Raw genomic sequence first — 144,179 nt, 5'->3', positions numbered from 1 at the left:
CTATTTTTTAATTGGTCTGATTTTAATACTATGCACTTAATATGAATATTTGAATTGGGTATTGAGTAGATGTTTTCTACATCTTCTGAATTGCTGCATACCATTTTAAAGTACTAGAAAAAAATATTGCTAATTCTTTTCGAGTTATATCTTTAAACTGATTTGAATAGTCATTTATAATTATTCATAGTGTTAGCGAATCAAGTTTATATTGAGTCAATTCATTTTTTTAGTCTTAATTTGGTAAATTCAGTTTCTATTTTATCATTTCTCTTATTAATTTGTTCAATTGCTCTTTAAAATCTTTAATTTCATTTTGAATTATGTTAATTTCTTCTCTTATTAGTGAAAGTTGACTCGTCAGTTTATCATTACTATTGGTTATCGATTCAAATATTTTATTCCATAGTTCTGCCGTCGAAATGTCTGTTTGTTCCGTAGGTAATTGTTCTTGCAAAGAGGTTAAATTAATTAATTCACCTGTTTGGAATAATGATTCTAGGTTCTGTATATTCGGTGATAAGATTTGTTTCTGGCTCCGTCGATTTGGTATTATTAGTCAGTAATTTTTGATGAGATAGTGGTGGTCTTCCTCTCTTTATTGGTGTTTTCTGCAAGGGACCGAGATTTGGTTTTATTCCATAGATTTGTAACAATAATATAGTAAGCTTAATATTATTCATATTAATTCAAAATAACTCAGTATTTTTCATCTATTAGTAGTAAGACAAATTTTGGAAGTGGAGAGAAATTGATGCCAAAAGCTGTTATCATCAGAGCACTCCCCCCATGAAAATTTGGCTATCTTCAGCTTGTAATCTTAATATTAAAAAAATTTCTTTTAGTTTCTTTTCTTAAATTAACTGTCATTTATTCATTTATTTTGTAAGGGATAGTGCCAAGTTTTAAAAATGTTATGCTAGAAGTTACAGAGACCTGGAATTCGTAACTGCTCTATCTAAATAATCAAGTTGCGTCATATCCAAAACTTGTAAAGCCAGAAATCGTATTTTTTACGTGTATTATTATACTACCAAATGAGCCTAATGTTACTTGGGCAAACGATTTGGTTGATTTGGTAAATATTTTGTTTGGAAATTAAGTTATTACTATCAACAGTAATCTTCAACAAGCATAGTAATTGTTACATAACACATACCCCTTATTCCCGAGAATCATTTTACTGCTTCAAACGAATATTTTCAACCCGATCAATTTTCTGGAATGTTTACAATCGTTCTATAATCGAACCAATAAGCAATAACAAGTTCGAATTTAAAACGGTTTGAACATTTGGTTAAAAAATCAAAATATATTAAAATATTTATAACATTGTCTGAAATGTTATCAATTTAATTACACCTAAGTACTCAATAAATACAAAACTCAATGAAGACTAAGTGTAGTTAAAAACAAAAAGTTGTATCTAAAATAGTACAGTAGAAACCATTCTTCAGATTAAGCCTTAATCCTCTCCCTCTCCCTCCCATGAGGGAATTTCCAAAAATCCCTTCTTAGTGTGCATTTTCATGATGTACCCTGTGTACCAAATTTCACCTCTTTAGGTTCAGCGGTTTGCTGTGGGTGATGATGAATCAGTCAGTCAGTCGGGACAAGTAATTTTGTATACAGTAGAGCATCGACTATTCGACTCAATTGGGGACTGGGGTTGGTCGGATAACTGAAAAAACGGATAATCGAAAAGTATGAAAAAATACATTATTAGTATAGCATATTAGTATATCCCATGTAATTGGTATATTAGTATATCGCTATTAACCTACTTCGCATTGAATTTTCATCAATGTTAAGCCTAACAAAATTTTTTTAAAATAATAATCGTCGCTATTGTATCGTTACAAATTATTTCTTTATTTTGCACAAAATAAATACAAAAATAAAGACGAAAATAGAAAATTAAGCCTCATTTAAATACAGGCATCCCTTTCGTGGTCGAGCCAGTGTTGCCAGTTAAAACACGCAAAAATTTAACAAAAATAATAATAAAGTAGCCAAGACAGCCAAATATTGTAGCGCCACACCACTAGCGGACATTTGAATTTGCCGACTAGAACGCGGTCTGTTAACCGACGTAACGGTCGATCGGGGGTCGGATAATTGATGCTCTACCGTATTTAGATTATCATCACATTTCTGTTTTTCAATAAATCATTTTTTCTATAAGTAACAATAGTTTTTACACTCACTCTTAAATTGACATAACTTTGCCAAAATTATCAGATTTTACCTAATGATACACCACAATTTATACTATAAGAACTGCAGTGAAAATGTAAAGTGTCTATGCAAACTGACTCATCTCTGATTTTGTCAGAAAATGATGGTCTTCTCATTCATCTTCATTGAGGATAACCATTTTGCTATCTGCGTGTAATGTTCTAGTCAATATGTTTTGACGGAATGGGCAAAACATTCTAAAACTGTTGCACGTTGAACTTGAAGTATTTGGCTACCTGCTAATACATTAAGATGCTGTGTAATTCATATCAAGGATTTAGTTACATAATTTTGCAAAGCTATATTTTATATACTGTATAACAGCAAATTCCTTCTATGAAATTGGTATGTAATATTATATTATATAGCAAAAATTAATTTTGGCAATTCACATTATCTGAGAAGGCCTGATTTTCTTAATTTTGTGCTTTGTTTTATATATATTATAATAGTTTGTTCCAATAAAGTAACTGAATTAGAATATGAAAATTAAACTCTAACTCAACTTAGACAAAGCATAAGCTGCTGATAACTTGCACGCAAATAAAACAGCTATTTTTTTTTTGTTTAAACAATTGAGTTTCCATCTAGACATACACAACTATGTTCTGAAGAATCAGAAAAATTGAATTTTTTGGGTGTAGATGCGAGGCAAATGAGTCGGCCAAAAGCATTATTTGATGTGTAAAAATACAACTCTTAAGCTTGGTTCCAAAAGACATTTGCTAGTGAAAACAAATTGGAAAAGTGATTTTTTCCCCCTCGACAATTTTAACCGAATAGTAAAACACACAGCCAATTAGTTCTGATCAAAGGTAAACATCACTTCAACAAGATGGCTAAGAACAGTGAGTTAGTAATAATGCTTCATCATTTTGCATCTACTTATTAAAAAGAAAGGAAAAGCAAAAATGGATCATTGTTAGTGATGTAACGAATATTCGGTTACTACCCGGTATTCGGCCAAATAGGCCGAATACCAAATACCTAAAAACAGGAGTAAGAAATAACAAACACACAGTAAATTAATCATTTTTGTAACTTTTATTAATGCTGAACATTAAACTATAATTATTAAAGTTAATAAGAAATAGCGTCTAACTCTAGTATTAAATTATTTCGTAATTAAATAATATTATAGCCTTTATCTAGCCCGATATCTTATGGCATTGATGGCGTGTAGGTTAGAATGTATCGGGCATTAATGTTATTGTTTAGTTAATTATGTTATATTCGTATTCGCGTATATTTTAATATTTATACGATATATTTGAAATGTTCCACAACTGGAGAGAAACTAGACCATATTATGTCACCACAAAAGTATATCCTTCGGGTACTATTCAGTCTACAAATACGTAAAAAAAAACAAAATTTTAGTGTTTAATTAAAGAGTTAAAATGATCGATTGCAAATAAAATAACTTGGTATTTAGATGTAAGTTATAACTTACATCTAAATACCAACAACTGCCGAATCATAGCGGGCTATTTACGGCTATTACATAAATTATAAACCAATTTGGCACTAGAGGTAGAAGTTAGGCTCCATCTCATATTAACTTTAATAATTATAATTTAAATAATTTAGATCTACTGGAAGAAAAATCGTAGTGACAGTGGGCCAATAGAGAGCACAGTGCATGATCTTTGCCATAATGCAGTTTGCGAGCCAATTTTCGTATGTGCGTTAATCGAGCCGAATAGTTTGGCCGAATATTCGGCCATTTGGCAACGCTCCTGGCCGAATATTCGGTATTCGGCTGAGACCGAATATACTATTCGTCACATCACTAATCATTGTTCCTTGTTATAAGTTGTATTGTATGTGCTGTATATATAGTTGCTGCTGTCTTGGTGTTTCTCCTCTCTCTTTACGTCAGCAAATCCACCATTCTGATTGATGGAAGTATTTTTTGCTAGTGTGTAACTTTGACAAATTGGACTACTAGTATGATCGTAGAAATATTTGCCAGAAATGACATCAGTAACGATATAAAAAATTTTCCCTTGCTGATAAATTGTGCTTGGTGAGAACTAGCCTATACAATGATGTGTGCATTTTACAATAAGACAGTTATGTATGAACAAGTATTTGATAGATCAATTTGAAGAAATATGTTCAGGTATAAAATGTAATTCTTGTGAATTATGTTCAGTCTTGAAGGAGCAGATTCAAATTCTGTTCTATAGGGTTTGTTTTCCAGATACTTTTTGAGTGGATACTTTAATTACTCCACAATTTAATGTTTGCCAACAATGCTAATTTATAATCTTGCACAACTTGTTACTGGTGTTATAGTTTTATTTTTATTTTCAGTGGAAGTTGAATTAGTGAAGAAATTACAAAAGGATATGGAATTGAATGCCGAGGCAAGAGCTTGTACGGGCGTTTTGGGAGTACATCCTAGATCTAGAGACGTCAAAATTGATAATTTCTCCATCACTTTTCACGGGGTGGAAATTCTCAGTGATACGAAATTGGAATTGAACTGTGGTCGACGGTATGGTCTTGTCGGTCTGAACGGATGTGGTAAGAATTTTTTAGAGTATATTAATGGCAAAAGAAACGTTGCAATACGACTTCCGATGCCAAATATGTTGACGAGGTGACACGTTTTGTTTGAAAGGAAAATCCACATTATTGGCTGCATTGGGTCGAAGGGAAGTCCCCATTCAGGGACACGTCGACATCTATCATCTGACCCGCGAAATACCCGCTAGCGACAAGACGGCCATCGAAGCCGTGCTCGACGTCGATCAAGAACGGATACGTCTAGAGAAACTGGCCGAAGAATTAGTACAGTACGACGACGAAGGTGAGTCGTTTTGCCACATTTGAGACAAAACGTTGCATTCCGGAATATTAAATATCGACGATTGTTCCTAAAAGAGTCGCAAGAACAATTGATGGACATATACGAGAGGTTAGACGACATAGGTGCAGACAAGGCAGAAGCAAAGGCAGCTTACATTCTGCACGGTCTGGGATTTAGTAAGGAAATGCAACAAAAGAAATGCAAAGATTTTTCGGGTAAGTTTAAACTTTATTATAAAATTTAACTGTCACATCAAAATATTGTATATTATATTATATTATATTACAGGAGGATGGAGAATGCGTATAGCATTAGCTAAAGCACTGTACGTCAGCCCACACATGCTGTTGCTAGACGAGCCGACCAACCACTTGGATTTGGATGCTTGTGTCTGGCTGGAAGAAGAATTAAAAATGTGAATTTCTTAACTTTATTTTTCATTTGGAATTACAAAGTATATTCATTAACAAACACAAATGACCAAAACCCAGAAAACACCACATCGACGACGACGTCGACAAAGACACGTCTTCGAAAAATCGAGCAAGTAAATGACAAGTTTACATAATAAAACATGATTTTGGTCACATCTGTTTGTTAATTTTTTCTTAAACTTGTACTTATAACATTGCCATCATTATTAAGATATTGTTAACGTAATCAATGTTACAAAATTTTCAGGTATAAGCGTATTTTGGTAATCATATCTCATTCCCAAGATTTCTTAAATGGAGTATGTACAAATATTATACATCTCAATAAGAAGAAACTAAAATATTATGGAGTAAGTAAAAATAAAATTTTTTCAGTTTCAAAATTTGGGTAAAAATGGTTGTAATCTGTTGAATCTTAATGCTGTGGTTTTGTTTAGGGTAATTATGATGCTTTTGTGAAGACAAGGTTGGAGTTACTAGAAAATCAAATGAAAAGATATCAATGGGAACAAAGTCAAATTGCCCATATGAAGGTTTGTTTTTTTTTTTTTCCTTTCTTTTTAATTATTCGGATGATATACAGTGATACTCGATGTAAATGTCAAGCCGAAAGTATAAATAAAATCGCTTTTCATCCGTTATTCGAATTTCTTTGAGTCTGTGATCACTTGATGTGCTTAGATGGACTCAAAATAATTGCCTATGAGCTGTTGAGTGAGAAAATAACAATGTTCTCACTTGTGATGTGTTAGACAAAAGCCTTCATAGATTAATTATTTCCCATTTTTCCCTCCTGTGATTTTGGCTGCGATTTGTTTCGATGTTAGTGATGCTTATTTTTCAATGCTGCTGTTTAAAACTTAACTAAAATATATTACTAATTTCAGATATTAAATTTATAATCTGTATTTAGTTTTACAGAGAAAGTAGAACAATTTTTATATATACAAATTGTTCACTTTCTTTAAATTATGCCTGTATCTTGTGATTTAGGTGATGCTAACAAGAGGTGGTAAATATTTTGGTATTTTATAATCGAGAACAAGTGTGTCGGTCACTGGGTAATTGTCGAAGACAAAAATTGAAACTTTTCTTATACAAACCATCTTGTGTTTTGTTTTGACATAGCTGTTTTGTCACATGAGGCAAATTTGCATCCTTGTTGCTACAGCCTCACAAATTCAGAAATGCTTTACCTGTACAGAAAAAAGAAATTACAAAGTATTACTATTTCTTCTATGGTGGTTATATTTTGTATATATTCAGCAGCAGTAATCAACACATACATGTTGTTTTCTTGAAATCTTTACAAGGACCAAACATTCTCTGTAAAAGTTATAGTTGCTGTATATGCAACCCGAATTAGTTTGTGTTGTACAAAGTTATTGAAGATGCTAATTTCTCGAGTCTGTCATTTGAAATCTGTCTTAGTTTTATAGGATTTATCTTTGTTGGTGGTTCTGTTTGTGTTTATGAAAATTGTGAACGTAAATATCATTTAAGTCGTGACAATGTGCAAAGCACCTCCTATGCTTCTGCACCACAATTCCGCATCAAGGCTCCGACACCACTGTAGGATAGACACCGAAACTGTTTGTTCTCATTTACATTTGAGCAATTGTGTTTGTAGGCGGTCGGATTTGGGACGGAGGAGGTCCGAGACGAGACCGAGCACACGAAAGAAGTTGCACTCCACTACTCATTTAGCAAAATAAATACCCATTTATTAACATAGAGGCTTACATATATATATACATATGTATAGGATAAGAGAATTATAAGTCAATTGGTCTATCTTAGTCCCCAACCATGAAAGACAGAGTTTACAAGTGATTGCGAATCGTTAAATACTTGAAGTTGTAGGCCCTTTGAGGAGATCATACACTTGCAGGTGGACTTGTCCTGTAAGAGAATGGTATTGCCACTGGTGGTGGGTAGCAATTGGTTTCGAGGATTTGATAGACAATGTATCCATATCTGGAACGAACACTCGACGATGACAAACAACTGTTTTTTGTCATTGATTTTCTCTTTTATTTGGAGGTCCTCCCCAACTTTGGTAATGTTAATTTCTGCGTCCGATAGTGATTTTTTTCGTTAGGTTATTTTTGAACAATTTTTTAAGTCCATTTATTCATTTATTTGTCTTTCTTTCCTTAATGCTTTATGAGAAATACTTTGATGCTCTTAAAATATTTTCATTGGTTAATGTTACCTATGGTTCCAAAATGGCAGCTCGTCTCTGATTCTAGCAAATAGAAGAAAGAAAACAGTGGGGATGCACATTCTAATCTAACCTAACCTATTCTAATAATTTGGTTGGTAATAATTATGCTAATATTATTAGAATAGGTTAGGTTAGATTAAAATGTGCATCCCCACTGTTTTCTTTCTTCTATTTGCTAGAATCAGAGACGAGCTGCCATTTTGGAACCATAGGTAACATTAACCTTTTCATTAAAATGACAATGCTGATTTCAGAAAAAGGATAATCCTATCTAGAATAGAAATTTAATTAGTGGCATATTTTTATATCGTTATCACTGTATGTCAAAATTGATACAAAACAAAAGTTACTTCTGAAATGATGATACGTTGGCCGAGAATTTGAAGGTTCTCGTGCGACGTTTGAAACGTTGCACTCGCAGAACAAATGTTATGTGTGTAGAAAGAAGCGTGTATTTTTATAAATCTGATCAGAAATAGTGATCTTTCGGGAGAAATTTAAATAATGCTCAGTTTTATTACGTTTTTTCCTCGAAAGGACGTAGTCTTCTTTTAACTTATGTAAATTTCAAAAATAATAGTTCTTTGGATAATTGTTTGATATTATTAACTAAGTCTGTATTTATATATTTTTGATAGTTGAACAGTACTAGGTGGTAGTCCAATAAGGGACAGTCAGCTTGCAAGAGATCGAGAGCTTGTTGTGTTTAGATCACATTGCCTGCATAAATTCTGAGAATCCAAATCTAATCTGTTTTGTAAAAATAATGTGAATTGCTTGCTGTAAATTCTTCCTATTAACAAAAATATGTAGGTGTTAATATTTTTTGTTATACCAGTTTACATTGTGTTAAAGAAAAAACATGATAGTTACTGAGATTTAATGGTGGCTTTGTTTTATTATTGCAGTAATATATCTTCCAATTTTAGTTAATTTTATCTTTATAAAGAATTGCAGCTTATTTTTAGTGCATTTCCAGATTTCAGGAGACTGCCCTGATGAAAAATATTAAATACTATAGTGTGCTTCTTGTCTAGATTAAACTACAAACATAATCTTAACAATAGCTTTCTACAGATAGATTTATTACACTGTTAAGAATACAAAGTTTGAAATTAGTACATCACTTTATTAACTACTTTCCTTCCATGTATGCATTTTGGATAATCTCTCGTCGGCCAGCTTCTTATGCCAATAGCAGTAATAAAATTAAAAACCATTAATATTTAGTTATAAAAATTGTCACAAAATATTATATAACTACAACTTACTTGTGTGACCAAATTTACATAGACCACCACATGTAAACCATGTTAAAGTTATCCTCCTGCATTTCTCGACAATAGTCCGTCGATACCCAACTTGGTACATACTGATTATAACAAGTTATTACATAATGACTAAGTATTTTGGAAAGAATATTATTATTTTGTAATTTAACCTGTTTAAAATGCTTAGCTAATGTTATGCATTTAACATTTGAAGTGGGAGGTTTGAAAATGTATTTGCAAAGATATAATAGTTATAATGAAGGATAACAAATGATAGACATGATCACACTTCCTTTGTAAATGGATAAAGGAAGTAAGTCATTTGTATTCTTAAGTGTGACAATTCTAATTATAGAAAGATGTTGTTAAATATAATATTTTTTACATAAGTATAAGTTGAACAAAGGTGTAAAATATATTGGCAATTTGAATACAATAAACTCTAACATTGACTACTTAAAGTTATTAAGATATTAAAATAATAACTAAAGCTACCTAAAAACCTTCCAGCAGAGAAGTTTGGAAGTGCTAGTGTTTTCATCCATGTTGAATGGACAACATCAGGCAAACTACACCCCCAGCTGCCGAGACAACAGGCTTGACGTACACGTGTGGAAAGGGGAGGTGATGCGAGAAGAAAGGGATAGTAAGAATTTATAGTTAGAAGCGAGACTTCCACGCTGTGGGAAAGGAGTCGACATTGCGAAAATTAATAGCGATGTTATTGCAGTGGAAAACGTCAGCACTTCCTAACTTCGCTGCTGGATATTAGGTTTAGTAGCTTTAGTTCAAGTACACCCAGTTTTTAAGTGGTGTATTAAAACAATACCTTCCACTTTTAAAATCAAAGTAAGATGTGGCTATCGTATGAACATTGTGGTAAGATTTCTGATATTGGTTGGAGATAGAAACATTTAGTTGTAATGCAGCATATTCTTTCTTTATTATATTTTTAAATTTCTTTTGAAAGATCTTGCAAGCATTAATAATTAAATTTAATACTCAATATGACTTAATTAAACATTTTTTAAATTGAAATTATCTAGGATTACATTGCAAGATTTGGTCACGGAAGTGCAAAACTGGCAAGACAGGCCCAGAGCAAAGAAAAAACGATGAACAAAATGATAGCCGGCGGTCTGACGGAGAAAGTGTTGTCCGACAAGGTAAAATGTTGGTTTTTGGACGTTGCCTTTAAGCCCGTAGGGAATTTCGTACAACCGTTTAAAAATTATTTCAGATTGTTCAATTTTATTTTCCTTCCTGCGGAACGATTCCTCCTCCCGTCATTATGGTGCAAAATGTATCATTTAAATACAGTGAAAATGGGGTGAGTGTTTTATTCTGTGAAGTAATTAATATTTGTATCTCATGTCTGAGCTTTTTCTATTTTATTGCAGCCTCTGATTTATAAAAATTTAGAATTCGGAGTAGATCTCGATTCTAGAATTGCTCTGGTGGGACCCAATGGAGCAGGAAAGTCCACTCTGTTAAAGTTACTAAGTGGAGAGGTAATTTTCTTGATAATTGTTAAGAGACTTGCTGCAATTCGATTTATTAAAGATGGTGTTTACAGGTGGTTCCTAGCGACGGACTGATTCGAAAACATTCTCACGTTCGGATTGCCCGATACCATCAGGTAAATTTAAATTTTTTAATAAAAATCATCTCACAACAGCAAACTAGACAGTTCACAACTATGTGTGATGTTTTTATATGGTGCAATTAGTGAATGTTTTCCTTAGTGATGATATGAATTTTAATAGTTCTCTGGTATCTGGAAATCGGTCTCAATTATTTTTTGTTTGTTTAGTTATGGCAATGCAACACTTAGGCAATCTGCCTAGGGGGAGGCCTTTTTAAGGGAAACTGGCCCCTATTTAGGCATTACAGATGTGGAGAAAACCTGGAAAACTCCACGTGACTGGTCCATCCAAACGAGGCACGAACCCACAACCGAACTCCCGGTGTTCGGGGTACGAAGACCGCTCGGCACAATTATTTTTTGACTCCGAATTTGTGGGAGACCGAAGGATGCCGAGAAGTCATTCGGTCTTCTGCATTTTCTCTATCAAAATAACTACCAAACATTTATCAAATCATTTGTTAGCAAATGTCTGGTCTTGCACTTACTTGACATTTGGGAAAAGGTCAAATGGACTGTGATCCAATAAATAGGGAGGATAATTCAAGATCTCCCAACCCCATTTATTGATATGTGATTGTACCCGTATACTGCCTAACATGTTTATTCTTCTGCAATAGTCCAAGCTCCATTTAAAAAGTCCTATGGAATACAAGAATGACTGCTTTAGTAATAGTTTACAGTAGAAAGCAACATAGCACCTTTACAACTGTTATACAGTTTTATCCAAGACACTTTAATGAAACTAACATTTGCTTTCAAAAATTTTCATTCTTAATGTTGGTATGTCATCTTGAATTTTTTAAAATGGTAACCAGCATTCTAATTTTTTCATGTCTATTTTGAATCCTTTTTCTTTTGTTTCCAAAAGTGGATATTTTAAAATTGTAGGTCTTGCCATCATGATACTATTGATAGCACTTTCTTCAGTCATTCTCAAATGCATACAAACACAAGCACGTGCCTGTGGTGGTAGATATGCGGAGTGTTTGCTATTAACAAACACATCCTACGAGATGGTATTGTCGTGCAGGTTAGTCAACATTAGGCGATTCAGTAGGAACAAACGACGATAAGTTTGTGGTATGTTACCGAGAAGCAACAGTAACCAATATTCTTTGTTGGTCTTGGTGATGCGAGATAATACCGTTCTTTGGATTGACATTTCACTTCTGGCTCTTAAGTGTGTGACCAAGTTATGTCCATTGTAACAATTTGGTGCAGAAAGCATTCTTCTTCATTATTGTAATGTTTCATATGATTCAAAGAAGTCTCATAACCTGTATTTCTACATCAGTAAAATCTTGTCTTAAGTTAATGGAATGTGCACTAAAATAAAGTTAGCATATTATTCATTCCAAGAGTTGTTTCAAGGAAACAGTTTCATATCATATTTCATAAATGTTACCCCTAATTTTATGGACTGTAAAATTTAAATGTTGTGATATACGAAACAAAGATCAACAGATTCTCTGTAATTATCACATATATGCTGATAATGAGTGAAACATGTAATTGCTTGGATAGATTTTAACCTTTAGTTAAATCTGTTATGCACTTCACATAACATGCAAAATTGTTTGCATTTAACTCTTTCTCTTAATCTTCCCAGCATCTACACGAACAACTTGATTTAGACATAACAGCATTGGATTATATGATGCAGTCTTTTCCCGAGATCAAAGAAAAGGAAGAAATGAGAAAAATTATTGGGAGATTTGGACTGACCGGAAGACAACAGATATGTCCCATTCGTCAGCTTTCCGACGGACAGAGGTGCAGGGTGGTTTTTGCGTGGTTGGCGTGGCAGGCGCCTCATCTGTTACTTCTGGACGAACCGACGAACCATCTCGACATGGAAACGATAGACGCTTTGGCGGACGCCATTAACGACTTCGAAGGAGGGATGGTGCTGGTCAGTCACGATTTTCGACTGATCAGTCAGGTAAGTGTCGTCGCCGGTCGCGGCATTTCGTGTCTATTTTATAAAAATGATCGACTCCGACTCTGTCTTAGGTGGCCGAGGAGATCTGGGTCTGCGAAAAACAGACTATCACCAAATGGTCCGGCGACATCCACAGTTACAAAGCGCATCTGAGGAAGCGGATTATGAAAGACTCCGAAAGACCCAATTAATTTAATCGTCTCAATTCGGTCGTGCCTGGCAGTTGTAAATAAATATCGACCCTAGTTTCGTAAAATATCCTTAATTATAATCCTAACAGTTAAGTACTCCGACTAAGCACGCTCCACGAGAACTTAATTTTGGACCGGCGAAATCCAAAATTACCAAACTTCTTGCCCAAGACTCCGTTCTTCCATCACAGAAACCCGTCTCGGACTTTCGATTCTACTCTTCTGTCCGAAAGTGCTTCGCACGCACCAAAAGTGATATAAAGCCTATTTATTGAACTATTTTATTGCAACGATATAGTATTCGGGATCAACGACCATCGACGATGATAAACTATCACTGTTTTACGAAATAAAAATAGTTTATTTTTGGTTCACGCAGTCTGTGTTTAATTGCAAGATTTCCTCTTGCCGTCGGATCGATCGTGGACCCGGCATTTCTAATATTTGTATCTCGTGAGTGTCGCAAAGACGAGATCTTTCAGAATTGTTGTAATAAAGATGACGGTGCATACACAAAGTTTTTAATGATTTCTACCCTTTGCAAAATTGGTAATTACCAATTTCTCTACTCTAATGAGGATGGAATATGACAATTCTATATGGGTTAATGAAAATTCTCCAGAATACAATGTATGATAGGAAAACTAACTACAGTCATACTTTGAAAGAGATAAAAAGCAATCTTCCCACATTTCCACCAGTTGTTAATAATATGAAGACATTATTTTTATTATCGCTGTTGTATCTGTGCAGTCGTATAATTTTCTTACTCAAAGGTCTCAGAATCCCAAATCTAGTAAGGCGGGTGAGGGAACTACAGCGGTGCCACGTACGGCCAAAAATTCCACGACAGTCGGTTGTGGGCACAGTGTAGCGTTCTGGTGCAGAAGACCATTTGTGAGGAACTTTCCCATAAATTGCTTCTGCGAAACACTGCAGACAGGTTCTGTATGCACCTGCGATCGAAGTATAATAAATTTAAAATGCAAATATAGGGTGACCGAGCGGTATATTTGACTTTGTGTCAACAAATGCTTCTTAAAGCATTTTATACATTTTGTTGGCCATCTTATCAAGCTTTTGGTAAAACTTGATGCAAACACATTTTTGTGAACGGATAAATTGAACGTAATCACAGACGCGATCGTTGGCGTTACGTCCAACCGACCGTTTCTCCAGACTCCGCCACTCTGGCGTGTGGAGTCGGGAGAAACGGTCAAATATCCTCCGTAGATGTCACATTGCTATTATTTGTAGATTCACTATAAATCAATCTTCCTGGATATTTTTGATTAGTCCTCTGATTCATTAATTTCAGCACTTCATCATATTGCAGATCGTTAGTGTAGTAAAACTTGTTTTATCTAAGACCTCTGTCACACAATGCAAGTATTACTATACTGCATTATCACAAATAAAACTACACTTTCAATTATTATGCCTTTGTGTCCTTTATCATAGCTTAAATTTATCTTTGTATACTAGTACATTTATCAATTAACAGGACTTTGCATCCATAATTTTCCGGTATAATAAGTCCTGTTAATTGATAAATGTACTAGTATACAAAGATAAATTTAAAACTACACTTTCCTCCCATTTTTCAATCTGGTTTAGATTTCCTCTAAGTGACAAGGTACTTTTAATCTCGATCTGCAGGTTTGGGGAATTCTGCAGCCCAACGTCGGGTTCAAATGCATTACGACAATCGGAATCAAACTTAGGCACCGTTTTGACCGAAAGAAACAATAGGACAACTCGCGAAGATTTTCGGGACAAAGTTCAAATGCACGCCGCCAAGCGTCTCGTGCATTTGCAGCCAACTTTTCCCGACAATAATCCATCGCGGTCACGCGTATTTGTTTTAGCAAATTCCGACACGTCAGAATAGGCCCAAAAACAAAGCCAGCCTCTTCGGATCGGCGGCAGCATGCATACAACTCTGTTAGATTACAACCTATCTTGCAAGAATACGGGTGCCACGTTCTCCAAGGAGAAAAAGGAGGTTTGTTCGGAACATTGTTGCGAAACGACAAAAACTTTGAAATGGGATTCTGCCGGCGACAAAATATTCTTCTACCCGTACGAAATCAAATCAAGAAAATCAAATGGCAATCCAATGCTTCGGTTTTTTCCGGGAAGGAAATTCCACCAAAACGGCAACCTCGTCATTCAGAAAAACCGGGCACATACTATTCCACCGGCTAGTCCGATTACCTCCCGCAAAGATCTTTACCACCGTAACCGTCAAGTTCGTAAAGATACAACTGGTAATCCTAAATGGATCACCGGTTGCATCTTTTGTTTCCAAAAGTGGAAGAGTTCATTTTAAGCGGCCACGACCAATTTCGAAGAACGGTCCACGCGACTCCACAAGCGACTTTGGACGAACGGCACGACAAATTACCGGGAGAAATTTTTAACGTTCTTAAGTTTCGCAACTTTTGCGTACGTAGAAACTTTTGGGGCGACCGGTAACGATGGCGAACAACGTATTTTTGTGGCGCTTTAAAGCTTTCGTCCGAATAGAAAGTATCAACATACAAAGTACTAACAACATTTAACGTTGGATTATTGATATTGAAATAAAGATGCAATTGATTACACATTGCTATATTTTTTAAAATTCTTTGCAGGTAGCAACGAGTTGCATAACTTTCCCGGCTATTATGATATTTAGAAAACTTATAATTGCAATACAATTCAACAGATTGCACCGTACAATTCTGAGGTTTTGTTATAAAATAGTTTAAGCTTTTTAATTACTATAAAATGGCAATTTCGAGGGTAAGGATGAATTTTATAAAAAAGTAGAAATCTTAATGACGATTTTACTCGTTAAGTCTGACTCTACTGGAGATAAACAGGGCGACTTTTAACCACCAAAATGTAATAGCATCAACACCAACAAACCACGGATTTTTTTACTTTTTTGGGTAAACGTGAAGATTGGCAAAAAACTCGGCGAGTCAAATTTGATACGCTTACATACTTTCCCTTGTTACGTATAAGTAACAGCCAGGAAAGTGACGTGGGTCGCATTCGATTTTCAGAATTGGTAAGGAATATTAATGGAGGTCTAGAAATCGGCATTCTTACCTCGATATCGACATACGCGCCATTAATTAATTCTAAAAGTTTCGAGCCGACCTTTACCTGACTTTCGAGGACAACACGCAAAACACGTGCTTTGCTAACAAATTTTGACCGACCGGTTTACCTTGTAAATTTACATAAATGACGAACTGGAGAGATTTCTTTTCGTTTAAATGGCTGTTACATCACGCAATCTTTTGAATCGACATTGGAGATTCCGTAACATCTAACGACGTTTTTTCTCTCCGACAGAAGGAATGTCTAACTTTGAATCAAAATGTGCCAATGAGCCAAATTTTAAGAGTTGGAATCGTTGCCATGCCATTTTAATCGGCCAAACGTTCCTTAATCCTCTATTTAAATTTAGCGTTCGTAAACCGGACCTAATCCTGCAAAACTGGTCTTGTCGCCTGGTCATTACTTTTCCAAGTATTCGTAATTCCCGAAAAGATGTTTTGTAATTCTTACGTCCTTTTGCAGATTTCCATTTGGAATTGCGCAAGACGTCCTTCGATATAAACTACAGTTCGGATGTCTTCTTTCAAGTGTACGAAACTGCCGGAGGCGCCGCTTTCCGAATTAAAAACAAGGCAATTTTTGTCCACTTCGAATTGTACTTTTACGCAGAGTTTTGAATTTACGTAAAAGGCTAATAATTAATTTCGGAACCGTCAAATTAGTCTACGTCATTTCTAGTACTGAAGACTAAAATGGCCGAATAACTCGCGATAGGTGCAATTGCTTTGTTTCAATAAAGTGCGTAATTATTGTTAATATCGCGTGATAGGATCGTTCGGAAAGCGAGTAAATTAATTTATGAAGACGCATACCGTTTCCATTTCGGAAACTGTCCTTTGTTAATTAATCTTGGGGTGAAAATAATTACGCGTGTGTTAACTAGTAGTGGACATTGCTGTATACGGAAAAGGCTGGCCGCACGGTACTGTACGTACTGTACTGTACAGTACTTGTAAAACGAAATCTCACTGAATACCAAAATGAGGAATTCTAAAGTACCAGTCTTAGCAACACATACTATTTAAAATGTAAACTTATGTCAATTTCATTTGCTCTACGCAGGGTCGGATTTTCCTATAGGCTAACTAGGCTTCGGCCTAGGGCCTCAACATCAAGAGGGGCCACATTCAAATTGTTAGCAAAATTAAAATTACACTATTCTAAAAACAGTGAACACTAAAACACTGAGCCGAAAATAAGGAGAAATTCTACGCATATGACTAATAAACAAACTTAAAAATGGGAGGTGAGAGGGCCTCATAAGGGAAATAGCCTAGGGCCTCTTTTCATCTAAATCCGGCCCTGGCTCTACGCATATAAGGAAGGATGTCTTCAATTTTCCCAATGACTGACAATGTACCTGTACTATACAGTACATGTATGAGCGCACTAGATTGCCGAATGCAACTGTATATTCCTGGTATATTTGACGAAAGGGGAGGAAAACTTTTCTAAACACGTCGCAATTATTTAAAAAAAAGTTTAACAGTGAGGTTTATAATTATAAGCACGAGGACTAAATCTGGAAATCCAGCGAGATTTCCATATCTTCATTGGACGTTTTTGAAATTAATTTTCATAGGTTGCGCGTTACAACTGATTCTCGGTGAAGACAATCGTCCAATACGATTTTTCTCGTGAAAAAAGGGCAAGGATTGATGGGAATTTTAACACATTTTACAACTAAATTTGCCTAGTCATTCGCAAAAAAATCACGGGAGGTTTCATTCCGAGATGGAATTAAGGAGGGTGAAAGATCCCTATAAATGGCCCATCTAGGAGTTTAGTACTAGGCGCTCCATTTAAACTTAAATTTATCTTAAGGATTAAATGTAAGATTAATGGAACCGATAATATCGCAAGATTAATGTTAATGCGTCACGCTTGATAAATGGATTCAGAGACCAGCACGGTCGGTTCCAAATTAGATCTACCCATCCGATTCCGGCACTAAATTGAATTACTCGCTTCGATTGGGCGTTTTTAGAAACGGGTAGCCCAAAGCCAGATGAAAATCTGGGGGGAATGTTCGCGTAATGCGCTCCAGTCACGAAATATCAAAATGGATGGTAAAAATTCTTAATGCCTCGGCATTGAATGGGTGTCGGAAAATAGATTGTTATAGTAACGACTCGTTGCTTTACTTGTTCCATAGTCACGTATGATCGAAATCTATTATTTTCTCGTTAATAAATAAATCTACGCGCATAAAAGCAACTAAAAATAACGAACAATTTACGGAATTTCTTTAGCTAAAAATCGAAATCGTCATTAAGTTTACATTATTTTTCATTTTGAAGATGGCGATTAAATCACCGCCCTAACTTTAAAAAAGTTTACTTAAATCCAAGTATTGCATAATGCAAATTTCTTCAATTTACTCCTTCCTTAAAAAATGCCCGGTTATTCGAAAATTTCTAATTAAAACATCCAATTAATCGGCTCCAAGCGTGTCAAAACACATTACGTAAGCCGCACGTTACAATAAGTTGCCATCCATTAATTGCTTTCTCGCTTCTATCGCTTGCAACGAAAATGCTACCAAAATAAGCGGTTTTGGTACGAATCTACAAAGCCATGCGACTCCCGAGACGCGATGTCGCGCGGCCATTCTAGTACAAATTCATTATCCTATACAGGCGGCGCCCCGAACAATTGAAAAAAAGTCGCCGAGTAGTGTCGCTTGTCGGATGAAACGGGAATAAAACTTTCCTTAAAAACGAATTCTGGTGTTAGGCGATGGAGGATAAACAGAATAAGGAAAATGTGAAATATAATTGTTAAAATACAGGAAATATTTTTAAATGTATGAAAAATGATCATTATTTTGTATAATTCGAATTTAATTACCTCTTGCGGACTTGTTAAAACAAACAGCCCGTTTCTACGTCATTCTTTCAGACACGTTTTGGAAATTTGTAATCTCAGTTTATAGCTCGAGGAAGTTTGTTTAAAATCCCTCTTTTAAAATATAATTATGTAGAAGCATTATAAATTGTTTCTTATGCGGGGAGAATTAGGGAAAAAAATCGGTTCGGATATTTTATGAAGAAATTTCACCATTATACTTTTACTGTAAATTTCTTGAATTTATCAGATTTGAAGGATTTTTTTTAATCGAAGCAATTTCCCTAAATTCCCTAAAATTTTACTAAAATTCTTCTATTAAAAAAATCCCTAAAACAGAAAAATTTCTAATATTCCTTTACTTTTAGCGAACTTCTCTTTTAGAGCCGTTATTTGGTTTTTTTTAGTTCTTTTTCGTGCACTTTTAAAACAATGCACTATTTTAAGATCTTTCCTACAATGTTTATATACAGTTAATTGTACAACTTCCTAGTGAATAAATTAGATATAGTTATATTTAAACAAACAGGTTGTGGGACGAGGCCCGATACAAAAATATAATCAAATAAAAACCAGGTCGAAAAAAGTAGAGATGAGGAAGATAAAATCATAAATTCTTAGAATTACCTATGCAGATGTTTGGTATTTGACGGGCGGGGAATCTGAGTAAATAATAATAAACGAACAGGTTTCGTTTAGGGAATTTTCCTTTAGATTGCTGGGTTAGGAGTAACAACCGCCGAGTGACGTCACGTAGAGCAGTAGTTCGTCACGCTCGAGTAGGTGACGGCTAGTCGAGCGACTGTGTGTCACGTGGTCGCGATAGAAAGTATTAACGAAAGTTACCCGGGGAGTAGCGGTTTATTTTCCTCTTCTAGATGGAGAAAGAAATGTCACTGAACTACGAACAGATCGCTGAATTTCGTGACAAGTTATTTTCCGAAATCGACGAAAATGCGGGTAAGTTTTTGTTATTTATCTATAATTTTGGACTTCGTACCCACTTTTAAAAGTTTCTTTGCAAATGCTGAGATCGAAGAAACTCTAAAATGTTTAAGTTTCTCGACCAAAACAAACCTCCCAAATTCTTCTATTTTCTTCCATTACAACTGTATTAGTTCATGAAAGTTGTAATTTTTGAGGACGTCTCTAAAATGTCGTTTCGTAGATTGCTACTATAAAGACGACATTCAACGTCTAAAAACTGATGACTGGTACTGCCAGAAATTCATCCTACATCAAAGGAAATCGGTAGAAAAGGGTGTTAACATGGCTAAGGAGGAAATAAAATGGAGGAAAGAATTTGGAGTGAAAGGTAGGAAAGTTCCTCTAACATTAATAGTACTATTATCTTTAAATAACCAGCTTTCCTTTTTGGTTAGAAATAACGGAGCATATGCTACCTCAAGAACTTTTCCAGAGGGATTGTGTACATCCTTGCAACAAAGACAAATGGGGGAGGACTGTGTGTAAGTCACTGGTATTCTTTCGTTTTGTTTCTCGTTAACTATTTCTTTAACAATTACGTCGGAATTAGCTTGTAGTAAGTAATTTAACTCGTCGTCTTACGGACACTAATACGGCCTTCTAACGTGCCATCCGAAATTTGAATTGTCTTTGTTTGGTTTAAGGTTAACGAAACCCACGGTAGATGTCTACGTGTCGAACTAGAATTCTAGTTGGGCCCCTTTTTTTGTAGAACTCGGATCGGCTGTCGTCCCGATCGGTTACGGAATGACTAGTCGATACTTTGCCGGTTCCGTTACGTCTACTATATTAAAGATAAAGTTTGAGTTAGTTATCTTTGTTATTTGAAGTTAATAAAAGTTCGATTGTCTTAATTTAGTACATATCAAAGTTAAAAACTTGAGAAAGACCGAACCGGGCGAGGAGGAGGTATTGGAGAAATTCATGGTGTACTGGGTGGAGAAAATAGTAACCGAAAATAAAGGAGCCGGAATAAGTGTTTTTATCGATTGTACCGGTGCGGGCCTAAAAAATGCAGTAAGTGGAATTGATTTTTGGATGTACCGAAAGTATTAATGTGACATATACTGACCCCAAAGGTATCTTTCAGAATTTGGACATAGTCAAATTTAGTAAACAACTCTTCACATATCACTATCCAAAAACTTTAGGCAAGTAAAATTAAATCAAAATTTTGAAAAATGAGAATTCAAAAGAAAAACATTTAAATATCTACTTACAGGTTTCTTTTTGGTGTATAACATGCCGTGGATATTATCCGGTAAGCGTTACGTTCAAATTTATTTCTCCGAAATATGTTTTTGTTGTTATACTCGAATTTTCTTTAGCAATTTGGTCCCTCGTCAAATCCTGGCTGCCCAAATACGTGGTGGACATGATAAAATTTGTCGACAAAACGACCATTCTGGAATTTATAGACGAAAAAGATCTGCCGGCCGAGCTGGGCGGAAAGGTAAATTTGAAATTTAAAAGTTAATTCCCGACGTTTGGCGTCGTCTTACAATTTTAATTTAATAATTGCAGCTCATTAGCAGTAAATGCACAACTGATTAAATAATGTAAACTGCAATGAAAAATCTATGTACAGATGTGCAGGGAGTTAGCCTTATTATGTATTCCACCTTCACGTTCTACAAGTTTTAAACACAAAATATCATTTATGACAAGATGAATAACTTCACGCATTCTCAAACAGAAGTTGAAGAAAATGTTACTATTAGTACATTTTAAATATTTGTAATAAATGCTTATCTAACTACAATGTTATATGTATCACAATTGTATGTAATTATGTAAAAAGGTAATTTTAAGCAATGTAAATTTTATGAAGAAACTTTTATATCTAATGGTTAAAATTAAAATTTTTAGTTAAACGAGTACTTTTTTATTAAATATTAGATACATGCAATGAAATTAATGTTATGAAATTTAATGTTGCTAAGCATCTAAACTGTTATTTTAACAAACTAAAACATTGTTGTTTCTGTGAGAATACATTATTGATACTAACTTGCATACTCCCACCTTTCACATATGATTTTAATCAGGATTTAATATTTTACAATGGAAATTTTGGTGTAATAAATACTATTTTCATATGGACTCGTCAACCGAGACGTCAGACGAATATAGCCTCCCGTGTTTCCCTCGTATGTAAACAAAGACATACAATGGGTGCACTTAAAAAAAGAACAAAATAGATTGCAACATGCAAAGGGAGAGGCTGCTGAAAGGTGTACAAAGACTATACCCCCCACCCATATTTTTCAAACAGAAGATCGTAATATGGTTGGTCCATTATGTTTTATTGAACGAATTCTGAAGAATCTTGCGATTAATATAAAGTTGATTTTTATGAACGCCGTACGACGGCGGACATATTTACAGTTTCGACTTACATTATCCAAGACGTTTTATATTTACAGGTATTTATTAGATTACATCACAGACTAATTAAATGCTTACGCTCTAATTTTTTTTTAACTTAAAACAGATTGGAGACAAACAGAATAGAAAATACTTCCCCGTAAGTGACAGATTTCCAAAAGACGGTCCGGCCGCGCCGGTCGTTCTTCCGCCGGAAACGTATTAAAATATAACTTATAGAATAAAATTGTCGTTTGCAATTTCTGTACACTATGACCCAAATCCTGGTAAAAGTTCAAAGTCCAAAATGAAGAGATAAGCAGGACAAGCTCTAATACCTTCCATGATAGAGTTAATGAGCCTGTGGATAGAACCAACTTGTATAATCATTTTGTGCTTTATGATGTTTACACAATACAATAAACCACAGTTTCTTTCCTGATCTCTCCTTCCTATAGAAAAAAAATTCTATTATTTTAAATACTTAAAATATTAGTTGCATATTTAACATTATATTCTGATAATATTACAATGTAAATACCTAATGACACACACACACACACACATCATTTTTATTCTATCCTATATTATTATCAGATGGATTCCTTTTACTGCACACTTTCTTTAAAAATAAGTTTTCCTTCTGTACTTGAAAAAATTTTAGGAAAATTTCATTTTAATAGTAAAAAGTAAAACTGGTTTTCAATCCCAAAAATAAAAATTTAATAAATTGCCTACTTTGCAAAATGTAAGCTCGTATTTTGACAAAAATATTGCAAAAATGCTCCGACTCTTAACAGACTTTTCTTATAATCTGTTGTTGGAATTTCAGTTTCATTCCTGTTGCTAAATTTTCATCATAAATTCTTATCAAAATTTCTGAATGTAAGTTAATACCAAGTGCTCTAACAGATTTTTATCACATTATATTAAGGCTAATTAACAATCTAAAATGATGCACTTTCACTACAGGTAAGTGGTTAAGCCACCCCTGACAATAAATTTAGTTTTTGATTTAAATAATAATTATTGATTTCATTTTAATACTTTTTATCAAGTTTATAAAAATTAATGAATAAAATATCCAGCAGATCATTTGTTATAAAAGTATAAATACATTTTCTGGAAAATATTAACAAAAAACAAATTCAATTTATTAACCTGCAATAAGAAAGTCTGCACAATATTATATTAGCAGCAAGTGCATTATTTTTTGGGTTTGTTAATTATTAAGAAAAGAATAAGAAAATACAAGCATTTTATAAATAACCATTAATTGCAAGGTATATTTCGTCGTACAGAAGTTGCAACCCAAGACATTGTTTTGTTGCTCAATACATCATCAAATGTTTCTCAATCTGCATACATTAGATAAAATATATTCATTTAGTATCCAAAAAAATACCAATTTATTGTTACTTTCATTCAATAAATTCAAATACTAAGATTTTCTACACTACAAAATCACAAACTTGGACGGCAGTTAATTATGTTTATAAAAACTCTTATCCGAAATCCGTACGATTATTTTTAGTTAATGTATTTAGAAGAAAACTTTTAAAAAATCTAGCTTTACTGGCAATAAAAGTATTTTGTCACATTATTTCTGACAATATTACTTTTTTTTATACATTAATTATTAAACAAATTTATTAACATTTTCAAGGTGTAGAGGACAAAGTCGTGTGAATTGCTTAAATTTTACAAGGCAGACTTTGTATCATATTTAAACAAATCATACAATAAGTAGAAGCCATAATTATCATTTCTAACTATATTATTAAAGACACTAATATCATATCTATCTGTTTTATACAAAATTGAAAAACATTAAATGCATAGACTGTTCTCTAAACAATTAGAAAAGTAAAGAAAACCTTATAAGGTAGATATTACTAATAATTTTAAAATATTTTCCTTACTGATGACTCACTTTATTTGAAATACATACAGTAAAAATCAGAGAGAAAAATAATTACCAAATCATAGAAGTAGGAAGTAGGAAATATATAAACAAAATTTGCTACATATTTTTATTACCAGAAGTTATTCATTCGTTACATCCCCGATGCATAATCCGAAACAACGTAATGTTTATCGAAAACTTTGAAATTTATCACAAAAAAAGTCACGGGTAATCAAAACTTGACAGTACATTACATGATAAATGAACGACACTAATGTCAAGTTGATTTTAAAATTGGTAATTTATAATTTATTATATTTTTTTTTTAATGGAAGAATGGCCAAACTTTTTAACAGCAAAATTAATTTCCTAGGAAAAAATTCACAGGTAATTTGACATTAATATTAAATAATAAAGGTTTTATTTAGTTAAGTAATTTGTTAACTAAAGATTATAATTTAATTATAAAGTTGTAATTACTTTAACCCAAATTTTTCTGAAAAATTTTAAATCAAAGATGAATTATTTTCAAGATTCTCCAAAGATTAATTTTTTCCTCTAAAGTAGGTTACTTTTGAACAATAGTAAAATAGCACAGATATCAATCGCCGAATAAAATGTCGACGATTTAATGACTACACTGTAGTCGTAACCACAATGATAATTCGTGCCATAATGATGTTAATGAAATAATCATAGAAGTTGTAAACATTTTAAATGCTACATTATACTGAAACCTTGGATAGAACATCAAGTACATACAGGATTTATAGGCCTACTCATAAATAAATAATAATATTGACCATTTATTTGTGCTCTGTAAAAAAGGATCTCATATTAGGGAAGCAAAACCCACAGTTTGAGAACTATTGCTTATAAAATATGACAGTTTAAACATATTATGTCATAGGATGCAACTTTTGTAAAGGAAAACTGTCTTATATGTGAAGTTGCAATCTCCCATAGTCTAATGAATTCACCAAATAGCCTTCGGCAGGCTACGGGAAACCTCTACCTACCCCAACTCTTAAAAATCGTGTTGTTACATAAAACATCATTATTGTCGTCGTCAATAATTAATTAAGCAGCTTTTACATGTATTCGTGTAGAATATTGTAATTGTAAATTATTGGGTTGTAATTTTCAAATCCCACTGTCAACCATACATCTGTCCTTCATTAATCAGAGCAGAGTTAGATGAAAGTCGAGACCAGATACAAAATGCAGAGGCTCCGATTAACCGTATGCAAACTCCTAATTTTTTAAATTATATGACGATTAAAAATTGCAGCCCAACACGATGATATTGTCACAATAATATACATACAAGTTCTTTTTTTAAGTTGTCTTTTATCTGATAAATCTGATAGAAGTGTACATTCTAATTTTAATTTTTTTAAAACTAGAATACAATAAAAAAAAATTGGGGCTGAGAGCCAAAAACACAAGATGGCTTAATTATAGTAAATATTTTTTCCCTAAATATTTATGTTGAAATGGGATACATCTTATATGCCAAAAAATACAGTAATTTTTATGGCTCTTGAACATTAATGCCCTATTCTGAGAGCCCAAATTTGAGTCACAGTCATACGCTAGGAAGTTTTCAATGGTGGTCTGACTCAGATGTACATACTTTTACTTTGCTGCTGTCTTGTTGGCCTGATCATACTAATATTGAGAATGAAAACCAAAATCTTCCATGTACTACAGAGCAGAAAAAATTTAATGTTTAACACAATAGCATAATAAACAATTTTTAATCACTTCAGGGTGATCATTTGGGGTGTTTGTGTCTGTGTCTGACTGAACTGACACAACTTAAATGTTAAAAGTCAGTACTTAATTTGTTCATTGGTGAGTTTACTGCTGGCTTCCCTCCTTCCAGAATTAGTTAGTTTTTAACAAATTTAACACTTACGAAAAAATTAATATCACATCTTTTACTTCATTTCTTTTTAATAAACTAGACAATATTTTCTTTTTTTGATTTGAGTGTATTTAATAACATCAACAATTCAGACAGAGACAGCAAGTGTGAATGACTACTATCAACAGATGCCATGTTTGCATTTATGTTAGAAAATTCTATGCTAAATCTTCACAAATCTTAAAAGAAAACACAAAAAAAAATATTCTAGACCTTCAGTAGATGCTGCTAGCTCTCTGTAAAGTTTTAAATTTGCACATAAATACAGGAAATCCTTGCTAGTTTGAAATTCAAGGAACAAAATAATGAAGACTTCAAATTATTGAATTTAGAATTATCCAAGATTTACATATTTCTGTACTATATGTCAAATGCCACGTAACTGATATAATTTATTAAGCAAATGAAATACAGCTATGTATACAGAATGCTATTTTCATTAAATAATAATAATAATATAAATAAACTGCAGGTAAACAGTGTGTCCAGTAAGAACCTAACAGGTTGCTAGATAGGTTTTATAAAAAAGTAAAGTAGATTTCCTCAAAATGTAGCCCAAATTATTTTTGAAGTGGCCTAGAAAGTAGAAAGTCACCCAAATGTAGTAATCTAGTAGCCCTACAAATATCTCAATCTACTATTTGTAGCCCAATCTTACGATCCCAAAAACCAGCCGTATTTTATAAGATAAAAGTAAAAAGGGTATTTCATGAGTAAGGTGATACCTGAAAAAACAAAGCCCTTAAATTGAAGTCCCTTATAGTATGGAGGCACTTTGATTTAAACAAACAAATTAATGTATGCGTATCACAGTTTGGACAGAATTTTCACTTTGAATTTTAAAGTAGCCATATTTTGAACTAACTGAATTCTTTAACATGTAAATCTCTATATTCCTAGCCAGGACAAAAGTACAGTTACAAACTAATGAAATTTCAAACTATCCTAATTGGAATTAATGACAATTTCCTGTATGAGTATACAGTATACAAAATTCTGAACAAAATGATACAAAACTAAAAAACTTATATATATGATGGATTTTACAAAGTAAGAACTTACACATATCATAGAATATATTTATGGACATACTGATCAAAGGGTTAAGTCAAGGCCAACTTTCACTGACAGTAAAGTTGATTGGGTAACACCATAAAGTCCAAGAGCAAAAAGAGTGAACAAAGACAGGAGACTAAATAGTAAAAAGAAAAGATTTATTTATGAAAGAGAAAAACGTTACTATAATTTATATTAATGTTTTTCTCTTAATTATTAATACAAGTAGACAATGATACAGATGGAATAGAAACTGAATCTCACTTAACTTTACGTGACAGTACAATAAAGGGAGAAAATGTGTATATAGGATCCACACAAAGATCACTGCAGGCCAGGTTAAAGAGTCACAAATATGATGTACAAAAAGGAAACATTAATACAGCTCTGGCACATTACACCAGCGAACGGGGGATTTTCCCCTTTGGGCCAAGCTACCCTAATACACGGGGTCTTCAACTGGCAAAACAGAATGTTAGACACTGTAGAGATCTACTGGGTGGACAGGAGTGAAGCTTGCATCAACGTGGATGCCATTCATGTACCAAATGCATGGAAATACTATCTAGACTCATAATATATGTCACATAAGATACGTCACAGCCTTTATTTGAATGTATTTGAAACTTTTAAAAATAGAATGCAATGGCATTCTATTTATAGACTGGCTTTTCCATTCTACATTTCCTGATAAGGGCCAATGAAATAGTGGCCGAAAACGTTTGAATATTGAATTTTTTGCTGGAAATTTTGCATTGAGGTGTAATTCTTATCAAAATGTGACAACTCATAACTTGCAGGGGACAATATTCTACTGTTCTAGTCATTTCCTATCTTGCCAATTGTGGCCAAATCCCAATAAAAGAAAGAACAAGTATCTTCCCCAAATAGAGAGAGTGACTTGAAGAAGGAACAGAATGAGGAGTTCCTTTCACTTCCTTTTTATTTCAGGAAAAACAGAGTTCTCCTTTGGGCCGACCACCAAATTTTGTTAACTTTATAAATCAAATAATTGGGTCATTTCCCTTGCTGACCACTTGATACAACATAGTAAGTTGACCTCTTTCCTCTCCAGTTTCTATTATTGATCCTCAAACTCATCATTTTGGCAAACACAACAACTGAAATTTCAAACAGACATTTCATTTTTCCCCATCTCTTCTCTAGCACATCCCAAGTGAATTTATCAAAAGATAACATTTAAGTTATTTGTAGATAGGCCAGCTTCATCTTTGTGAGAGACATTTTCTACATAGACATATCATTTCATAGACACATCCATCTCAAGTAATTCACAGAAACTAAACACATTGCCCATTAATACATGTGGGAAAATAAAACATTCCATGACACTACTGTATGCAATTGTTTATAGTGCACATCAAGAACACAGGAAGGCAAATTGAAATCTAAAGATTTACAATTGCTTGATGAAAGTTACAGATCAGATATGTATACAGTGAACAGAACGTGTATAAACCAATACATCACCAACTGCCGTAAATAATTGGGCTAACTTTTGGATATATACGATTAAAGATTATAAATAAATTTGGCACTTGAGGTAGGTGTTAGGTGCCATCTCTTATTAAAATTAATAATTATAATATATATATATAATAAACATTCAAGTATAAAAAAAAGAGGGGGAATGTCCACTCTTGTAAAGAGAAAGTCCCTGAGGGCACAGAAACAGGGAGAGAGTTCAATCGATGGGTACAAGGATCTAAAATCCAAGATGGTAACATAGCTAGGGGAGGTAGTTACCTTGAGCTGTTCGATTAGCACTGAATTCCACCAACAGGCACTAAGGAAACTCAAATCACAGCATTTTATAAAACACAATTTATCAAGTCAACTCAACAGGAAAAACTTAACATTTCAGTTGTCAGTTGACACATAATGTACATTATTATTAAAAAGTGAAAAATTGATAACTATAAAATACTAATAAAGTCTGTCCAAAAATATTCTGCAACAAAGAATCAATCAAAAATTGTGATATAAAATTTTAGAATTTAAGAAATATGTTTGATTCTATATACCAGGGGTGGCCAACTTTTGTGCACATAAGATCTACTTTTTATCGTAAAAGTGTGTCGCAATCGACTTGTTGTCATAGGCATAGTCTAAGTGGGGAGGGGAAAATGTGAAATACATACTATGTTTATACACTGTTTCAGTACGAAGTGCACTCACTGCTTGTGAGTCGAGTCATAACTGCATGCACACAGTTGCGTTCGGTTACAAATATAATGCATTAAGTCAAGACATCGCTAGCGATCGACCAAAATTGGCTTGGCGATCGACCGGTCGATCACGATCGACTTGTTGGCCACCCCTGCTATATACCATCAGATGTAGTATATTGAATTTTAAGCCGAAGGTACACAAAAAATTAATAACCTACAATGCAAAATTTTTAAAAATTTATCGATAGAATAACTTACAACTTTTATTTTGAAAGAAAAAATCTATTAGGATTGTTTATTTATACTCTGCAGTGTTACTTGTTTTTATTTCAATGTTGCAATTTAAATGTCATATTCCATGTGTTAGCTGAATTCAAACCTGTACTATAACCAGTGGATATACCAAAATAAGTGGGACAAACAGATGGTTTTAAAGCAGGGTTGTTCAACCTTTTCTCCTAATGGGCCAAATTAGAAATTTATGTATATTCAGCGGGGCACAAAGGTACCTTATATAAATATATTTTTTTAAAAGTTAAAATGTGAATATCAAATTTTAATAACAAATATATATAATTACAAAAAATACTGTATTATTTATTGACAGTAAAAAAAGAAATTGTACTCGTACAAAATAAAAATAAATTTAATGTGAGTTTTCACATTGCATTCCTTTTATAATATTGTGAGGTCATCTGTGGGTAGAAGGTCTGGGTTACCCCTTCTCCTACTTATTCAGCAGCACAGTAGGGTGGACTGGCCTATAGTCATAGAACGGCTTCTTAAGTCTTAAGTTAAGGTGCAGAAATTCGTAAGAACCCCTGCAAGTTTTTTTTCCTGACACCAGCCTAATTTAAGCATTAGGCATGCTCATATACACCCGTGAGGAATCTCGAGTGGGAGGGACATGAATAAGCGGATAGGACATTAGCTCGGATTTGAGACATCGACGAGACCATGGTAAAATAACAAACAAAACTTTAATGAAACAAAATAAAACAAATAAGATACAAATTAATATCTAAATATCTAACTATCTAACCTTTCCTAATAGCGAAGAGAGAGAGAGATTACAATCAGATCTAAGTTTATACTATCTCGTCTTGAAATACTTGTGCAGGTTTTGTTCTACTTTTGTATAAGTGTTGCCGTCTCTGTGAAGATCGGGGATGAGAAAGATGTGGTCTTCATTTTGGGAGTACGTCAAGAACCGACTTCTTTCGAAGCCGGCTGAGGAACTCTGGAAATTGCGATTGGACTGGAGTGGAACGTGAGTCTAATTCTTGTATATGGAGAGCCAGTGGAGCACCTTACTCGTTAGGATCTCTCAAAAAACTCTCTTGAGTTATCTGGAAAACGACTTCTCGCCCTGGATGTCTGTGTCAAACTCCCTGATCGCAGGATGTGGTTCACCATATTCAGATGAACCTATCCAATCAAAAGGACGGATTTTCTGCACGTCAACGGGATGTATGGGGATGTTCAAAGGGTATGAACATCCAGATGGATGCCCGAGTTTGTAGATAAGGGGTATGGAAAACGAAATTCTACTTTCCTTTTTGTTAGAAAAGTGACTAAATGTTTCCCTTTGTGTAAACAACAAGTGGGAGGCCTTTGTTACTTACATTAATTATTTTGTTATAATATTTAAAGAAAAATATAAATTGGAATGATATGGTGACTCTATAGAGTCATTCTCTCTTAATTTCTGACAACAGAGATTCCAAGAATTTTTTATTTCACATAGAACAAAATTTTTAAGTAATAAAACTCTAATCTCTACTTTGAATCTCACAATATTGTTAATAACTGCTTTTATGGTACTAGTCTTAATTGTAAGAATGTTAGTTAAATAGGAATCACTGAACCTATTTCTTTTAGCAGTTTTGATGTTTTTCATACATGAAAAAAATTGTTCACAACAATATGTACTACCCCACATGCATAACAGTTTTCTAGATAAAACAATTTTCTAGCACCACTTACGACATCAAAGCGTATCCAGTGAAACGAGAATAATTTTTACAACATACTTTACCAAAATAAATGAAAATGTATCTAAAACATTTAGAGTGCAGTGAGCCACATAAAAATATCAAATGGGCCACAGTGCAGTCTGTGGGCCACAGGTTGGACATCCCTGGTTTAAAGTTTTCTCTAATGAAGTAACTACACCACGACTTACTCTTTCATATTGTAAAACTGGCAAGATTTTAACATGATTAGAATGTAGAATGCCATCAAATATTGTGTGTATATGTATTGAATTACAAAGAACAAAGATATTACAATGTGGATAAGAAATATGTAATAAAGATATTTTCCAGTTCTAATTCTAATTTCACTAATATCTATTTTTAATATTCTATAATATATAAAATTTATATTTCTTAGATGAAGTAATTAACACAAATCACAATTTCAGAGAGAGGATGTGAATGAACACACATCTTACAATCAAAGAAATGTGGTAATTTTATTTAAATAATACAAGAATTTAAATTAATTTATATAAGTAGATATTAAATGGATGTGCATGTCTTCCTATAAAAAAATATACTAATTCTATTTAAATTTATTAATAATACTAATAATAATAATAATTTTTCCATTCTACCATTACACTAAAACTTAGATTAGATAGATTACTTTATATATCAAATTAAAATATAGAAAAAATAACTCATATATTAGATGAAAATACTGTATGAGAACTAACATATTGTTCAGTTATCAAACAGAACAATTTGTTAGTCCTCATCAAATCTTTGGTGCTTTAATTCATTTACAAAATTTAAACATATCAGAAACAGAAAACTTTTTTTCAGTCTAAGTGCCAAAATAGCTGTACTTTAATAGAATTTATGCATGAGAAAGTCTTAAGAAAGAAAATTACGTTTAAAGAAATGAAGTAAATATACTTCACTTCTTTATAGATAATTTTAAAAAATTACGTACCCAGAACCTTTTAAGGTGTGATCACGTATAAATATCGACAGACGAACGTTTTCGAATCCCTTCTGGGCTCTGCTTCAGGTTCCAATCAGTTTCTATATGAATGTTTGATATCTGTTAAATATCAGTTCGTTACGCACGTCATTTAAATTTTCAGTTCAATCATAGGTTCGAATGGATTTACGAAAAACCACGTTGCACATGCGCAACAAATCAGCCCATCCATGTATAATGGGTGAGTAGAGCATGTTGTGAATTAACTCTTGCCAGGCCAATGACAAAACCATCTCCTCTGTAAAATTTATACATGCTCTAGTCACCCATTATACATGGATGGGCTGATTTGTTGCGCATGTGCAACGTGGTTTTTCGTAAATCCATTCGAACCTATGATTGAACTGAAAATTTAAATGACGTGCATAACGAACTGATATTTAACAGATATCAAACATTCATATAGAAACTGATTGGAACCTGAAGCAGAGCCCAGAAGAGATTCGAAAACGTTCGTCTGTCGATATTTATACGTGATCACACCTTAAAAGGTTCTGGGTACGTAATTTTTTGAAGTAATTTGGGTGTGATGAGTAGCGAGTTATCTTTATAAATAATTCATTTAATTAGAATAAATTTAAAAAAGTAAAACCAAACTGAATATAAACCAGAATTAAAGACTGGAAAGGACTGAATGGACTTCGACTCATCTTTGTATGTACAGTCTAAAGAAATATTTGTTTTTCTGTGAATCCATATTCGTCCTGGCAATTTTATTTAATAGAAGCATATTAAATAAAATCAAAAAATGTAAATTACATATAAAAATAAGCTTGATGTATAATAAATAAATGAATGAGATAGTTTGATTTCAATCAGGTAGTATCATTTGTTTTATTATTATTTATTATTCTATATGTTATAAAATGAAAAATAAATCATATGGTATGTGGCATGCAAAGCAAATCCTTCTAGGGTGCCACTTGGACATGCCTGCCATAGCTTCACCATCTGTATTGAACATGCTTTAGTGAGCTATTAATTTATCTGAATTTTTTGTTTTTACTCTTTTGAAACCCATAGGTATTAATTGGGCCTTTTAATCAAACCTGTCTTTGATATGGTTAGGCTCACAATGGGGAAGCTGTGGTAAGAGCCAGAGCCCAATATATACATATAAAGCTAAAGACATATGATAAGTACACACTTGAGTAGACAGATCAAATAGAATCAGATCAGTGTGTGCACACTTGGTAACATTGTGATGGCAAATCAAGAAGAATTTAGAGCAAAAGTATTCAGATAAATTTTTTTTTCAGTCCACGAACAACTAGCATACTGTCCACAAGTAACTACAATAAAGATCTCCATGAATAATTAGCAGTAGTGAGCTTGGAATGTGTAATTATATAATCCTTCTTACTTTTACACTAGACAAATTAAAGTCAAATCTACCACAGTAAGAGAAATGTGCACAAATAATATTGTTTCCCTCAAAAAGAAGAAGAAAACAAATAAATAAAACAAAAACTGAGATGTTAGTTAATGAGTAGAGTTCCCAGCTGGGCATCAGGGTCAACAATCTTGTCAGTTCAAGGCAGATAAACAGAAATGTTGCTTCCTCAAGAATGCAAGGTCGTATGATCGTTTTCCTCCCACACAACTTGTTCTCTGCTATCTGTCTACCTAGCATGTGAACATCCATAACTCATAATGCAAGCAGATTTTTGTCCAATTGCTCCATCTATATCACCCAACTGCCTACTGAAGTGTATACTTACACTAATTCAAAAGGTACCTCACTGATAAAAAAGATAAGTAAAGATCACAAACATTAGACACTGGAATTTAAAGCTAAAACAAACATTTTTTACTGATCCATAAAAGAAAAAACTCCTAAATTATCAAAAATATTATACTTGTAGTCTTATTAGTTTAAAGTTTGGCAGAAACAAGTTGCTATAACAGTTAACTCATTTGATATAATGAACTAAATCTGTATGATCAGAAGAGGGTTTGAGTCAAACTCCCTTTGTGGTCAAACTGTTTGACCATTAGCTATGACTCAAGATTAAAACAAACAATATTTCCTTTGGAAACCCTCAGATTAAACTTGATTACGAGCCATTTCAGCAATTTGTCTGCCTAAAAGACACAATAAAACATTTACTTCACTCATTTCAATGCTAGGATTTCAAGTTAATGTTGTTGATCATCATTGACATGACATCATCATTATACAATCTGTACATAAATAAAACGATTAAGCATCATTAAAAATACTGCATATGCACGTACAGTATTCTTAGAAATATTTTATAGAATTACTTATTTATTAATTCTTTGTCTACAAGCAAATATGATGACCAGCTAAAACAAAATTAAAAAAAAGTTTATCACCATTGACCCTAAATGACTCATTTTGTAAAGAAATTCTAACAAACAATATTTCATAGAGGAATTAAAGAAGTGTTACACATAAAAAAAAGCAACTTAACACAATTTATAAATTTGAAATGTAATTTGAATAAATTAAACCAAACTTCCTAATGTTTTCAGTTTTCTTCTAATTTTTCTAAAAAATAAAATATATTTTTTAAAATAAATACCTCTTAAATGCACATTGGTTAATGCAGAAACATCATAATTCGTCACGCAGAAGTGTATATCTGTTCTTAGACGGAGCAAGTTTTCTGAATGTTGATTCTGGTGGATTAGTTGAAATGGGTTGCTGAAATTTCAAAACAATTTAATATTTCCTTTTCTATTTTTGACAACTCGCATAATAAGACAACTTATATCTTTACACTCACATCTGGTTCCGCTTCCGACTGCGTCACCGGATCTGGACCATAATGAAATTCTCTATGCAGTTTTCCAGAATACAGGTCAGATACAAATTCTTTTAATCTTCCAGGAATTCTATAAAAAATATTATAAAACTGAAAACCTATAATTTGTAACACATTATGAATAAAAACTGATCGTTTCTTGCATCAGTTTGTTTTTTCAAGTCAATTTTTAAAATATGATTATGAAATATGAAAATAATCATTGTCTTTATATCGATATATGACGTATACAACCGTAATAGTACCGTCGCTGTAAAAAGCTTCACTAGCTGGACCTCCACTGCAAACAGGTCACGTGATTAAAAGTTCTTACGGCGAGGGGTTTTACGCCCGTTTTTACGCTAGTGGAGTCTCGGCCTTAGTCTCTCCCTCTATTTACATTTTTCTTTGTTAATTTAATTTATATTTACTTGAAGAATAAATATTTGTTGTTTTATCGTTAAATGCATAGTAAAGTGTGTCATTCTCAACTCTCTCCTCTATTACAGACCCATTCATTCCCTCACACCCAACCACTCGCACAATAATTATTTGAAAGATTACTATGTGCCTAAAGTCACAGAAACAAGTCTACGCATACAATAATATAACTAAAGTTAAATTTCTTTCAAATCATTTGCAATACTTTGTGATGACATTAGTTTGATGTGAAAAACCATGCATTTTGCTACAAATAACTGTCAGAAGTTACTATGTGCAAAACTGAAATCTAGCACAAAATAGCATTATTCACTGATTAGGCATTATATCTTTGTGCAAAGTTACATTAGAACTTTGTATTTGTACTTTTACTTTATTATTTGATGTTCTCAAATTAAACTTTTTAAAGTTCAAATAATTTATTCAATAAATACTTTGAATGAATAAGAAAATGACAACAACTTACTTTACATCATTAAACTGAGGCAAAAGATACATGTGACGAAAACTGTCAATGGCAATTAATGGCAGATCTTTCTGTGACTTTCCAAGATGATGTAGAGGATGTGAAAATTTTACACCATCCGCCGTCAGAACATTAATGCTATCTGCAAGTCACATAGTAAAAATTTAACTAAATGGCAAAAATAATTATATAAACTATAAAAAACAAAAAAATAATTATAAACTGACGTTTATCATTTGACAGTTGACTCTGAACTTCTCTAGAGTATATCTCCACACTTTCCTTATCGTCAGGATGATGAAACAAAATCAGGAAAGGTAGACCTTCTTCTGTTAATTCCTGAAAATTAAATTTATTATATTGCAGTTTTTTTTTCAATATCAAATCTCTTTGCAAATTTGAGAAAAAAGATTAAAACTGTACCTCAGCATTTTCAAATGTTATTTCACGGACTAGAGGAATGCAGCGATTGGTTGCCCAAGCACTAAGTTCGTCGTAACTTAACAAGACACCCGGATAGATTTCATCTTTTTCTCCAAGCTGTAATTATATTTTTTTAGTATCAAATTTATTTGAAACATACTTACTTTGATATGCTTATTATAGTAACATTTAACACCTCACTTAATAATGTAATGCGATAAAAGTATCAAGAATCATTACTTCAAATGGAATACTTTGTAAAAAATATTTATTTATATAATATTTTTTACAAAGCAAAATTTTTTAGTTTGGCATTGATGTAGTGAAAACATTTGTTTCCCCAATCTCACAAATGATTAATTTTATATACAAATAAAACTTCAATTATACTATAAATAATATCTTATAACACTCAAATTCATGTACAATGTCAAAACTTTGAATATATTTAATACATAACAATCCCACATTTGGAATTATTCTAATAATTTAACTCATTTACTGTTACAAACTTACTACTATGTGTAATATGCTTATTGGACAATGTGTTAGGCACAAAAGTCCATTCATGCATTAGTAAATTTAAAATTGCCCACTGGCAAATCCTGCAATATTTAATTAATAATAAAATGTATAATAATTTCCACACAATTGTTTAAGTGTGACACAACTCAAAAAGAAAACTACTGACTACAGTTAGACTGAATACACACTCAACATTATTAATGCAATAATTTAAAATGCAAATTTAAATTATTAATGATATTGAGAATGTATTTATGTACATTTTCTATTCATTTCATGTTATCCAATTTCATAAAGTTAAAACATTTTAAGCATATGAAGTCTGTTTAAAAAATAACCCAACTTTTTGAATTGGGCAAAAATGGAGCGTCTTAGCATTGCGTGGTCGGCAACACTATGTTCGTGATAATCTACCTGCTTTACTTGAATTGTTGATATTTTGTTTTGTTCCAGTCTTACTTTTTTTGAGTGAAAGATGTTTCAGTATTTGTGGCAATTTTTGCAATGTACGATTTCTAGGAGAAAGTGTGCAATGAGTGCAATGTGCGATTTATAGGAGAAAGTGTGCAGTTTTGCTTGAAACTGGGGAAAACTTTTACAGAAACATTTCAACTTTTGAATCAAGCTTATGGAGGCGATGCTCTAGGTTGTTTGCAGTGTTATGAATGGTTTACCTGATTCAAAATAATCGTCAATCAGTTGAAGATGATTGTCGACCAGGAAAGTCTTCAACCTCAACTGACAACGCTCATGTTCAGAAAATCCAGGTGAGTGAAGTGAGTGCAAATCATCATCTGACTGTCAGAAAACTTGCAGAAGAGGTTGGGACCTCAATAGGGTCATGCCATGACATTTTAATGGAAAAATTGAACATGCATTGAGTTATAGCAAAATTTGTTCCTCACTTGATAACCAAATTACAGAAGGAAAATAGAGTGGACATTTGCCTTGAACTCCTTCAACAAGCCAACAATGACGAAACATTCATGCAAAGGATCATAACAGGCAATGAGAGTTGGGTTTATGGATACAACATTGAGAGAAAAGTTCAATCACAGTGGGTTGGAAAGGGATCTCCATGCCTAAAAAATCATGACAGTCTCAATCCAATGTCAAGGTGATCACTGTTTTTTTCAATTTCAATGGAGTTTTGCATTTTGAATTTTTGCCCCAACGTCAAACAGTCAACTGTCAGTACCATGCAGATTTTTTGAAACAAGTGTGTGAAAAAATTTGCAAAAAGAGATCAGAGTTGTGGCAAGACAATTCATGATTCCTCCACAATGACAATGCACCTGCTCACTCAGTCTTATCAACTTGCCAGTTTTGTGCCAAAAATCAAATGACTGTCCTTTCCAGACTCCCTACTCACCAGACCTGGCTTCTTGCAACTTTTTCTTGTTTCCAAAATTAAAATCAGTGCTGCACACCGTTTAGACACAATTGATGACATTAAAACAAATTCATCACATACATTGAAGGACATTCCAAAACAAGCTTACCAGGATTGCTTTGCAAAGTGGAAACACTGCTGTGATAAGTGTGTGAATAGGGGAGGGAGTACTTTGAAGGGGCAAGGACCAATAATCTGTAACTTAAAAAATAAAAATTGAAAAAAATAAAGTTTGGTTATTTTTTAAACAGATCTCATAACTGTATATCACTAACTTTATGCATTATATATTTATTATATATGCACAAAATTCAAAAATAAATCATCTTAATATATTTATAAAGAACAAATAATTTATCATTTTCTAATGGTGAAAAATTCATACAGAAGCATCTAGTAGATGGTATAAATAATAGTTTTGTGCAATTTTACATAAACCAGACCAATATTTACTAAGGACCAAATATACCAAACCAGACCAAAATTAACTAAGGATATTATTTTAAGAAAATTCTTAATTAAAAAATAGTTCCTACTTATACAATTTAAAATTACACACTTAGATGGATAGTCCAAATGCAAGTTTTCTCAGTTCGGCTATTAACAGGAATCTTATCTGAAGACCAAATATATTACAGATAAGAGACTTTACATGATTAGCACATTTCCACCAATTGCTTATGCATGTCAGTGCCGGACGTCCCAAACGCCCATTCATAGCAAATAACTGCTGACACTTCATTCTACGTATTCATTTATAACACGTATGTTTGCCATCTCATTTTTTGGCATATTGGGCAGCCAAGCTCTGCAAATAACATTGGCCCTTACTGCATATTACATCTCAAAATGATGGTATCTATCAGTACACAGGATTTTTTTTACCCTGTAAGTGCACAAGCCAGAAAACATGGAAACTACTCCATATAAATACTACTTGTTTAAAAAATATACAATATTTTATGACACATAAGACACAAGTTTCGCCCAAAAAAGGCTACAAATTACTCTGTGTTTCAGATGTGAAGATGCAATCTTCCAGAGGCAAATGAACTTTCCCAAATGGCTTTCAGCAGACTTCTACCTAGCCCAACTCTTGAATAAAAATGCTATTGTTTAATTATGCACATTATTTTTATTTTTTTGCTATAGCTAAGAAGTTTTAGCATATGGTAAATATTTTAATGAATTTAGCAGTTCTTTTAAACTCTTCTTTTTCCCCAGATTATAAAAATATGCATTCTAATTTTGTTTTTTTTTTTTTAAATCAGGATACAGTATAAAAATTTTTTGAGCTGAGTATCAAGTGGGCAGTATGGCTTAAATACACTAAGTACTTTTAGAAGAAAAAAATATATATATTTCTTACTAGACTATACAAATGCTTGAAACCATATCTATCCGTCCCTTCACACACTTTTGTACAGGCGTTAACAAGTCTATGGCAGAACCGTCCTTTTATTTGAGGCTACTGTCCGCCAACAAATGTAAAAAAGTTAAAAGTCTTCTAGCAGTAGCACACACAATTCTTAAAAATAATAATGTAATTATTATTTTTAAGAAATATATTTTTTTTTCTTCTAAATGTGAAATCGTTCCAGCAATTTTATATTATAACACTAAGTACTTGTTTTCCTAAATTTTCTGTACTGAAATGATGGTGCATCTTATTTGCCATAAATTATGGTATTAGTTAAAGAAGATTGAAAGCAATATAGTCTTCATAAATATCTAATTGCAATGTATTCCAATTGTCCCCTACACTTTAATGTTTAAAAATTAAACCAAAAAGTATATTTTAATACATAAACAGAATCTTGTATCTTACAAGTAAATCAAATTAATTTTTTTCAATATGATGTAAATTTTACCACTTACTTTAGTTCGAGATTGCTTGAAAATTATCTTATTTTCTGTTAGATTTGTCTGTATATCAGTTCTAAACAAAGAAATTCATGTTAAACATTAGATATGACTTAAAATATTTTAATATTTTTTCAATGTATTAAATTCATTACCTAGTATTAAGGAAAAATTGACAGTCATCTCTTAAGTCTGCGGCAACCTTGCGGAATACATTATATTCTGGATCTAACTGGGTCTTAAAATAAGCCACCATAGCTCTTTTGTTATTCTAATAAAAGAAAAGAAGTGCAATAAAACAAAATTTTTTCATAGCAAACAAACAATGTTAAATATCTTACATATTTTACTTCATATAAAAAAATTAGAAAAATTAAATGTTTCTCAACTGATTATCAACTACAAGGAATATTGGTTAAATCAGTCTTCCAGTTTATTAAAAATGGTCTTGTAACTAAAATATTCAGAAACACTATCCTAGCACACAATTTTATATATTTTATATTAATATACATAAAATTTACTAACATCTACTTTCTCCTCGTCTTCCAGCTGTTTGATTTCGACGATGGGATCCCTCAACAGATCACGAATATGTGAAATCAACGCTTCAGATGATCTCTGACCTCGGTATTCCCGTTTTATCTTACCATGGTGTATCACTTTTAGAGTGGGATATTTTGTGATGTGAAACCTTACGGCTACACTGGCTGCAAAAAGACAAAATATCATAATCAAGTAATGTACTAATATTTGCTTCCTTTTAATTTAACTTCCTTTAATTTAATTTAAATGTATATTTAACTTCATTAATCTATATCACATAAAATATGAATATCATTATGCAAACAAAATCATTGGCAGCGATTAATGAAAGAAGTCTAAATCTGAACCATTATTAAAATATTAAATAAATGAACAACATAATTATTAACCACAAGCAAATTTTATTCTATTAGTTACAAAAGCAACTCAAACAAATTCAATTCAATCTACTGCCCTCATAGCAGAAGCTCTGGAGTCATTGGATTATATGCCCATTATCACAAGTCAACAAAAAGATACAGAGTGAAAAAAAACGAAATCTAACAATTATCTACCTGTTAGCAGTTGATCAGTAATAGGCATATAGCACAAAAATAGTCTTCTAAGAAGTTTTCTTAATAAAAGTAAGTGAATTAAATTGGATATTTTCACATCACAAAGTGATTCACATCAATTATTATTATACTGAATGATAATATATAGAAATATATTAACTATACTGGATTAGAATTATAAAAAAATACCACCTTTTTAATATATAGTATATAGATAATATATAGAAAAATTTTTCATTCTAGAAATGACTGTTAAAGATTGATTTTCTCTTAGAATATAAAAAATGACAGAATGCCAAATTTATGTAAAATACATGCAAATGAATTTATATTCCCACAGCACTTGTTTTTCATAATTTTATCTGCTCAGTACTTTCAATTAATCTATAATACATTTACATAGGAAACTATGATCCAAAGATTGTCAAAGGCATCATGGTAGCATCAACACAATGTAAAGCTAAATGATTTCCTTTGTTAATTAAACAAAATTTATCATATAGAGGAAAACTTACAAATGATAAAATATTTAATGTGTTAAACAGTATAAGTAACTAAAAATTAATTTATAAAATTAATAAAATTTAAACTTATAAATGATCATCCAATATGCTTCTCATACTTCTACACATTAGTAAAAGGCACCTTTCTTTCTATGAAAAACAAATATATATTTGAGATGAAATTATTTGGTTCTGAGATAATGTTGTAAAACAAAATTTTACCACATTTACTCAAATGTAAGAAGCACTGTTTCCAGGCATCATAATTATTAGCCTCTAGTGCTATGCATCCAATTTTGCTGTTGGTATTTCCATTGCATCATTGTAATGATTTTATCAGACCAATATCTGTAATTGCAAATATTTAACAGGCTGACTTAACTCAATCTCACCAGTCAATTACACTATCACCACAGTTGAATATCCCAGAAAATTTAATGCAGTTTGACAAGTTTAACCAAAATGCAATATCTATAGAAATGAAATCTTGACATATAACCGGAAACAGGTTTAGCAATCTAAAACTGTTATTTATAAATTGATTTTGAATCATTGAAAAAACAATTAATTCTCATTCGGGAAAGACGTAAGGTAAGTAAATTCACTCCCGATTAACAGACTCCTTTAATCCAAAATGAATTGTGAAAGACTAACTCATTAGACAGGTTAAATTCAAAACTTAACTAAAACGAGATTTAACAACAGTGAAATTTAACATCCACAAAACTGCAATAGTTAATTTATAATTAGTAAGTTAATACTAGCAAGTTAAGTGATTACAACAATAAGTATTGGGTAAAAAAATTATTTAGTAATGAACAAATACAGTAGAGACTCGTTAATCGGAACCCCAGGTAATCGGAATCGCCGGTAATCGGAACGATTTTCAGTCGGACTGTGTCGTGCCGAATCGAACATTTTTGATACTAGATTTACTTCTAAAGTATAATTTTTATGTTTTTATATTCTTCAATATATTTATTTTGTTTGTACAAAATGCAGAAATAATTTTTAATGATACAATAGCCTCGATTATTATTATAAAAATTTTCGTTAGGCTTAAAATCGACGAAAATTCAACACAAAGCGACACACAACGGAGAAAAATTCAACACGAAGCAACACGCAACGGAGAAAAATTTGAACATCGCACAGGTTAATATATTTTTTCGTACATAATCGGTAATCGGAACAAATCACTAATCTGAACAACCAGAGTCCCCAATTGATTCCGATTTTCGGTTCTCTACTGTAATTATTTTGAACAACAAAAGAAAAAGAATTAACAACTTTTATTCAACAAAAAATATCTCCTCCTCCAATATCAAACTTATAAATGCAACTGTTCTCAAATAAACTGTCTATTTGTCACAATCTGAATGCTTCTCACATTCACTCGTGATGGCTGCTGGAAATTTTCAACTCTGCTCATTTTTTGCAGTCTCTTAAGCACCAAATGCAACATTACATTTGTATCATTTGAATACTGGTTCAGGAAGATAATCATATAACACTAACATAGAGTATAAGTTAATATAAACTTTAGACACCTTAACATTTATAAAACTTGGTAAATAAAACTCAAGAGGGAATCTTCTTTCACGTTTTATTTACTAATTTAAAAACCGATTAACAATTAAAAGTCATTTATTAGTTTAAGTAAGTTATAAACTTTCACCTTTTGGTCAAAAAACTTGAAGTATATGAAATTTATGCAAAACTAAGAATATAGAAAATAAAACAAATTTTTAATTACAGATAATTAAATAAAAGGATATAGAAACTAAAAACTGATCAATTTTACCAAACTTTGGTATAAAAATCAAAATTAGGTATAGTCTGTTAGAATCGATAAAACTCAGATGGAAAAATCACAATTATATTTATTACTGTATTCAACATAAAGTAATATATTTTATTTATTGCTTTCAAATGTTTTTGCTTCTCCATAAACTTATTTGCAAAATATAAGTTAGGAAATAAATAAAGTATTTAATACTAAACAAATTTTATTAAAAATATTTTTTAAACTAAACTAGTAATAAAGTTGATATTGTATAAAATATTAATTTAAAATAAATTTCTGAATGAAGAATTTTAGTAAAAGATTGAAACATTTGTAATATATTTCAATTATTCACCTGTGAAAATTCAGAATTTAAGAACTTGATTTGTTCTTTGAAAGAAAACAGTTTATATTTTTTCACAACCTTTTGTACTTCTCATCCCATGGAACACTCAACACACAAATAAAAAATGAAGCATAAAATGAAAATACTTTAAATTTATAATTTTATACAAGAATTTTTAATGCACATTAACATGCCTCATTAGTTTGAAGATTCAATAACTTTAAAATCAATTTAACAATGTCTATATTTAATATGTAATACATAATATGTAAAGATATATATATATATCTTTACATATTATGATTTTATATATATAAATTTTGTGACTTCACAAAAATAATTACTTTATTATCTAAAATTTCTTATAAAAATATACAAAATTAAATGATTAAAACTCACTTTCTTTGTCACAATCAACTTTTCCCAATAAAAGTTTTCCTTCTTCCTTAAAAGAAATAAAATTATTATAAGTTTAGTCTGTTCTTTGTTATCGTAGACTCCATCTAATACTCATACATCAAAATATTACTCTTATTAAAGGAGTCGGTTTTATTTGAGAGTAAAATGGTTGTGAAATGCTGGTTAGAACATACTTTCAATTTTGGATGTACAGTACAAGTAGTTGCATTGAATACAGATGATGAGACAGTCTCAAATGGCATTTTTATTTTTTTAAACCTTAATTAAAATGTGGACTCCTTTAATTAGTATAGCATTTTGATGCTATAAAAGTATGTTATAAATTTTTGTTATAAAAGTTTAATTATTTAATTTTATATATCATAATCATATATTGAATTGAAACCAGGAATTTAACTATTCTAGCTTTTATAAAAATAGCTTCAAACAATATTAAAATTTGATGAATGCAAATAGGCAGTTGGATTCATTCCCAAACTATGAATAGATAATACATTAATATATCCTCCATCAGCTTGTCACTTCCAATATTTGACTGTATGTTTTATTGCTAAATATCTGAAGTATGATTTAAAAATAATCTGGAATATGGTTATATGTGATTTATAGCACATCTGATTTATCAGTGTCATTACACTTAACTATAATGTACAGTACTTCCAATATTTGAATAATTATGAATACATGGAAGAAATACTAACTACTCCATCAATGCTTGGATGCTTTGTTACTCCAATTTAATCCAAAGTTTCTCCTTTATGATACTGTCATGCAATTTTTCATTATTTGTGTACACATTTCAGTTACCACCTGCTTCACATCATTGCCTGATTACATCAGTTATGTCATAACAGAAAAGGTAATCAAAATTATGCAGAAGACAGGTGTTAAATAAAATGCAAATATGACTGGTGAAAAAATTGCACAATGGCAATGTTAAGGAGAAATTTTGGTATAAATTGGAGTAACAGAGTTGAGCATTGATGGATTAATTCCTATACATATTTCAGAGACATATTTTCTTAATTTTTCTTAACATGTTTGTTGAAGATTGACATGATTTTGCAACATTTGGACACTGGAAGTTTTTGGTAAATTGTGCTTGTGTTATTTTTTGATGTTATTTATTACTACATGGAAGTGTAAAAAACATTTTAGAGATTATAGTTTATTGCTTAGTTTCATACTTTCCTGGGACACATTTAATTATAATAGATTTTCATCATTTTGTCCTCAGGTAAATGCCAGTGACCCAGTTTTGTGTCATGTCATAAAATTCCATAAATATTGCTCAAAATAAAAAACAGTCCTTCTTGAAATCCTGTCTTTATTTTCAGTTTCTTCTTGTAAATCATGATAAAGTGATCCCCTAAGATCCTAGACACTCTGTACATCAATTTATTTAATCCTCTTTAATCCATCAAAAGTGTTTCAGATTTTTCACCCCTCCTTGATTGAATAAAATACACATTCTGTTTTTACATTATTAAAATTTCATTAAAAATCTTAACATACTTTTTTTAGTGGATGATGTTATGTAAGAAAAGACATTTGTTATTCTTAATCTGTATATAACAGTGACATACTTTATGAAAAAAGAAATGGGCATATTCAGTGCATCTTTATCTTTCAATGGCAGCAGTGAAAGCATTAAATAATATGACACAAATGTGAGATTATAAAATCAAAAGAAGAAAATTAAGCAAAACAAATGATTTCTTTGGCAGAAATAACATCTTTCTGCCAAGATACCAGCAAGCAATTATCAGAAAATGTTTTCTAATAGTCAATCATGAATATGACAGTGCTAGAATCACACAAATTCCTTATATTTTGCAAATGTAAAAAAGAAGTGTTAGTTCATTGGGATAAAATGTAGCAGCCATGTTGCAGTTATATATTTGGTCTAGCCAAGTATGTTAAAACAATTAATTATAATAACGCAAGGCAAATCAGTAGTGTTGGAAATACATTCAATTTTGCTAAATTAGCTTACAAGTTTATACAAGACCCTAAGTAGTATAACATCACATTTTGCATTAGTCGCTACAGGAATTTTAATACTTTTGTAATTTTATATATTTTACTCCATTTTAAAAAAAATTGTACATTTTAAGATGTTCTTTAAAGTATTAGTACAATTTTTATATTCAAAAACTGGTTATATCAATTGTTCCGAACAAAATAGTAAATTTGTAAGTTTAAATTGATTAACTCAAATAGAGCCAAAAACATTTCCTAAGTAAATAATCATTTATCTGAAAGAAACAGTTATAGTTTATTTAATTGATTTTTACCCTTTTCTTTTAAATTGATAATAGATAGGTGGACATGGGTAAAGACACGACAACTTGTCACTTTATGAGGCCAACATTCAACAATTGATCAAATCTAGATACTTCATGCTAATTCCTCACCATCCAGTATCCTTTGTGAACTTGGTAAATACCATAATGCACATATAAATTAAAAAGTCTTATTGCTAGTAAGGGAGAGAGGAAGAGTTTAAAACCTCCCCTTTAAATAAATAACTAAATTTCAGTGCTCTGAAGACTTCATTAATTAAAAACTATTTCATATTTTAGCTATGATCTGTATTTAACTGTAAAAAGTAGTATAAAAAAAATTTTTATAATAAATATAATAATAACTGTTACAAAATTTAAAATTTCTTTATTATTTAAAATTTATAATTGATTAAAAAATAAAGTGGCATTATTTGATTATCATAAAGGAAGCAGACTTCATGTCATAATCTCCAAATTCAAGGTCTATATTTTTATTCCTATAAGATAAAAACAAGTTTATTCCGTTCTCTATAAATTATTCTGTAAAAACATTATTGAATTTCAAATTTTCCACAAATGGTTAACACACACATACACAAACTGATTAAGTAATTCGTTCTGATAAAACTACTTACAGGAAATTCTTGTTTTAATTTATCTGCAGTTTCATCAAACACCGGTGCTAAAATCTGACTAAATTTACACCAGTCTGCATAGAAGTTCAAAAAGACTAGTTCGTGATTGCCTAAAAATTGAAGAAAAATGTGTATATATTTTGATGTATTATTGAGTAGCAATAAATAATTATAAATAAATAACAACTAACCCGTTAGAAAGCTATACATCCACAAGAGCCGAATTATCGGGCTAGAGTTGGCTATAATAAATAAATAATAAATAAGACAATTTGGCACTAGAGCTTGGCGTTAGGCGCCATCTCTTACTAAACTTAATAATTATAATTAAATTAAATAAATAATTTTAATAATTTGAAACTGGAGGAAAAGAAATCGGCCCGAAGCGGGACTCGAACCCGCAACTTCTGCTATCCGTGCAGACACGTTACCAGTTACGCTACCCGGACCTTCAGTCCGATCGCCTCCTCCAGTATAAATAAGCTAACATGACGACCATCGACGGTCATTACAATGCCGGCTGGGGACACAGTTTTCCTCCAGTTCCAAATTATTAAAATTATTTATTTAATTTAATTATAATTATTAAGTTTAGTAAGAGATGGCGCCTAACGCCAAGCTCTAGTGCCAAATTGTCTTATTTATTATTTATTTATTATAGCCAACTCTAGCCCGTATATATTTTGATGTATTATTGAGTAGCAATAAATAATTAGTTATTACTTCTAAATTACCACTTAAAATTTAACTTGTTTTATACACAAAATCTATTAGCCTTTATTCTAAATACAACCATTACTGTTTATTTTATTTCATTAAATCTCCATTGCTCTTTATTAAACAACATAAACATTATCTTTCATTATATGACTAAGCATTATGACAAAATAATAATGTCTGAAAACAACAGAATATGCTTCAAAAAGAAAATGAATTCTACCTAACTACAAATTAATGTACACTTTCTTATATATAAAATAAAATTAATAAAAAGTAAATTTTATTAGTTTAAAGCAGTGATGAGCAACCTTTTCTGGATGAAGGCTGCAAGGAAGCTTTGTAAACTTCCAATGGACTGCATATCGTTTTACTTATGAAGTTGCAAGCTTTAAGCCTGCCAAGTACCAACATACTCCATAACCACCAGACACCACATACTAAAATAATATATGCTAATAATGTGAAAAATAGCTTATTCTCATCCTTTCACCGGTCAAGTTTAATTTGAATATTCTTCATCATAAATAACATCCTAATTAATGTTCCAAAATGGCATCAGATGAAAACAGGAAGATAAAATTACTTGACGAAGCCTCAGGCCACATACTAGAAACTGCAGGTTGCTCACAAGTGATTTTAAAGGCTCATTTATAGGCCAATTATAAAGTGAAGCTTCAAATTTTAGTTCTCACCAGAGAAATAAAGACCTAGTGTCATTCATAGTCAAAATCTGACTAGAATCTAACTAATAATAGCAAGGTTGAGGACGAAGTTTTAAACGCAAAAACATGTACATCAGATGTTTGGCGCCTCTTTCCTGTAAGTCTAGAAGTTTGACAATGGTGTTTGGAAAGTCAGTGGAATCATGCTCGACATTCCATTGTCAAACTTCTAGCCTTATGGGAAAGCAGCGCCGAACGCCCGACATACACGTTTTCACGTTTAAAACTTCGGCCTCATCCTTGCTAATATAATATTGATGCCAAACTTCAAAGATGAATGTTATTTGATTTTAGAGTTGTTTCTACACCAGAATTCTTATTATAAACTAAACAAAACAGAAGTACAGTAGCTCCTTGCTATAATGCACATGTAAAAAGACAAACCAAATATAATAAAATACCAACGATCGCCTTAAACATTGAGCTATAAATTGGCTAATTAAATGATTGATATAAAGTAATTTGTTACTAGAGGTAGATATTACGCACCATCTCTTATCTAAGTTAATAATTATAATTTAAGTAAATATTAAATAAATTGATGGCACCTAACGTCTACCTCTAGTTACAAATTCCTTTATATCAATCATTTAATTAGCCAATTTATATCCCAATTTTTAAGGCAATCGTTGGTATCTTATTATATACTCATCAAGCTTGGTAATGTTTATTTATATTACAGACCAAATAAATGATATATCAGATGACATGACAACCAATAGATCTATCAACTAACTATTTTGTCTATTTTCAATCTCCATGCAGACTTGCTTTTTTGTGAGTTATATTTTGTGCATTAATAGTTTCAATGCCAATGATTGGAATAAAGTAATATTTCTTTGTCAGTAGAAATTCAATGCCAACCAATATTTTAAAAATTATTGGCTAAAGCACTTTTATATTTGAAGACAAAATAAAAACAATCTATCCAAACAAGTGACACAATGAGGTATGATATAATAAGGAACTACTGTAATACACTTTAATGACAATGTAGTCAAAACTTACATTACAAAAAAAATCAACTTTCTATGATAAATATTAGATTACAAAGATAAATATATAATACTAAGTCAGTGTTTTTCAACCTTTTTCGTTGAGTGGCACCCCTGGTTGAAAAATAAAAAATCGCGGCACCCTTCACCAGCCGCGGATCTAGAATCTGAAAAAGGGGGCTTCAATGGGGAGACAGATGAATCTTTTGAGAAACGAATATTATGCACAATGCTGGGGTGGGGTCCGGAGAGGGAGTCCCCTCACCGAGAAGAAAAATTTTAAAAATTGACAGTTTTAAGTAGCATTTTAATGCAAAAATAATGTTTCTACGTGTTCAAAATCAAAATTTAAGTCCATTGAATTTTGTCGAAATACTGACAATGAGTTATCTTGAACTACATTGAAGTAAATTTCCAAGAAAATGCCCAAAGGTGTTAAACTTTGCAGCACCCCGGTTGAAAAAACACTGTACTAAGTCATTAGTTAATAATAATGGAAATGATGTAATGTCAAGCACTGCTTGGTTTACACAGCAAACTTAAAATTCTGTAAGCACCACACTACAGTCAGAGTAATAAATTCAGATATGATTAATAAACCTTTATAAGAAATACTTCAAACTCCACACGAAATATGCAAATTTTAATATTAATGTAAATAAATTTGATTTGATAAGTTATTTTAAGAGAAATTTAACAAGAAAATCTAATCTAGTTAAAAACTATTAAATAAAGTAAATTTTACAATATTTAATACTAACAGATTAAATCCATAACAGTTACCACTCTTAAAAATATTGTAAAATTCAATTATATTTACCAACATGCCTATCAAAGTTTTCCGAAGTAAGAGCTACGGATCCACCCTCGGCAGAATTCCAAAGGCACACCTGAAATATAAAATTCACTTTTGTTAATGAGAACATATTAAACAGCTTTTTACAATATTTTTATGTTTTCTAATGCAATTCTTAAAAAGAAATATTTAGTAAGATTCACACAAGTGCAATTAAAATTTTGTGTTTGAGAAATAAATTTTTTTTTCTATGACTTAACAGCAACTTCATCAATTTCAGAGTGTTGTGCAATAATTATTTCTGTGAAGACTGCCTTCATATTACACTGAATAAATGAAGACTTATGCAAGTTACCGTACAGAATCATTAAAATTCAGAAGGTGCACTCCGTAAACGAACAAGTACAAGTAATCACTAGTGTAACAAATTTCTGGCTTTATATTATATGGTGACATTAACTGGAATTTTTTACTTATTAATATGAAATTAACTAAAATAATGAAGAAATTTACAAATATTATAAAATTTATTTTATACATTAACAGAAAATTTTATATATAATGCATTAAAATTCAAGTAAACTATAAATATTATATATAAACTGTAACTTTTCTCAGATCAGATGCATACAATTAAGGCTCTTTTCTATTCTATGTGGATAACTAAAGTAATAAAATTAAATTTATTGTAAGATAGTGATATTCCTACCCATTTGTGCCACGTTATTTAGTAATTTATTTATAGTGTAAAAATAATTTATGAACTCCAGCTGTTAATATATAACTGTATAAACAGATGGCTAGAAGTCACAAATCTGTACACACAAAATGCATGAGTCATCATATAATATATGCATTTTATGAGATGAATCAGAACTCTGAATAATATTGTATCAAAATGCAATTGATTAGATTGCATTTAAATTTTAATTCATAGATTTAATTATTTATATTAAGAAAGTCTCCTAGAACGGATGGAAAATGTGTCACATTTCTAAAATTAACTGCAAAGCTATACAAGGTTAGTGCAACATATTTGTATTTACAGATCAGGTTTTACAACAGGAAGTTATTGTTTTGTATTCTATTTTTTTGTCAATGAAAATATGTCAACAAGCTTGCCATTTTCAAACTAACAATTGAAAAAAGTTGATTATTTTCAGTATTATGGGTTTTTCCATAAATGTAACAACAAAAGATGAAACAATAAATTACAGTAGAGCGTCGTTTATCCGAATTAATTGGGGACTGGGGTTATTCGGATAACCAATTATGTATGAAAAAATATATTAACCTATCCAATTTTGAAATTTTTCTTCGTTGCGTGTCGCTTTGTGTTGAATTTTCGTCGATTTTAAGCCTAATGAAAATTTTTATAATAATAATCGAGGCTATTGTATCGTTAAAAATTATTTCTTTATTTTGTACAAACAAAATAAATATACAGTACAGCATCGATTATCCGACTTCCAATTAACCGACCGCGTTCTATCGGCAAATTCAAATGTCCGCTAGTGATGTGGTGCTACAATATTTGGTTATGTCTTGGCTACTTTAATATTATTTTTGTTAAATTTTTGCATGTTTTAGCTGGCAGCACTGGCTCAACCACGAAAGGGAGGCTAGTATTTAAACCAGGCCTAATACACTATACTAATAATGTATTTTTTCATACTTTTCAGTTATCCGACCAACCCCAGTCCCCAATTAAGTTGGATAATTGATGCTCTACTGTATTGAAAAATATTAAAACAAAAAAATTATATTTTAGAAGTTAATCTAGTATCAAAAACGTTCAATTCGGCACGACACAGTCCGACTGGAAAGCTTTCGGTTAACCGGCTTTCGGATAAACAACGCTCTACTGTATTACAGTGTAACTTTAAAAAGATATATTGGGCAATTAATAAATTATGAGTATGATAAATTACACAAAAGTCCCTTTCTTTCTTGGTATAAAGGCATCCTGAAAGTCCTTTCTTGATGCATGTAATGGAAACTGCACCAACCTCCTGAAAACATAGACATTGGTTTATTTGAAATAATGCATACAGCCGCAACCAATGAAGATCCATTTTTTAAAACATTCTGTTATAATCACTGAATTTATTGTATACATTAGAAAGTTTAGAATTTTACAACTATTAGACAAGTTGTATGTATCCAACATAAAAACATTTGGTATTGCAATTCCCTCTAAGCTGAAGCATATGTAGTACACCATAATGAACTAAATTTCATATGTAAATTATATTTTAAAAAATGAACAAATCTATAATTACTTAATTTTATTGATACATTCCATGCAAAAGTACAAAGCATACAAATTTTAAATAATTTTGCTATGCAACAGAATTAAAGCACTAACTATGTACTATCCAAGAAATCAGTTACATGGATGGTATAGATGATCAGTTTCATGACTGATCATTCATTACCTTATCATACTGTTTAGGTATGTTTAAATTCTAATTCATAGTTAGGCTGGATTCTTACTACCAAATCCAATTCTGAGGGTCCAAAATGCCAGTATACAGTTTAGTCAAACTGGGAAAAAGATGAGACCATTCAACTATCCATCCGGTGCCAGAGACCAACACTTTATATAACTAAAATATTGTACAGTACATATGAAATATGTAAACATATGTTCCAATCATGGTCAAGTTAACAGTACTTTAAGAAAAGCAGGATTTTGTTGAATTTTGCTGTACATTCAAATATGCCAATGAATATAAAATGGTCACAATTAGCATAGAATGATTAATAATTGCTAATTATGCTTGTATATGATGTTACCATAAGCAAAATTATTATGTCAAATAACTGACCTTATAATATTAGTAAAGAATCCTAAGAATAAATGACTTTATAATATTAATGGAAGTTGTGACATATCCATAAGAAAACATATTATAGAAAATATCTATAGAGTACATTTGTATTTGTGCTCAGTTCATAGTCACCTGTCTACAAAAGTCTGCAATTCTGTCTTCTGCACCATTTTAAAACACATTGTCACAGGAACTTGATATGCTGGTCCAGCAACAGACAGAAAAGTTGAGTTAGACAGACAGTCTCTTGTCTGGCATAATGAAAATTGGCAGCTCTTCTTGTCACAATAACAGTCAAAACTGATTTCAGCAGTGCTATGCAAATTCAGTCTTATTCTGGTGTTAGTAGGTAATCTTTTATACATTTGCAAAGAAAAACAACCACAAAACTATCAGGTTCTGTTTAAAAGCAAACGGAGAAATGTTTTTTATGTATTCATGTAAAAATATAAAGTTATGAAAAATGTCAATGATTCAGTTATTGATAAATAATCATAAATTCCACTTACAGGGCAACAAATCAGCTCATAACTAAATGTGATGTGTCATCTGATCATAACAACATTTAATATATATTAAAAATAAATAACTACTATTTAATTATGAATTTTCCTACTTCTGTATGTGTACAGCTTAATAAGCACTACAAAAATTAAATTCAAACTGATAAACTGTATATAAATAGACATCATTAAATACTTTATAAACCATTAAAAGTATTTTTATTCATTGTGTTTTATTTTGTTTAAAAATAAATCTAAGTCTAATAGAAACTCAATGTATACAAAAACTATATCTTCTTATAGCAAATTTCTTTAAATATTTAGAGCCAAGTGATTCTGAGTCTTGCCAGCTCATGTTCAAGATATAAATTATTCTAAAACACAAAAAACAAATGCCCAACATTCAAAATAATAATAGAAATTTAAAAGGTAAATACTGTTTTAAAAATTTTGGGTTCAGCATTTTTTTGGGACACTTTATATCCTTATGATGTCACTTCCAATTTCATTTTACTTCAATGATAAGCAATAATACCTTTTTGAATTGCTTTTATTTTTCAATTATGTCATACAGAATGCAAAATTACTACAACATGTACAGTACCTTGTGTTGGGGAAGTATAATGGTTCAGCTTTGGGAGCAGCAAAGCTATACTGTTGGCGATAGTTGAGATGTTGTACAGATCCTCAAGCCATCCAGTATCCTGACCATTGAATGATAGAGTCACACCAACATTAAATTTAGAAAGTGGAGATTTATATTCTGTGTGTACATCAGCTCTTAAGGATGCCATACTAACATTGATACAGGAGGACCGAACGAAAAGTAGCCAAGCAATTACACAACAATTAAATGTTCATCCATAGATCTCATAAACTAACAAAGCAACATTTGTGTGTGAGGGTGTCTGTAACAGCCTTGTTTAGACATTGGAACATCTCTATGCTACATGTTCACACACATATCAAGGCTAATGGAGTATAGAGCTAATGGAACCGAGTTGAGTGCCACCCATATGCAGGCAAAGAAAACTGCTTTGGGAAAACACGTGAGTCTTTGGGTTAAATACGTATTGAAACGTAGTGCTTGTTTTCTTCCTGTGATAATGAATCACAGCTCTCTGCCTCACAAAACTTCAAAAAATAACTGTTGTGTGGTCGGCAGTAGTGTTACTTAAATTACTGCACTGCCAGGTACAAAGTTAACCAGTAATGTGCAATAGTATTTTTTAACAAATCTATATTAATATTGATAATATGACATATGTACGTGCAGAATCAATACATCAAATCAAAATGATCTACAGTCACTTCTCTAGTTACAACCATTCACACTTATAACAAAAAAGTTCATTAAAAAATTTTAAAAATGTATCAATTTTTTATAGTTTCAAATATATATCGTATACATATATATCTTGCACACTTCTGGCGATTGATTGCGGCATCTTTAGTTTTGTTCTGCAGTTAGTTACCCTTTATGTGCACTTGTGTAAGATGGCTAACTGTTTTGTTGTTAAGTACATACAGTCACTTCTCAACTTATGACCATTTCAACTTATGTCCAAAGTTGCGGAACCGAGCCCCATCATAAGTCAAGAAGTGATTGTATTCACTAATGCAGGCATTACTTTGACCGTAAACTGTTGAATGTATGTATATATTATATATTATTTTTAAATATATACTTATAAATTATATATAAATTTATAATTTATCAAATTTCTATTTATTAAAATATATATAGTGTTACATGTAACATACAAAATTCATACAGAATAAATTTATATATTGCAAGAATGCTATTATTCCTCAACAACAATCAAATGAACAAAATGTTGAAACAAAAATAACAAACATGAAGTACTAAACTTTAAAATTATCCCATTGAAAAATCACTGATAAGATCATCATCATCAGAATCTTCCTCAGTAGAATGTTTTTGTATGGTTAAAGCAGATGATGGTTTCCAAGTGTAATATTTTATCGTTGTTGCTTTTAAGTAGCTCCTTTGCTAATAACAGTGCTTCACACGAATCAATAAGAACTCAATTTTCTAGTTTAATTTTTATTAAATTTAATTGCAAAAAAATACATTCAACTGCTGCACTTGAATGAGGAAGCAATAAAAACATCTATTTACTGCCAAAGTAAAGCTATAGAAATATAGAATAAAAATTAATGTTTTGAAAGGTACTAAATTGAAAGGGAAGGTATTAGGATTTCATGAATGGTACTAGGAAAATGGTGTTGGGTATCTTGGTACCTGAACAAGTAAAAAGGTACTAGATTAGTAGAAAACTGGTGTGTGCCTTTGTAGCCCTGATTCTGTTACCCGGCATTGCCACTACAGGTGCCTCACTCTCGTTTTGCTGTTCCTTCCACTAGCTCTATAGTGGAATATTTAGTGCAGTATTGTGCACCACATTCTTGAAATACCACTTCCCTTCTTACCAATCACTTCCTGTATAATTGGAATCTAACAAGTCACAATAAATGCAACTACTATCCCACTAAAACTAATAACACCCTCCATAGATTGGACAAATATATCATCTTCAAAAAGATTGGGAAACTCCTTTCAGAAAGTTTGGACATCAAAAACAATGGTATCTACAAAATTAGAGACTGCCTTGTGGAAATTTGTAAAAAAAAGTAAGTTTATGCACCTTAAAAGACAGGCAAAAATAGTATCAATATTAGGGAGCACCACTGCTCCATCTGCAACTCAAGTCAGGGCAACATAACCACATTGCTGCAGCCCAACTGCAACCAAATCAACCTTCTTCCCAAACATCCAACAGATGTTTATTAAGTTATTTTGTTATTAAGTTATTTTGCACAATGTCCTGCCAGATTTGTTAGATAACATACTTTTCATATTACGATTGAACTACGACGAAGCACCGCTGCATTCTTTGTTGATCGTTTTCCAGTAGTCGGACACAGCACATCCCAGTCGGCAGACGGGCCGCAGTAATACGGGACGATCTAGCGGGCCACGTACTCATGCCGTCCACCAGATCGGCCAATCCGAATCCCATAGATGATTTTTCACGGGGCATCTCGAGACAGTCATCTACAATCGGTAGACTCTAAGCAAGATCCAACAACTGCCCGGCAGGCGGCCATCCCAAACATAAATGCCACACTGCAACACGTACAAAGAATTACAACTCGAGATGCAGCCACTCATTCCTCAACAAGCACGGGTCGTCTCGAACAGTCACTATAAAATAACATAACCGGTTACACTAGAATTCAACAAGTAACTTCTTTCCGTAAGAGTTATTTTTAATTTCCATCTCCGTAAGGGAAGCAACATCATAAACCTTTTGACGCAAAGCATCCCCGAAAGGCCACATCGAATGAAAAAACAGCTAACATTTTTTGGGGTCGATTTTCTCAAAGGAATCGCGTTAGGCAACCACAGTACGACAGATTCCGATCACTCCACACATATTATATTTGTAGAACATACGGATTACAAAATTCCCTTTAGCGAAGCAATTAAAAATAATTTTCAAAATTACAAAACAAAAATTTGTATGTACCCAATCTAACTAGAAAAAAGAAAAAGACTTTCAAACAGAAGAACTAAAGCAAGGTCGTTTTGTCCCCACAAGAAATTTTATTCACAAACACCGCAACGTCGTCCGGCAGAAGTAAGAGATTTCCATTAAAACACATTCCGACATTGCAATACACGGCAAGAAAAAAAACACAAAAGAACGTCAAGCTAGAGGCGGATCCGTTTCTCGACCATCCCGCCCGTACCCAAACGTCTCTCGACAGAGTTTGAAGATATTTAATTAAGTAAAATAAAGTATATTTGACCAATTTCTCACTCAATTTTACAAAAACTTACATTCCAGCCACATCTGACTTTAAATAAATGAATAAATCACCATTCTGTACATGTGTAAAGGTGTGTCAGTGTAAAAATGCATCAGAGGTACATTTTGAAGAAAATTATCGACACAATAAATAGATACAGTTGAATTAATAGACTTAATTCATATAATTAAAGAATTTTATCGAAACTGATTAATTTGGGAGGGAAATTCAAGTGAATTTCGTCAAAACAGATTTCAATGTTCAAATGGAAGTTTGTGATGACGTGTCAATTGATTTTTGTGACGAAAATGGAGAAAAGTGACGTTGTGCCTGGCGTATTTTTATATTTAGTGATTTATTTAAGTTTTTCTGATGTAAAATAACAACAAAAATATGGAAATGTGTTAAGACTAATTCTAGGGTCGGTATTTTCATTGTAAATAAATGGCTTACCGTTAAAAACACAACATAATACGTCGGTATTACAACATTTGTCGCCGTTAACGTCATTCTGGTCGAAAAATAATGAGTTAAACTGCTTTTCTTGATAAACATTTGATTTTTAATACATGACCGAACGCCAAACCAAAAACCCGGTAATGCCGTTTACTACCGTCGGGTGGCACGCTGATGTTGCCAACTCGGAATAGTTAAATTTAAGATACCATCGTTTATAATTTTTACGATTAATTTAATTATCTCCTGTTAAAATGTTGTGTTACTCAAATCATTACGAAATAATAATAATACATTTTTATAAGAAATACTTCTTTTTAATTTTTAACGTGATCGGAAACACAGAGTATATATACAGGTACGCCTCACTTTACGACCTATCTGCTTACCGACCACTCGCACTTACGACCAATCGAGTTTCGACCCGCAATTCGGGAATCCCCTTTCTCAGCTTGAGTGTCGGTCAGTGAGTGGCGCACGGTGACATGCGCACTAAGCGTACTATAATAGTCTTATAGTACTATAATAGGCTAATAGCGTACTATAATAGTCTTTTTATGAATAAATTTGAAGTTTGTTGCACAATTTGTATAATTTTACAACGATCCTATATCTCCGGCGCGAATTTCTCGCTTATCGACCAATTCGCTTAACGACGTAGTCGTCGGAACGGAACTCGGTCGTAAAGTGAGAAGTACCTGTACTACCTAAGCCCGAGTTCAGTAAAGCCCTGGTCACACTATGCGATTTCCAGCCGCGCAGGCGACTGCAACCGCGACGGCTGTTCCCGTTAACTAGTAATCCCCCCTCGAAAACCTGCGCGACTGCAACCGCAACTACAAACAAAAAGTTTGTTCTACTGGCGACGGTTGCAAACGCGCATCCAATCAGAAAACGTCTTTGTGTCACGTCATACTTTGTGTTGTATATTTGTCAACATATCTCGATCATAACATTTGTATTAACTCAGTTTCAGTACATTTAAATGCTATATTTGATACAAATCAAATCTGAATTTATAAAAGTTATTGTTAGATTTATTTTAAAAAGTTTGATTACTTTTAATAATATACAGTCAAACCTGTTTTTATGCGGGGATAGGGACCGCATTAAAAAAAACGCATAAAAAAATCTCACAAAACTTCACGAATGGCTGTAAATAATAGTTTTCGCAACACAATTAAAAAATATTTTTTTATGCGGTCAACAGGGACCGCATAAAAAAAAGTCTCACATAGAAAATAACTCAAAACCGTACGAAATAGAATTTATTGACAACAGATGTCAGCACTTGACTGCATCGTCTGGTCTATCGTCTGTTTTACATATTTTTGTCCAGGTGGTGTTTTGTTGACTTAAAAAGTAAATTATTTCATTTTTCGCATATTCGTGCAATAATATTACTATAATAAGTGCATTTATGCTATAATAAGTTTATTTAGCTATAATAAGTCAACGTAAGACATGACGAATCGCACGAGACTAGTCGCCAACTATACCGCACAAATTAAAAATTCGCATTAAAAAAATCGCACAAATAAAAATCGCACATAAAAAGAGCGCATAAAAACAGGTTTGACTGTATAATTGAATAAAATAAATGCTTATATAAAAGAAAAAATATATCGATTATTAATGAATTAAATCATTCAAGCTTTCCTCTAAACCACTTCAACCCTCAAATATTCACTTTTATAAGATTGATAAATAGCATCTAAAACTTCTGGGATAATGACTGATATCGAATTATGCTCCACTCTAAATTGATATGCGAAACTACAAAACGTTTTGCCTAAATTATATATAAGTATTGGTATTCATACGGATATATCCCCTATAACCTTCGGCATCCGAAAGCCTTAATTCATTCATCAGCTGGTGAAAGCACGATTGTTTAGCCGGTTGATTTTCATTTCGCCAAGTTTTAACTCAGCACGAACGTTTTTTCTTATTTTTCTCTTCGTATATTCTCGCCAGCTCTAAGAAAATTAGAGCCTTTTTTCTTTTATTCATTCCAGAAAAGGAACTGCTTGCTATTTTAATAAGAAAAGTAGCTAAAATTCCGTAAATACTCCGAAGTAGAACGTAAAATGTCGGTGAACTCACGAAAGTAGAAAAAATAAGCTACTGTAATTTTATTGGTTTATTATAGGGTCACGTGCTTCGAGTTGCAACTGCAACGAACAATGTGTGACCACGAGAAGACGCGTGCGACTCGCGCTTGTTGCAGTCGCGTTCGCCCGCGCGGCTGGAAATCGCATAATGTGACCAGCGCTTAAGGTGCGACTACGCAGACGCGAGCGAGCGAGAATATGTGGCGAGAAGAGGCGAGACGCGATTAATATGAAACCTTGTCAGATATGTGCGAGAACCAGAAATTCGCCCAGACTAGCGAGATTTCTCGCTTCTCGCTTGTGCACGTTTTCCTTTGCGAGAACTATATCGCTCTCAACTAAATTCGCGTCTGAATAGTCGCACCTTAACATTAAATATCCTAGAAAACTTACTTATACAAGAATATCTCGTATCGTATTTATATTACCAACATATTTCGCCTTTCGCTTAAACTTCACACATTAATATAGACTAAGATTTTACTTTTTCTTCCAGTTTACACTGTATAATAATACAAGACAGGTTAAGTATTTATATTTCTTTAATATACTGTAGTTAAAAAAAGTAAAATATAATATAATACTCCACATTTGAAATAAACACTTTTATTAATATTAGAAATTACTTTACAATTTACTAGAAAAACAATTACTTAATATGTTGGTATGACAATGAGTTATTACTTACAAGACATATACATAGGCTCAGATAGGCATTTCAAAATAAATAAAATCGATAACTCGATATAACATGAAAATAAACATGGCTTTTTAATATTGCACTAATGCACTATCTATATATATAATCGAGACGAGTTGATAATAATAATAATAATAATAATCAGCGCAGAACCCAAACGGTTAGGAGTTGAAAGATGAAATTTGGAACATAGTTAGGGTACGTCACGAGAACGCTCAGTAAGAAGGGATTTTTCGAAATTCCTCTCCACGGGGAGAGGGACAGGATTAAGGCTTAACACTTCCATCAACAATGGAAGTGTTAAGTAACAATGGAGAACAAGAGAAAGCGACGTGCAAGATTTACGGGCGCTGGAGGAAAAAAAAAAAAAAAAAGTAATATGTTAGAACAGGGATGAGCAACACGCGGCCCGCGAGCCGCTTGCGGCCCGTTAAACATGTTTATGCGGCCCGCCAAGCATTTCTAAAATTGAATTTATTTTATCGACTTTCTCCCATCGATATATTGTTATAAAATTAATTATAATAAAATGGTAGTACATACTAAACCGAAACAATTTTTTGTGACGAGTTACTCACTTGTCGGCGACTTGTCCAAACATGCAATACGAACGCGCCGCGTCTGCGCGATTTTTTGTCACGAGATACACACTTGTCGGCGACTTGTTTAAACATGCAATACGAACGTGCTGCGTCTGTGCTTGTTTGTGTTTGCTTCTGTCACACAATCAGTCAGACTGGTAAGCTGTTAACTAGCAATTTTAGCAATTCTTGTGTTTCTTGAAAGGCGCGAGTGCAATATTATTGTCAAAAAGGTAATATTAGAGTTTTTTTTTATTCAAAATTAAGTTTTCCTACAAATTTTTTTAACTTTCAAAATTTTAATCCATAATAGCGTGTCGGAAAAGCAAACAAAAAAACGGAAGGTTGCGGATGAGCGCAGGCATTTCCAAGAAAAGTGGAAATTTGATTATTTTTTCACTTTCGTCAAAGATAAAGCTGTGTGCTTAATACGCTCAGAGACTGTGTCGACATTAAAAGAATATAGCATAAAAAGGCATTACGAAACAAAACATGAACAAAAATATAAAAACTTAACAGGACAAATCCGGATAGATAAGTTTAATCAAATAGAGAAAAACTTGGAAAACCAACAGGCTATTTTTAAAAATCAAGCTATTTTATCAAATACGGCAGTAAAGGCTAGTTTCGTTGTCAGTCAAATACTGGCAAAAAAAATGAAACCCTTTGCGGATGGAGAGATGATAAAAGAATGTCTGACTGCTGTTGCAGAAATAGCATTTCCCGATAAAATAAATATTATTTCAAACATTAGTTTATCAAGATTCAGCATTGCGAGGGGAATTGAAGACTCGTCCGAGAACATAGCAACGACGCTTCGTGAACGCATTGCAAAATTCGAATAGTGTTCTTTGGCACTCGACGAGAGTCGCGATATTAGCGATACGGCACAACTGGCTATATTTTTACGTGGTATTGACACCAAATTTAATATTACCGAAGAATTGCGTTCACCGATTCCAATGCGAGGGACTACAACCGGCAAAGACCTGTACGACGAACTAAAGTCTGTGGTGGAAAATTTTTCAATTTTATTAGAAAAGATTATTGGTATATCGACAGATGAAGCACGAGCAATGTCGAGCACGGAGGTAGGAGTATCGGGAAGGCTATTTCGAGACATTAAGAAAGTCGCAGGAAGGGAAATATTCGTTAACCACTGTATAATTCACCAGGAAAAATTGTGCGCGAAAAGATTGTTTGCCAAATGTCACAGTACCAATAATTAAACTAATCAATTTTATAAAGTCGCGCGCGTTAAATCTCCGTGAATTTAAAGAATTCCCGAAAGATTTAGAAACTGAACATGGCGACGTTGTTTTTAATACCGAAGTACGTTGGCTTAGTAGAGGTGCAATGCTAAAAAGAGTATACAACTTAAAAAGCGAAATACAATTTTTCTTGGATATGAAGGGTGGTTCCTTTCCTCATTTTGGTAATAAAGAATGGATGTGCGATTTTGGGTTTCTTATCGACACGACTCAGCATCTCAATGATTTTAATGTGGAACTTCGAGGCAAAGGACAGTTTATTCACAATTTATATGATAAAATTCAGTGCTTTGAGCGCAAATTAAAATTGTGGAAACAGCATCTTTTGCAGAATAATGTGTCTCACTTTCCACATTTAGAAAAAGAAAACGTTACTACTTCTCAAAAATACGCACAATATATAGACATTTTAATCAACGAATTTCAATTACGATTCCAAATGTTCGAAGCTGAGAAGACAGCGGTTTCCACGAAAATGTTTTCCTCGCCATTTAATATCGATGTGGATACGGTTCCCGAAGACTTTCAAATGGAAGTGATCGACACGCAGAATAATACCGATTTAAAAAATGTATTTTTCTCGGTAAACATCGAAAATTTTTATAAATCTTACGTGAGCCCCGAGAAATTTCCGCTTTTGACGAAAAATGCGAAGCAAATGATGTCTCTGTTCGGAAGTACGTATGTTTGCGAACAATTATTTTCAACCACGAAATTAATCAAAAATGACCACCGATCGAGACTGAGTGATGCGCGATTAGAAAGCTGCGTACGTGTAGCTACCTCATCGATTCCGGCTGATATTGATCGGCTCGTATCGAAAAAACAGGCCAAATTTCTCATTAAAAATTTCAAGTAAATTCGTTTTTCTGTTCTTTTCTTGTTTGTTTTTATTTTGCATTAAAATTTGTATATGAAAGCTTTACTTTTTTTTAAATTTTATATTTTTTTATTCTAATGTTTATTATAAATAAAGTTTTTGTAAATCATTAATAAGTGTTACTTTACGTGCGGCCCGCCAAAAAATTTTAAAATTTAAATTGGCCCTTTGATTAAAAAGGTTGCTCACCCCTGTGTTAGAACATATTCGATTTTCGGTTTTTAAGTTCGGTTTTTCTCGACTTTTCTTCTTTAGTACATTCGATGAAAATCGAACGATATAATCAGAACACGTCGGGAAAATCGAACAATATCAGAATATTCGATTTTCAAATTCGACCTTTCTTTAGAAATATTTAGTTTGTTGATGAAATTACTCTTTTTCTTTTTTGACTATAACGTAATAATCTTAATCTTCGCTATCGTTACTTTTGTCCGAGCAACGCCGGGCCTATCTGCTAGTATAATATAAAACATTTTGCACTATATAATACAAAACATTTATTACACTATTGTGAGGCTTCAGATTGACTTTAAACCTGAAAAAGTTTATAAAATTTTGTAATAACACCGAACGCGATGCGAAGATAAACAAGCGAGTCTCGAACACGATTCCGAAAGGTGCTAAGTTAACAATAGTCGGCGACTCCGAACTTCGACACAAACGCAAGAGATACAATAGGAGATACAATAGTTGGAAGTAAGCTCGGTCGAAAAAGGAGGTTTGACAAACAAATTTGTTATCGTTCTAAAACATCATAAAAGAGAAATGCGAGCGCAGGTATCTCGGTTCCATCAACAATCCCGCTCAGAGTCGAAGGATGGCGTCGGATAAATCATCCCGGGCTTTCTCGCCTCCCGAACCGATCTCAGTTTTCATCTGGAGACAGAACAGAGACCAATCGAGAGAGAGGTAAGGGAAGTCAGATGAAATGTTATAATATTCGTAAATGTGGTTTTATCCAGTTGGCTACTAGAGACATTTATTAAGAAAGTACCGTTTAGAAATGAAAAACATCCGAGTGCTATATGCTACCCGTCTCAATAATTAAATAAATGTACTATATGCATTTTTAAAAATTATATCATTTTTTGTAAGAATTATATTTAGTTTATGATTTTGTTATATTTTCTGCCAATAGATAGCGCTACGTGTAAATCAGAAAATTGAATGTAGATAAAAATTAATTGAAATACAGAAATTCAATAGATATTTTCGGTTGGGATGTCCGACGTTATCTAAGCTAGAGATTTATAAACGAAACTGCTGCGTTGTATAACAAATGGTCGAACGGCCTAAGAATGTATAGCGAACAATCAAACAAACTTCATCTATATATTTCAGAATGTTTGTGAGTTTGTTTGTTTGCTCGCTACACATTCCTAGGCCGTTCGACCAATTGCTACGAAACTTGGTAATTATGTTTAAATGTCGCTAACTTAAATCATACTGTACATCGCACTCCAAAGCATCTATTGGATTTCTGTATATCAATTAATTTCTGTCTCCAATCAATTTACTGGTTTACACGTGGTACCTCGCCATCCATTGGCAAAAAATGTAACAAAATAATAAAGTAAATATTACTCTTATAAATAAGGATATGCCATTATAATATAGATACAGTGGAACCACGCTTAACGAGCACCTCATACAACGAGTATTTCGCATAACGAACAAAACAAATTGCAAAAATTTGCCTCGCTTAACGAGCGATGTTTTGCATAACGAGTGATGAGGAGAGGAGAAAGTCCCGAATTGCGCGCATGCGACATGCTCCATCAGTCTGTGTTTGGCACTCGTTCCGCTAGCATCTTACTGTCGCTTGTAATCACATATTTTTCCAAACTTGTGTTCACACATATTATAAACATCAACAACCATAGCCCGTTATATAATAAACACGCCGAACGATATGCCAAATTCTTGGGTCATTAAATTTAATGACCGATTCCAAATTAAATTTTAGGAATGTCTGAATTAAAAATTAACTATTTATAATTATTATATTTAATACGACATGGAAACATAACTGCCTACCTCTAGTCAAATTAATTAATTTCTAATATTTAATTATAGCCTTTACATAACCCAAGAATTTGGCATATCGTTTGGAGTGTTTATCAAACATATTAGCTGTGAATGTTTTTGTTTCTGCAAATCGAATTTTCATTCCAGGATGATTCATTCCATGCTAGAAGAAAAGATGATGACGATTCACGTTCCTTAACAGTGCATATTGTACCAGTTTTTTTTTATTAGTAAACGTTATACATAGAACATTTGGGAATTTTTAGGCGTGGAACGCATTATCGCATTTCACATTAACTTCTATGAAAAAAAATGTTTCGCTTAACGAGTGTTTTGCATTACGAGTAAGACTCTGGAACGAATTATGCTCGTTAAGCGAGGTTCCACTGTATTCAGTTAATTACTGCGACAATGATATAGCGCGAAATATACGGCTAAATCATTACTAAGACAGATAGCATATAGCACTTGCATGCAATGAAAAGTGTAACATTGTGAAAAATCTTACAGGTATTTAATTTTCACAATCTAATGACTAGGGTTTTTTCATTTCTGAAAGGTACAGTACTTTCTTAATTGTAATAAGTGCCCTCCAGTAGCCGAGTGTATACAACCAACGAAATCTGGTAGTTAGTTAGTCGTGGGTATAGGCATGGCCCGGCTGGCAACGTGGACTTTACCGGGTTTTCTTCACCTAAATAGGGTCCAGCTTCCCAGGAAAAGTCAGTTTTCCTGAGATGCATTCTCCCCAACAGATCACTCACGTGTCGCGTTGCCGTAACTAAATAAACGAAACTAATTCTAACCAGGATTACAGTAGAGAGACGTTAATCGGAATCAATTGGGGACTGGGATTGTTCAGATTAGTGATTTGTTCCGATTACCGATTATGTACGAAAAAATACATTAACCTGTGCGATGTTCAAATTTTTCTCCGTTGCGTGTCGCTTCGTGTTGAATTTTCGTCGATTTTAAGCCTAACAAAAATTTTTATAATAATAATCGAGGTTATCGTATCGTTAAAAATTATTTTTTCATTTTGTACAAACAAAATAAATAAATTGAAGAATATGAAAACATGAAAATTATACTTTAGAAGTAAATCCAGTATCAAAAACGTTCGATTCAGCACGACACGGTCCGACTGAAAATCGTTCCGATTACCGGGGTTCCGATTAACGACTCTCTACTGTATTTTTTGTGACGTCTTCCAAACGCTGGGATGGAACTTTTTGTCACAATGTTCTTAATTTTTTAGTAGTTGTTTTGTCATACTTTTCCTGTTAGCAATAGTCGTGTCAATTCTCTATCTCAGTGTTCGGCAACCATTTTTTACTCGCGACACAGCTATAACTCGACATAACTCGACACAGCACACCAAAATGTTATTCCCCTCAAAAACATATGATATGATACTATTAGTAGAATTTCGTAATGCCATAAACCTATTATTATTACATTGGGTTTTGAGTTATACTCGGTTAACACCGATGGCTGTGTACTATATCAGACCACAGTAACTTCAAAACAAGACAAAAATTAAAGTGTGTCAGTGTGTATGATTCGTGAATTTCCTAAAAATATGGCATGTATTCAATATAGTGGCCTTCTGTATTGTGATGTATGTATTTCTATTCAATTATAATGTTCCCAAGCTTTCGTTTAGTGTGTGTGGTATGACACCTGTAGAGGAGAGAACGACAGGTACAATAAGCACCCATCCATCCTCCACAGATGCCTTACTGCCTGGGCGAATTCTGCGTACTTGCTGATTTTTTCAGTGCGTGTGTTTTGTACATTGTGAGTGTTTTGAATGGATATGTCTATAATGTATGTCATTTTATTGTGTTTGTCAATAATTGTGATGTCTGGTCTGTTGTGTTAAATTGTTTTACCTGTGATTATGGCTCTGTTGCAGTACATCTTTGTGCGTGTTGTTTTCCAATACTGTCTGTTGAATGTATTTGTAGTATGTTCGTGGATGTCTAATAATTTGTGTTTCTTTGCAAGCTCTTGGTGTATTATATTTGCCACTTGTGTAAATAATCTGTCTGTGCCAAGAGCTTGCAACCAGAAGTGATGTGTTGTATGGTTTCTGGCATGATGTGACATTTTCTGCATGTGCTGTTGTGAGTGTTGTGTCTTCGAGTATGTGTTTTCTGTAGTTTTTAGTATTTATGACCTGATCCTGTATGGCAATCATAAATCTTTCCGTCTCCCCAAAGAGACATCCCCGAGCTAACCAGCTGTCTGACGCAGTTTTGTCAACGAAATCCTGGGCCAGGTCATAGGGATGTCAACCATGGAGTGCCTTTCTCACTCACGATTGCTTAATGGTGTCTATGCTATTTATATGTTGTGTCGTGTCTATATGTTGTAAGTGTAAGTTTAATGGTGTATTATTTGAGTCTGCTAGAGTTACTGCTTTATGTAACTGTGATGTTTCTTGTTTCTTGTAGAAAAACTCTCGCAGTGTCTGTATTTGTTTGTAGTGGAAGTTAACTACGGTATGTCGATCAGGCCATCTTTACGTGGAAGAATTAATCTTTCTATGGCGGATTTAGGATGATGTTGTTTATGCTTAGTAAGTGTTGTTCATGTTTTTATTTGGAGTTGCTGAAAATCTGTGCGAGTCCAGTGTATAACGCCAAAAGAATAAGTGAGTACTGGGACGACATATGTGTTTATTGCTTTAACATCATCTTATTTCATCAGTGCTGCGGCAGAGAATGAAATACAAGCATAAGAAACACAGCAACTGTGATAAAAATATATAAACAAAACTTGAAATTAATAGAATATGTAAAAGTTCACGTCACACGTTTCACCTTGTGACGACACACCGGTTCGAAACATTGCTCTATGTAACCTTGTTCGAGGGGGGCGAAACATTTGAATCATAGTAATGTGACATCCGTTTCAAATCAATAGTCAAATTTATAGGTATACAATTTTTTCATATTGAAGTCAAATAATTTTTCTATATACGAGAATATACTTCCTACATAGTTTATACAATTTGTTGCAAAAATATAAACACTTTATTATAACATAAAATATTTAGTTAATACCCAGCTAGATGCTTCTTAATCTACGCAAAAACACCTTATCTCACTGAGAATTATTTATTAACCGTAACCAACGTTTTTATACTGTTCTACTGGCGATCTTCGGGATTTTAAAAATAATGGAATATTGATAACTGTTTTTTTTTCTTCTTTTTTTTGAACAGTTAAGAACACATTTAAGAACACACTATTCGAATCCAAAGAATAAACTACAGTAATATATATATATGTATACAATTTAAAATAACAAAATAATAAAATAGAAAAAAAACGTTGATTTAAAGGTTGAAAACGTTCGTTACGGTTAATAAATTCAGTGATATAAGGTGTTTTGCGTAGGTATAACATAAAAGCAATTATTCTCACAGTTTTACAACACTTTTTTATTTAAACAAGTTATACCATGTCTTTCGGACATTAAGCATTCGGATTTCCGCAACTCGATGACGTGCGGAGAGCCGTCACAACCGGTCTAACACGGATCACTTTTCAAATATTAATAGTAGACTAGTATTAATTAGTAGTGGTTGACCGTCCTATCTTCCGGGAGGAGGACAACGACTACTTTTGCTCAAATTATTTCTACCCGCTTCCGCAACTGTTTCTTCTTTCTTTCGGACCAGGGACATGATAGCATTGGAATTGGAAAATCCACAATACATGGTTACCGGCCTGCACAAAACTTGATTTAAGTGGTTTTCGAGGGTGCCGAGTTTAAACATTTGGTGTGTTTTTCGTGAAATTTAATTTGTTGTCAGATGACCGTTTGATATTCGGCTGTGAATTGAATAGTTTCTTAGAAGTAGAGAAAAAATTATGTTATCTGAAAAAATTTAAATTACCACATTTTCAATTGGTGTCTACTTGACCAATGAAACTGTGCCATTTCGTGTCGTTTGAGTATCGCGATAAACGTGACAATGGTAGGCTAAACAACCAAACATTTTATATGATTTCCGATTTAATATTTATTATATTATATTATTTGATTTTTTATAACCGCGAAGGTTATAAAAAATCGGTGTAGTAAACCGTAAGGGTTTACTACACCGAGTGACCAATCTAATACATTTTATTAATTATTTATTCCTCTATTGTTCACAATTTAAAGAATTTTTAAAATGAGTGACATTAGGAACTTGGTATTTTAAAGCCTTAAGTAAGATAAGATTGGCAGTTATGAAAATCAAATACTATAATATAATATAATAGAAGGGTTATAAGTACGAAATAATCTAATATTCTTAATGTTTGTTGTTATTTTTTGCCCGACAACGCCTGGCTCATCACTTAGTTTATATATAAAAGATTATTTGCAATGCAAACCATGAAGCAACGATTGCAATATTAGCACAGTTGATGAAGTTAATTTTTCTCTATCAAATAATTAATTCGTTAGGAAATTGAACTGCTGCCTCTTTATTTTATTCGAGCCAATTCTGAGTGATACATTTGTTTTTCATTAATTCTTTTTTCACTATATAGCCTGCAATATAGATGAAAATTGATAACATAGATTCGGGTACATTTTGGAAGGAAAATTCATTCCGAAAGATTGTATAAAATTGGTCCATATTAACAGAATTTTCAGTTTTCTTTGCCAGTGTAAAGGATTGGCCCGTAAACAGAGAGAGAACAAAAGAAGCGCCGACCTGGCTAATCGGATCCACGTGTGGTCCGGTGAGAGACCACTTGCCAGATGGTGAACTCCCGGCCGCAAACGAGTGGGACGGATATCGGCGGATGTAAATGTAAGCTTCATTCTCATCCGATAAAAACTGATTTAGGTGAAAGCTGTTCGCGCAAGGAAGATTTATAATTGGTCTGAAGTTCCGCCCAAAAAATCCTTAAGACGTATTCTGCAAATCTTTTTCCAATTGACAGTTTGTCTCTCCGATACGATGTACTGTACAAGTACGACATTATCTAAATTAGAAGTATGTATACGTAACTGGAGTTTCGTATCAATTGGTCGAACGGCCTAGGAGTGCGTAGCGAACAAACAAACATCTTCATTTATATATATAAATAAGACGAAGTGTAAATAAAGGAGAATTTTACATTAAAGAAATTTTACAGAAACTTACTGTATTTGTAGACATCGCTAATTGCCAAATGTTAACATTATATAATTACTTTTTAATTTTAACCAGTCACTTGCCTGACATTTTTTACGGGCACTTTTTGCACCAAGATGCTGCAGCATAATATTTATTGACATTAAAAAATACACGTCAAGAGATGCTATATTGCCAGGGCAAGGCCACTTTCGGGTCCCCCCGAATTAGTGAACAATAATTAGATCAATTAAAGTATACGAAAATAAATATTTAAACAATAAAACAACAGTAATATATAAGGTGATGATGATAAACAATTTGCAATAAAAGAATAAGTAAACAGTAACAATCGATATCCATTTTATTCAAAATGCAGGTGTCCTGTATAGGTGTGGAGCCTCTGGTTTTGTAAAGATACTACCTTTACTCTTTTTTGGGGTAAAATCCAACTTGTTGTTTATACCCCACTGCACTACCGTAGCTAGGATGTTGGTTGCCTTTTCTTCTCTTTCTGCTCCGAATCAAGCACATACTAGAATCATAGCGTCGTCCGCGTACGCTACAACCCATTCATCACCTAGGTTTGTATTTAGGAAATCATTAAAAATAAGATTTCAAAGAATGGGGCCGAAGACAGACCCCGAGGGCAACCACGGGTGATTTGCCTGTTGAATTTGATCGAACCAATGCCGAAGGTAGCCGTGCAGTTTTGTAAATATTCGCTTGACAGGGCATGGGCTTTTGACTGTCGGTGCATTAATAGAAATTTCGGACATTTGTCAATTACTATTATAATAATCAAGTTAAGTATAATTAAACAATCTTAGTTAATTTTTAAAAATTTGTTTACGTGTTCTTTTAATGCAACGTCAATAAACAAATTATTTTTTAAGTGTTGCTATCAGATATCGTATGTACTGGATATTTTTTTATTTACGATGAATAAAACATTTACACATTGAACTTTAATTTCCCTGTAGTGTTTATATCTCGTTAGGGATTTTTCACTAAAATTATTGACATAAATATTGGATTATACGTCTACGATTTGGCTATGTGCAAAGATTTTATATTTGATGAGTAATGCTTTAGATTCAGTTCGTATGTAAAGTCATCGTGGCTGATAGAACAGATGAAGCCAACGACGAATGGAAGACAGAAAACGAATCCGTACGATTCGGCGGGTGTTTTCTCGCGGTTGTTTTTCTGGTAAATATGTTTTTATATTATTCTACACGTAAATTTTGATGATAAAACTTACGAATTAATCTACGTCAGATAAGTTTAAGAGATTCAAAGCCATTCGATATACAGAAAATTTATAAAACCTAAATTGTGTCATGACGTAAATGAACTCATATTTTAACCCTATCATCATAAATAAGAAAAGTACTTTAAAGTAATTAATTTAAGTCCGCATTTACTAAAATACAGAAGTTTGTTAATCCGGCACCGGATAATAAGGAATTTTCTTAATTTTTCACAATGCGGCACTATTTTGGTACCGTAGGTGTCGGATTAACTAACTTCTATCTTAATTTATTGTAAATTTCTTCACTAATTAGTATTAATTTCTAATAAATGGACGGGTAATAAAAGAAATATTAAAAAGTTAGGTTAGGTCAGAAAAAAAATGAGAAAATGGTTTTCGCGATATTCGAAATGCAAATAAATGCATTTGGCATATTATTAGTCACGAAAAATGATTTATTTAACGCTCTAACATAAACAAAAGCTTTGAGTTCAAAGTATATATGCCAAGTTGCGCTGATTAAGATTTAAAGTAAACAACGACTCAAAAAGGAGCTAGAATTACAAGAATAATCAGTAAAAAAATTAAATACGTAACATGGCCGGCGTTTATTTACATTTAACAAATATAAAATATAATTACGACTATACAAAGTTGAAGACTTTGTCTTGTCTTTAATCCGCCGTTCGCACCATCAGCAATCCATTACATTCTTTTACGGAGATTGAAGCCTCTAAGGAAAGGTCGCCTCCAGGAGTTTGTGAAATTTAAAAGGATTGCTGATGGTGCGAACGGCGGATTAAAGACAAGACAAAGTCTTCAACTTTGTATAGTCGTAATTATATTTTATATTTGTTAAGAATAATCAGGTTTTGTCGTAATGAGTAAATGTAGTTTTTATACGTTATATAATATCTTATATGAAGTGACGACGTTGGAAAGATAAGTGAATAAACATGTTTGTATATGTAACTTCTAAGGTCACTGAATGTTCCTCATACGATGACGAAAATAGCAAAATATGAATTTTAGTCCACAAGAATGGAAACATTTTTACTAAGAACTGCTCCAAGTCTCTCATAAATGTGAATCTTTTAAACAATATTTGCAACACAAAGACTGTATGATGTCAGTCTTGTATTTATAAAATTTACAGCGAGTCCTCACTTTCCTTCAATATTATATTACAATTTATATTACAGCAAAGTAAGGACTGGCTGAATATTTTAATATATTATTTACAACTTTTTCAAAATTAAGGTCCATTCTCTTTAATACACCACGATTTTTAAGCTTAATTTACTCTTTTTTTAATGTGTAATTCAAACACGTAAATTAATATGGTTACCTTATGTTTGGGCAACCCTGTGTAAACACAAAAATATTTTTGCACTTAAAATAGATATTTACAATTAACCTTTAATTAAAAGTTATTGAACTGTAGTATAAAACAAACTTTGTTCTTGTATGTAACAGTAAATATAAGAGTATATAACTTACAACACAAATATTTAATATTGTACGAGTGTATAGTAGGAATATAAATTTCTATAAAAGCATCCAACATTTTTAATGCGTTATATTGAATATGATCTGCAAATTTATACACAGTTACAAAACAGAAGGAAAAAAACACCTACTTAATGTTTATTTCGAAATACAAATTGTAGAGATAAAGTTCCAAACTTGAAAATATAAACTAATTAAATAATATATAAATAAATAACAACGACAATATTTTTTATTCGAACTAATATTGATGAAATACAAATGACAAATACCTGATAGGAAGGTTAAGAGATTTCTATTGTATGTACTGTACTGTACAGTACGTGGACACTCATAACATGATCTTTTACTAAATTCGTAAGTCTTTTTCCAATGGACAGTTCGTCTCTCCGATACGATGTACAGTACAATACGACATTATCTAAATTAGAAGTATGTATATATATATAGAAACTCGAAGGTTATATAATTATTATAATATATTATAAAGTGATTACAATTTATTATTAATTATAATTTTTCTTGTAATTTCCACGTGTAGATGTACTGTACTTATAATGTCGTATAGTAAATAAAAAAAATTTCTGGTTGAAAAAGTATTAAGGACAACTGAAATGTCTTATTATACAGCAAATTTTTAAGATCGTTTTGTAAGATAAATTTAAATACTGACAAATATTACGTAAGGGAAAACTAATATTTTCGATTAAAAAGTCTTATTAGGTGCTAAGAATTTATCGAACAAAAACATAAACTATTATTTAAATTTATGGAAGGTTTATCTGTTTCAATAAAAAAGAAAATAAATAACACCTCAATACACAATACACATTATATTTAATTGTCGTTGCTTATTTTCTGTAAACATCAGGGATATTTTTACGGCTAGCAAATATTTTAGTGTACAAGAGAGGTGTTTGCATACAACACTGTAGAGTCTACAGTGTAGACTATAGAGTTAACATTTCGAACGTAGTTAGATTCTCCCCTGGACAGAGCAGTTACGTAATGGAAGCCTTTGGCTTTTCGGACTATTTTTTAAAATAATTTTTAAATAATAAAAATACAAGCTTTTTAAAACATTATCACTTGTACTTTGTTATTTCTGTAAAGCAGCTTTAGCCAAAGGAGGTCATACTGACGTATCTTTCCTTATTTAAAAAATCTGAAAATCCCACCATAAAATAGATTTTAACCAAAATGTGTTTTACCAGTTTTACAATTTGAAAATCTTAGTCCTTACAAGAAAATTTTGTTAGGTACAGGGTGTCCCATAAGTTTGTAAATAGTTCAAACATTCATAAAAGTTGAAAGAATCGGTATATTTGAATACGGTTTGCGTAAAAGTTATTCTCACAAAGAGGGGTTGTTTTGGGTAGAGAAAAAGAAAATAGTTCAAGTTTTTGTCGATAGAGGACGCTGAACGCAAGAAAATCACTGGAGCTGTGCAAATCCGAGCCTTATAAAATGGAGGGCGTACGATTAACAGCTCATTTTTGAATTTTCCTGTTACTGGTGCTGACATACGGTGTTCATTACGATGTTGACGTTGGTAGATAAAGCACTATTTGTGAAGTTGTTTTATCTCAGCCACGAATCTCCGGCTGAAACTTTACGAAGGTTTAGTACACAGAGGAGAATGAAGAATGGTTCGGGTCTAATCACTCCTGTCGGATTGGTTTCCCTAGTATGACGTTTCGAAGAAACGGGAAGTTTGTGTAATCGCCCGTGCAGTGGTGTACCACGTTTATCAGAGGTCCGTACCTCTGACGTGGCTTCGCAAATGGAAACCAATCCGGCAGAGTGATTGGATACGAACTTTTTTTTCATTCTCTTCTGTGACCTAAACCTTTGTAAAGTTTCAGCCGGAGATTCGTGGCTGAGATAAAACAACTTCACAAATAGTGCTTTATCCACCAACGTCAACATCATAATGAAAACGGTAACGTATGTCAGCGCCGGTAACAGGAAAAATTCAGAAATGAGCTGTTAATCGTACACACTCCATTTTATAAGACTCGGATTTGCACAATTCCGAGTGATTTTCTTCCGTTCAGCGCCCTCTATCGACAAAAATTTGAACTATTTTCTTTTTCTCTAACAATTCCCCTTTGTGAGAATAACTTTTTACGCAAACCGCATTCAAATATACCAATTCTTTCAACTTTTATGAATTTTTAAACTATTTACAAACTTACGGGACACCCTGTATATATTCTATGAATTTATGCTGGTCAGTGGCCACGTTAAATTATTTTTTAACGAGAAATTTATAAATTGGTATTACTTTATATTTTTACGTTTTGTTCCTTATTTAACAATTACATTATTTACGTTGGGCCTTGGACGCCTAAAAGTTACAGGGCCTCGAAGAGCTAATAGCCTTATTAGCGCTATTAGCTCTTATATAGATTCCAACTTGCCCCAAGGGTGTGATTCACCCTTGCAATGTGTTTTTTCATGTAAAGGAGCAGTTATTGCCTCAGAGTTACCAACGTGGGCTGTTGATATTACGTATATGGGGTAAGTCGGGGTAACATAAAGAAAAATCGGGGCCCAACGATTTTTCTTCTATGTTACCCCGACTTACCCCATATACGTAATATCAACAGCTGCTACATTTATTGTTCTTATTACGAACTTAGTTCGAGTTACACTATAACTATAAAGCTATTATACTACTATTAACGATTTTCGTAATAGTAACCGCATACCTTATTAATAAATAATCGATGTCTTTCAGTTGGCTTTTTCCATTGTTAATAAAAGGGAAGAAAAGATGGCTGCAAGAAGACGATTTGTATGAAACTTCAAGATATCACTCTTCAGAATATCTTGGGAATATTTTGCAAAAGTAAGTTTTCATTTAATGTGGTAACTACTAACTCTTTTAACGTCCGTAATCAGTTCCGAAAAATCAAACGTTAAAACGTCCAAAAACGTTAACCAGGAGCTTATTTTCTATTATGCTAAATGGAGAAAAATTATTTTGAGCATATTGGATCGCCCTTATATCATTTTTTCAGCATCAGATGATTAATATGATTGTTGAAGAACAGTTCTTTTATATACAGTAAAAATGTGCAGTCCGTTGCTGCACAATAAACATTGCATTTACCATATAGCGTGGCAAATAACACGCAGCAATAGATTTGCAGTTTTAAAATTCCTCTGTACACTGGTGTGTTGGTTATTAACACAAGGAGGAGCTCTTAATCAGAAAATCAAGAAATTTTATATTTTTTCACCTGTAGTAGTTTTTTCTGTACACAATATACGTGTTTCGAGCAAATTGACCGCTCTTTAGCAGTTTTTCTACCACGATGTTCTAAAAATGTATATTTACAAATATTTAATAAAAAAATACAATAATTTAAAAATGACCCGACAATAAAATATTTAAAAACTTAGATTTCTTGTATTTAATTACTTCAAAATATGCGTGAATCACACTCAGAAAAATTATTATTAATTAATATGGCATTGTATAAATTCATGTTACTATATTAAAATAATAAAAAGGTTAAAATTATATTTCTAAAAATACAAAAAGATTTTTCCAATTGATTATACTTACACGACGATCGCTTCTTTCCTTCGTCTATTTATACTCTTTGGCTCATTCTTTCGCCATCAATTATGCTCTGCCATAATCGATGGATTTCACGCCCCAGGTTATTATTAATTCTATTGCTTTGTCTTTTTATATAGATATGTTCAAATAATTGACGTTTACAATTATTGCTTTCTTTTTTCTTTATTTTAATTGTGTTTAAATTTATTTCACATCCGTTTCTATTACAATGTTCCACTGCATTTTTACGAATAAAATGCTTTATTAAACTAATAAAAATCGTTATTTCTTAATGTAAACCCATAGACCACGCGTTGACAGTCGACAGAACATGGCGGCGATGACTCGTGTGTCTCTGTACTCTGATATCAAGGTACTCTAGATATAACCAGATAATTAATACTATTATTCTTTTTTTTTCAATATCAAATTGTATATTCTTCTCTATTAAGTTGGCTTTTTGTAAAATTAATTCTTCATTTATTTTTCTACTATCAAATATAATGATACACTCATCTACATACCTATTGTAAAATTGTATTTCTTCTATGTTTTTAATTTCTCATCTATTTTTATCATGAAGGTTTCTGCTAGTCTTGGACCTATGCGAGTTTCCATTGGTATTCCTTCAATTTGAGTGTAAAACTTTTTATCATACTGAAAATAATTATTTTTTTATTACTAACAAACATTATTATTTCTAATTATACTCAGATACATATTTTTAACATCTGAAGACATTAATTCATTATATTTTCATTTTTTAATCTATTTGATAATTCATCTACGTTTTTAAGGCTATAATTAGAAGTTTGTAACACATTTAACTTATTTTTAAAAAAGTTTTCTAGATTATATGATAAATATATTTTTTAAGGGTCTATACTTAACTGGATTTTTGTGTGTTTTCACTGTGATGTTAAATTTTGGTGGTACTATTTTCTATTTTCTATTCCTTTTTTTGTATTCTTCATCCGTTATTATAGTTTGTTTTTTCAATATCTGTAATTCTTGGTCCAGAAGATTTGACATGCCTCTACTTGGGTCTTTTCCCAATAACTTATAACTTCCTTCTTGTATTAATTCTTTGGTTACTTCTTTCTTTTTTTCTGTTTTCATAATTATTATTTGTTTCGTTTTGTCTCCTTGTGGTAATTCCAAATTATTTTCTACCAAGTTTTACATTTCCCGAATCAAACACCAAATAATACTTTAGAAAAGTATCTTGAAGTACCTAAATCATCTCAATTTTTTCAGAGAGTGGGACAAAGAATTAATGAAGAAAAATCCAAATTTGCGGAATGCCCTATTAAGATTTATAGGATGGAAATATTTACTATTAAGTCTACTTCCAATTATTCAGGTATCTCATTGATTAAAATAGTTTTGTATCTTTCAACATTTTACATCTTATAATTTTTGAAAATGTTCATGTAAAATATTAATTTACATAAGTAATAAATTACATTTTTCATTTATAGGAAACTATTTTAACTCCAATTCAAGCCTACTTATTAGGATTATTAGTAAATTATTTTGATCATAGATCGCGAGAGAACGATCTCACTGGATATTTATCAGCTACAGGATTTTGTGTTCTATCAATGATGTTTTCCTTTACAGGACTGTCGCATTTTATTATATCGGAAGTATTAGGCATGAAGATAAAGGTAGCGTTATCTACCGTCATATACAGAAAGGTGAGAATCAATTAAAAAACATTAAAATAATTCAGACCTATTAGGAAAAGTTTATATACATTTCTCGACACGTTTGATACGTGAATAAGTGCACTACACAAACGGGAACATTGACACCTATTATATTCCACTATTGGCACGTATTATATTCTACGTGCCCAATGATATTCTTTGACAAAGATAACAAACAGCCATATTGTATGGGCCTTTGTCATCTTTTTTGTTGGGTTTTAAAACAGATTATCTTCTCTCGCATTACACTGTTATGCACTCTGATACAATCCGCATTATTACTCGAAGTAAGTTCTTTATCTGTTGATAACAACACTGTGTGATAGTCTCTTTTGTGAAAGTGCTAATATGGCAACTTTATTTATTATGCAACTGATACGAATCGACCAATAGTAGTAAGTGAAAGTGATACTTCCAAGATCTCGTATGATTTCAACAACGTTATACATAATTTAAAATAAACAATTATATGTGCCATCTACTATACTTAATTCATAAACTATAAAAATATATGTTGTTTACAAGACAAAATATCGAGAATAAATTTATAATTTTTATGTACTATTTAGAAAATTTAATTCGAAAACAATGTTTATTTGTATTGAATATTTTATTTCTAGGCAATTCGCTTAAGTAATTCGTCTTTAGCAAAATCCAATATTGGACAAATGGTTACTCTTCTTGCCAACGATATCACCAAATTTTATTACGTAAGTTCGAATTTTTTTATAAAAGTATTTTATTGTTTTCAGTTATTTAATTTAAATATATGCAATTTTATAAGAACCTAGAACTTAAAATAAACTACAACGTAATTTTTAATGGCAGTATAATATAAATAGTTGTGTAGTAGCCTCCTGCTGCAAAAGTATTCGGCTTCGTGTTCGAATTAATTCACATAGTTTCAAGAGTTGAATTAATCCAGATGAATATACTGTATGTAGTTATAATCTAAGTGAAATTTATAAGTCCTATTTTATGATTGATATTGAAGAACAAAGTATACTACGAGTAGATACACTTGATTTTATTGCGTGTTCCCTAGTTTAATTAAACAAGATAAAATTAAGAAGCAATTTTTCCATTAAATTGTTTAAAAAATTAATTAATTATACAGAATACGTTGTATGAACATTGAATTTATGAAGTTATCTCACATTTGTTTCTGTTATGTAGGAAACACGACTTTTCTTTATTCACACAGGAATTGAAACAATTCCGTAAATATAGAGAATTCAAATTAATCGTGAATATTTTTTACTTAATTAAGAAAAACCAGCGACGAGTTGTCTAACTTTCCCGGAAACATTTGGTGGCGCCATCTGTTATCATATTTTATTTTAAAATTTTTTATATTTTTAACTATTATAAAATGGCAAATAGCTTAATTTTAAGGGACGGGATGGGTTTTATAAAAATTGTAAATGCTAATAACCAGTAAAATCGCCATTAAGTCCGACGCTAATGGAGATACACACGACCTTCTTTATCTCTCTGCAAAATTTCAGAAATTTTCGACAAAAAGCACAGAAGTTAAGCTTCGAACAGGGTGAACAAACATCCTGCTCCACACACATACTAACATCCATATATACGGAAGAAAACCCCGAATGGATATTGGCATTTACAATATTTTTGAAAACGCGCCACTATCTTTAAAATTAAGTATTTTTATAATAATTAATAATTGAAGTTATTTTTAATAATATCTCGTAACACACGACGGCAGACAATTTTTAACCTCGATCTAGTGTCATATTGTTTTTTAAACTTGAAAATCTCATTTAAATAAAGGCTTGTCATAATTCAACAAAATTACTCCTCAGGTTTTTGTTATTAAATTTTATATCGTAGCATAATTGAAAATTACTGGACATTCTAATGATATCTTTAATCTCCCGTTCGAGGGCTGGAAGATCGAGCGAAAGCCCTTGCTAGATTTTATTTCTTTTTATCCCTGTCTGACGAATGACGATCAGCCATTTCATCACTCAAAATATTATTTAGGCACTCTGGTGTAAATTCAAATAAGAATTTCGGCAGCTTTAACAGGTAACTCGAGCATCCACAATGTGGGTACCAACTTAGTTTGGTTGTCGTATTATTCCGCGATACGCCAAAGCCGGTTTCCGTTGGCTTAGCCACTAATCTGACATTTACGGTGCCGATTATTATACTGTAACATTTATACTTAGATATCCTGGAGCTTTCCCTGGTATCGAAGCACTGTTTTTGAGAAACGTAGAAAAATCTTTAAAATCGCCATGTGTCAAAGGGATTTTTCACGGTATCTGTCGTTGCCTAGAAATTTCCACCTCTCCCATCTTTCTCGAATGACAGCAAAGTACCGATTATCTGTTATAATAGAGAGGTTGATGCCGAAGTTTCAAACGCGAAACCGTGTACGTCGGACGTTCGGCGCCGCTTTCCTGTGAGCCTAGAAGTTTGACAATAGCATTTGGAATGTCAAGCGTGATTCCACTGACTTTCCAAACACCATTGTCAAACTTCTAGGTTCACAGGAAAGCGGCGCCGAACGTCCGACGTACACGGTTTTGCGTTTGAAACTTCGGCCTCAACCTCGCTAATCTCACTAAGAGAGTCTCCATCGAAGTTTGATTCTGTCAATTCGCTTCCCCACATCTGCCCAACCGGTCATAAATTCGGTTTCGGCGGTCGACGAAGCCCCTACTCTCGTTCTTCTAACCATCCGCGCCAAAATTGATCCTTAGGCCTGCGCAATCTGTAAAAATCCAGCGTTCGAATGGAGCGGCAATCGGCAAGGAATTCGACGCCATTTTCTACAAGATGGCCAATGTACGAAAATACGTCACGCTTGGAAGGATAACGTCTCGGAAACTAATGAGACGTTATTAGACAGCAATTTAACAAAATTAATATCTGTTTATTTATATATAGGATTATATACATATAAAGCACAGAATAATTATAATAGTAAATAATTAGGTATTTCTTAGCGGGTCCCCAATCGCTAGAAAGTTTAGTGTGTCCGCGAGCTGACAAATACCTGAAATTGCGGGTCTTTTGAGGGGATCGTACACTTGGGTTGGAGAGGGTGGACTCGTATAGTAGGATGATGATTTGGCCACTGGCGGCGATGACTAGATGGGCGGCAGAGTCGATTGAATCTTCTCGAGTATAGAGGCTAGTTTAAAAAATTTTGTAAACAAAAATTTTATCCGATTCTAAAGTAGTGTTTAGTTATTTAATTACTGTACCAATACATAATTCTTAAATTTCTCTTAAATTCGTTAATGTTTAATGACTACGAAGTTAATGTTTATACTACTCTGATAGAAGTATTAAACTATAATAATTGTCATTAAAAATTTGTACGTATATTTTTCTCAATGCAGAATTTGTTTTCCATGGCATACGTCATTGCCAATCCTCTCATAGTCATTGTTACGGTAGCTGTATTGTGGCAGTATTTCGAGTGGACTATTCTACCCGGAATATCAGTAGTGTTTGTTTACGTTACCATACAGTTTTTACTAGGAAAGTTGTACTCAAAACTAAGGTAACTACTTAATAATTATTATTGCCTTACTGTCCTTTAGTTTCTTATTATATATTTTGTCAATGTGGACATTAATTATTAATGGGACAATTATACTGGTTTTAAGCTTTTACGCAAAAATTGAGGAAAAAGTTCATAAAGAAAACAGACTTTCTTTATTAAGCTACCTTTATTAAGTTATTGTAGTAAGAAACAGTATGTTCCATGTTAATATATGGATAGTTCGTAAGATAGAGAATTTAGCAATTATAAATTCACCCAAAACGTTCAATTTTTATGATAAATACTACTATAAAGAATGGTTAGTTAATTTAGTTTAGGTTAGTTAGTTTAGTTATTTAAATGTATATATAGGCCTATATATGTACTTGATAAAACGAAAATAAATTTATAGAAAAATATTTTAAAATTTTTTTGAGGATAGATTAAAAACGGTTAAAATGGGAGATGAAAGGTTGAATCTATTAAACGAGATGATTGCTGGTATGAGGTTAATTAAAATGTCTACTTGGGAAAAGCCATACGCTTCATTAGTTGAAAATACCAGAAAGTAAGTTGTTTTTGAATTCATTACTTTTTAAATGTGTCTTTAGTAGACTTTTACGAAGGTTTAAGTTTACTAAAAAATTTTTTCATGGTTTTAGGAAAGAAGTAAGAAACGTCAAAGCTTCGTTATACGTTCGCGGAATATCGTTTGCACTGGCATACTCTTCTTCGAAATTGTTCTCCTGCCTTACTTTCTTGACGTTTTTCTTCACCGGAGGCCAGTTAACCGCCCAAATGGTATTCGTCAATATGATTCTATCAGTTTGTATCTTCCGCAGCATTTTCTCTACCTTTTCCATGGCAGTCACTCAATTCGCAGAAATTTTTATTTCTCTGAAGAGATTGCAAGTGAGTATCGATTTTAATCTTTTATTATGTACTGTACTTACGTGTTCAAAGCTTAAGAACGAGAAACATTTGTACACGAATAGAGAAAACTGCACAGGAATGTAGACAAATACAGGTATACCTCGACTTACGTCGGTAATTGGTTCCAGGAGAGGCGACGTAAGTCGAATTTACTTGTGTAGTTACGACGTAAGTCGTAGTTTCGACTTACGCCGTAACTAAACGCCAATAATGAGCACTTAAAGACCGCTAAATAAGACGACAACACAAAAACACAGACGTTTTCATGGTTCGTTCCCTAGGATTTATGATGATTGTATTAACATTTACTGTAAATGTACATATTTTAATATGATTTTATGTGCTTTCAACGCTTTTCTAGTGATATTACGACTTCAATGTTTGTGGCGGACGGATTTAAAGTCGAATAAACTGACTTAAACTTGATTTTTATTTTTCCATATACTTTTTTGACAAACGACGTAAAATCGGGAACGACGTAACTCGAGAGGGACGTAAGTCGAGGTATACCTGTATGTCAAGAACTGTTTTATTCGATGTCTAACACAGTACAGGATTTTACCAATCAATACTATAAAAATAAGTCTGTAGGGAAGAAGATACAGTAGTTGGACATAGATGGAAAATGGAAAGCGCTTATCAATACCCAGGCAATGAGACCTCTCACTATGGAATATGTTCATCTGGCAGCAACGTCGTGGCAGGCTCTTTACTATATGACTTCTAGCTATCATCGCTAGCAATTGTGTTCAAAAGCTTTCAACACGTGTGAAATAATTACTTCAACAATGGTACAAATGTAAAATTATTGCACTTAACTTAACCTATATTAGGTTAATTTTTGACAAGACTATGTCTTGTCTATAAAATCGCGCTGCTGTCGAACGGCTGGACAACTTTAAAGGTATGAAAGAATACACGTTAAGAGTTGCAATTTGGCAGAGTATTTGATGCCCAAATCATGCGCACATAAAAAACCAAACTTGTAGGTAGTCAGGGGACCGAGAACCGGGTCAAAATAAAATACAAAATGGCGACACTGTTTGTGCAAACAGGCGCTAGTGCGAAATTTGAGCACGAGTTGCTCGTTGGGAATTTCGAATTGCGAACGTTGCGAAATCGAATTTTGACAAACGTTACGCGTGTATTCTCTTGCTCTACGAAAGCAATATCGGGACAATTCGGGTACAAATATCTTCCCGCTTACCGTAGCAAAGAACAGGCCCGAGACAACGAACTCGTCGTAACCACGGCGGCAACGAAGCCCGCCGTAATCTACGCCAGTACCCCCAGTACCGGTGTCGGCGTTACCTCATTCGAGAGTGCTCATTTTTCTGTTTTCCTTAGAAAACGGTGCGCAGTCGAGTCTCCGAGACATAGTCTCGTCCCAAAAATGGCCTTGCCGTTTTACTTGTTAAATATAAAACTAAGAAATTTCAGTGAATAATTATTTTAATGAGAATTTTAAAATATATTCTATATGTTTTGATCTAGACCGTAATTACTATCCATTCAGTACTAGCTTTCCTTTTCGTTTCGATTATGAGTTTTAAACATGATTATAACTAAATGTAATCATATAAAACCTTTGATTTTAAGTTAATTATATTTCTTTCAGGAATTTCTACTACTACGAGAGAAAGATAATGGCGCAATTACAATTGAAATAGAAAAACAGAGGCTAACCAGTAATGGGATATGGATGAAGAATATTACTGCTGCATGGAATAAAGTAAGAAGTATTTATTTTTATTTATCTAATTTTAAGCGAGTTTATGCGATTCTGTCAGTTGACAGTATATTTTGTATGGTAATCTACGTTAGTTACATATTGAGTATACTTAAATTGTAAAGAAAGGTTCTCGAATGTTTGATATTTATATACTGTGGTTTGATATGACGTTGTAATCAAGAAGCTTTGTATACATTGTATGGATGGTGAATAATGGCAAAGTGACAAGCAAACGCATTTGTTATATAAAGTCTACTTATAATTCATATGTATATAATATTTATAATTCATATGTAATTTCATCTATTTTATTACTGTTTATTTTATCGAGCATAATTGTCCTAAAATCATTTATTTAAAACTTATTTACGGTTATTTATCAGTAATGCATTTTATAGTAGTTAAATAATTTAATTACCTTCACTATAATTTATACTTGTATTGGTATACTAGCTGCTTATTATATATACATAATCAAACGTGGTCACGTTGATAGTAACAAAGAACTTCGCTTTTTGCCCTTCTTGATTAGAATTGTACTGGTTATTTCGTTTCTTTTTTCTTTCCAAAACATAAATTAAAAAAATTAGCATAAATTTAAACATAAAAATTAATTTTCTGTAAATATGTTTTACAGAATGGGGATCCAACGTTGAAAGGAATATCATTAAATGTAAAGCCGGGAGAATTGTTAGCTGTTGTTGGTTCTGTTGGATCTGGAAAGGTAAGACTTCATTATCATACGTACTGTACTGTACAGTACATGTTGTGACAAAATGCATGTCTCGTAGGCTATTAACTTAACTTCAATTTTGAATTTGCTGCCATATTCTAAACACTTTCTTACACGAATGACCTTTGAGTGTGTATACAAATAAAGTAACGATTTCTGCGATATTCGTAAATTCTAATGCGATGGTAGCATAAGCATAACGTAAACAACTAATTTGAGTTGATTCCATAAGAAATGTTTTTAGGAGTTAAATCACAGAAACTTAGGTGGCCATTTAACGGATCCGTGTCAAACGAGTAATAATTAAATTAAAAATCATTAATAAAACAGATCTTCGAAAATGACTTTCAGCGTTCAGATACTATATGTATATATAATATCTGTTGTCTACTATGAAGTTCTGCACATCTATGCCATAAAATGTAACTGGACACTCCTGTGAAACGTAACAAATTCACGCAGCCATGAGACAAGTGTATTTGCAAGATAAAACGACCAAATCAGCTGTTCTGATAGTAGTACTATGCAACGTCATGAATATTCCAGTCGATGAACTTTCAGAACAGAATCATCATCGGTTATTATATGGATGTTTAGATGTGTGAGATCTATCAGAAGTGCTCACACGTCTAACCATCCATTCACTGTGTCGTTCATGACATGCAAATGGAGATGGACAATGACTGGGATAATCACTTCAATCAAATGTGACAAAACAGGTCAATTCAAAATATCCAAGAGAAGTGAAAAGTAAACACTGGAACCATCACGTGTTCGTATACTGCATACCGAACGTCATCTGATGGGATTTAAGGACAAAGTTTTGTATTTAAGCCATTAATTATCAAAAGTTCATCTCCAGTGAGCAAAATAGCATAAGAACTGGACTATAGAATAATTTAAACAGATTTTCTGTAGCGATGTGCCTAGATTCCAACTTTTTTGCTTAGATGGACGAGTTTGAGTCTGGCGTTTACTCCTCTTACCCGAGTGTGTAGTTCCTGCTGTGAAATTTAACAGGGGGAAACGTCGTGGTATACAAGAGTTTTTGTTGGTACGGCTTGAGATCACTGGTTGTGATCAAGGCAGAATAGACACCGATATCAAACCATTCCGAACAATCAGATGCTCCCAAAATTCTGGCAACTTTTGATATTGGTGTTTATTAGTTTCAAAATGATGCAAGCTGTCACGTTTCCAACGGCAGCAAATTTCAATAGCTGTGCTCCAAAACATGGTGAAGCTGTATGCCAAGAGAAGTAGCATGCGTTATACAAATACAAAACGTGACTCCACCTGAAGCTTTATTAACATTACTTGATAATAAAGTTTTTGGTTTGTTGAAGAAAGTGATTGGACATCATACAACATTGTGTGTGTGTGTGTGTGTGTGTGTGTGTGTGTGGATATTGAATTCTTTCGTTGTAATAGTATTATAATTTAATATAGCAATAGAATTGGTGTAATGAATTTACGTTCGAACACATGAAATTAATGATTTATTCCGTTTCATTAGACATCTTTGTTGATGTCAATCTTAAGAGAAATTCCTATTTCTTCTGGAGAATTATCAGTGAAGGGGAAAATTGCGTATGCGTCTCAAGAAGCCTGGTTATTCTACGGAACAATTAGAGAAAATATATTGTTCGGCGAGACCTTTCATGAAGAAAAATATAGAAAAATACTGCATATAACGGCACTCGAAAAGGTAAAAATCTTCTCTACAAGAGTTCAATTTTCATTTTTCTGTGGTTTGGTTTCAAATATTTAGCTTCGTAGTTCGGAGTTGGAGCGATTTCAAAACTTTCAAGCATTTTATCTAAAATTTTATTTTTATACGAAGGTAACGTACTTGTGATCTAATTTATTGCAGGATATTAAATTATTCTCCAAAAAAGATCTGACACGCGTGGGCGAAAAAGGAGTGATAATGAGCGGTGGCCAAAAAGCTAGAATCAACCTAGCCAGGTAAGTCAAGTCTCCTATTCAGATATTCAGTGATTTATTAGATATGGACTATTATTATATAGAAGTAACCTAAAAGATATTAAGCTACTGGGAATAAAAACATATTTTTTAAATTTTAATTAGTATTATTTTCACGATGCGTTATACTGTACATGTTTTCAGAGCATTGTATTTGGATGCCGATATATACATTCTCGACGATCCGCTGAGTGCTGTGGATATTCCAGTAGCGAGTCACATATTCGAAAAGTAAATTGAAGTTTCTTAGTAAGAAGTAACTAAATTCTCATTTAAATATAACTAATTACTTACAGGTGTATAATGGAATATTTATCCGAAAAGATTTGTATTCTTGTTACCCATCATATTCATTTCTTAAAATTTGTAAATAAAATTTTAGTGCTGAAAGAGGTAAAAAATTTTACTTTATTTTATTTTTTAACTTTTTTAATTACTGTCGAACTTGATTTATTTTAATTATTGAATAATCCGAACCCAATCTTAAATTTTTTACTGGTAACATTTAAAGTGTTTGTGTTAAATCTATTTGGGTAACGAAACGTAGTCTATACGTTTCGTTTCTGCTCTATCACTGGAAATATATTTTCAAATCACTAAACGTCTTCATCTTCCAGCCAAACGTATAAAAATTCAAACATTGAACAGATACAGCTATCCACAGTAAGGCGGGTATGGTACAAAACATCGCTATAGCATGAGAGACATAGTGCGCAGATTATGGACTGTACAGTATCAACCTGTATTATAACCATAATCTGTGACATAGTATGGCCCACCGCATATCTGATACTATTCTGTTCAAATTTAAATTCTATTCGGTGCATTTCAATTCGAAACGAACTTTTTGAGGCTGAAGTGGGATCGGATAAATTTTTATCTTTTGGCGGAAGCTACAGAGGCTTATTGTTTGAATCTATTCGGGTATTTGCACGAATTCATATACTTTCTTTAATTCTAGGGAAACTGTGAAGCGATAGGCGATTATAATAAAATTATAAACTCGGAAATAAATCTGGGAATTTCGGCAAAAGACGAAAGCTCTATGGAAAACGAGAAGGAAGTTTCCAGTAAAACTTTTGACGACAAAGAATTAAGTATTTGCAGCGTCGAAAAAGCTGCCGCTGTTGATGATGCTGTGAGTAATAAAAACCTTAATATATATTTTTGGTGAAATTTTCTCTTGGTTACAAATTTATAAAGCCACGTTTTGTAGCATAAAAAATGTATCGATTTAGTCTAATTATTAAACGGAATTAATTGATACAAATATATTTAGAATAATAATTACATTTTATACATAAAAAAGTGTAGTATGACATTGTACAGTACAGTACAGTACTGAGCAGTGTAGTTGTTAGTGGGTTGGTGTCCGACCGGGGACTACACGGATCGGTGGCTCTTCGATCGTTTTTGGCATCAGAAGGGCCTGGCGCCCGCCATGTTTTCCTCGTTTTGCGGGCTACTCGTTGTGTTAATTTTAATTAACGGTAACATAACGTTCAAGAGATATCTTTGAGTACTCGTATGTATATTTGTACCAGATATACATCAGAATACTGTTTTCAAATATATAATTATATTTAGTTTTTGTGATATTTGAGCATGTAAAAACGCACAAAATTCATTAACCGAAAATAAGCCAGACTCATTTAATAATCACTTAAAAACGAATTTTTATATATATATATAATTGTGTGAAGCTTTGAACAGGTATATTGTGTGAAGCTTTGAACAGGTCCGAACTTTCGTTAAAATTTGCGTTAAAACATTTTTTAAAGAAAAAAAAGAAGCTAGAAATAATTTTTTTAATGAAAAACCCGACTTTCGGCTTTAAAAGACATCCTTTAGCCCGAATAAGTCCATTAAATCGGGGTTTTACTGTATTTAAAAGTATTTACACGTACTAATTAAGTGATTTTAAATATCCCAGTATCCCAGGCTAGTGTTACGAATAATTCCTAAGTGTCATAATTTAAAGGGAGCTTTCAAAATTGCAGATTTAATATAAATTTAAAGTAATTATTTTCTGTATACAAAAAAAACGGTGGCCTTTTCAGTTTGTTGCTAATGCAATTTTCTAACCTTCTAGGTTTGTTATATTCTGAGGAAGTTTTGAAATTGTATTTTACAAAATTATATAGTTATTATCAACTTTGTCGTAGGAAAAAGAAAATGAGAGAATATCAAAAGAATTAAAAGAAAAATCATTTGGATTATCTTCGTATAAGGCTTATGTGAATGCAGGAGCTGGATTTTTCTTCAAAATGATGATAATCTTAATGTTGGTTGTATCGCAGGCTGTTTTGCAAGGCAGCGATTTCTGGCTGAGTAAATGGTATTCCTTTTAGTACTATTCATACTTTTTACTTAATTCATTTCTATATTAATTATTCATACATGTCGAAACTAGTGGCGTGCCGTCATTGGAAGAGGTGGAAGCGCCGCTTCCCTTGTATTTTCTAAAAAATAAATACATATTGCGCGATTATTTTCATATAATTAAAATTAATATTTTATTATAACCGCATTACGTATCTTATTACAAATTTCTATACTACATGTGAAAAAAAACGATAAGATCGCTATCGTATATTCGAATATCAGTGGCGGAATGGAAGCGCCGTATTGTCAGCTTCCAAACAGCCAGATTATACTCATTCGCGCATGCGCTTTACAGAGCACCAACTTCACCCGGTTTAGCTGGTGGAAGCTACACACGTATAACGCTTCCAATTCGATCCGGGACCGGTCCTAGGCTGTTAGCCGCCTGCCTGCTAGATATTCGGCCGCCCTCGCCCGATTATGCGAATCACGAGTAGATTTATAACTTAACCCGACCGATAGGAATTTACTGGTATGTTTTTATGATAGTGCTGTATAGAGTACAGGAGTTTAAAAAATCCATTAAAATATTTAATATTTTTATTCCGCTCTCCCATCTTATATTACTTGCGGATTTCAACGTTAAACCGGTGATATTACGATTTCGTATATCCCATCTATAAGGAAATGTAAAAACCCGTGTACAAATCTGGTACAATGTTAAAAAATTAACTGTTACTTTGGCAGCATCGTTTACAACTAAATTTAATGAAAGATGCGTAAGGTACAAAAAAGCTCTAGAATTTATTTTCCTTAAATTTACGATTTATGTATCCGTCGTCATAAAAATTTGTCTTTCCACTTTTTTCCCAAGACTACAAATATTCAGGTACAAAGTAACTGGTTTCAACTTATTTCTACTTAAGAAGTAATTAAATAATTAGGAGATTAGGGAATTGGGGACATAAATAAAATCCTGACGAAAGAGCCAGAATTTTACTTAAACAAAAGCTTAACAGAACCAATCTCTAGCCGAGTACAGTGGGGACTGATTTCTTCGTAATATTAGATAATAAAGACAAAAATTTTTCCAGTTCGACGAGAGTGACCGAAAAGTTGTAAATTTTGGAAATTTCCGTGGACCCCGATCCTAAAACAAATTAGTTAGAAAACAAATGACGGACAATCTATTAAGTTTAACAAATTTAGATTCTTATAGCTATGGCGAGAAACGTTTAAAATGTACAACCTTGTCGCGTCCTTTGAGGTATAGGAGTGGTGCGACAAAAGAGGCATTCGACATCGACCGGTATCGGCACCCACGGGATTTGGCAGCCCGCGTGCATGCACCTACCGGGACCGTCTCCGATTTCATCCATTAGCCACTCGTATCGAGCTATTTGACTAAGTGGATTGTTTTAAGATTTAAAAAGTAAAGAATATTTTACGTTATTTTTATGCACGTTTCTTTACAAAGCTATATTTAATCATAAATTTGTTTAAAAGTATATTCATACAATTAAATATTTTGTACCAGGTACGAGTATGTACTGTACTGTACATCCATTGCACAGTTTATTTTACCGAGTAAGTTTTTATTTTATTTATAATTTCAGTTCTTATATCGTGGCTAGCGATTCGAAATGTAATTGTGATATTAAAAATACATTTAGAGAAGTCTGCGGTTTTTACTGGTTTATCGAACAAACGATACGAACGGAACCGGGATCATCACTGACGCGCAATTAACTGATTGCCCCTGGAAGTCGGCATCTGGCAGAAACACAGCTTCCCTATCATCAAATGTCACGGCACGCCGCTGGTCGAAACCGAATTTGACAGATAAGAATTACGTTAACGAATTTTATCGGAAATGTGTTTAACTTTACCGACATTTTAAATTTATTCTCTTGGTAAAACAAAAAAATTAAATATTTCGCGTGTTGTACGTAGTATAAAACTGCAATAATGTTCTTTACGGTGCTTCTGTTTTTTCTTTCGAGGATTTTTGGTCTCGCTTTATGAGCCAAGCAAAGGGCAATTCCCTTCGCTCGGCTCATTTTGTCTCTCGCGGAAATTGAATCGTCACAAAATTTTTATTACAAATGGTCTATACAGGGAACAAGTGGGCTAAGCTGGTGGGGAGAACCACATAATTATGAAATTGGAACATTTTTCCGTCGGATGTTTAAAACATTCTTGATATTTCAATATTACAGAATTAATATGGTAATGTTTTCAATCGGAAGTGAATAATTAGATGCAGAATGAGAAAATGTTAATGTTACCAACGTATTCTATTGAAAGTCTTAAAATAATATCAATGAGAATAATGGGAAAACAGCGGATAATTCAAATATTCATTTCCTATAAGTCAAAATTCGATTTACCACCGTCTTTTCTTTACTTCCGAAATTGGTACTTTAAATTAAATGCGGCGTTAATTTGAAGTACTTCAAATAATAAGAATTTTACGTAGTAGGCTTACATATAATTCTTTCTCGTTAGTATATTGTGAATTGTATACTAGTGAGATCTACATACAAGTTTGACTTTGAGCGTTTGCAAGTGGTGTGATTTGGTGATTAGAAATATTGATAGAGTCGTTGTTTTTAGGATAAAAGACGAAACAGATTATCAGGAAAACTCAACAGGAAGAAATTTTAGTGATTCTAAAGCCGAAGATATCCTGGAAATTCGTCAAAGGAACGTGTACGTTTATTGCGCTCTGATCCTCGCATCCTTCGTTTTTACAGTTATTTCTGTTTCGTTATTCTACGAAATGTCCATCGTTGCATCCATCAACCTCCATAAGAATATGCTCCGTTGCATTATCCGTGTTCCAATATCTTTCTTGGATACGAATCCCATCGGTATGTTAAATTATTTATTGTTTTAATTGTTCGTTTGTAAAATTATGTGAAAATCTAAATCACAGCAGAGATTTTATATCGCCCGCTACAAATTATAAAAGGCACTCATTCTGAATTTGGATAATTACATTTGAATAACTACATAAATTACTTTGAATGTTAAACTTATAAACAAATAAGTAATATCTATTATGTAATAAAAGAGTTAATTTTATATTTATTTTTCTATTTCATTTTTTAATATTTGAAAATCAAATATTATAGGAAAGATATTGAATCGATTTTCGAAGGATATTATGAGCGTGGACGAGATGTTATCCTTTGTGTTTCAAGATGTAACTCGAGTAAGTTAAGCTGTACTCTAATCCTTCGTGATAAAAATATAATTTTTAAGGTAAATATTAAGGTAAACCTATTATGTTATATTATCGTAAATATACCCTATGTAATAACACATTCTTTAGATTAGTTTTAACAAATTATTATATGTTATGATTTTGCATAATATTTAAATTATTAATAAGAATAGTTATGCTGTATTTTTATTTTTCATTTTCATCAAAACCGTATTATCTTTTATTTATAAAAACATTTCTACTAATTAACATTTTCTGCGAATACATATTTAAAATTTCAAAACTTTATAGCTGTAAACAAAAGTTATTGCAACTCTGTTTACACCTAAGAAATTATAAAATTACAGTTGCAGCGGCAAACATTGTGGTTCTGTATTGTGGAAGAAAGAGGAATGCGAAGACTACGTTTTTTATTGAATGTTTCAAAAATATCAGTTTATTCTAATTAGTGTTTCTTTCCAATATGCTTAATGTTCATTTTATAACACATCTGAATAAGCAGTACATTTCAAGCACTTTTATTTGTGGGAAAAGTCGTTTGCAGTAAACAAAATCTTTCTTATTTATACTTAAATAATTTAGGCATTCCTGCGAAAGTATTTTAATAATCTTTAACAATTTTCTATCTTTTAAATAATGCACGTATTTCAGAAATCTGTCAATCTTCTAAGCATGATCGTCATTCAAGCTATCATCAGTCCTTATCTGCTGATATTTTCTTCGTTCATATCAGTCGTATTTTATTTTATATGGACTATCCACAACCGAGTATTAAAAAGCTTAAAACACTTGGAAGGAAAATGTAAGTGTTTCGTATTATTATTCATTTTTAAATAAAAACATCACTTATGTAATAGTTTTATATATTGACAAGGATTTACCACCGGTACTTCTTATCGGTGAAAAGCTAGTTGTTAAATTCGATATACAACAAAACAGAATTTTCACACGTGTCAGGTGTGTTTATGTAATTGTATGCTTAAGAATGTGAGGTGAGATTTTCCCGCCTAGAGAGAGAGAAATTGTGCGCTTCCCTTTGGTGTGTCGGGTCAATACTGACAAGTATGTGTAGCTGTGTGGCTGGTAAGGAACTAGTGTTGTGCTTATTAATTAATTGTCGGTGCCAGAGTGTTGCTCGCTTGTGGAGAAAATAAATTTCAAGTATTTTTTTGTTGTGTTTTAAAGAATTTGTGTAGGCTACTGTGTTTAGAACGGGAACTTTTAAAACATTTTACACTAGTTAAAGTGAAAATTGACATTCCATATTTTTTTAAACTTAATCGTAAATGAGTTAGTTAACATAATCGCTTTGTCCTCTGAGATAACTCCAATTTCTTTGATATCCTTACTACACTTTCCTTACTAAAAATAAGCACTCTCACGTTTGACATTATCAAACTATAAACGTAAAGAAACAGATGTTTCAATTTTAAAAAGAAGATACTGTCAGTAAAATAAAAAAACATTTAATCATCCAGCACAAATTCTTTAATTAATAATATTAAGAATGTTTTCAAACGCATTAAGCGTCCATCACCAGAAGATACTGACGATTTTAAGTCTGGGTTTTAAGAAGGATGAAGATTCACTGAGTCGTAAGCGGATTGCAACTGAATTTTATCTAATCGCGATATTTTATTTGATAACGAGTCAGATCTTAGCATATCTGATGAATAGATTTGGCATGAATTACATTTACAGAATGCATTTGTCATTGAGGATTCGATCCCTTGACTTGACCGCCACGACAGGTGCCTCAGCAACAAGTTAACTATGTATTAGTAGAAGAACTTGTGATTTTATCTGATCTCGTTTTCTGCTCGGTAACTTCATTATGCCAAACAAAAAATGGAGAACTATGTGTTCTAACATATCACTTTACTACTTTTGTACTTACCTATATTGTCTCAACCTATCTACCTCTTAAATGAAACTTTCAAATCAATTTAATTGTAGAATTACATTATACTTAATTGTATAAATAAATATAAATTATAACGTTTAACAAAGATACTTTGCTTCCCTTATTTATCCGTTGTTCGCTCCAGTTGACAGTCCACAGTTTCACAAATACGAAGGCGACCTTTTTTTAGAGCAGTGTTCGGCATCCGGTGTGTCGTAAACTTTTACATATTCTATTAATTTCAAGTTTTATTTATACATTTTTATCACAGTTGCTGTGTTTCTAATGCTTGTATTTCATTCTCTGATCACAGCACTGATGAAATAAGATGATGTTAAAGCAATAAACACATATGTCGTTCCAGTACTCACTTATTCTTTTGGCGTTATACACTGGACTCACACAAATCTTGAGCAACTCCAAATAAAAACATAAACAACACTTACTAAGCATAAACAACATCATCCTAAATCCGCCATAGAAAGATTAATTCTTTCACGTAAAGATGGCCTGATCGACATACCGTAGTTAACTTCCACTACAAACAAATACAGACCCTGCGAGAGTTTTTCTACAAGAAACAAGAAACATCACAGTTACATAAAGCAGTAACTCTAGCATCGACCATTAAACTTACACTTACAACATATGGACACGACACAACATATAAATAGCATAGACACCATTAAGCAATCGTGAGTGAGAAAGGCACTCTACGGTTGACATCCCTATGGCCTGGCCCAGGATTTCGTTGACAAAACTGCGTCAAACAGCTGGTTAGCTCGGGGATGTCTCTTTGGGGAGACGGAAAGATTTATGATTGCCATACAGGATCAGCTCATAAATACTAAAAACTACAGAAAACACATACTCAAAGACACAACACTCACAAACGGCACATGCAGAAAATGTCACATGCCAGAAACCATACACACATCACTTCTGGTTGCGAGCTCTTGGCACAGACAGATTATTTACACAGACATAATCAAGTAGCAAATACATCAAGAGCTTGCAAAGAAACACAAATTAATAGACATGCACGAACCATACTACAAATACATTCAACAGACAGTATTGGAAAACAACACGCACAAGATGTACTGCAACAGAGCCATAATCACAGGTAGAACAATTTAACACAACAGACCAGACATCACAGTTATTGACAAACACAATAAAATGACATACATTATAGACATATCCATTCAAAACACATGCACTGAAAAAATCAGCAAGTACGCAGAATTCGCCCAGGCAATAAGGCATCTATGGAGGATGGATGGGTGCTTATTGTACCTGTCGTTCTCTCCTCTACAGGTGTCATACCACACACGCTAAACGAAAGCTTGGGAACATTATAATTGAATAGAAATACATACATCACAATACAGAAGGCCACTATATTGAATACATGCCATATTGTTAGGAAATTCACGAATCATACACACTGACACACTATTTAATTTTTGTCTTGTTTTGAAGTTACTGTGGTCCGATATAGTACACAGCCATCGGTGTCAACCGAGTATAACTCAAAACCCAACATAATAATAATAATAATAATAGGTTTATGGCATTACGAAATTCTACTAATAGTATCATATCATATGTTTTTGAGGGGAATAACATTTTGGTGTGCTGTGTTGAGTCATGTCGAGTCATAGCTGTGCCGCGAGTAAAAAAAGGTTGCGGAACACTGGTTTAGACTAATGTAGAGAAGTGAAAATTCGGAGTTTGAAAGTATATAGAAAATTCTAGAATGTTATAGATAATTTAGAATTATTTCTATGCTCCGAGAATTTCTGAGAAAGTTTTAATTTTTATGATATTGGTATTTTAATGTTGAGGCTCAAAAACTGTCTGATGATTGTGTTTGAATGAATTTTTGTAAGTTAGTACAATCTGTAAATTAATTTTTTTTTCGAATGAAAATCAATTGTTGTTAATAGGATGTCCTCCTATAATTCTAAAGTTCTCATTATTTTCAACATCGAATTCACCTTACTCTCTTGAAAGTGCACACCTTCTACAAAATGGGTGGAAAGTAACTAGGCATTGAGAAATCGCTAACATTTCCAGATTTCTAATACGGAAACGATAAAGTTATTTGATAAATACTCGTACAGTATTAAATGAAAATAAAAAAGCATACCTCAGGAATCGATATAGGCACTGGTGCCATACACCAACTTCCTCAGGCGAACTGGGTATCGTGATATGAATGGACGGACATTTCTCTAGTGATTAGCTTCGAATGACAATTTTTGATTGTTCCCGGACAGATTGTCGCCATCTCTGCACAGCAACCGCTGATTTCCACACCTCATCGAGTGAAGCAATCTTCGCTCGCTCCTGAACAGATATGCAGTTGGCCTTCTTCCATGCCACTGCGCGTGCGACCTTTCACCGTCTATAACAGCGATAGAGAAATTAAAATTTCCATCAATGGTAGGACATACGAATAAAGTTTATTATGATTGCCAAATCGTTACGAAACTTATAGCGATGAATTTCATGCCTAGTTACTTTTTACCCATCTTTTATATTGAAATATAGTTTCAAATAATGTATGTTAACAATATTGAATAGGTCAGTATATTAATTTTTAACAAATTATTTTAATTATAATAGTTATATTCCATATAATATAATTATTATTCTGGTATAGTACCATTAAATCGATGAAAAATTTGTAAAATAAACTGTTTTATCAGCAAGAAGCCCGGTATTTTCTCACCTGAGTTCATCGCTTTACGGAATAACAACTATCAGAGCTTTCAAGGTGGAAAACAACTTCAAAAATGTATTTAACAATTGCCAAGATAAGCACACCGCCACGTGGTTCCTTTACGTGGCCTTAAATGGATGGATTGCCGTTTGGGGTCATCTAATTTGTTTCGTAAATCTCGTAATTATTGTTGTTATATTGAACGTCGTCTTGACCTCAGGTAGATCACGTATATTTTTTAATTTTATTAAAATCTACTTGGATGTGATTATTTTTCCTTTTTATAGACAATGCGGGAAGTATGGTGGGACTAGCATTAACTTATGCGACGTTGATATTAATGAGTTATCCGTGGCTGATTAGACAAGCTTCCGAATTGGATTATCAAGTAGGTTTTATCGTGATGCTGTGGAATTTATAAATAATAGTCAATACCTGATAATGAACCCAAAACTCGACTTATATCTTTAGAATCTAATAAGATTTATTCCGAAAACATCAAACAAATGAGGTCATTGGTGCATTTTCCAATGATTATTTTAACGAGTTTGCTTCTCTTCAAACGTGTCATAGTAGTATTCAGAGGAGCACAAAGAGCGGGTGTATTCAAATCTTGCAGCTCTAAAGCGTTTTCCGAATCTGTAGTATTGATAACTTATTGTTTACATTGTATACAGTTCAGAGATAGAAAATATTATCTGTGACAAACTTCAAATTTACTGTTTTATTTATTAAATTGTCTTTAGATGAACTCCGTTTCACGCATATTGAATTACAGTAAATTAAAATCGGAAGCGGCGTACGAATCTCCTCCCGAGAAACAATTACCTGCGGAGTGGCCCGACAAAGGAGAAATCGATTTCGATGACGTTTCCTTGCAATATACCAAGGACAAAAACACGGTTTTAAATAACCTAACATTCCACGTTAACCCGGGAGAAAAAGTAAGATGTTTATAGAATTGTATGTAGTGTTCTGAGCATAAATAAATTGTTGTATATACTTTACAAAGAACAATATTAATCACACTACACCTTGCACACTTTCCAGCACTAATGTGTGATTAGTGTATTTGTTTCCAGTTTTTCTACAAGTGCTTACAAGGAACATTTAATTTATGATTGTTTTCATTCCAGATAGGAATTGTTGGACGGACGGGAGCGGGTAAAAGTTCCTTAACAGCGTGCTTATTCCGTATGACAGAACCCACGGGAAAAATCACCATCGACGGAATTGTAACTAAAGATATTGGTCTTAGGGATCTACGAAGCAAAATCTCCATAATTCCTCAAGTCAGTATTAAATTTTGTCAAATTATTATTTCGTTAATTATTACTTCGTCTTTCGTGTGGGCGAAACTACGCGAGCCTCGTCACCACGTCATCAGCACCGCGAAACGTCACACTAGCGTTCAACTGTAACCTAACTAAAATATGAATTCAAGCTAATTGATACTTTTTCAAAACTTCTGGTGTTAAAACAATGACACACGTATTATTATTTTTAGGATCCAGTATTATTTACCGGTCCACTACGCAGAAACATCGATCCTTTTAATGAATATTCGGAAAAGATGTTGTGGCAAGTGATGGAAGACGTAGGTTTCAATTTACAGAAGGTTGATCGCGTACCATAATGCCGGGTTACATATTACCCATAGTTCCAGTTGTAGGAAGTAGAATAAAAGCAACTGCCCACGTGGTGCACGATATTCTGAGTTTTACTTTCGATAAGTAAGGTTCATCTATCGCAAATATGCCACCTAAAATTTCAGACTTTTGGGCAGGTTATGTGACTACTCTTTCCAAAGCAAAATATTTGCAAACTTAAATTATTAAACGTGGTCTTTACGTTTCACGATATGGGATACAGTCAGTTCTCAAAAGAAATGATTCGCAGGAGCCAGGACCGTCGTCAAGTGTTTCAATTCGGCTAGAAAAAGGAACGCCCCAAACCGCACACTGGAGGTGATAGCAAAAGTGCGACGACTGATCAGTGGTTCAAATCCAAAAACCCAACGAAGGGCCCAGAGTGTTGGAATAGTCCAGTCCACAGTTCATGCCATCATTCACAAGAATTTGAAACTGGAGAAACGCCATAAAGATCGAGTTCACAAGCTGCTGTCTCGTCACATCCAAGAACGAAAGACCGACTGCCGAAAACTGTATGAAAAGTATCTTTTGGTAAACAAGTGGCAGTTTGTAGTCACGCTAGATGAAGCATGGATGCACTGTACGTGAACAATTGTAACAAATCGCGGGCAATTTACTACAGACCATCAGATGGGAGCCCATACCAAAAATGGTTTAAGGAATGTGGCGAAAGTTTTCCGTCAGGCTTTATGGTCATTGCGGTTTATTGTTATCGTGGTAAACTAAATATCAAAACAGTTGAAAAAAACGTTAAAATTAATTCGACGTACTACCAGACTGACGTTCTGGAACCTCTATACCATGAAGAGATCCCTACTTTGCACGGAAATGACCAAACAAATGTATGGGTGCATCAAGACAAAGATTCCAGTCATACCTTCAAATCGACCCGAGATTTCATCCGTGTATCGGAACAGGAAACGGGAATCCACACCATTCCTTTCGATGACATTCCCGTGAAGTCACCCGACGCGACTCCAGTGGACTACTGTGCATTTGGGTCTATGAAACGAGCTCTGGGAAGCTGTCGTCCAAAAACAATGGCAGGCTTATGAAAGCCTGTAAGGCGGAATAGGACCGTTTGGACATGAATGTTCTTCAAAGAAATCTTCTACAGTGGAAACTTCGATGTAGGGCTATAGTTTCACAACATGGCCATCACATCGAGCATAATCAAAACTGGCGCCATAGCATTTAGGTTACTTTATAGGTCTCTTAATTCGGCATTATGTAACGCGATCAACCCTCCGTATTATATATTTTTTTATGTAAATCTTAAAATTTAATATATTTACGCAATGGTATATATATAGGTACAGTTAAAAGAAGTTATTGGAAAATTACCCGGCGGATTGGATACAAATTTAACGGAAGGAGGTCGCAATTTCAGTGTTGGTCAAAAACAATTGATATGTCTCTCCAGGGCAGTTCTACGTAAGAACAAAATTCTTGTAATGGACGAAGCATCCTCGAATATTGATAACGTGTAAGTTAATAATTGTTTGTATTTAAAATTCATTTGTTTTATTTTTCATAGTATAGACAATTTATATAAATGTATAAACAGCATATAGAAAGAAAATTTCCGCTGTACTTATAATAGACGACGTCATTAAGAACCCCACATATTTGGTTACGAGAAGTAAGATAAGGATTCGTAAATAGTGACGTCGGGGTGACGTCTTTCTCAGTAACTACTGTATTTACTTAAGAACCGTTTAAATTTGTTACGCTTAGAAATTACAAATATACCTTGTTTCCCATTATTATTCAATGACTAGACATCTCAATTCACAGAAATAATGTCAGACCTCGTGATACGTCGCTGGTTGTATTAAAAGCACGGAAGTGCACGTCCCCCTATAATTGCAGGTTCCCCAACAATACAATAAGAAGATACTATGACCCAATCATTTTATATTTTTAGGACCGATTCGTTAATACAGAAAATCATACGAGAGAAATTTCTGACTTGTACAGTATTAACTGTAGCTCATAGACCGAATACGGTTATCGACTCGGATAGAATAATGGTAAGTTTTTCTATAAATACTGAAATATAATATTCATTATAATAATTACGATTCTGCAGGTTTTAGATACGGGAAGAATTCAAGAATTCGACCATCCATACGTGCTGTTGAAAAACACAAACGGGGCTTTTTATAATCTGGTGAAAAATACGGGAAGAATGGGCATGAAAGAATTGTACAGAATTGCTAAAAGCAATTATTTTAAAAGGAATTCTTCTAGAACTGAATTATGAAATATATTATTATTTTATAATTTTTTACGTTTTTTTACGAGAGTGGTTTATCAAGGAGTTGAAATAATTTCATAAATAGTAATCAACGTGTCTTAATCAAACACAGTTGATACCCTAATCTGGCAGTTTGGTACGTGTAATTGTATGAAATTCTCATTGTAATATCGTGTAAGAAAGACACTTTATTTGTTTTGTTTTTGTGTAAAAATTAAGGAATAAAACAGCGAGTTTTATAAATTCTTGTTAAAAGTACTGCACAAATTAAGTTATCGCTTTATTAACTATTTTATTACGTTCACATTTATGTAAAAGGTTCTGAAATTCGGATATCTTGTATTTGTTGCGTGTGAGGTTAGTTGGTCGTGTGTTATCGAAGCCAGAGGCTCTCCTAATATTTTTAATCTAAAGTACAGAATTGGGAATCTCACCCGTATGGTTTGGGTGCGATGCCAATCGGATTTAAGGAAAATATGCATACTTTTACTGAAATATTTTATTATGAACTTAATTAAATTTATTAATTTTAGAACCCTACCGAATACAAAAGTAGGGAAATTTGTGTCAATAGAAGAAAAAACGTCCGAACAAAACGTATTTCTTCCAGCTGCAAAAACTAAGCAAGTTATCCAAAATGAAAAAAGTGTTGTTTATTAGTGTTTACAATTTTTCAAGTAAAATTCGTCCTCCCCCTCAAAATTAAGCTTTTGCCATTTTATAATAATTAAAAATATAAAATATTTTTAATATCAAAATCTCATAACAGATGGCGCCACACATATTATTAAACGCGATTTCAATTTAAAAATAGTTTTTTTTAACAGCCAGGAAAGTTAAGCAACTCGTTCTTGAATTTTTTTCTTAATTCATTTCAGAAATATTTTATGTCTTTACTCTTTTTTATTACAGTGGGATATTTGAAATAAACTTAAAGTATTAGATGGATTCAAGGGCAGATTTAAGAGGTGCGCAAAATGCAGATCAGCTCTTGTCAATGTATTCCCGTGTTGCTTAAAAATGAAAATAATCACGTTAACACGGAAACATAAGAAGCCGTTAAAATTAAATATTCAGTTTTATAGGAGATAATGACGTTCCTTATATTTTAATATAATGAATATTTATATTTTCAAATGCCAAGTGATAAATAATGGTGATTATTATAGACAGTCCTGAAAACAGATTTACGTTTATAGTATAGGCAGGTAGCTTATATAGTACTGTACTTTAATTTACATAATAATTTAAAATTTGTTAAATAAATAAAAAATTGTAGTAGGTTATATTAATATTTATAGATTATTGTAAACACAAGAAATATAAGTAGGCCTAAAAAGAATGCTTATTTTGCCTGATAAACCATTCGTTTTAATTCATCTTTAGTAACACGAGATAAACATCTATATATTCTCTTTTATATCGTATGAAAATTTTCAATCATATTAAATTTTAAAAATTTTATTTTTTCAATATACATCTATTGGATAAATTTTACTTAATTGATTTTTAGTTAACTTAAGAGTCCGATTAAATTTATCAAATATTTTTAACTCTCAACAACGTAAAATCCAAATCTTTAATTAATGAAAAAATCCTTCGAGCCATTTCATGGCATTGGAACTGGAAGTGCACGTATTTTGCATTAGAAATTTTTTTTGTTATTATTAAATATTATCAAATGGCGACCCAACAAATTACTACTCGATCGACAATTGTAATCCAATAAAACAGTTCCCGTAATGAAGTTTCGAGGTGCAACCAATCGGCTTGTTCGGTTAAATGATTTGTTGCACGTTTATTGGCTTAGAGAAAGAGTAGGCGGTTATCGTAATGTAAGCAGCCAATAACCGGTTCTACCATTGACTGAAAGAAATTCTCATTTATTCAATAATTATCAAACACTATTTATTTCCTCGATTAAAGAGAGCAAGGAATTCATGATTTGAGCATAATTCGAAAGCAGATGTACAGATTTAAGCTCACTACACCATTATTTCGTTTCAACGTTTATATCAAGTGCAGTAAGCCAGTTTGACTTAGTGCGAATCATTTTCGCTATCGTAGATTTGACTAAAATATAATTAAAAAGACAAATTTATATAATGGACATTCTATCAAACAGAATGACATAAAAAAAACTTATTATTCTGACGTATAAAATAAAAAATAATATATAAATGAAAGTAAATTTATAAATTTAAAATGTTTTCAAAATTTATTTATTTCTCTAATGTACATAACTTACTCGACAGATGGCGGCTGTAATCTGTCGTCTTATCCGTCTCAACCAAAATCTATAAACAATGACACAATACCCCTATGGAGCCGCCATTTTAAATCCGCAATTCCAAGGTCACAGTATAGATTTCGTTCTATCTACGTGCTGTAAACTGCACGTACCACACAACTGGAGTCCGAGCCACATAATTTCTTTTATAATTTCAAATACAGTATTTTTTCATTTAGAGGTTACTCTGACACGCAATTAAAGGCTTTTACAAAGTAGGTTCAAAAATAAAAAGCTGTCAATGGTTCGTATAATAAAATACGAGGATAAAAATATTTAGTTTTAAATACAAAATTAAAGAAGGAATTTGGAAATATTTCTTAAAGCAGAAATTTATTTAGTTTATATTATATTCACATGTACTTTTACATTATTACACAAACTGGAAACAGGAGCTGAGATTAAACATTTTTATAAATTAAAATTAGATGAAGAGGAAAAAAAACCATTCTCACAAACTTTACATATTATGTAAATTAAACCTTCAAAAATACTTGCAAGAGATAATAACGTCCTTTATTTAGGAACTTTCTTATGCATATAAACTAAATTTATATATTTTTACAGAGAATTAAATAAGTAGGGCCTATATTTATAAAAATTTATTAAACAGTAGGCAATACCAACAAATAGAAATATCAACTTCAACTTTATTTATTGTTTATTTTATAATAAAATGATTATTAAGAAACAGTTGTTCATTCGAATGTACAATTTGCACAATACAATGTTACATTACTATCAATTATTATGAAATATAATTTAAATTTTAAATTTTGTAGTGTGTTTTTACTCCATAAACAATACATTATAACATTCATTCTGTTGAATAAATCTTTATTCTAATGTTTCTGTTATTCTGTTTAATAAGTTACATAATACAACCTGTCAGAAGACTAAAACTTTACCGCAAACAGTCTGATCTCAGTACCATGTTCTAATGTCGTAATTTAAACAGGGTTAATTTTAATGATGCATACTGCAAACATTTTATAGTATATGTTAAATATTAAAGCAGTTTATATACTGAATTTTTGTTTTCATTTAACATTATAAAATATTTAAAAGAAATCTGTATTAGTAACCTGGTACCGTGTTTTCCAATTTCATTAAAACTGTTACTTCAGAAAATGCAACACGTTCACACTGAAAGACATATACGCAATAAATAGCATTATTGTTTCAAAATATGAATTTATAAAAGCAGTAATGATTATAAAATATGCACTAAATTTCAGTCGAAGTTTTCTTATTGAATATATTCGAGCAATCTCGTATGGCTGATTGTTCCCGATAAAGGAAAACATCAACTGGAAGAGGAAAATAATTTTCTGTAGTTTTCTAAGCAAGTAATCATTTATTATACGTAATATTACAAATTTCACGCAACAGAAATCTTCACAATAATTAATAAATATTAATAATAATTTAAATAATATAAATAAGACGTTTAAGAAAAATAAACGATTAGTAAATATTTATAACGATAATATCACGCGGTTCTTGTGATAAATATATATTTTTTTAAAATCTGAAAAAGAAATGTTTAATGTCCTAAAAACATTTGTTAAACCAAAGCTGCACTTATTCGGAGGTAATTCTCTTTCTCTTAATGTTTTTCTTCTTAATTGCAGACGGGGTGGAGGATTTGGAACATCAAAAAGGGTCGGAATTGCATTCCATTTCAATAATTTTCTTCCATCCACTCTTTAAATTCAAATTGTGACTTCTCAACATGTATCAAAAAATTTTAGTTACATTACATCACAAAAGTTATTTTAAACACTTCGTAAATTTATATTTTTAACATTATTTTATCCACTACCTCGAATTGTCAGTTGGTTTCCATTTATCTCTTCTCTGATATTGATGCAATTTAGCTGTCGTAGATTTGTCAGCGGCAAAACGAAACAATCTTACATCTTTGGTGTCGAATTTTTACAGTTCGGTGCTGAACATCAACCATTTTAAAATATATATATAAAGAAATTCAACTAATTGAGATCGAAAGAAACAATCAGCCACGCTCTAGAAACATCGTACACATAATTTAAAGGGATCCAAAATGGCGACTGCCGCCATTCATCACGGTATCGTGTCTAGACCTTATGTTTATAGACCTTGGTTTCAACGCCATGCAACACGTAATTATTAGTTGCAATCTCTTTTCTACAGAACAAATCGATTAACGATCATTCTTCAAATAACTTATTATTTTTGGTTAATTCGATAGAAACGAACTGTATGTGACTGTTGCCTAATTTAAATATCTTAAACACGCGAGATAATAGTTTTAATTTACAAACACTTACTGACATTTAACGAACGACAAGTCGTAAATCAGCAGCCGAAATATTAGGATTAGAGTTAATTAATATAGGCCTACTGTATTAATATCAAAGAGCCATAATTTAAACTTTGAAAAAATGCGGATTGTCGTATTATATTATATCATTTTACATAAAATATAATGGTAAAATAATATTTTAAACTTTTTAAGTTTAAATATTATTTTACCATTATATTTAGGAAATTAATTGACGTTAACGTGCAATTATGCAAACATGGAAGGTGGTATCCATTGATAAGAATTCAAGTGCATCGAGGCTTTCTCATTGAGCTCTTTGTCTCTCAATTGAAAGATTTTTATGAAACGTGAGCAATCCTGAAGAAATACAGGCATTTAGAGCAGAGAAAGGTATTTTATAACTACTCACGTAACATTTAATTTTAGTTCCTATGCTGTTCCTATCAAAAAGTTTTTCCGGTTACGTCACGATTCTGTTTGTGATGCGAACAATGCACCCCGTGATCTATTGTTTATCCAATAAGGATTTCGAGATAACATCGTCCAATTAGAAGAGTGGTCTAAAGTTTTATTTATAATAAATAAAAAATGCAAGAACAGAATTTCTCGCGGAGGTAAATTACAAATCCGGAAGTAGAATCGAACAAAGAGAACCCAGTTTCGAGTTAGGGTTATGTTATGCAATTTCAATATTTAGAGAATACTTCTTATAATCAAATTTATTAGTTTTACTAACCTACGTGTTTAGCAGGTAATTTGATTGGCAAATAAGTAACTTGTACTGTTTTAAAAGCGCTTGCCAGCCAATTTTGCCTTTCAGAATAAGATTGTTACCTTCAGGTGCAGAGAGTCTTAAATATGAGTTTCATTAAATGTTACATTAAAATCCGTTTTTCCTATTTTCAGGTAGCAACAGTATACCACTCTGTGTATGATGTGGAAAGGAAGCGTGGTCTCATGCTTACGGAGCTTACGCTTGCAGATCTTGTACGAATTTATTCATATGTATTTCCGAGAGAAATACATACGAATGTGAAAAGTAATGCTAAACACGAGACACCGTGGATATAAATTTTGCAAATTGGAAAGATTATATGCCGAAGTATTAAAACCCATATTATTTAAAAAGAATGATAGAACGTGGTTCATGAAAGAGGTAATTGCCACTTTGAAGAAATGCAAAACTGTTGACTACAGTGATAAAATGTGCCTTGAAGTATGAATTCCTTGCACAATATACATTTCAAACCGAAGAAAACAATGCAATAAAATCTCCCTTTTTATTTTTTATTTAGGATCCCATTTTGAGAGAAGAAATTGCGATAGTAGGGAAATGTACCGTTTGGATATTATGGCAAATTATTTATTATGGTTTGGGTCTTATTTCCGGAACAATACGATAAAGTAACAAGTATGACTCAAAATCTTGGAATAACTTCCACCGTAAAAGCGCATACGAACGTATACGTTCAAAACAGCTTTGTTTTAATGTTACGGTGTGTTTAAGACGTAAATGTTGACGAATTATAGAATCAGATTGTGGCATCCAGTCAATAATTCGACCGCCGCTGGTTATTGTGAATCAATGGCGTGCCAATCAATGAGGCCAGGAAAGAATCCAGTATAACAGTTGGCTGTGTCGTTTTCGACAGCCTACAAGTATGCCTTCTCGACAATTTTTTTCGTATGTCCTTTTATGGTTGGAACTATTCAAAGAAAAAGCTCCGAAAATTTTCGTTTATATTTAGAATCACTCTGTGAAATTCATATTTCATTTAAGGAAACGAAAGTATTCGATTTTACTGCAAGAGGAGCGCGTATGGCAGGAATTTGTTTGTCAATCCACGCTCACGACGTATTAAAAGCCACGTATACTTATGTCGATCCTTATAAGTGTCAAATTAAACAGTATCAAGACTCACTCATGGAGGATTTGGATGTTTTGCGTAGATTTCTCGATGTATGTCGAGGACGTCCCCCGAGTGAATCGGAAAAAGCTAACTATATATTAATGGTTTGTGTATATCCATTCATTAGTTTTTTCCAACCAATGACTTGTTACAATATGTTTTTCCTTTATTTTTTAGAACGTTATTCCACAAACACCTTCATTGCTAAACGTATTGGAAGGAGTGATAAAATGTAATAAATTCCTAACAAATGGCATATTTTGTAAAACTTAAAATTGTTATCAATCCGAATAATCTTTAAGGCTAAAAACATTTCTGTAATAACAATCGGACATTTTCGCGCTGATTTAATCTTAAATCTTGTTATGTATATAATAAAAGTGATGACGTTCTACCTGTTTCTTTTGTTTTTTCGATTTATTAGATATTTTATTAAAATTGGAGTTATGTAACAGTAGTATGGGGTGTTAACAAATAAAGAAATGTTGAATATCGTCTACAGGAAACGAGGAATATCTGTTGCTTTAATATTTAATACTTGGTATTTTCTGGAAAATGCCCGTTGTAATGATCGAAATAGAAATTTATCGTGCAGATCAATGCAAATTGATAGCAATCGTAAACTCGATTGACACCGCTCGCAACCAACAATCAGACTGTAGACTTTACGAATTTTGACCTCTAATATTTGAACCCACACATCAGAATTTCGGCTTCGTCTCGACCTCGGTCTTGCCGAGTCATACATATACTCTGTATTATGAGTGATAGAGGCACCGTGAAATAACATTAATTTTAAAAAATGAGCCCGTTACAAAACAATACAAACAAATTGATTGTTGATTTATTATGATATCATACAATAATTAATTTATTAAAAAAATCAGTGATAAAATAAAGAGATAAATGTCTTTAACCATATTGTATAGGATACACTTGTCCCAAAATGATAGTCAGTTCAACACAATAATTGATTGCCAAATATTACTTTTTTATAATATATTGTTTTAATCAGATCTTTTCCTCTCCTGATCTGTGATTTCGTGCCAAGCGTGTCATTGCTAGGATATAAAACGTTTTCTATAGGATTAAACTGTCCCACGTTCTCCTGACGTTATGACATACCCTTTATCGAAATTAACTCCCAAGTTGATTTTGTAATAAGAGCCGGAGCATTAGCGAGGTTGAGGCCGAAGTTTTCAACGCGAAAACGTGTACGTCGGACGTTCGGCGCCGCTTTCCTGTAAGCCTAGAAGTTTGTCAATGGCGTTTGGAAAGTCGATGGAATCGTGCTCGACATTCCAAACACCATTGTCAAACTTCTAGGATTACAGGAAAGCGGCGCTCAACGTCCGACGTACACGTTTTCGCGTTGAAAACTTCGGCCTCAACCTCGCTATTATCTTGTTGAATTTGGAAAAACTTTTTCAAATTTTTCCTTAAAGTGGAATTAGATGCATTTCTAGTACATGATATCCTACGGTAAAAATCTAGCAATGAGTTGCTTAATTTTCCCGGCATATTTAAAACTGCGTGTGTGGCGTCATCTGTTACGATATTTTATCATAAAAAACTTTTATTTTTAATTATTATAAAATGACAAAAAGCTTAATTCTGAGGGTAGGGATGGGTTTTATAAAAAATTGTAAATGCTAATAATGAGTAAAATCATTATTAAGTCCACTGTACTCGTGATATGACACACGACCCCACTGTCTCCCAAACCACACAATCTTTAGCCACCAAATTTCAATAAAATTAATCTCCTAAAACACAAACCTCCCTACAAAATTTCAGAATTTTTCAACAAAAGATACTAGAGAAAATTATGCTTCCCCCACGCACTTAACATCCACGTATAGACGGCCGGATGGCCTACCGCTCTGGGGTACCCGGGATCGAATTCGAACGGGTCGAATAATCCCCAGGATTTTTTCGGGGGGTGGTCCGTTCGGATATGTCGTGCGCCGTCCCTCACCACCCGGTCGCCCCATTGTGGGCCTGGCCGAACCCATAATGGGCCTACTAGAAGAGGCCCTCTTAGTGCCCACAGGGCGGAAAGAGTTAAAAAAAACATCCACGTATACAGAAAAAAAATCCGCTGTTTTGCATTTATCGACGTTTAACCGTGTCCTGAGTACAAGGATGTAAAAATTTCAGAGGTCATTTTTTTTTTTTTTTTTTTTTTTGACATATTGCCATACTTTTCCTCTGTTATATATGACAGCCAGGAAATCAAAAACCTAGCCAGATTCAACGGAATTACAAATAAGCTAAAACTACTGTATTATTACCGATGTTATTAGACAGCTATACAGGGTGTCCCATTTTAATTTTTAGACCAAAATATCTCGAAAAACATACATACAACGAATGAAAAAAGGGGACACAAGTCGGATCTACTAATTTCCTCATAGAATAATGCTACTATCGCGAAACGACAACAATATATTTTTGAATGGGCACCGCAAAGTTTATAACGTATTCGAATTCTACGGAAAGAAAGCCATATCTTTATTCGGAATATTTTGATAGAATGATGCACCTATGAGCGTTGATATTTTTTTACTTTAAACAATTATGTCCTGGCAAGCGTAATTGACAGACTGGCTGCTTTTGTTTTTCGTGTAATACCGTTTGTATTCCATTCTGTATGATTAGAACTTGTCGTTGAACATTTCCACTTGTTTCTAAAATAATAATACTTTTGAAAAGGTAAAACAATGTATGATACAAGACAGTGGAGAGTAGAAATAAACTGATGTTTTCTATGAAAATATGAAGTTGATTACAATAGACGAAAGTGAGTTTTACGACGTTTGTTTGAATGAAAAAACGAATATAAATGATTTATTTGAAGTGGTGATTTGCTTTTTTATCTTTATATCACAATATGAATCTACGAGCATCAAGTCTTTGGCTCTATGGCTATGCATATCGTCGTCATAATAAGCCTGTGCGATTGATCCAACAACGTGAATAGTATAAGATAAGTACACCACGGAGCCAAACACTTGGTGCTCATAGATTCATCAGATTTTCTTAAAGTTGACATCGAAAGAGGTGTCGCGTTTTGATCTTTTCGCTTTCGGAATGTGTAAGAAAATGTACGAATTATCAAGAAGAGATTATATATTATATTAATATTAAATAGCCAAATATTTTCGAACATTTTTTAAACTTTCGAAACATTATTAATTAGCATATTATATTATTATAATTTTTATAGGATATAATGAAAGAGTGATATTTAAAACTTTAAGGAATGGAAATTAGATTCATGTTAACGTATAGTTATGCAAATGGAAAGCTGACATCGACTGATAAAAAGAATTAAAGAGCATTGTGGATTTCTTACAGAATTAGTTATGTACTTATGGATTTGAAAGATTTTTAGGAATTTAGGAACATGAGTAACACTGAAGAAGACGTACAGGAAGTTGTAACAGTTGGAGGTATTTCTTAACTAATCACGTAACATTTAAATTTAATTCGTTTCCATGTTGTTGCTATTATAATGCCTTTTACGTTATGATATTCGTCGTTACGGTAACGCTTCATCCCTTAATGTCTTATGCCGACCAATAAGGGCTTCCGGGTAACGTCGTGCAATTAGGAAAGATTTTCTTTAAAATGGTAGAATCTCTCGCGACGGAATGTAGCGAATTGGAATTTACAAAAATTCATAGAATTTTAGTTAAGAAGAGTGTAATATTTGTTAGTTTAATTTAGTTTACCATTAGGAGTCGTTACAGTTTTAAATTTAACGACGTGCAAGCTAAGCGTATTTGTAATCCTTGATATTGTTTTTAATATGGTCCAACTCCTTAAAATTGTAAAAGGAAGCGCATGAAATCGGACAAGAAATACATTCCGGCTTCTTGTGAATTTGCAAGTAGTGAAATATAAGCTGAAAACCATTTCTTTCTACAGAAACACTGAATGCATTGAATCTCTGGAAAAGTAAAATTCGATTTAAAGAAGTTTGAATGTATCCATAGTTTTCTGCGTATAACTTATCAAATAAAATCTCTCTCTTATTTTCAGGCAGCAACTGTATACCACTCTATGTAGGCTGTGGAAAGGAAGCGTGGTCTGATGCTTACGGAGCTTACGCTTTCAGACCTTGTACGTATTTTTTTATATGTGCTGTTACAACCAGACAAACGCTTACGTGTAGAAGAATATTAGACGGGAAACACTATTCATGTCCATTTTGTAAATTGTAAAGATTATATTCCGGCGGAATAAAACCGATACGATTTGCCAACTACGGTAATACATGGTAATACATGGTAATACGAAAAGGAAAATTCCTGCTTTGTCGAAATGTACAGCTTTTGACTATCCTAGAAATGTGTGCCTTGAAGTATGCATTATGCTATCTACACAATATATTTTTTCCTACTGAAAATACGATATAATAAAAAGTTGCTTTTTCATGTTATTTCATGTAGAATCCCGATTTGAAAGTACATTTAGAGATGGCCGAAATGTACATTAATACAAATCTATTAAATTATTTGACTTTGTTTGGACACTATTTACGGAACAAAATGGTAACAAATGAGGTATGTCCTGCAATTGAAATTCTGTATGTACTGTTATGTCTTTAATTATTTAATTTATGATTTTACTTAAGGAAACTACAATATTCACTTTATCTGAAAGAGGGCGGCGTATGGCAGGAATTTGTTCGTCAATCCACGCTCACGACGTATTGTAAACGAATTTCGGTTACATCGATCCTTACAGGTGTCCAATTAAAAAGTATCAAGACATACTGATGGAGGATTTGAATGTTTTACGTAGATTTCTCGAAGTATGTCGAGAACGTCCCCCGAGTAAATTGGAAAGAGATCGATATAATATTAATGGTTTGTATATATACATTCATTACTTAATTTTTTTACTTTTATTCTACTAATGATTTGTTACAATACTTTTTATTTTTTCCAGGGTGAAATTCCATAAACTCAGTGTCCGAAATTGTTAAATGTATTGAAAGGAGAGTGTAAAATAGAATAAAGATGTTGGTAACAAATGTCACGTTAAATCATTTGTAAAAGTTTATATTTAGACTGATGATATTGTATTATTAATGCAAAAAAACATTTTTGTAATAATAATTCTAATTTTCACTGTGATGTAATCTTAACTTTTATTATATAAATATCAAGATTTGTCATATAAACGTTTGGTGTGCTTTTTTCAATTTACTCAATATTTTATTTGAATTATATAACAATCCTACCTAGGGTTGCCAACCGTCCTTTTGTGGAAAGAACAGTCCTTTTAATCAGCTTTCCTGTCCTTGTCCCTTTCGGCATTTTCTTAAACCCAAAATGTGCTTTACTTCAAAACTAAAAATTTCTTACCGCTGAATAAAGACATTTCGCGTTCTGATTTGAACATTTGGCTACTTTTTGACTATTTTTTCGAAATTATTTGGCTACAAAAGCTAAAAACATTTGGCAACTCGGGTCTACGTGTAGAATGTGCTTCCTTTTCATTTTTTTCGTTTGTTCTAAAGTATGTACTTATGCCTACTTATATATAATAATCACTGTTTTAATTTGGTACTTTTTTCGTTAAATCATTTATACGCATACAAATACGCATACTTTTTGTGTTCGTCACATTTTATTAAGTGCTGTTATCCCCCATAAATAAATTATGGAAGCGACAAGAAAAAAGTCCAAGCGATTATGTTCGTATAACAAAAATTGGGAAAAATATTATGTATGGAGGGCGGGAACTATTAATTCACAAGAAGCAAAGTGTACTATTTGTCATGAATGATTTGCAATTAAACTGGAAAAAAAAATTTATTTTAGTGCAGATAATGGAAATTGTAATTTTTGAACATTTTTCCTAAATACAACCTTAGTTTTATAAAAACGTTGTAAATGCTAATAATGAGTAAAATCGTCATTTAGTTCGACCCTACTGGAGAAAAAAACCATCCCCTTCTCTCCATCTCTCGATCTTTAATCACCAAAACTTAACACACAAACCGATGCAAAATTTCAAAACTTTTCGACAAAAAGAACAGGAGTTATTAAGCTTGAAAAAGGGTGAACAAAGTCGTACTCTCCATACACACAAACATAGATACATACAGAAAACACCCCCGAATTTTTCTGGATTTCTCGACGTTTCGTGGTCTCCCGAGTCCAAAAATGTAAAAATCTTGGTGGTCATTTTTTGATCCATCTCCATACTTTCCCTCTGTTATATAACAGCCGGGAAAGTAAAAATTCAAATTATTAGGGAGCAAGAAATTCGGTTCTATGTAAGATTGCTGAGCGAAAACGTTACGCAACTTCTTGCTGGACTGTTGTTATATATTATTAGAAAATGTAGAATTGAGATAGAGCCAAAAACAAATGGTCTTACTCTACCTTTTTAATTAAAGTGAGGATTAGTCAAAAATGAACTTTCCTCAATCGCTGTATATAGAAGACATTTTGGGTTACTTTTTACGATCTGAACCAAACGATGCCATTGATTTTTTTCAGCGCTTGACCTATATTTTTACATTAACCAAACTTTGTTTTCACTGAAAATTATAAATGGTTACTTTTCTTTAATTTCCATGCTGTATTTGAGGTCGCGAGTAAGGTTCGAACATCCATCTTAAAATGTTAAAATCTGTTGAATTCGGGAATACGACCTTTTCTTTGACGATTCGGTACGAGTAGCCCTTAGCGACAAGAAAGGAATCAATGGAGAATCGAGAATAGGGGTACGGACCAATCGGACTATGCAATTGTAGATGCGAACCCCATTAAAATACTCAGGTACTCGGCACGTTTCTTTCGGAGCTTTCTCTAAAGTTTCACGCGTGCCAATCAGCTATTCTACCCTAAGTGTGACAGCTGTTTTGGTTCGCCGAACTCTCGGGGTCCACCCTTCGAGTGTCATCGAACCGTCTGCCGCTCCGGAGCTTGCTACAACTAACTGTAGGAGTGAAGATCCACGGGTCCACCACACAGAACATCTTCGAAATGTGACGGCTCTGCGATGTGAAGAATGTGAGGTGGAGAGGCATCTCCTTGCACATTCTTCATATCTCCACCCCACTTACGCTGGTCAATTTCTCTCGCCACTTTGAACGACTAATCTCTTCCTCTAAAAGAGACGTCGATCACGTGCTTCATACGATATCGGATCCGTAATTAAGCCTGACGAGTGGTCCTCACTTGTTGGAATGTTTTGATCTTTACAAGACACGTAATTATTCGATAACAACGACGCCTAACAACGAGCAACAATGCTAAAATTCATAGTTACCAAAATTAATAAGAAATAAAAAAATTATAAAGCATTTTCGTGAAAATAAATACATTTTCTAAAGTAATAATAATTTAAGAGTTGTGTTATATAACAAAATAATAAAATGACTAATTAAACGTTGACACCATGTTTACGGTCATTAAATTAAACGTGTTATTTTTATAATATGTGATTGAAATTTCCTTATATTTTAAATCGATTTTATTTTTATTTTACAAATATTTCATGAAAAATTTACAAATTTACACGATTGTTTTTGATTTTATTTACATTTCAATTGTCTAAAGAATTATTTACATATAATCTATTTGAGCACAAATAGCGAGTTTTTCTTGAAAATTGTGTTAAATCATTTCCGTTATTATCACTTGCATTATCTGTAATTATCTTAATTATATTATAGACAAAAAAGCGAGTGATGTCTGTTTAAAAGTGGTGCTAATGATACACACAACTTCACACACAGAGATAAGTGTTATTCTGTTATAAGTAATAAACAATACACTAACGACATATATACATTCCATAATAATTACTTGAGCACTTATTGAGCACGTACTGTACAATCATTATTCTTGCTCCATACAAAGCAATATAACCACGAATCGGGAAAACACCTATTATAAAACTCACAACGATTTACGTAACTGTTTTGGCAAGAAAAATTAAAATTGAGGTAGCTCTATCTGTTATGATATTTTATTCAAACAACTTTTCATATTATTAATTAGGTTCAAATGGTAAAGGACTAATTTTGAGCATAGAGACGAGCTTTATAAAAACTTCTTTAAGTCCGATCCCACTCGAGATATCATACACCAATCCCTTTTATCTCTCCACCCCTCGAGCTTTAACCACAAAAATTTAACAGCATCAATCCCTAAATACACAAACCTTCCTGCAAAATTTCAGGAATTTTCGACACATTCACATACACAGATACTAACATCCACGCAGAGAGAAAAACACCCTTTTTTTTTTTTTCTTTTTGCATTTCACGACGTTCTAAGGTCCTGATACTAAAATGTAAAAATATCCGGAGGAGTCATTTTTTGACCGATCGCCATACTCTCCTCTGTTGTATATAACAGATCAGAAAGTATAATTAACATCCCAATTTATTGTATTTCAGTTTCGATTGCATTTGCTCGGAGAACAAATATCCAGTTTTATGATTGGTGTTTTAATTAATCTTCTTCGGGTCGTTTTTATTGCATGGTTCAATATAATAGGAAAAATTGCAGCTGCCCTCATACAAAATCACTAAGTTTATGGATGGATAGTATCTTATATTTTTATGTATAAAGTAATATTCTTCTTGTATACAAATGCTATGAATATGATTATACTAAAAGTTATTATCTGGAAAACATTTTTATGTTTGACAATCGACAATACTTTTATAGCAAAACCAATATAAATGACACTAAAGATTTTATATTTACAATGCTTTCCGAAACTTACAAAGTACTATCAGTCACGTAGATGATATTAATTCCTGTACTTTGTTGTGCGGATGTGTTCATGTTCCTCTCTGTCTCCTTGGCGCTGGTCTTTGAACTCTCCCATTTGCTTCTTAAATAATGATACTTTTGAAAAATTCTATCGATCAACGAGATAATTATGGGAACAAATGCTATCCCATGAATACTTGCGATTATGCAGGCTAAGATGATAATTTTAATGGACAACAGTGTTTCTTTTTCCGAAACATTTAACGCCGCTATGATTGCGAGTATCGTAGTCATACTACCTTGTACAATTGGAGTTGCTGTCATACTTATTGCATTCTCCAAACGTTTATCCGGACAATTCTCTGCGGCAGATATATATGCGCAGGAAACGTGTGCGGCGTAATCGACAGAATACCCGATAACAACAATCAGGACAGACACAGAGGTGATATTAAGCCCAACAATTAAAAGGAACATGAAACCCATAACACCGGCTCCTACCGAAATTATGCTGAACAATACACAAACAATACAAATGACATTTGGTAGCATGGTGCAGGATATAATAAAAACAGTGAACAACACAATGCATAAAGTCTGAATCGTAGTTGTAGGTATGGCGTCAAGAATATCAAAATGGTAAAACAATGGATGATACACGACAGTGGAGAACGGAAAAGAATTCAACTTTTCTCTAAAATTATTAAATTGATTGTAAAAATCACTTCCGTTTTTCGTAATGTTTGTTTGAAAGAAGAAACGACTAGAAACGATTTTCGTCAAGTTGCCATTGAAAGAGATGTCGTGTCTGAATCTTTTCGCTTCTGGAATGCGTAAGAATAATTTTCGAAGTACGAAGATGAAATCTTCCGAGTTTGTAAGATTATATCCGTTGATAAAAGAATTAATTCTATTGTCTGAAATAAACTGTAAATAGCTTCTGAACCAGGATTCGGTCAAAGATCCAGCGATTAGAGGATCCGACTCGAGAGTTTGTAACATATCTTGCACATTTCGTTGAGTCGTGGGATTTGAATAGTCTAATTCCTCTGTGATGTACAATTGTAATCTGTATTTGTATTGATTATAATACTTTTCATTCGTTTTATGATAATAATATCGATAAGTACCGTGAACTAAATTCATGTCTAATTCCTGTTCGTACGAAAATTTCGTTAATCCCCATATCGAAATTCCCAAATAAATAAAATACACCAACAGAACAATGACTGCTGTCAACCTTTTCTTCATCAGTGTGTTAAAAATGTCGACAAATTTTGTGAGAGTGATTACAGTTTTGTTGTCCTTTTCGTTCTTCGAATCTTCTGGACGTACGAAACAGAAAATTCTCTGTAATAAAGTTTCGTTTTCTGAAATGAAGGAAAATGGAATCTGTAATTAATCAATGATTTATAATTTATTTTGAAAAATAATAAATCTTATCTGATATAATAAAAAGTAGTTAATATTCCAGATTTGTCATTATTCACTTAAACCGAAAATATTGGTGTTTTAAATAGAAGTAGCCTATACTAAACAATGTGTTACAGAAGAGGTTTAAAATAATGGTTCTCCTCTGGAAAGTTTAGCTCAATTAACTGAGTGTATCGATAAAAGTTAAACTGTTAAACTGCTACTTTATAATATAATTGATTTTTCAGAATTCGGGAATATAATTAACGAAACAATGGAAGGTTTAAAGTTCTTTGTATAACAGTTTACAGAGAGCATCTAATGGAGGTATAAGAATTGGTCTTGTCGATGTTTTTCAAAGTGGTTCCTCAGAACCCCTAGGGTCCTTCGAACCACTGACGGTCCGTGGCAATTTAAAATTAATTTCGAGTTGCCTGGACAACGTTAGGAGATCTGCGAAAAGTTTAATAAAATATAAAATGATTGTGACCCATTTTCATTCTTACGATAGTTAAAAATATATTGTAATAAATAAATTGGTAGTCGTTATTACGTCTTGAGTAATGTATAAGTATAGATAAGTATACTTAAAATACATATAATGACAAGCATTGCACGGTGAAAATACTAGCTAAAGCTTGCCCATTTTGAAAAGGGCTCTGTGCTTCGTGTATTGCATACATTGTGACTTTATAGAATTTATTTTGTTTCATTACAGAGTTTTATACATTTATTTAATTTCTCTTTCCAAAACAGTGATGATTATTGGTTGTTTTTTATAATTATAAAAACTACTTAATGACTAAAAATATATAAATAATTCATTTATTTTAATGAAAAATGTGGTTTTCTTAGTGTTTACGGCATTAGCTCTTTCATTTGGGTATTAAAATCAACACTTACGATAGGTGTTGATTTAATATTCGAATGAAAGAGCCGGAACATCAATCTTCTTTGACAAATTTAACGAAGTTAATAAATTAGAATTGACGTTTCATTCAAGTAAATTGTTAAACGAATTTTGTAGTGATTACCGTCTATTAATTTGAAATTATTGTAGGCTTACTTCACGGTGATAAAAGTGAGAAGTTTAATTTTGCGTCATTTTGATTTAGTTTTCGGTTTCACACCATTTGTTTTGAAAGAAATTACTAATTTTTACGTCGTGTTGGTGACGGGTTCTGATCGCACAACCAGTTTTGACTTATTTATGTATCAATTAATAAGACGATGACTAAAGAACTTTGAAATCCCGTAAAGCGTAAAATTTCGATATGGAATATTAATGTCGCTGAATCATTTGGCGCATTGTCAAACTTGTTACTTATTGAAATTGATAAATTAAGTCTCGATCATTTGGAATTTAGTTAAAGCAGTAACCCAACTAGGTATAATTTATTAACAACAACAAAAAAAATAATAATAAAATGTTACTTAATAATGAAAGAAATGTCCATAAATAGTGTGCCATTTATTGATTTCTTTTTCCTATTCCAAAAAGTAACAAATATTCATCAAAAATTACGTGTTAAAATTGCAATATTTTTGTTTCTTTTATGGAAATTTTGTTTTGGAGCTATTTAGTAAAAGTGAAAGACTAAACAAAATGTCTATCTGTCGAAAGGGAATGTCGATGATGTAGATCAGGGGTGGCCAACTTTTGTGTACATAAGATCTACTTTTTATCCTAAAATGTGTCTCGATCGACTTGTTTTCATAGGCATAGTCTAAGTGGAGAGGGGGAGGTGCGTAATACATACTACGTTTATACGGTATTTCAGTACGAGGTGCACTCCCGCGAGCTACGGGTAGATAAGCAAAATATATTCAAAACTATTTTTCTATTTTTTAAATCACTTATTAAGTATTCGAGATATAAGGCTCGTAAAAAAATAAATTTCCAGACCCAACTTTTGATATTTGTAGCTACCAGTTCATTCCGTACAGGCGGTACCTAAAAAAATCTTTCAAGATAGATTTTTAGTAACTTACAATATAATTTAATTTTTTTAAATCAATTGCAATGTATAAGTTGTGGTACTATTTGTTCGTAAATATGAAAAAGTACAGTATGGCTGATAATTTGATTGAAGACTATCATGGAAGAATGATATAAGATTTTTAGATTTATTCTTTGTTAATCTATCGATCGCGGGAGTGCACGTCGTACCGAAACACTCTGTATATCTACCTACGTAAAAACAACATAATTATTTAACGGGCCAAAAAACTCACATCCAGGGGAATTAAAACAACATGAGTAATTATTAACAATATTTATTAATTCGAATTAGCTACAGATAAAGAGAGATTTAGAATCTATTTTATTACCTTAATAATAATGGGAAAAATAGTAATAATATTGTTAATACATGTACTAAAGAAAAGAAGCTACCGTATGACAGTACCAAATATTCAAGCTAAATGGCTGTTTTTCTATGAGTCGAGTCATAACTACATGCATACTGTCGCGTTTGCTTGTTACGTTTAGGCGTTGCGTTCAGTTACAAGTGTAACACATAAAGTAAAGACACCGCGAGCGGTCGACCAAAATTGACTTCGCGATCGATCGGTCGATCGGCGATCGACTTGTTGGCCACCCCTGATGTAGATAATTCTCGTCCAATGTATTTAGTGTCTGTAATTGATAAATTATTTACCAAATTTGTGAGAATAAGGAAATTTACGTGTTAGTGTACGCAGATGACGCAGTTCTTAAAAGAATAAATTAATAACCAGATATTGGATATAGTTTCTGAATTCACACGTTTATTTGAATCTTTCATTTTAGCCTTTTGTATTGTTTTTTAACAAAAATGTACTTTACTAAAAAAAAAGTCAAAAATGCAACCTGGACTCTCTTTGTTAACCCATTTAATTGTAGCCTATATAGTGTTAATGCCTCTATTAAGATATTTCATTCGTTAGTTTATTTTGTGTTATCATGTTGTGCATCTGTTTGGGCAATACATCATCTTTAAGAATTGTAAGTTTTCTTTATATTTTTTCATAAAGTATTTAACCTTTCGAGAAAGATAAGTTTATCAGCGTGTATGGTACTTCTGGAGATTGGTGTTCTGAAGTTCCAGTTGTTTATTAATTTGATAATTAAATTTTAAATACCAATCTTGAAAATGACAATAAAGTTTCAATATGAATGTGTAATTTAAAATTTGATATTTTTAATATTAAATAACTGTAAATATGTTAAATTTGATAATAACGGAAATGATTTCCTGTTTTATCCGCCTCTTGTAACGGACAAAATGACAATTAGAAGATCTGAATAAATAAACGTTCTACGTGTTACATATACATTAAAATATCTTACCTGGAAATTTTATGAATATCAAGGAATGTAAACGATATTGTTCTGCTCTTCCGCATAGAACTAGTATGGCTGCAACGAAGGTAATTTGATAAACATAATCGAAGATCAAACATACCGCCATAAACATGCAAAATTTTTCATACATAGGAATAGTAGCAATAAATATTCCCGCAGAAAATGAAGCAATGTTGGTGAGAGAAGTAATGGTGATAGATACGCCCGATTCTGAGAACGTTTCAGCCATTCTTTCCTGCACAGATTTCGTGGGATCGGTTTTCATCCACGCTTTTAGTATGACAAATGTATCGTCCATACCAATACCTAAAATTAATTTGAATACAAATGAAATTATCATACGTAAACTATTTTTAATCTAATTCATTAAATAAGAGAAGCAATGTATACAAATACAATATATAAAAGAGTTTATGTGTGTTGTAGGTGTGTAGATTAAAGTTAAATACAGTTTTTAATTGAGAAAATAAGAAAGAAAGAGAAAGTATATGTAACCGAATACAGTATAATTATTTCATAAATATCATTCTGTTTAAAATATCATTAGTAAGTATGCTAATGTTTCTTTTCATTATAAATAGAATGACATTACTAATTTTTTAACCTTTTTCTTTTTAACTCTATTTAAAATTTATTTTGTATACTAGTACTTTCTATATATTAACAGAACTTATATAATAAGTCCTGTTAATATATAGAAAGTACTAGTATACAAAATAAATTTTAAATAGAATGACATTGCCTTCTTAAATTTGCATTCTTTCCATGAAATAGATAAAAAAAAACCTTACTAAATGGTAAACTCTAAATTATTATTGATACATATGTTTTTAAATAATATATCAAAAGCTCGATAGCAATAGAATAATCATGTCAGGTGTACTGAAAATATCAAGGTTAATGTTGTTTTTTCACGAAAATAAGTACACTCGCACTCAGTTTTTTATTGCTATATTTATAAATTACTTATCTAAATTTAAAGTAACACGTTCAATAACAATGCCACTGCAACTTATAAAAAGATATAAATTAATATAGACACGAAAATATGCGGTATATATACACAATTGAAGGTCACAGTTAAAAAAATTTTACCGGAAAAGTCATATTGGCCATCGCATAATATTGTATACAATGCAAATGTCACTGCTGCAAAGGTCATACTTCTCAGTGTAATGCCGAATTTTATCATTTATTTATTGTATTTCCTTGATTAGATTTATTTCCTCGTATCACTAAAGATATTACCCAGGCACTTCTTTCCTCCCTAACACATACAGCTTCTAGTAAATTCGTATTGTTTTTGAATAAAGTAAAACGAATTTTCTACAGTTCGTATCAACTTATTGAAAATTCTACCAGAGTTAATTTCATCTTTATTCAATTTATAAACATTTCAGATTGTATTCTAATAAATTATCTAAAGAAAAAAATGAAAGTAAAGCTCCTACAGATTCTGAAATCCGCGATATTTTTAAATGACCTGTACATTATATTATATTCACGTATTGCCGAACAGAAAGACAATTATCCTAACTGAAAACAAGTTTTTCCTCATTTATCATCAATGGTATAGCTAATTTTTAAACTAAAAATAAAGTATTGACTGATAAATGAATCACGCAAATTTAATACACGAAAGAATAAGTCGTCTATTAAATTTATTAAAATAAATTTTAAAAAATGCTGTACATTATCTTTATAAAATGCTGGAAGACATTATAGAACTGTATTTAAATTATAAATCAAAATTTGTACAAAATTTCAATTTGGAAATGTACACCTAGACTTAAAAGTAATAAATTGTAACAAAATTTCGAGCATTTTACTACATTCTAAGGGGAGGAAAACATTTTTTTATAGAGGATTTCTAATTGTATCGTTGGGAAAAAATGTACATTTGTACTACAACCTTTTAGATTTACATTCGAGCAGAGATAAAACAAGGAATTACACTTAATAAATCGAATTAATACGGAAAATATTGTAATTCAGTTGCCGAAATAATACGATTTCTTGATATTTTACGAATTTAATTACTACTACTGGGTAACAGTATTACTACTGTTTCATGCAATCGTCTGTCGGTCTTATTGAAAACGTAAACTTATAATCATTTAAATCTGATACGAAAGGTAAGAGGCGCGGGTAAATTATACTACACTTACATTTAAACCGTACAATACAATACCGTCGTACAATATATAAACAATACGATGCGGTTGTTGTGTTTGTCCGCAGTCTTATCTGTTTCACAATAAAGTTAAAAGCACAAAATAAAACGACAGCGATTTAAAAAGTAAACCTGAAAAGTTTGGGAAATAACTCGATATAACAGCCATCGAATGCAGAAAAACACAAAGATATTGACTTTCGTAACTATCTTTCCAGTCTGAAACCAAAATAACTAACTTTTCTCATATATAACTTAACAAGAACATAAATAGGATTATTATCGATGACATAAGGAAATAGAGTCATATTCAACCTTATTATATTTTAACCTAGTTTCTGATAATGTTTATAAACACACAGTCACAACAATAAAGAAAAATTAGTTCAAGTGAACTACAGTAAAAAAGAAATAGAAGAATAACTATTACACGCTAGTCAGAGGCAATAGTTAGATAAGTTTGAATTATTCCTAATTTATTTTTACAACTTTTCTTTAAAAATATTATTTTAAATTTCATAAATAAAGTCGAAGTTTTCCCGGATTATTCGATAATCTAAATTGACCAATTTTAGATCGTATTTTAAATAAGTTTTTTATTATTTTTAAAGGAAAAAATTTACAATAATGCGTGAATAATGTCTTCCTGTAATATTCGAAGAGATCTTTACAGAATTTTAATCGATAATTGTTTCATAAAAGAGATTATTATCATCAGTGTTAGGCCGAGTTAGGCTGCTACACAGGACTTTTTAATTTAATTATTATTATTTTTTTCAGAAATGTTGACTCAACATTGAATGAAGTAATATAACAGCTGCTTTACTTAGGCATTGATGGTTACACCAATTTAGATAGTCTTTATTATCAAAACCTAGGTTCGGACATGACAAAACAATTAACGACAAATAATTGAATTTCGTACTTTGACAGTTATAAAACTTTAAAAACTAAACTTGTAGTGTTTTTGTAGTGTTTGGTTAATGACCGTTTTCGGGCTTTGCTCCTGCGATAAGGTTTTACATAATATTAGTTGATTAAATATACAAAACGACTTACCTAAAATCAGAAACGGAACCATTGTTTCCATAGGAGACACTCCAATACCCGCATACTGTAATAAACCAAACCCCGAAATTATACTCATCCCGGTGGATACCGAAGACATGATTCCGGTCCAAGGCTTACTTCGCAGAAAATCTGGTGTTAAACAGCTGACAATAGTAAATGTCATCATTAATACAAGAGAACTCGGAATATATTTAAGGGTAGCCAGAAACAGTTGCTTTTTCGATTCGTCCCTGGAATGAGACACGTCTTTATTAATTTTAATATAAGAAAAGTTCAGTTTATTCACCGTGTCCACGAATCGATTTTCCCATTTTATGGCTATTTCTTCTGCTAATTTATTCGAATCGTATAAAAAATAGAACAATTTAACAGACTTGGCAGATAAGACGTAACCTTCTTCGTTCAGTTCTACACCACCCAAAGTTAAAACGTCGTAATTTCTGCTGATATTGCCATTGGGGTATTTCAACCGAAATGTTCCACTTTTGAATTCTTTAAGTTTGTTTTCTAGCAGAAGTATTTTGTTGACGTAACATTTTCCTTCGTTCTTCGCGCATATGTCTTTGTATTTCCAACCTTCCTCGTTAATAACGAAGTTTTGAATCTCTCGATCCAAACTTACGATTTCTCGAAAGATAAATTCTCGAAGAACCGATCCTCCGTCGAAAGCTTGGACAATGACAGTTCCGTAATGAATGTTGCGTAATACTCTTGCCGGGTCGAAATTCCTTTTAAAATTGGTGGGAAACAATTGCATCAGTCGTGATTTGTACTTGTCGATAATTCCTCCGGTTGGAACTATGGAATCTTCGTCTAGATCGTGATGGAAATTTTGAAGTCCCGTTGCTAATATTAGAGTCACGAAAATGGGTACCGTTATATACCACGAAGTATTCCGTGAAATATTTATTCCGTGTTTTTGAAATGCTTGAGAAAGATAATGGTAAGCAATTCCTATCATCATATTTCTTACCTGTAAAATATATAAAAATCTGTAAGTCAATAGAATAGTATTTGTATAAAAATAGAACTATTATTATGCCGCAGCATATTGTTAATTTACAATAAATTAATGTAATTTAGTGATCGAGTTACGGTGATAAAACTCGAAATTCTATTATTTTTAAACACGGTAACTATTTATTTTCTAAAGTAAAAATAAAGTAACATATAAAAAATTGTTTAGTTACTTAATTTACTTTCACTTAAAATAAATAAAAAATTCAATTTACTTTCCCGTAGAGATTCGAATGGCTTAAAGACAATTAAAGTTAAAAAATAAAAAAAGCAATACTCACCCTGAAAAGTATATCAATATGTAATATATTTGATAAGGAAAAAGGAAGAAGTTTATTCGAATGGGTCGATATCAATAGCAGCAGCAAGTGATGAAGCTATCACGCAAAAAGTAAAATAATCCGTTCATGGTAGTGAAAGTAAATAAAACTGGAAATTGGGATCAGTGCCAGTGTACTGTTCATCAAGATAAGGTTTTAGTACATTTTTTTAAATGTTTATTCTTAATTAAAATTCATTACTAAAGATAAAACGCGATTAAGTGAGATTAACGAAAAATTTGGGTCAGGCACAACTCGATCGCCAATCCTGTTTGAGTGATCGCAAGGCTTTCGTTGCAAGGTTCTCCTCTGTCAGTTACTATTGTTTAGTATGAAACTACCGTTATGATAAATGCTCAACAGATAATGATCTCAACAATAGAAAAAACGTCAAATATACATAATAAAATAAATTCTTTTTAAAATCTTACCTTGAATTTAATGCAAATTTAAGATGAATTTTACAATAAACCAATAGAATAACTTGTGAGAGCTTTTTAAATATCTTTGTTTTACTACTAATAAAAAATATTTTCTTCCTGTTAAACATTTTAAATTATTTTACCTAAAGTAATTTATTATAAATCAAAATTTGAAATTAAATAAATAATTTTAGGAATTGTTACAAGGATTTTTTCCTATTGACCCAATAATGTTAACGAGATTCATAAAAAATATGAAGGTTAAATATATAAATATGCTTTATGATTATTCTTCCTTTTATCTTAATTATTTAAAGTAAAGTTACTTTAAGTGAATTTTATTATATGAATTTTTATAATTTCATTTTTGAACTTTATAAGTGTCATTTATAGGTAATTTTGAAGATTCTTAGTATATTTACATTTGGCATGTCATTGCACCCGGAAAATAAGATATTTTTTTATTTACATCATTCCTTTTTATTTGTTTAAACAGACAAATCGCTAAAGGTCGTTCCTCAATAATATAAAATGATAACAGAATTCACCTATAATATCAAGCAATTATATAAAAATAACTATGTACACATCAACCAACTTAAAATATAAAGAAATGTTTCCTAAAAATAAAAAATATATATTAATTTTAGAATAATTAAAACGTATTCTATAAACAAAATATTCATAATATTAAATTTTTGTATAACTTCATTAAAATTAATTCCTTCGTTGCAGGTGATGCCTTGCACGTGTCTATACTACAACACCTCTTAGGAGCGTCATAGAACTTTGCTGTGTTTCTTGCTCGAAAAGTTTTATTTGATTTTATTGTTTATACAAAATAATAGTACAATAGTCCATATTATCATATTATACGTAATTTTTTCGGCACTCAGGAAACATTGCAGGTGCATTAAATCTGGAAGAGGTGGAATATGCGTCAGCGTATAATTCCCGGTTCGAACCCAGTCTTATCCGGATATGTCGGATCTCTTCACTACCCGCTCATCATTGTGAGCTACAATTATTAAAAAATATCACCACAAACAGCTTAATTAGCTTCTATTTTAATGGCACCAATATTTATCTGCGGAATAATATTAAACTTTGTAAAATATCTGTTATTAAAATTTCCATATTACATGAAAATATTATATAATAAAGGTCGTCTATTCGAAACATTGCATACATTTACGTTTTAATGCTAAAATGATTACGAAAGAATAGTGTATTAATCCAACTATTGTTAATACGAATTTAAAACTCGTCAAAATGTCGGGGATTAAGTACAGTTGTACCGCTCAATGTCACGATGTTAGAAATAGTACAGCAACTAGGACATTACAGTATAAGCGTGGTATAAATACTTATTGTGTTTCAAAACCGGTTTTAATATAAAATATTAAAATCTAACTTTTGACAAAATAATCATACTAATACTTGCAAAATATTATACACTCGAATAGAATTACGGATAATTGACATCAATGAAACCAGCGATTTCTTAAATTTCATATTGTAACTGCAATAAATAATATTTTAATTATAAACACAACTTTGTATAAAATTAATAAAAAATACAATAAAATTATGGATTATTTAAAATTCGTACAGCCGTATTTTCCTGCGTATAACCGGCATAAAATTATTAAAACGAAAATAAAATCATCGCATAATCCGCTTGTAGAACAATGGATGATGCATAGGGACGAGTTGGTAATTTCAATTTCAAATCGGTATATTGAATGCCCTACGCATAGATAAGAAACAGGTAGTCGTATGGAAATTCGGTAATTTGCATATTTACCTATGAAAAATAGGAATTAACAATAGGAACGTAAAGATGTCAATGATGTCTGAAATAAATGTATGCATACTTTGATGATGACTTAATTCTGTGCGTGTTTATTTAATGCGAATTCGATAATTTAGTTACATCACGTATAAAACGTTTTGAAAGATTGTGTACAGAATAAATACAACTTTATAAATCATTAAACTCCTTTCACTTAAATTACATTTCTCAATGTCTCTAGCGAGTAAAACGGAATTGAATTCTCACATTATCAGACATTTTTCGCTGTTTGCAATTCAAGGAGTCAGCCGTGTCCGGAAACTAATGATGCAAACATTTGATATTGTGTTTCTTTCACAGTAGAACGTTTCCAATTGTAAATCATCATTACTGAAATTAATCACTTGTTGATTGCGTTAATTGATTAAAAAATGAAAGAAAAAGTCACATAATACATTGTTTTTGTATATGTTGCAGAGGTGGCCAAACCTTGTCACGAGAAGAGCCATACATTGCCTATCATAAACTGCGTTTCTTCCGTTCTTATTCAATAATGAGTTCATCGACGTTTTTCTAAGTATTTTCATCAGTCATATTCCAATAAAACCATACACTGCATCGTATCAATGAATAAAGAGCATGCCTAAACAAATTGGAAACGTACAACACAGTGCGCTGGTTGTACGCTTGCAATATGCAAAATTTACAGCAATGCCGAAAAAGTTCGGTTCTCTTATAAATTATGAAATTTTGCGAAAATACAAAACGTCCGATGGTTGGGCATTCTCGATATTCCGACACGGTCCCATTGATGACGGATTCAGGAGCTTCTACAATACTGTGGTATAATTTGAAACATATTCAACACACATTTATTTGCATAATATTTATTTGCTTATAAAAGAAGAAGGAAGAGTTTCATAAATATATTAAAGCATAAGAGTTTTTCCTTCGAAAGAAAAATTTCAGTTAGGATTTGCCTAGATATTAACTATATTCAGATTTGATTAAAAATAATAAGTTATCACGAATTTGTATAGTAAATGGAGAGATGGACCCCCCTTTTAAATATTATATATTTTTCTTATTTATAGTAATACCGATAAAAATTGTACTATAGTATGCTGGTGACATATACTAACAACAAGTATTAGTATAAAGGTGAAAAATACATAAATAAATTTGTTATTAATTAATAAAAACATATACAAGTAGATCGTTCATCTGATCTATCCCACATCACTATGGGTTAGTTGGCCCATGCTATACAGAAGCGATAGACCTGCGTAAAATGGGAATAGGAAGAAAACAAAACATTAATGATAAAACTTTATTCTCCGGTTTAGTACATTTTACACATAAAAAAACATTTCTGCCAAATTAAAATTGTGTCACGTTCAAATATTACGGTACTTTTTAGATCTTATTTAACTTTGCTAACTTTAGACTTTTTTCTACGCAAGTCACATTTATTGCAATTGTTTATCATTAAGGTATTATTGTACTGTACTTGCGACAATGTAGTTTGACGTTATTCATACAATTCTGCTTATTTCTAAAATGGTCCATCTCTCCCGAACTTGCCCTATGTAAATGATGTGAGAAAATTAATGAATAAATAAACATTTTCACTTTTTTATCTTTTCCATTTTTATTTCCAAATTAATATTTACTTTTCTAACATTAGGTTTACAATAGATTATACATGAATATATGAATATGGTCTACTGTAAATTCAACCGATCAATATTAATAATTATAAATGCTTATGACTGAATAACACAAGATTTATATAACCATTTGCATATTTTATGTAAACTTCTAGTAAAATAACATTAAAAAAAACATTAAAAAAATAACTTGTTTAAGGACGTCTCACTTTATAATGCCAACTCGAAAATACATTAGATTCGGCTGGAATTGTGTGTATTTTTACAATAGACTGTCACTTGATGAACGAGGCAATGGCACTATTATTTTAACTAATAAATAAAATTATGTGTTTTTGTTTTATGGCATTGTTTGTACAGTACAGAATGTGCTCTTTATACGCTTTGAAAATTTTGATTGTTAATAGTGACCATTCAACAATGAACACCGAAATACAGTGGTGTCTTCGAATGGATCTATTTGAAAAAGTTCATATTCTGAGTTTTACTTTTCCGGCTGCTATATACAACAGACGGAAAGTATGGCGAAGGGTCAAGAAATAATCCGTAAGATTTTTACATTTTTGGACTTAGAACGCCGTGAAACTTCGAGAAATGCAAAAAATCTGATGGTAATTTCTGTACGTGTGGATGTTAATTTACATGTCTGTGTGTGTGGAGGGGGCAGAATTTTGTGTACTCTGTTTGAAGCTTAATAACTACCGTGCTTTTGTCGGAAATTCCCGAAATTCTGCAAGGAAGTTTGTTTATTAGGGAGATTAACGCTATTAAGTTTTGGTGATTAAAGGTTGAAGGGTGGAGAGATAATGGGGATCGTGGTATCTCCAGTAGGATCGAACTTAATGACGATTTTATTCGTTATTAGCATTTAGAATTTTTTTATAAAAGCCATCCACCCTCAAAATTAAGCTTTTTGCCATTTTGTAATAGATAAAAATATTAAATATTTTAAAATAAAATATGATAACAGATGGCGTTGTCAAAATTAGAAATGTTGCCGGGGAAAGTTCAGCAACTCGTTGCTGGTTTATTTATGATTGATGGCATTTTCTTATTTTGGCATTCGTAAGACGATTTTCTTTATTTTTAATTATTTATATTCAGTTTATTAACAATCTCTTTTCCTCTATTCATACATTTAAAGGCGCATCTATAATTTGTAACATTCCTAATCAAACTTAATCTATTTAATTTCAAGATATTTTCCTTAATTACTCGAAATGATTGAACTATAAAATAAATCGTAAATATATTCCGACTGTAAGCTATCGTCTGTAAAGTATTTTATATTATATTGCGTCTATAACACAGATTTAATATAAAACCATATTAAAAATTAATTCAGCAGTTTAATTTATAACGTATTCCCAAATATTATAAATCATTAGAAGTCACGCACATGTTATCGATTCCATTAATTTCTTTCGTGGTTTTATTTGTTTTTCTTTCTATATGGCGAGAGATAAAAGAATTTGACCCTTTCGACTTGACTTTAGAGTAATAATATAATTGGAAAATCCTGTCGATCACTGAAATAGTCATAGGCACAAATGTAATTCCATGAATTCCTGCAATTATACAGGCTAAAATAACAACTTTAATCGATAACAATGTTTCTTTTTCCGAAACGTTCAACACTATTACAATGGCAAGAATCGTAGTGACACTTCCTTGTATGATGGGAATTGCCGTCAAACTTATTGCATTCTCCAAACGTTTGTCGGGACTACTTTCTTTCGCAGATATATACGCACAGGAAACGTGTGCTGCGTAATCGACAGAATATCCGATAACTACAATTAAAATAGCCAAGGAAGTCAGATTAAATCCGAGATTAAAAATGAACATAAAACCCAAAACACCCGCTCCTACCGATATTATGTTGAATAACACACAGACGATGCAAATGAGGTTTGGTAACAACACGGCAGATATAATAGAAACGGTTAACAGGACAATGCCTAAAGTCTGAATTGCTGTCGTAGGTATGGCGTCGATAGCATCGAAATAATAAAACAACGGATGATACACCACAGTTGTGAATGGGAAAGAATTCAACTTTTCTTGAATGTGTTTAAACTGATAGTAGAAATGACTTCCGTTGCTTGTAACGTTCGTTTGAAGGAAGAAACGAGTGGAAATGATTCTGGTGAAGGAATCATCGAAAACGACGTCTTGTCTGAATCTTTTCGCTTCTGGAATGCGTAAGAATAATTTATGCAAAACGAAAACGAAATCTTCCGAATTTGTAATGTTATATCCGTTGATAAAGGAATTAATTCTGTTGTCGGACATAAACTGTAAATAGCTTCTTAACCAGGATTCGGTCAAAGATCCAACGATCAGAGGATCCGATTCCAGTGTTTGTAGCATATTTTCAACATTTCGTTGTACAGTATGATTTGAATAATCGAGTTCTTGTGTAATGAACAATTGTAACCTGTAGTTATATTGATTGTAATATTTTTCTTTCGTTTTGTAATAATTATATCGATATGTACCGTGAACTAAATTCATCTCTAATTCCTGATCGTAAGAAAATTTTGTCAACCCCCATATCGAAATTCCGAAGTAAATTAAATATACTAACAAAACAATGATTGCTGTCAACTTCTTCTTCATCAGTTGATTGAAATTGTTTCGAAAGATTTGAAAGGCAGATATTTTCTTATCTTTCTCATTCTTCCGATCTTCTGGACACAAGAAACAGAAAATTCTTTGGAAGTAACTTTTACTTACTGGAATTAAAGGAAGATTCAATGTATAATTATATGATAGATCATTAAGTAATTTATTACTTATCCCGACAAATGTATATTGCAAATAATAACCAATGTTTAAAAGTACTTACAATTTAGCTAAGAATTCATAAAACATGTTTTTCATAAAAATTAAAATATATTAAAATAAAATTGAATTATTTTGTATTTATGTAGCCGTTTAAAATTTTTCTGTTGTCAGAAAACATACTTTACCTGGGAATTTTATAAATACCAAGGAATGTAATTGACGTTCTTCTGCTCTTCCACATTGAACCATAATCGCTGCAACAAAGGTGATTTGATAAATGTAGTCGAAGATCAAACACGCTGCCATAAACACGCAAAGGTTCTTATATACAGGAATAGTAGCGGTGAATATTCCTACTAAAAACGATGCAACATTAGTCAGAGAAGTGATTGTGATGGAAACACCCGACTCGGTGAATGTTTCGGCCATTCTTTCTTCCACAGATTTCTTTGGATCGGTTTTCATCCACGCTGATAACATAACAAATGTATCGTCCATACCAATACCTAAAAATAATGAATTTTTAGTGAAATTTTTATGTAAATTTTTTATATGATATTTAAATAATTACATAATATGAGAAACAGGTTTATGTAAGTGGATAATTCAGTATATTTGTAGTTACAACTGTAACAGAAGGAGAATAATGCTAATAATACTTACAACTTTTAATATTCTATTGCTGGGATTTACATGTACTCAAAATAGTATATTTTAAGTTTTCTGCAATATTTGCCAAGAAACTTCTTTTGCAATTCATAAATCCTATTCGTGAAATTCACAGGTATGGCTGATTTAGAAAAGTGTGAAATCAGAACACCAACAAGTGAATCTTGTAATTTTATGTGTAACAAAGAAGTTGGCGAAAAATAGGAAGAAATAGAAAGAAAATATTCAATGTGTGGACTCCAGATATTCGGAAAACGATGAAATAAAGACACAAACACGTGTTCGAAGATACAAATATAAAAGAGATTAACGTTTGTGGGATATTACAGAAGAAAAACAATTTTCAGAATCTGATCACAGATGCCGTTTAAAAAAGTTTTAATAAAAAGTGTTATCTGTTTAGGAATATTTGCTTTATGACTATTTTAACAACTGTATTTGAAATACAATTGACGGTAAAAAAGTCTTGTAATTAAAATTTAGAAAAATTAACAATACGATACTCGAAGATTACTATTTTATGTAATAACAAAACATACAAAAATTTGCATAAAAACACAGAAAGTATTAGCAACATGTAAAATATTTCAAACTCTTGTTAATACGTAGATACCCTCTATTACAGTGATTCTCAAAGGGGGGGTCGCGACCCCCAAGGGGGTCGTGAAAAATATTTGGGGTCGCTGAAAAATTGATGCCAGATCAATTTTTTCAAATATTTTATAAATTTACTATGGATTCATGTTTAGAAATAATAGAAATAAAAAATATATAAAATAATTTTTACTTAAATAAATTGCACATATAAATAATAAAAATAATATAAATATTTAAATACGAGCCTAACCCCCTCCCTCCGGGATGTTTTTTGACACATACTTATTCTTCGGGGGTCCTTTGAAATTTTTAAGTGCAGAAGGGGGTCGCGGTCCATAAAGTTTGAGAAACACTGCTCTATTAGATAGTACAAGTAGATAAACTGTACTTTACTGTCACTTGTTAGATGTCACTTTTATTATTATGTCCGAACTGTAGCAATTGATTACATGATAAAAAAAATTAATAAATAAACGTTAGTAATAACTAAAAAGCAATAGTGCAAGTTTTTGTCAAAATTATGAATCTTTTTAATATAAACAATTCTATCACGTCTTTATCACGTGTGATAAAGTTGACTTAATCAAAATTATCATGAGCTTTATACTTTATCTTGTTAAATATTTTTTGTAATATAACAACTACATTTAATGCAGCGATATTATTCGTTGAATATGTCTTCTACCTAATCCTAATTGAAATGACATTTTCGCATATTTCAATATTTGGAGTATCAACAGATGAATCGACAGTATTTCGGGAGGTGAAAGGATTACATGTTTTAAGCAAAAAGTTTATATTAAGATAATATCGTTTACTTTTATTTAGGATGTAACTCTTGAAACTTTCACTGCATGGAACAAAATCAATACTCAAATTTGATTTTGAATAGTTAATAACTACCTCTTCAGACTAAAGAATTATTGTCTATTATCACTACGATGGAAACGACTTACCTAAAATAAGAAATGGAACCATACTCGTTATCGGAGACACCCTAAGACCCGCATACTCTAATAAGCCAAATCCCGATATTACACTCATTCCAGTGGCTATCGAAGACATGATTCCGGTCCACGGTTTACTTCGGAGAAAGTCTGGCCATAAACAACTAACAATGGTAAACGTAAGCATCAAAAAAACAGAACTCGGAATATATTTTAGAGTAGAGGGAAACAATTGCTTTTTAGATTCGTTCACAGAAAGCGACACGTCTTTACTTATTTTGATATGAGAAAAGTTTACTCTATTCAAGAGGTCTACGAATTGATTTTCCCATGCGACTGCTTTCTTTTCTGCCCATCTATTCGAATCGTCTAGAAAATAGAACAATTTAACAGCCTTGGCAGATATTACGTAACTCTCTTCTTTCAGTTCCACACCACCCAATGTTAAAACGTCGTAATCTCTGCTCGTTTTGCCAATTGGATATTTCAACCGAAATGTTCCGTTTTTCAATGCTTCCAGTTTATTGTTTATACGAAGAATTTTATTTTCGTAACACTTTCCATTATTTTTAGCACAAATGTCTTTGTAGTTCCATCTTTCGTCTTCGTCAACAAAGAAATTTTGAATTCGTCGATCCAAAGTGACAATTTCCCGAAAGACAAACTCTCGTAGAATCGAGCCTCCGTCCGTCGCTTGGACAATAACGGTTCCGTAATGAATGACGTGCAATAATCTTGCGGGATCGAAATTTGATGCGAGATCTATGGGAAATAATTGCATCAAACGCGACTTGTATTTGTCGATAATCCCTCCGGATGGGACTAGAGAATCTTCGTCCAGTTGTAGACGGAAATTTTGAAATCCTGTAGCTGATAACAATGTCGTGAAGATAGGCAAAATAATATACCATGACGGGTGTCTTGAGACATTTATTCCGTGTTTATGAAACCTTTTGGATAGAAAGCGATATGCAATTCCAATAAGCATATTCGATATCTGTAAAAATATATAAGAACTTAATTAATTTATTATTATATAAATACCACTATCGTAATTGTAATGATATATAGCCTAAGTTAAGTTCATGATGCATTATTTTGAATAATAGATTTTATAAAACTAATAATATTACTTTTTCCTGTGTTATTTTTTGGGTTGCAATTGAAAATAATTGTAGTCCTATAAATTTCTACTTTCTTCCCTCCGTCTGTGGTATCTTTTGCTTAATCTCGGGAACGGAGTTAGATAGATGAATGTCGAGATCAAATTTGGAAACCTTAGAGGCAGGAGACCCGGCTAACTGTATATGAACTTCTGATGCAAACCGGAAGTCACGTAACTTCAATTCAAATATTACCCCCGAAAGGTGTTAGAAAGATAACCAGCACGACTAAAGGAAAGGTATGATGTACAGACGCAAGCCACTACTAATTTGTGGTGGAGAGCATATATTTTAAATTATTAGTTATTTAAAATATTTATTATTATTTGAATTATTAGTAATTATTCGTTAACACGCAACAAAAACTTTGAAAACGTGCTGTTTATTGTCACGCTATTATGCAAATAATGTGACTATACACTTTAGATATACATACCTATATACATAAATGTAATTCCTGTAGGCTGCTATACTCTAATTACACGAAACCTATATTTGATGAATTTTTCTAGAAGATTTTTAGGCTATTAAGCGACTTAAATAAACCCAGTTTGCAGAGTAATGTTTGGATTTCCACGCCAACTTGAGATAAAGGAAAATAACACGCAGTCTGAATAACAATAAGTCGTTTCTTTGACCTTTCAAGGCTGTCTTTCGGGTTGAATGATTCACTTCCATAGATTTTCCTGTATAATTCGATCTTCTTTCTATTGTAACCTTTATCTTAATTTTGTTTATTTTTCCGATATTTTTAATTGACTGCGCCGACTTCATTTCCAGTATATATTCAGTCTACTTATTGGAATTTCTATATGAGAGTTTGCATCGGAGTTTCTACATACTGTGCTTTTTTAAATACAAATATTTTAGTATATAATATATATTATTTATTATTAGTAGTATTAAATATAGTTATTATTGCCTCTTCGTAAAAAGAAACACTAATACTTTTTCCAGGTAATTCTAATGTTTATATCATAACATAATTCATTATTTTGTCAAAGTTAAGGTGATGGCTTGTTAAATAATGTAAATGAAATTCTCCATAACCTACTTTCAACAATTGACGGAAGTCGTTTCTCGACTTGTAAACCACCTCGAATACTATAATTCATCTCGACTTTCTCTTTTCAGATAATATTGTCTATTTCTGTAGGAATGGCCATTTTTATTCGCTTTAACTTCTTTATTTATTTTTACTTTAATGAAGGAACAAAGGTGAGAAAAGTTTTAAAACTATATTTTAAAAAAATACTTATTGAAAGAAATTCCTAACTTCTAATGAATGTAAATTAAAAACCGAGATACTGCAATCATGTTCAAATCACTACTGCTCGCGGAGGTAAGTATTAATAATATACCAGAGCAGGGTATTTCGCTTTTTTGTTCCGGGGTCAGTTTGGTAGTCCAACGAAGTCTGTAACTCACTCTTTCAAAGCATTCTTCTATTTGTGATATAAGCCAGCGACGAGTTGCTCAACTTTCCTGGCAACAATTAAAATTTTAAAATTTTGGTGTCGCCATCTGTTATGATATTTTATTTTAAAAATTTGTTATATTTTTAACTATTATAAAATGACAAAATGATTAGTTTAGAGAGAAGAGATGGCTTTTATGAAAAATTGTAAATGTTAATAACGAGTAAAATCCTCATTAAATCCGACCCTACTGGAGATATACACGATCTTCATTATCTGTCCATCCCTCGACCTTTACTCACCAACATTGAATGACACTAATTCCCCTCATAAACAAACCTCCCTACAGAATTTCAGAAATTTTCGACAAAAAGCACGGGAGTTATTAAGATTCGAAGAGGGTAAACAAAATCGTGCCATACGTACACATGTAAACTAACATCCACACATACAGAAATTACCCCCGATTTTTTTTTTTTTTTTTTTGCATTCTCGACGTTTCAAAGTGTCCTAAGTCAAAAAATGTAAAATCCTTGGGGGTCGTTATTTGACCGATCGCCTCTTTATATATAACAGCCGGAAGTAAAAGTCATAGTTAACACTATCGCTATTCATAATTGTTGAAAATGCTATATTTCATTTTGAGCAAGAATCCGAAATCGTGTCCTCGTACTAAAGTAATACATGGTAGGCTAATGAAGTACGAAAATTACGTTATTAAACTAAGACTAAATAACATTAATTTATATAAGCCCTATATATTCCCTTTGTCTTTATAGTTATAAATCTGACAAAAAAAACCCCAGCTTTTCCTGTTTAGATATTTAAATAATTACCTAAAATTTAATAATTTTTTTAATCATAATCAGTTTTTATGCTTAACCAAGATGTAAATGTTTACAAACTATTAATTAATATTAGAAAATATAAGTTTTATCACAACTAACCTGAAAAATTGTAATTTATATTTTGAAATAATATTCTTATTCTTCGCAGTTAAAATTATTTGTTCTTCGCATTAAAGAAAAGTTAAGAAGCGAAAGTGATCCAGCTTTTATAAACCAACGGAATCATATTAATCCCATTTAAACAAAACATACACGACGGAACCGGTTGGTTCACTGCAAACACCAGTGCTTTGATGTCCCTGAGATTTTGATTTACATTTCACTATTCAAAAAATTTCTCTTTCGTATTCATTTTTTCTATACAATAAGTTATCTCGTTTAAACCATTTTTAATCAGTTTTGTTTTCTACTTAAAGGTCTTTATGTAAATTTCTAACATTTTATATGGTTATTTTAATGTACTATATACGAGTGTGAAAATTTGAAAGTAATCTTTAATATATCAATTCACATCTCATTCTTTTGAAAAATCTGAATTATGTTAGAACATTTAAGTTAATGAGCTTTATAAATAAAAACTACTTAATAACTGCACGACGTAACGGATGACCAGTGTTCAAAGACAAGTAAACGATATAAATTGTCTTTAAACACCGGCCATCAATAAATGATTACAGGGAATTGTTATCAACAGAACTGGATTGTTGTAATCATCTACTAAAATGGATATTTGAAAAGAAAATATATCAGAAAATTATAGAGAAAATGGAGAAACACTGCATTTCACATCACACAGTGGTAGTCATTATGCAGAAGACACGAAAATAATATGAGCACGTCCAAATAAAAAAAATTGTCAACGCTAATGATAAATAGGATAAACTAAAAGGAAACAGAGAGAAAATTCTTGACGAAATACATAAACAGTTTTGTAAAACTCGTGAATTATAATAGGTTACGTGAAGGAAGTACTATGAAGGACACTTTTATTGAGTAGACTCTGCATTTAGAAATTTCTAAATGAATAGGAAGTATTACTTGTGCCGAAATCTATTTTATAAATGGTAAGTTTGTTAACGTTTTCACTTTAATTTCTATTTGTGTACGGAAATTACGACACGTTCAATTAACAAGAAATCGTTGCAAATTTATGTATTCGCTTCAAACTCAAGTCCTTCAACTCATATTACTTTACTTGGAATATTGTCGAAGTTCTTGTATTATTCATGAGAAATATCTATTGAATAAAACATAAACGTATTTTAAACATCACAGAAAGTAGCAATGTATTAAATGATTAAAAGTTGCTCAAAGAATATCAATTCTTTAATAGTTATACACAGTACCGTACGAGAAATGCAAAAACATTCAGGGTGTTTTTTGTATGAAGACCTGGGATGTTAGTGTGTGTATGTGGCACGATTTTGTTCACCCTATTCGAAGCTTAATAACTCCCGTGCTTTTTGTCGAAATTTTCTGAAATTTTGCAGGGAGGTTTGCTTATTAGGGATATTGAGGCTATTGAATTCTTACAATTAAAGGTCGCTGGGGTGGGGAGATAAAGGGGTCCGTGTATATCGCCAGTATGACGATTTTACTCGTTATTAGCATTAAAATTTTTTATAGAACCCATCTGTAGCCTCAAAATTTTTGCTATTTTATAATAGTTAAAAATATAAATTTTTTAAGAAAATATGATAACAGATGGCGGCACCAAATATTTCCGATAAAGTTAAGCAATATGAAACGTTTAGTATACAATAAAGTTTGCTAGTTTTAAAACTATCTTAGAAACACTAGTTACTGTCGGCATAACTCCTATTTAAACATCGGAGAATGTGATTCGGTAATACAAAATAAAAGCATTCGCAATATTTTCGTAAACTGACAACGTTATATTCGTCAATCGTGTTAGTATGACGTCATTACTTACGTATTCGTACAACGCTTTCTCGTGTGCTCGCGTGTCATAACTTATACGAGTAAAACTGTCGTCGTCTTATACTTTCAATGCCATACCATACTAAAAGTATAAAAGAAAACACTAAGAACAGGAAGATTGAATTGACCTGGTTTCGGTTTGTGAATTCCGCATAAGATGGTGACAAAATTTATCCATTTTTAAGAAATAATTTTATTTCATATTCTTTTTGCTTTATATTTTTCACATAAAGGCCTTTTTCTATTATTAGTGTAAAAGAAATTAAGATTATGAAAATGACATTAAGGAATTTTGACAATGTTTCGCTTCAATTTTCTAATCTATAAATTACTAACGTAATTGTGGATAATCGAAGATTTGTATATAAGGTGAAAAGTGAAGGGACCAGTTTCAGCAAAATAAGTTATTGTCTACGACCAGATTTGTAAGCATATTTCTTATATCGTCTAATTTCTTTCGTTAAAGAGCAAGATCTGTTAATATTTTTGGATTACTAACCTACAAACGTACAAATTAAAGTTGGTCTAAGTATTATTGTTTAACCAAAAATTTAATATTACAATTACATGTTTATCTCACCGGCGCTATTTAAGATATTATTCACGAACTCGTTCTTTTCTACTGCATTTTGCTATTAATCTACACTTGTCTGCTTAGTTAATGTTTATATTTAGATAAGAGCGCCAGCTGTTATCTCTTTTTACACTTAAACATCAGTGAGAAAATATTTTATTAATTAAAGTAGGTGTTTTAACACTGGTTGTGTACTTTGTACGAATAAGATTGTCACTTTTAGTATACATAATACTGTATTAGCAAATGGTTACAAGACGAGAAAATTCTGTATACATCCTGTGTAATTATATAAATAAATTAATTAAAGATCGATTATTTATATGTTTAAATTTTGAAAAGTTTTGTACCATTTCGCATACAGTACAGTATTTAATAGTATTGTGTTTTCGTACTATTTAATAACGTTAAAGATATTCCGGAGAAGAGACTTCGTGTCTAGTCCAGTCATCGATTATCGCCATCTGTTGACAAAATATATACTTTTTTTCGGAAAAAACCGTTATTTCGCCCGATCAAAGGGTATGACAAATCAAAGCGGCTTACTTGTCACTTTCGAAAATTAACGCATTATTTTATTCTTTTTTATACTTTTTCATTCCTTAATTGCTATACAATAGAACGCTGTTAAACACATATTTTTATTATTCGATTACATTGACTAAATTAAACTCGTTATTAATTTTTATACTTTAAGTTCTTCCCCCGAAGGTCCTCCTCACCCGTTACTATTATTAGCAATGAGCAAAAGATGGTATGATTTTTTTAAATATATGAATTATAGTTAAGTCGTCGAGAATTCCGTAGTCCTATAATTTCCTTTAAACAGCAGAAACACACGTAACTGCAAATATCAGTGAAAACACTAGTAAAAGCTGGTAGTGTAAACATCAACGTGTTAAAAGTAAGTACTGTGCAGTACATGTAGTATTTTTGTTCTTTATTATGTAAGGCCACAGTACGGTCAACACAAAAATGTGTATGAAATAATAATAACAATTATTGTTCTACGGAACAGAAACGCATTGATAATTAAAACAATCCGGAAGAAAACTAAAAATAGAAAACGGGATGTGAGCCTACTTGTCTTACATTAAAAGAAATGTGACGGGATAGAAGAAAAAAGGACAATTTTTACCAAAAAAGAAACAAGAACTATTTTCCCATATTTTCACCCTTATTTCAATTGTACAGTAGACCCCCCTATAACACGGGTTCATATAACACGGATTCGTATAACACGGCAAAAAAATGCGATCGTATTCGTATAACACGCTAAAAGAGACTCGTATAACACGGTAAAACGTCATCGCCGACTCGTGTCGCGACAGGATTGGTCGAATCTGAGCCAATAGCGGGTATTGTACAAACCGTCGAGTTTAAACGAGCACTGGACCTACTAAAAAAACATTTATTATTTAACGGCCATAAATATTATGTTTTTATTAACGATGTCTCCAAAGATTAAGTTATTTTTCTGCGAAAAATTCGCCGATCAGGAAACACGCGCCAGCCGTTCGACGAGCCGCTCCGCGACGAAAACAAGCTTAAGCAATGGCGTCGTCGAACGGTGCGCACTCGGTAAGTAATCCTACAATTTTTTGTTTATAGCATAGTTTATATGGATTATTCCCAAAAATTATACATGATTTGGAAATGTTGAGTCAAATTAGTCAAGAATCGATTAATTTTATGGAAGAAAACCTTTCAAACAGCCGTAGTCCCTAAACTACACACGTGGCGAGCCGTGATTGGCTCACGTATTTAAGTGACTCGTACAACACGGATTCATATAACACGGAACCGCGTTATATGGGGGTCAACCGCGTTATATGGGGGTCTACTGTAATATGGTTAATTCAGCGGGTATCTATATACTATAATTGTACTTCAATCCTTCTTGTGAATTATAACAAAGTAATATCGACATATTATATTGATAATTTTACACTAAATTATTGCTCACCTAAGGTTTAATTGCAATGTTAACAATTGATATCGTAAGTTGTTTTTTTGGGGGGGATAATACTAGTATTGTTTGTAAAATCCCATTGAAAATGGCCAATCAGGCCCAAATGCATATCGGACAAATAAAAGTTAATTTAATTCATTGTGTACATGATAAACTCGATTCATTGGTTTTATTTAACTATTATTTTCTATAAAAACAGTATGATATAATTTTAATTTGTTATTAAACAAACTACCGTATTTGGTGACGGATTAATCGTAATCTCTACTGATCGTATTTATTCTAGTGAACAGCAAGCTGTGTGTAACTATCTCAGCTTGCAACTCCACTGTTTACTATTGGAAAACTCTTTTTTGTTTCTTTTCGGGTGTTAGATGAGACTATTACTAGAATTAGTCCGATAACGCTTTTTACTTTATTATTATGGAAAACCAACGGTAACACGCGACGCACTCACTGTTAATTTTAACACAAATTAAAAATGATAAAGCCAAATGGAATACGCAATTGTTTCAGTTTACAAAATCCTTTTCCTCCTCCAATAGAAGGAGTATTTGAAGGAGTAATAGGACCGAGAGAAGCGTTTAATTCTACTTTTGAAAATTGCAACAAGGAAGTTAAAAACTTTTCATTTCGTTTATAACATTTATGATTAATGATGCCATTGTTGTTTTCTTTTTACCAACGAATGACGTTATTTGATGGATTCGAGCAACGTTTCAAATACTTGTTTACCCGTACAAATCGCGACTCTGCTCACAGTTTCGGTTGAACTCTTTAATTCTGCGTAAATACAAATGAAGTGTTTTAAACTTTGATGATAACAAACAAAAAATTCAAATACAGAATTATCGGGAGAAGGTACGTTGGAATTTAAAACCAATAGACAATTGTGAATGCAAATTTACTGCGAATTCTCCTTTCACAATCGAATGTAAAACTATTTCAGGATAAATAAATATTATCAATAATCGTAAGGGAAACTTTGAAAGTTTTAATATCTACCAATCTTA

At 32.2% G+C, this 144,179-nt stretch overlaps 6 protein-coding genes across 6 annotated transcripts in view; 3 read left to right on the top strand and 3 right to left on the bottom strand.

The window, feature by feature from the left end:
* Positions 1 to 13,143, top strand: part of LOC136973055 (ATP-binding cassette sub-family F member 2) — a 23,894-nt gene extending 10,751 nt beyond the window's left edge. The window contains exons 3-14 of the mRNA XM_067267742.1: positions 4,558 to 4,770; positions 4,868 to 5,056; positions 5,131 to 5,271; positions 5,345 to 5,471; positions 5,738 to 5,840; positions 5,928 to 6,023; positions 10,035 to 10,154; positions 10,229 to 10,318; positions 10,389 to 10,499; positions 10,565 to 10,627; positions 12,246 to 12,578; positions 12,650 to 13,143. Coding sequence (XP_067123843.1) covers positions 4,558 to 4,770; positions 4,868 to 5,056; positions 5,131 to 5,271; positions 5,345 to 5,471; positions 5,738 to 5,840; positions 5,928 to 6,023; positions 10,035 to 10,154; positions 10,229 to 10,318; positions 10,389 to 10,499; positions 10,565 to 10,627; positions 12,246 to 12,578; positions 12,650 to 12,769 — 1,706 coding nt within the window. The 3' untranslated portion in view covers positions 12,770 to 13,143. The remainder of the gene's footprint in view (positions 1 to 4,557; positions 4,771 to 4,867; positions 5,057 to 5,130; positions 5,272 to 5,344; positions 5,472 to 5,737; positions 5,841 to 5,927; positions 6,024 to 10,034; positions 10,155 to 10,228; positions 10,319 to 10,388; positions 10,500 to 10,564; positions 10,628 to 12,245; positions 12,579 to 12,649) is intronic.
* A 6,317-nt stretch (positions 13,144 to 19,460) lies between these two features.
* LOC136973054 (motile sperm domain-containing protein 2-like) lies at positions 19,461 to 21,594 on the top strand. The gene is made up of 8 exons (XM_067267741.1): positions 19,461 to 19,690; positions 19,899 to 20,045; positions 20,113 to 20,199; positions 20,577 to 20,734; positions 20,808 to 20,862; positions 20,934 to 20,978; positions 21,046 to 21,170; positions 21,242 to 21,594. Exons 1-8 carry the CDS (start codon positions 19,609 to 19,611, stop codon positions 21,269 to 21,271), a joined length of 729 nt encoding a protein of 242 aa, XP_067123842.1. The 5' UTR covers positions 19,461 to 19,608; the 3' UTR covers positions 21,272 to 21,594.
* A 408-nt stretch (positions 21,595 to 22,002) lies between these two features.
* On the bottom strand, positions 22,003 to 58,174 carry ERp44 (Endoplasmic reticulum protein 44). The gene is made up of 13 exons (XM_067267740.1): positions 57,998 to 58,174; positions 50,395 to 50,464; positions 47,138 to 47,247; positions 44,194 to 44,239; positions 40,588 to 40,769; positions 40,215 to 40,330; positions 40,075 to 40,135; positions 36,279 to 36,395; positions 36,083 to 36,194; positions 35,856 to 35,997; positions 34,931 to 35,039; positions 34,727 to 34,848; positions 22,003 to 22,536 (listed from the first exon to the last, which is right to left on the bottom strand). The coding sequence occupies exons 1-12, from the start codon at positions 58,097 to 58,099 to the stop codon at positions 34,759 to 34,761; spliced, it is 1,257 nt and encodes a 418-aa protein (XP_067123841.1). The 5' UTR covers positions 58,100 to 58,174; the 3' UTR covers positions 22,003 to 22,536; positions 34,727 to 34,758.
* A 13,613-nt stretch (positions 58,175 to 71,787) lies between these two features.
* Positions 71,788 to 101,765, top strand: LOC136973062 (ATP-binding cassette sub-family C member 4-like). Its single transcript, XM_067267749.1, has 27 exons — positions 71,788 to 71,914; positions 76,210 to 76,320; positions 78,298 to 78,403; positions 78,522 to 78,740; positions 79,373 to 79,462; positions 82,130 to 82,293; positions 82,718 to 82,843; positions 82,938 to 83,187; positions 84,827 to 84,940; positions 85,578 to 85,664; positions 87,190 to 87,381; positions 87,547 to 87,641; positions 87,804 to 87,890; positions 87,956 to 88,052; positions 88,621 to 88,797; positions 89,825 to 89,997; positions 92,601 to 92,857; positions 93,122 to 93,201; positions 93,865 to 94,015; positions 97,834 to 98,067; positions 98,135 to 98,235; positions 98,594 to 98,791; positions 98,984 to 99,139; positions 99,355 to 99,444; positions 100,813 to 100,985; positions 101,427 to 101,532; positions 101,592 to 101,765. Exons 1-27 carry the CDS (start codon positions 71,838 to 71,840, stop codon positions 101,763 to 101,765), a joined length of 3,885 nt encoding a protein of 1,294 aa, XP_067123850.1. The 5' UTR covers positions 71,788 to 71,837.
* Positions 101,766 to 117,026: 15,261 nt separating this feature from the next.
* LOC136973061 (patched domain-containing protein 3-like) lies at positions 117,027 to 125,987 on the bottom strand. The gene is made up of 3 exons (XM_067267748.1): positions 125,012 to 125,987; positions 121,880 to 122,085; positions 117,027 to 118,412 (listed from the first exon to the last, which is right to left on the bottom strand). Exons 1-3 carry the CDS (start codon positions 125,985 to 125,987, stop codon positions 117,027 to 117,029), a joined length of 2,568 nt encoding a protein of 855 aa, XP_067123849.1.
* A 5,634-nt stretch (positions 125,988 to 131,621) lies between these two features.
* LOC136973060 (patched domain-containing protein 3-like) lies at positions 131,622 to 136,238 on the bottom strand. The gene is made up of 3 exons (XM_067267747.1): positions 135,260 to 136,238; positions 133,242 to 133,543; positions 131,622 to 132,773 (listed from the first exon to the last, which is right to left on the bottom strand). Exons 1-3 carry the CDS (start codon positions 136,236 to 136,238, stop codon positions 131,622 to 131,624), a joined length of 2,433 nt encoding a protein of 810 aa, XP_067123848.1.
* Between the last annotated feature and the right edge of the window lie 7,941 nt (positions 136,239 to 144,179).

This window comes from Centruroides vittatus, unplaced genomic scaffold, assembly GCF_030686945.1.
Source record: "Centruroides vittatus isolate TY-2023 unplaced genomic scaffold, ASM3068694v2 contig_3078, whole genome shotgun sequence".
NCBI classification, from domain to species: domain Eukaryota; kingdom Metazoa; phylum Arthropoda; class Arachnida; order Scorpiones; family Buthidae; genus Centruroides; species Centruroides vittatus.
This window is presented reverse-complemented; position numbering and strand designations above follow the sequence as displayed.

Excerpts from the sequence above, each read along its gene's own strand:
- LOC136973054 (XM_067267741.1), top strand. The coding sequence starts at position 19,609 with ATGGAGAAAGAAATGTCACTGAACTACGAACAGATCGCTGAATTTCGT. Across the intron at positions 19,691-19,898 it reads CGAAATCGACGAAAATGCGG|ATTGCTACTATAAAGACGAC; the intron begins GTAAGTTTTTGT and ends GTCGTTTCGTAG. Across the intron at positions 20,200-20,576 it reads CAAATGGGGGAGGACTGTGT|TACATATCAAAGTTAAAAAC; the intron begins GTAAGTCACTGG and ends GTCTTAATTTAG.
- ERp44 (XM_067267740.1), bottom strand. The coding sequence starts at position 58,099 with ATGTTTATCAAGAAAAGCAGTTTAACTCATTATTTTTCGACCAGAATG. Across the intron at positions 44,240-47,137 it reads AATTAAAACAAGAATTTCCT|GAAGAAGGAAAACTTTTATT; the intron begins GTAAGTAGTTTT and ends ATTTCTTTTAAG. Across the intron at positions 40,136-40,214 it reads CAATTTTTCCTTAATACTAG|AACTGATATACAGACAAATC; the intron begins GTAATGAATTTA and ends TTCTTTGTTTAG.
- LOC136973062 (XM_067267749.1), top strand. The coding sequence starts at position 71,838 with ATGAAGCCAACGACGAATGGAAGACAGAAAACGAATCCGTACGATTCG. Across the intron at positions 87,382-87,546 it reads ATATAACGGCACTCGAAAAG|GATATTAAATTATTCTCCAA; the intron begins GTAAAAATCTTC and ends AATTTATTGCAG. Across the intron at positions 92,858-93,121 it reads CTTGGATACGAATCCCATCG|GAAAGATATTGAATCGATTT; the intron begins GTATGTTAAATT and ends CAAATATTATAG.
- LOC136973061 (XM_067267748.1), bottom strand. The coding sequence starts at position 125,987 with ATGATGATAGGAATTGCTTACCATTATCTTTCTCAAGCATTTCAAAAA. Across the intron at positions 122,086-125,011 it reads GGTTCCGTTTCTGATTTTAG|GTATTGGTATGGACGATACA; the intron begins GTAAGTCGTTTT and ends AATTAATTTTAG. Across the intron at positions 118,413-121,879 it reads AATTTTGCATGTTTATGGCG|ATTCCATTTTCCTTCATTTC; the intron begins GTATGTTTGATC and ends GATTAATTACAG.
- LOC136973060 (XM_067267747.1), bottom strand. The coding sequence starts at position 136,238 with ATGCTTATTGGAATTGCATATCGCTTTCTATCCAAAAGGTTTCATAAA. Across the intron at positions 133,544-135,259 it reads GGTTCCATTTCTTATTTTAG|GTATTGGTATGGACGATACA; the intron begins GTAAGTCGTTTC and ends CATTATTTTTAG. Across the intron at positions 132,774-133,241 it reads AACGTCAATTACATTCCTTG|GAATTAGAGATGAATTTAGT; the intron begins GTATTTATAAAA and ends TCTTACGATCAG.